Consider the following 144179-nt stretch of genomic DNA (forward strand, 5'->3'; position numbering starts at 1 on the left):
AGCTGCGATAGCGTTTTTAGCGCACGCAGCATTTTAGTGCACGCTAAACCTGCGCTACGCGGCTACAACTAACATTAGCTCAATGCTGGCATTAGCGTTTAGTGCACGCTAAAAACGCTATCGCAGCTTTGTAAAAGGAGCCCTATATCTGATATTTGGATTTTTTTTTTTTTTATACAAATTTTTATTGAATTTTTGAAACACATGCAATACAACATCACAGCTAGAGGCCAACAAGAATCCTGTTAAAACATATCTCAATAGTTCTTTAGGTTTTAACAAAATCAAGCTCAAATATACAATACTGTTCTCCAGTGGCGTACCTAGGGTATGTGGCACCCGGGGCCCATCATTTTTTGACACCCCCCCCCCCATCTATATGAAAAATATGATTTTTAGTACCAATCTACATATCGCACCACAAGAGTGTACCTAGGAAAAGGCTGCATCTTAAACACTGCAGTGAGCACTAGAACACCAACACATACATTGTAAAACTAAACAAGCCAGATCCCGCACAGTCAATTGGTCCTGTAGTCAATGCCAACTGAAAACTATGTCTTTTTCATACACACAGAACAGAGATACACCCTCGCCCAAAATGGAATAATCACAAACTAAAAATAGAAATATGTAGACAAAAGTTAAACTGATCCGCCAAGAAACCAGACCCTGGATACAATGCAACACCACAAAAAACAGTAACACATGTCCTCTAATACAGTGCAAAATATAAAGACAGTAGATGTAAATTTGAAAAAACTGATACATAACAATCACCACTTTATAAATTAACAAATAAAAATAAAACAAATAATGAGAAATAAAAAAATACCATTTTATTGGACTAATCCCCGTAAGCTCGGTCCCCATCCCCGCAAACCACCTGATTCCATCCACACAAGCCTTGAATTGTTTATATTAAAGTATAAAAAGAAACAATATTCTGTACAATTGTCAATTTATATATCAGCGTCTTCTCCCCACTTTCTTCCCCATTTCCCTTCAGCATCCTCAGCCCACTCTCTCTCCACTTTCCTTCAGCGCACGCACATAAAAACAAGCAAGTAATTTTATATCATTTTCATTCTATTCATTCATAGAAATTAAAGTCTAGATAATGCCAGTCACATAACAAAACATGATTTTACAAAAATAATTCCCTGCAGTCAAGCCTGCAAGGATTACTAGATGTCTTTCAGCAGTTCCCCTCCCTCCCCCTTACCTTTGTGGCCAAGTCAAAATGATCTACCAACAATAAAATTTTAAAAACACAAAGCACGCTGTACGCAGAGAAAATGTTAATTATCATTTATATTCCGCGGGTTTTCAAAGAGGTCAAGGCAGATGACTTTATGCAATGTCACCTCAGTAACAACTATACAAAAATAGACAAATATTCCCCCTCCCTTTTTACTAAACTGCGATTGCGGTTTTTAGCGTAGGGAGCTGCGCTGAATGCCCCACGCTGCTCTCGACGCTCATAGGCTCCCTGCGCTAAAAAACTCTATTGCGGTTTAGTAAAAGGGGGCCATAGTGCAAAATATAGACAGCAGATATAAATTTTCAAAACGGACACATTTTGATCACTAAGTTGAAAATAAAATCATTTTTCCTACTTTTTTGTCTGGTGATTTCATGAGTCTCTGGTCCTTCTTCTGGTCCTTCTTCTTTCTCTCTCCCCCTGGCTCCCCTCTTTATTTCTGCCTTTCTTTCTCTCTCCTCCTGGCCCCCCTCTTTCTTTCTGCCTTTCTTTCTCTCCCCCTTGACCCCCTCTTTATTTCTGCCTTTCTTTCTCTCCCCTTGGTCCCCCTCTTTCTTTCTGCCTTTCTTTCTCTCTCCCCCTGACCCCTCTTTCTTTCTGCCTTTCTTTCTCTCTCCCCCTGGCCCCCTCTTTATTTTTTCCTTTCTTTCTCTCTCCCCCTAGCCCGCACAAAGCCATCGTGCCGATTTCTCCACTTCCACGATTCTTTCACTACCCTCACCCCCAAGCCAGCAGCTGATTTCTCCCTGCTCCTTCCCCGATGTCCTGATGTCCTGAACTTCATCGGGCAGCAGCAGCATTCACAATTCACTGCTGTTGCCCGCTTCAGGCCTTCCTCTCTGTCGGGTCCTGTCTTCATGAAACTGGAAGTAGGCAGGACCCGGCAGAGAACAAGGCCTGAAGCCGGCAACAGCAGCGAATTGTAAACGCTGCTGCTGCCCGAAGAAGGTAATGGAGCACCGAGGCAGTCCGCTTCTCCCCCCTCCCAGCCGAACCCCCGCTGACCCTCCTATCTCTCCCCCCCGTGAACCTTTCCGACCTTCCCAGCAAGAGCAGCAAACCTCCTTCACGGCTTTCTCCTCCCTCTGCCGCGTTACTGATGACGTCATCAGTGATGCGGCAGAGGGAGGATAAAGCCGACGCTATTGGAGGGAGGTTTGCTGCTTTCGCTGGGAGGGTCGGAAAGGTTCACTTGGGGGGGGGGAGAGATAGGATGGTCAGCGGGGTTTCGGCTGGGAGGGGGGAGAAGCGGTCTGCCTTGGTGCTCCAAGGCCTGGCGCCATTACCTTTTTCAATAATGGCGCCGATGCTGCTTTCGCTGGGAGGGTAGGAGCGCGATAGGGACCGGGCCAGCTGTGCACCCCCCCCCCTAAGGCGGCACCCGGGATGGACTTCCCCCTCGCCCCCCTTGGTACGCTACTGCCCTGGGGAAACAGCCTGCAACAAGATCGCGCGATGCCAGAGATCTTTGCCTGCTTCGGCTGTTTCCTCCGCCGCGGTCCCGCCCCTCCTCTGACATCAGAGGAGGGGCAGGACCGTGGCGGAGGAAACAGTCGAAGCAGGCAAAGATCTCTGGCATCGCGATCTTGCTGCAGGCTGTTTCCAGACGCGACACCCGGCGCAGGGGGGGGAACTGGACCGGACCGGGAGCACCCCCTCAGGGCTTGGTACCCGGGGCGGACCTCCCCCCCCCCGCCCCCCCCTTGGTACGCCACTGCTGTTCTCTTAATTAGATACGTGCTTTTTTTTTTTTTTTAAATCTCCAACAAATGTCTCTGGAATATATTTAATGATGAACCATCTCAAGTCCTCAAAAGCATTTTAATAGAATTCTGTGAACTATGTTCCACCATATACATATAATTTAGATATGACAATATGCACCCAATCATACAACTAGTGTAAATGCTCACACCTAGATTGCTAAAAATATGCACACAAATGATAATATTCTATAATTTATGTATATAACTGTGCATTCCTCTCACTCTACTCCCATACTTCATCCATGTGTATGCCCATTTTCAAACTACTGTATGTGCCACCATTTTTATAGAATACCACATAAGCAGAATATTGCAGACTACCTACATACATACTTACTGGTATTCCAGTTATTTACACAAGTTCTTGGCATCCTCTTGATTGAATTACTCCCTATGAGGGTAATTTTAGAAAAGAGGTGCTAAGGTTAAGAGGGCAAGTAAGCACCTGCAAAGATACTATTTTATAAAGACACATAGCTGACCTCCCTCCTTAACTTTCTCTAAGAGCAGACCCCTGAACTAGGAGACCCTCCTTCTGAGACACTACCCACTTATAGATCTTCCAAGCCTATCTTTCTATCCTTGGTGGTCCAGAGAAATTGTTGGGGCAGGGGAAGCCCTACTTGCTCCTGCCCATGCTGGCTCTAGTCCCAAATGGCTGTCATATACCGGAAAGTACGTAAGTCTACCACTAGAGATAGAGGCAGCCATTTTGGGCCTGATTCTATAAATGGAGCCTAGGTTAGGCATCGGTAGGTGCCTAGATTGGTGGTGTCTCTGTTAGACGCCAAGTGGAAAATATGGTAACTCTATGCTGGGACCCACATAAGTGTATTATATGGGTAGCGGCTGGATATTGGCTGGGACATGTGTAAAATCCAGCAGCCGGAACATGTCTGGATAGCCCCGTATATTCAATGCTGGTGCTCGGATATGGCCCAACATCGAATATCCGGGCCTAATTTAGTTGGCAACGGGCTGAATATTGACAGATACATTTGTATTGAGGCAATGGAAGGTTAAGTAAGTTGCTGAAGATCACAAGGGGCAGCAAACATTGGTTTTCTCTCAGTTCACAGTTCAATGATAACAGCATTGGGCTACTCCTGCTTTCTGTACAACTGTTTAAAAGGTGCTGGGTAAAGAGGAGAGCTTGAAAACTGGTATTATTGAAGATATGTGCTGACCTTAAAAGAAGTCAGAAAATGCCTTTGCAGTAAGAAGCAGAGAGCTGTGCATTTTCCAGTGTGTTACTGAGATGAGAATATGGTAGAATGGATTTGAGGGAGGATCAGGAGGTCCTTTTGCTCAAGAGGAGGGGGAGTCATATAAAAGGAATGTGCTACTACTACTATTTATTATTTCTATAGTACATAAGTTATTGATTATTGTAACATCACCCGCCTGGCAATTTCCCAGAAGCAAATGCAGAGACTACAACTGATACAAAACGCAGCAGTCAGGCTGATTTTCGGGCTGAAGAAGTCCGATCATATAACCCCTTCCTACCGACTCCTGCACTGGCTACCAATGGAGGCACGCACGAAGTTCAAGCTGGGATGTCTATGCTTCAAAGTACTATCGGGTCTAGCCCCTAAATACATAACAGACCTCTTCTCATACCCAACCAACAGACATGAGAGAAGATTACACCCGAAATTCGTCTCCCCACCAGCCAGAGGATGCAAATATAAGAGATACCATCAACAACTTCTATCCTATCAAGCAGCCTTATGGGGCAAAGACTTAGATAAACTAATCACACACACAAACAACTATGGAGAATTCAGGAAACACCTGAAAACATACCTGTTCACAAAATACCTAGGCAACGAACAAGGACAATAACCCCCTTCGTAATCACTCCCCAAATCTGTTCTTGTAAACTGTTAACCCCAATCACTAACTTCCAACCCTGTGCAAACCAAAAGGTACTCCACGACCCTACAGTACATAACTGTTGTTATTATCATTAATGCTGTTACTATCAGATGTACATTGCAATATTCTTTGCTGTAAACCGCCTAGAAGTCGCAAGATTGTTGGCGGTATATAAGAATAAAGTTATTATTATTATTATTATAAGTCAAAAAAAGGGGCATGGAGATGGGCAGATCTGGGGTGTTCCTCTAAGTTACAAGCATATTTATAGAATAAGGGGGCAATAGCTGAAGAGATTTCTACCACATTTTTGTTGGTATAAACGGCCTCACCTAAAGTCAGGAGAAGTTCCCAAGGCTAAATGCTATTCTATAAACAGCGCCTAACCTTTAAGTGCAATTTATAGAAAAGCGCTCAGGGCCAAATTCTATAAGAGATGCTTAAAGTTAGGTGCTTACCTTAATTGCCCAAAGCACCTTAACAGATTCAATTATGAACCTCAGTAGGCGTGTTTGGGGGTGGAGACAGACCTAGGTGCCGCTAGGCGTGATTCTCTAGAGAACTTAGGCACCTGCAATGTAGGCCAGTAAAACGATGGCCTACATTACCAGTGCCTAAGTTTTTGATAGGCGCTGTTAGGGTGATTCTGTAAACGACACCTAAGCGTGATTGATTGACATGTAGCTGGTGCTTTTTTTTCTAGGCGCTTACTGATTTAGGCACTGTTTATAGAATCCGGCACTCAGTGTTTTATTTTTTTTTCAATACGAATTCTATATGGTGCCTAAAACATGACACCCAAAAATCCTCATTGGCGCTCAAAGTTATGCGCTGCTTACAGAATAGTGTTTAGCGCCGGGAACTGTGCCTACATTTAGGCATAGCCATTTACACCAATGGCAACGTGGTGCAAATCCCCAGCCTAATTCCCCCTTATTCTATAACTCTGCCCGTAACTTGGAGGAATACCTCTGACCTAGTGTTTTTAGCGCACGCACCAGATTAGCCAAAAAATTACCACCTGCTTAAAAGGAGGCAATAGCGGCTAGCGCGCACGGCATTTTAGCGCACGCTAATCTGGTGCGTGCGCTAAAAATGCTAGCGCACCTTTGTAAAAGGAGCCCTTAGGTACGGATCCTGGGCATAAATTTATGCACATACATATTAATTAAATCCAGTTAGCACCATTGCTTGTAAGATGCCAATTATCGACACTAATTGGCTCATTAATCAATTAAATTGGAAGCGCAAATTCAGAGCAGGCCCAAATTTGTGCACACAATTTATAACACTTTCTATAGAATTTGGGGTAAAAGACTTATCATGTGATAATTTTAACATGAAATCTTTTCAACTATAGTAATGATATGCTGAACTTTCAAAAATAACATTACTTATAAATGCAAATAGCTTTTTCAGATGTGATATTAATACAAAAAAGCTTAACTATACCTCATGGATATGTAGTTATGTTTTTGCAGTACTGCCCGTGTTTTCACATTACTGTCCCGTGCATATGAATACTTTTACCATCTGCAGAATGTATGCCTCATTTGCATGTCATTAACAATGACCATGACTCCATGTAAAAAATATAGCATTTATGCAGATTAGCAGTTAATCTTAGTACCTTGGCCCCATCCCCAGTGTCAAACAATGGTTTTCTCAATTGTAGTTATGAAGGTTTCAAGTTTCAAGTTTATTGACTTTTAATATACCGACCATCAACAAGTATCTGGCCGGTTTACAATAAAAATTTAAAAAGAGATAAATAATTAAAAAAAATAATGAAAGTGCACACCAAGGACGTTAACTGGACAGACTTGAAAGTGAGGGGAAAAGGGGGGGGAGAGTTACATGTTAGAAGAAGAAGGGAGAAAGAGGGAAGAGGGTAAAACATATGGGGCAGGATCGCTTTATAAAAGCAGTTGGCTGAAAAAGAAGGAAAAAAAAGAAGAAAGAGGAAAAAAAAAAAAAAAAATTTTGGTACTGTGATATTGCCATTAGCATAGAAGGCAGCAACATCTGGTTTCTTTGTCTTGATCCACAGCAAACGAACCTACTATAAGTTGACTAACCCACTAACCTCCTCTTCTACAAAGCCGCGCTAGCGGCTGCCACGCGGTAACGGCCCCAAAGCCCATAGAGATTCAAAGGGCTTTGGGGCTGTTGCCGCGTGGCAGCCGCTAGCGTGGCTTTGTAGAAGAGGGGGTAAGTTCCACTACGGCAAGAATTGCTTAAAATAGACCCCCTTTTATCAAGCTGTGTTGGGGCTTTTTATCGCCGGCCGCTGCAATAAAAGCTCCAACGCTCGTAGAATTCCTATGAGCATCAGCTGGCGATAAAAATCCTGAAGTGCTTGATAAAAGGGGGCCATAGTTCTGTGGAGATTTACAAAGACACAACATGGATAATCCTGGGCGGCTTACAATTTAAAATTCAGTAATACAAATAATAAAACAATATCACTTTCACATACACATAAAATGTAGGATAAATAGACCCACAACATTTTATAGAAAAGGAGGGAAAGGTAAACACAATCTGATAATCTTATGTTTTGCAAAACTCTACCGACGTAGCTAGGTCCACTCTTTTATTTATCTTTAATATCAATGTTATATTTTTAAATTTTATAAGCATCTTCAAACAAAAAAGCTTTAAGATCAGTATTCAATTATTACCACACATTTAACCCATTAAAAAACAATTAAGTTGGCAAGTTTTAGTTAGGTGTCGCTAGGCGTCTGTGATTAAAGTGCCTAGAGATACCTAAACTAGGTGCCGTTTATAGAATCGGGGCCAAGGAGATTCCCTTGCCGCAATCAGCTCAGCGGCTGCATCTGTTTGAAATGTTGGCCAGCATTTTGCTGGCCTATATTCCAGGCATCTATCGCAACCCTAGCAAGATACCTAGGGCCGCTTAAGCTCGCCTAAGGCCAATTCCAGGTGAAACCACGCCCACATCCAGCCTTGGGCGAGTTTAAGTGTCCCGACGTGTCTCTCTGCACCAGCGACAGACACCTATGGTGGAGGCAGCCTGCCTCAGGTTTTTTGTTTTGTTTTAAACGTGCGTCACGATTGGCTGGTTAGACAGCGGTAGATGTCTAACACTGCCTACAATCGGGATGCTGTTGAAAGAATTTGCCCCTTACTATGTTAATATGGCCCCTTTTTATCAAACTGCGGTAGAGCATTTTAAAGCTGACTGGTGAGGTAAATGCTCCAACGGAATTCAATGAGCGTCGGAACATTTACCATAGCTTTCTTTTTCTTTCTAAATTGTTTATTAGTTTTATATGAACATCTTACAGAAAGTACAATAAATTATCCATCAATAACATTCCTTAAAAGCACTTATGTACTATACATGAAATCCAAAATAAAGAATCCCCTTCCCTCCGTCCCTCTCTGGATTTGTATGTAGAATAGGAAATCTTTAATTTAACAGGTTCACAATACTATTAAAGTGTTTGACAAAGAATCTAATGGACTCCAGATTTCTATGAATTTTTGAATGGGAGCTGACGTGTTCAGCTTGATAAACGTATTTGTTTTCCATTATATATTTACCAAAAATTAATATTAATTAGCAAAGAATCATAAATTCAACAAATGTTTGTCCGGAAACTGAGATAATATAAAGGAAAAGGCTAGCAAAATTTAGAATTAAAGAGATAACGAAAGGAGCGTCTGGTCTACACATTAGAGAACTGGCCAATTGGAAGGCTGCTGAAGATGAACGGTAAAATGGGAGTGTCCCACTGAATGCAGGAGACTTGTCAGGCCTATGGATGGGTGGGTGTAGCTGCCTTTGACATAGTGTTTTTAACTGAAAGGAAGCATAATTTGAGGGGCTTTATAGGCATTGAGCTCCAAGGTGCTCAAGGCAGCTGTGTGGCCACAGGTAAGTGGAACTGTGAAAGGAGTTTGTTTACAATCTGTAAGAGAGCTGTTACAGGCAGTTGGGGGACCAGAAACTGACGAGTTGGGTGGTGCTGAGTGAGTGTGCCCTGAGAAGGGTTCCATTGGTATAAAAATAGCTAGAAATAGTTTGATTTGGCTGAGATTTGTCTGGGAAAGCTTGGTGAGTCAGAGGAGTTTTAGAGCACTTGTAATGTTTTTTTCAGAAACTGGCTAAGGTGAAGAGTGCTTGTGAGAGAGTCTGACAGAGTAACTGTACTTAGGAAAGGATAAATGATCTGATTGTACAGCAAAAGACTGGTTGGGTATAGTTTAAGAGATTTAGGGCCCCTTTTACAAAGTCGCGGTAATGATTCTCCCATAGGAACTGAACTGGCTTTGGTGCATTGGCTTTGTAAAAGGGGCCTTAAAACACATTTAAAACTTTAGGAGAGAAAAACTGATACCTTTTCTTTTTTTGGCAAGGTTCTAATTTGCAGTGAAGGGAACTGAGCCTTTGCTTTAGTTGGCTGAGAACAGTGTAAAGTTCTAAATGACATTTAATTGGAAATTTTAGCCAATTTTGGAAGGATCTTAGAAAAGATTATTCTGAGGAGTTCTTTGAGAGAGGTAGTGCTGCACAGCTCTCTGGAAAGCTGCCTGAGCTGGTTAAAGCTGCCTAAGTACAGCTCCCTAAGAGTTAAAACCACAGCAATTGTATATTGAGGCTGTGGTTTGGAATTGTAAGGTTGGGCTGGGAGAGGGATACTCTGGAAAGAACTGCTAGCTGGATTATCAGAGGTTCAGGATAGAATCAAATTCTGACCCTGATTTTAAAGTCCTTGACCTCAAAATTCAGGTTCCAGGTGAGAAGAGCCAGAGACAATCCTTTATTTTCCCAAGCAGCAAAGCTGAAGATAACTGGCAGCAAGTTGGCTGCAGGTGTTCTGCCAGTGTATAGCAGTTTGCTGCAGAAAAGTACAACTCTAAAAGGGGAAAGACTTCAAGCATATTTTTTTCTTTTCCTGTAGATAACCAGAAGTGTTTCTGATTCCTGGTTCCTTGTCTGGTTCAGTGAGGAGGCATGCCAATTCAAGAAAATGCTAGGAAGGAGAGATCAGGGTATTTTGTTTGATTGTTTTTTTGGTTTTTAAATTAATATATGCACACATTTTTAAAGGGAACATTTTTGGAGCCAAGTTCTGAATATTCAAACTAATTTAAACTAATACTTACCTTGTACATCCGGGTATAGTTTCCATAACTCTGCCTCCTGAAGTAATTAAAGCTGAGAATATAACAGGAAAAAAAAGGAAAAGAGATGTTACCTTGGCTTAAAGCAACACATTCCTAGGTTTGAAAATGGAAATTAAAGTTTGAAGAATAATTTTTTCTATAATACTTATGTATCTGATACCTTTTGCTGGGGAGAATTATAAGCCTTGTTAGCATATCGTGTTCCATAAGAAATATCCATGGAGTAAAATCCTGCAGCACATTAGTTGCTTTCATTCAGTGGTTTGTTTAAGAAAATTTTCACACATCTGTGGTTTTAAATATAATGTTTTAATTAGAGAATGACACAGTGACAAAATTCATCACCGTTCCCGTCTCCGCGGATAACCGTAGGAAACCACCTTCATGTCATTCTTTAAGGAAAGAGGGAAGAATCAGAGTATGAATGGCCACAACCACTGACCCGCAAGCTTTGCTTTGAATAATGCTGGTGTAGAAGGACAGAGGATTAAATAGACACTAGAAAATGACATGGGGTTATTTCCTGCGGTTATCCGCGGGGACGGGAACGGTGATGAATTTTGTCACCGTGTCATTCTCTAGTTTTAATGAACTTTCCATTGTAACTGCACTTTATTGTTTCAAAGACATTTTAAAAGCTCAGATAAAATATTTTTAAAATAAATTTCATGCAATAAATATGGGGCACTTTTACTAAGGCGTGCTAACCTTTTTAGCAAGTGCTAAACGCTGACGCGTCCATAGTATATTTGTTATTGGAAATAAATTTTGTACAGTCTTTTCCTATTTACGAGTGGCGCCTGTAGGGAGCAACACGCGCACTCTTAAGAATAGCACTGGAAATTTTAAGTGCTGCAGTGTATCACAGTTTAAAGGAAACCATCATTGAACCGAACCACTGTGATCAATAACAGCTTTGTTGTTGCAAACTAAACTGTGATATCACTGAAGCCACAAAAGGGCATTACAAATTTGTTTTGATGTTCAAGTTCCAGTTCAATTTATTTGATATACCACCAATATAAAGCCAAAGTTAAAATCTAAGCAGTTTACAATAAAATAAAAGGGAGAGGATTAAACTCCCCCCCCAAAAAAAACAAAAAAAACCTTGTAGGCGGACAATAACATTACGGACGTCACTGGAACATATGGGAAGGAACGATAAGGGATGATTACAATAAAATCAAAGGCAAGGGAACGAAGAGGGTGAGGTAAAAACATAAGGAAGATTAGGTTAAAATGTTCTTGTTCAGTGGTATCTCATTCACTGAAAGCAAAAAGAGAGCTATGTACTGTATGTCTATGAAAAATAATAGGATTTTAATTGAGCTTTGAATATTAGAAAAGAGCTTTCAGTTCAAAGGTATAGGGGAAGAGAGTTCCAGAGAGTGGGGGCCATATTTGAGAAAGAGGAATTTCTGTGAACATCTAGAAACAGCTGGCAGAAAGAGGAATCAAAAAGTACTGATATGAAGATCGAAGGATTTTCTGTTGGGAGTATAGAACTAAGAAACGAAATAGAAAGGATGGAAGACCACTGGATAAAATTTGGAAGGAACAAATATTGTATTTAAATGGGATCCAACAGGAAACATGAAGAATATGTTCTGCTTTTAAAAGAGGTGTAACATGGTCAAATTTGGACAGGATAGTGTTTTGGCTTTTAGAATGTGTGCTTGACCTTGCAAGCATGAGTACTCAGTCTCTTGAGCAACATTTTATTTCTCTGGAGAGATTGAAGCATCATAAGAAGACAGCCATGGAAGACTGGGTGCATGTTCTTCATGATAAAGAAGAGTTCCTATTAGGGTTACCAGATTTGTTCAAGGAAAAAAGAGTGCATGTGGCCCTGCCCATTTCGCTCCCCCCCCCCCATCCCTGTCCCATTCTGCCCCCCTCCCCAGCCCTCCCCTCACATAAACCTCATCTCTTCTCCTTTCCTGAATCCAGACCACGTCTGCAGGGCCTCCGAGCATATGCGGATACAACACAATGACATCACACACATGCGTGGATGCGTGTAACATCATTGTGTCACATCTGCGCATGCTTGGAGATCCTCCAGATGTGGCCCTGAGCTCGGGTTCCAAAACCCAGACAAATTGCTGGGTTTTGAAAATTTTTCCAGACACCCGGACAATCTTCTAAAAAGATGATATGTCTGGTATCTCCCAGACATCTGATAACCCTAACCAGGATGGAATGTGGAGAAAAGAGGTGGGTAGAAGAACTAAGGTGCATGCAGGAAGAGCAAAGGAAATATTAGCAGCTGTTAGAGAGATTCTTGGAAGGGCCTCAGACCAATGAAATATGAGCATCTCTCGTAACAAATAGTTTTGTGATTTTGCTGGGATGTCAATAAAACATGATTGAATAGTAGATAGAGAGATCCACGGTTGTGCTAAAAGTTCTCTGAACTCCACCTGAGAACCACCTGGAGATCATCAAGGACCATCCTGATGGTCAGGCCCAAGACACAGCTAGATTATTTCCCCACACACAAAAAACAGTGGAAGATTAACTCCCTTAATGATGCACTCTTGTGCGTTGCCTAACTCTGCTTCTGGAACCTAGAGTGAATTTAGATATTTCCAGGAAAATAAAGAATAAACATGTGTCACCTGCCTAAATCCCCTTTCCACTGACTGAACTTTTCAATGAGTCTCTAGAGTCGGAAGTGATACCGGATGACTGGAGAAGGGCAGATGAGATCCCTCTCCACAAAAGTGGAAGTAAGGAAAAAGTAAGTAATTACAGGCCGGTAAGTCTGACTTCTGTGGTAAGCAAAATAATGGAAACGCTTTTAAAACAGAGAATGGTGAAGTTTCTGGAATCCTGTGGATTACAGGACCAGAGGCAACATGAATTCATTAAAGGTAGGTCTTGTCGTACAAATCTGATCAATTTCTTTGACTGGGTGACCAGAGAATTGGATAGAAGGAGTGTGCTAAATGTGGTGTATTTAGATTTTAGCAAAGCCTTTGACAATGTTCCACATAGACGTCTGATAAATAAACTGAGTGCCCTCGGGATGGGTCCCAAAGTGACAGGCTGGGTCAAGAACTAGTTGAGTGGAAGGTGACAGAGGGTAGTGATCAATGCAGATCGCTCTAAGGAAAGGGATGTTACCAGTGGTGTGTCTCAAGGTTCTGTTCTTTGGCCTGTTATTTTTAACATTTTTTATAAACAATATTGCCGAAGGGCTGTCGGGTAAGATTTGCCTCTTTGCGGATTATACCAAAATCTGCAATAGAGTAGACACCCGGGATGATGTGAATAACATGAAAAAAGACCTGGCGAAACTTGAAGAATGGTCTGTAATTTGGCAGCTAAAATTTAATGCTAAAAAAATGCAAGGTCATGCATTTAGGCTGCAAAAAAACTGAGGGAACGGTACAGTTTAGAGTGTGAAGAACTTATATGCACGATAGAAGAGCTAGACTTGGGTATGATTGTATGTGATGATCTTAAGGTGACCAAACAGGTTGAAAAGGTGATGGTGAAAGCTAGAAGGATGCTGGGGTGCATAGGGAGAGGTAGAGCCAGTAGGAAAAAGGAGGTATTGATGCCTCTGTATACGACTTTGATGAGATCTCATTTAGAATATTGTGTACAATTCTGGAGGCTGCACCTTCAAACTGATATAAAAAGGATGGAGTCGGTCCAGAGGAAGGCTACTAAAATGGTGCGTGGTCTTCGTCATAAGGTGTATGGGGACAGACTTAAAGATCTCAATCTGTATACTTTGGAGGAAAGGTGGGAGAGGGGAGATATGATAGAGACGTTCAAATGCCTATGTGATCTAAATGCGCATAAGTCGATTCTCTTTCAGTTGAAAGGAAGCTCTGGAATGAGAGTTCATAGGCTCCAGATGTGATAGGATCCTGAGTAATCTAAGGAAACTTTTTTATAGAAACTAAACTAAACCTTAAGTTTATATACCGCATCCTCTCCATAATTATAGAGTGCGGCACGGTTTACAAGAGCTTAATAAAGGAAGGGATAACACATTGGGTTTGGAGGTTGAGTATAGGGGAGAGGAGAGCATTACATTTTTGTGAAAAGCCTAGTTTTCAGGTGCTTATGGAATAGTTGGAAGGAGATCTGATTCCGTAGTGGGGTAGTAAGGTTCTTCCAAAGCCCTGTGATTCTGAAGAAGAGAGATTTTTCCAATTTTCCTGCATAGAGGATACCTTTTAGTGAGGGGAAGGATAGTTTAAGTTTTTGGGTGTGCCTGGTAGAAAGGGTGGTAGATGTGTGGAACAGTCTCCCGGAAGAGGTGGTGGACACAGAAACTGTATCTGAATAAAAGAAAGCCTATGAAAGACACGTAGAATCTCTTAGAGAGGGGAAGAGATAATGGTTACTGCAGATGGGCAGACTGGATGGGCCATTTGGTCTTTATCTGCCATCATGTGTCTATATTTTAGAGTTGCATTTTCCTGCAGCAAACTGCAACACCTGGTCAGAACACCTTTAGGCAACCTCTGCTAGCACCAGTCCTTTTCAGCTCTGCTGCCTGGGAAAATAAAAGGTTTGGTTCTGGCCCCTATCACTTGGAACCTGAGATTTTAGGTCCAGAACTTTGAAATCAAGGTCAGAATTTTATTCTATTGTAAACCACTGACACTCTTGCCTAGCAGCACTTGCTAGAGCAGCTATCTCCCAGTGTAACCTTAAAATTCCAAACCTCACCCTCAAAGTACAATTGTGGTTTTATTCCTTTAAGGGAGCTGTGCTTAAGCTTTAACCAGTTCAGGGAGGCTTACAGAGAGCTGTGTAGTACTATCCCTCTCAATTAACTCCTCAGAATTCTTTCCCAGATCCTATCAAAATTGGTTGAAACTTTCCAATTAAATCTCACTGATACTTTTAGACCAGGGATCTCAAAGTCCCTCCTTGAGGGTCGCAATCCAGTCGGGTTTTCAGGATTTCCCCAATGAATATGCATTGAAAGCAGTGCATGCACATAGATCTCATGCATATTCATTGGGGAAATCCTGAAAACCCGACTGGATTGTGGCCCTCAAGGAGGGACTTTGAGACCCCTGCCAGACCATCCTCAGCCAATTAAAGCAAAGGATCAGGTCCCTTCACTCCAAATTAGAACTTGCCAAAAACCAAATGTTGATTTAAGGCTTTCTCCCTCAACTTTTAAATTTCTCAAATCATGTCCAACAAGGGTTTAGGAGTAAAATCAGGTCAAGTTCACCCTTTCTTAAGTATAGCTACTGTGTCAGACATAGGGTTACCAGACGTATGGGAAAACCCGGACATGTTCTCTTTTTAGAGGACTGTCTGAGCTCCTGGATTGGCTTTCCAAACCCGGCATTTGTCCAGGTTTTGGAAAGCCCTGATGAGCTCTGGACATGTTTGGAGGGCCTCTGAGCATATGTGGATGATGTCACACACATCCACGCATGCTCCAGGCCCTTCAGATGCGGATGGAGCTCGTCCAGAAGAAGAGAGGAGAATATGTGGGGGTGGGGCTGAGAATGGAAAAATATGGTAACCCTAGTCAGACACTCATAAATACTCTTCACCTAACCAGTTTCTGAAAAACATTAAAAATGTTCCCTTTGATTCACTTAGCTTTCTTAGACAAAACACAGCCAAATCAAGCTATTACTAGCAATTTTTAAGCTAAAGGAATCTCTCTCAGGGCATATTCAAGCAACAGCACTCTTCAAGTAGAACTTTCTGGTCTTCAACTATTGTACCTATAAAGGCTCTCTCACATACTATAAACAAACTCATCACAACTCCACCGTTGTGCAGTAACATTTATGGCAAGGGATTCAGTACTTGAGCTAAACCAGGGGTGAACACTCACAGCCCATGCCAAGTCAGGCTTTCCACAATGAATATGCATGAGATCTAATTGCATACAATGCAGGCAGTGCTTGCAAATAATCTCATGCATATTCATTGGAGAAATCCTGAAACCCCAACTAAATTGAGTCTCTAAAACAGTGTTCTTGAACCTTTTGACACCTATGGACCGGTGGAAATAAAATAATTATTTTAGGGACCAGCACAGGTCCGCGGACTGACAGTTGAAGAACACTGGGCTAAGTCGTGAGCCACACCCTGCCCATCTCTGCCCCCATAATAGTACTAATTGTAACACCATTTTTTTCCATTCATTTTTCATGTATATATATATATATATATATACACACACACACAATATAAACTTATTAACACCACATTATGGTTAACCACAAAATTAAACTACACAAAGCACACTGTATGCTTCTCAACATTCATTCCTACCAGAACATAGATAATCTTTATGCAAATACGGGACCAAAAACTAAAAGTACTAATATATACAAACAAACTCTAAGATGCAAGACTCTACATGCAGTACAACCCCAGAGAAAAAGAAACAAATGCATTTCTTCCTGAACAGTGCAAAATATAGACAGCAGATGTAAATTCTCAAAATTGACACAATTGAATGACTAAATTTAAAAGTAAAATCATCTTCCCTACCTATGTTGTCTCCCTCCCTCCATGATGTGCCTTACCTTCTGGCCTGCTCCCATCTGGCCGTTTTATGCCGCCCCTGGTGTTATCATCAGACCGGCTTCCTTTTCCTCATTGATGCAGTGCACAAAGCTGTGGGCAGCGTCCCGCGCCTCATCTGGAAGCCTTCCCTCTGACATTGTGACGTCAGAGAGAAGGCTTCCGGTTCAGGCGCAAGACGCACATAGGAGCCACTGCCCACAACTTTGTGTACCGCAGCACTGAGGAAGAAGGAGCCGGCCTGAAGATTACGCCGCATCGATCACACCGCGGACCTGTGATTGAAGAGCACTGTCTCAGGCCCAATGCACGTGCCAGCCCTGCGGACCGGCTGGAAATTTCTGCGGACACTGCTCTAAAGGACCGAGATCGGACAGTCCTGCTCTAAACATTAGTGCAATAAGTACCCTTATCAAGGTTAATGTGCTCACTGTGTTAAATGATGTCACAGTCTCTTTCAGAAAGTCACTTATAGCATTTGCTTGCTATTTCTCCTTTTGTTTTCTGTATTGCTACCACCTTTCCAAAATCTATCCTTCAGAGTTATAAACAGACTGGCATTTATGTGTTATAGAACTGCCGATTATCTCTGTAACTGGAGAGAAACATCGCCCAGCAAGCTAGTCCAGGTGTGGAGTGAATAGAGAGTCAGTCACCATATGGCTGAAATCAGGACAATAAACCAGTGCTGTGGCTCGCTCATTGCTCCTTTCTTGGCTCATGGCACAGAATCCCAGCACTGTTTCTGACCTTCATTCACACCTACTCTTTCTCCAAGTGCTATATTATGAGCCTCATTCTCTATAGAGGGTGACAAAATTCATATTTTGAAGACTTATTCTAAGCTGAAGAATGTACTTTTGTTTTAAATTATGGGACCTATAATAAATTTGTTCCTTTTGATGTAGAAGCAACTTCTTGAAGCCAGTTATACATTTTGTATTTTTTCTGTAGGCACTTCTGCACCAGGTCAGGCCCTAATATCTGGTCATAGAATTGTATTCCTTTATTTATTTTTAAACACTTTTATCCCGCATATCCAAACAATCTATGCGGGTGACAGAAGTACATGCACAACTCAATAAACAAACATAAAACAACACAATTTCTTTTAAGAAAAAGCAAAAATCGTACAAAAAAAGCAAAAGCTAATAATTCAACAGCTCAGTTGAACAGATTAGAGAATGACATGGTGGTTGTTACCCACGGGTAGCTGCGGGAAACCCGCCGAAACGGGGAAAGAAAAAATAGTGGTTGCTCTGGGGACGGGGACAAGGCCATTCACCGCCCAGTGGACTTTCCTCATGCAACCATCCAGCGCAAATGTGACATGGTATAGAGGTAAAACCTGAGGAGTCCATTACAAGCATTTTTGGAGGCAGACAGAGGCTTTTAACATAAAACTGGGAAATCCAAGATGGTCACTGTAGCAGCATTTTGGCACTAAAAAAAGGCCTGTGGAAGTAAAACTAAATGTTCAAAAATGATAAAAATAAGATTTTAGAGGTTGGGGATCCTTGGGATAACCCCATAAAACTTTAGTTTTGCCTATTTATGACCCACCCCAATTTTCCCATAGACAATAATGAGCTGCACTCACAGAACTACCATGCAACTCTGTACCTGCATAAGGTTCTCACTGCAACTAGAAATGGAGAAGGAATTTCTGCCTCACACAAGCAAGGGTGGTCCCAGCGGCTTGTCTATTCAGGCTGCCTTTTATTCAGGTTCCAGAACCTAAAACTCTTGACCCCCTCATGCTCCCACATGATTCTTCAGGGGAGGGGGATACAGCCAACTCCCACCAAGCATCCTGGCCAGTTGTGGGGTCTAATCAGCCTATGCCCAAGCGCCTGACTCTGCAGGAGTGAGCACCAATCCTAGGAAACCTATCCCTGAGCTCCAGGTCAGCCAGGCAGGTGCTCTCTTAAAAGTACGGTCCTCCTGGCTTCAGATCCTAACGTCTGACCCTTCTTCCAAGATTATTGAGAACCTCTTATCACAGGGAAGCCTCAAAAAATATCAGGTTAATACCTGAAAATAACAAATTTAGTGCAGAACAGAGGAAAAGACACCTTTTCAACTCGCTTGTAGTAGTTAAGACTGAAGAGAGAGGGCACTACCCAGGGAGCCAAGGAGGCGGAGCTGAGAAAAATGATTGATTTCTTCTACAATCTAACTCACAAGTTCAGGTACACAACCCATCCATAAGAAATCATATGCTGTTTGCACAGGAAAGGCATATTTTATCTACTGGTAAAGACAGGACTTAAACCAAAAAGAACAGTCTCTAGGCCAATGTTCTTCAGTACAAGGCCTGGGGGCCAATGGTGGCCCCAGAAGTTCTCTGTAGCAGCTCTCCTTCTCATTCTGGCTGTTTTTTCTGCTCATCTTTGACTTTCTACCAAGTTCATGGCACAAAAATGGGAGGAAAAGCCACATGCTTGAAGGAGAAGACATTTCTCAGTAGATGAAGAAAATGCATATGAAAATGTCTACATTCTTCTGTTTACACACAATAAAAAGTCTGAAGACAGGCTGGTGGGGTAGATGTCATTGGCACGCACTGGTCAGCAGTGTCACAGCCTCACATGGGAAGATGGTTAGTGGATCTCCTTCAGCTCAGTTGGATCCAAAGTGGCTCCACCTTAAAAATTAATAAAGATCACTGTGTGCCACAGGAAACTGCTGGTTATGGTTCCATCTGTCCTCCAGGTAAAGTGTAGCAGATGACAATGATATAGAAGTCTGCTTGGGATCCTTTTACTAAAGCTGCAGCAAAAGTGGCATTAGTCTGCCCCTTACGTGGGTCATTCCCATGCGCTGAAGACCACTTTTGCCGCTGCTAGAAACTGGCTGATTTTCTTTTTTTCTGAATTAATGGCCATGCGCTAATTTTGCCATTAGTGCGTGGCCATTAAATCCACTTACCGCATGAATCCCTACTGCCACCTTTTTTGTAGGTGGTAAGGACTCCTGCCCCACATGCTAATTGATTAGCACTGTCATACCTCCTCTCCACTCCCAAACATGCCCCCTTTAAAGAACATTTTTTTAAAAAATTTAGCATGCGGTGTGTACGCGCAGATTGGCAAATTTACTATGGGACACCAGTGTATGTCCCACAGTAAGCCATGTTAATATGCTCTGTTTTCTTGGCTGGCATATATGAAAATATATCTAGCTCATGTGGGAGATGCAGGTCCTGCTGTCTAAAATTAGGAGGTTCCTTATATGAATCAGTGAAAATTTACCTCCCTCCCCATTTTTTCCTTCTTTTTAAATTAACATTTAATCCATTTCTATTTCTAATGAACCATAGTGATTATTTTCTCATGGAATCCTGTCCACTTCAATTTATATTTGTAACTTGTATTCCTATCCAGTGATCTTTAAATTTGTCTAGTCATTCAGTTCCACTATTCCCCTAATCCTGTGTATCTCAAACTGTGTGCCTCCTGAGATTCCATGTATGCCGCGGCACACTGAGGAGGAAGAGAGGCGCCTGCCAGCTGACTTCCCTATGCGGTACAGTGCCAGCATTGCCTGATTCGCCAAAGGCCTGCATGTTTCCCCTTTCTCTCTAGCGTCCGCTGGCTTCCCCCCTGGCTTCTTGGTCTCACTTTTAAAGCTAATTACAACAGCCTGCAGAAGATCGCCGGTAGATAAAATGATTTTATTTTCAATATAGTGATTGAAATGTGTCAGTTTTAAGAATTTATATCTGCTGTGTATATTGTGAAAAATGAATGGAAAAAAATTGCATTACAATTAGTAAAGGGGATGGGATCTGGGGCAGAGCTTTGGTGGGCCTAGGGAGGTCTGTGGTTGGGGTACTCAGTTGATATTTGTTAGACTTGGGGGTACTTAGCTTCACCTACACATCCAGGGGTGGATGGGAGCGGGAGGGGGGAGTATATCTTTTGTTTTGGTATTATTCCTTATGGTAATGATGGATGGGGGAGGGAATTTTTTATCTTTTGTATAGATACTGATTGATTATAGGTGCTTGGTTGATTATTATTATTTGTATATAAATTGTATTGCACTTTTTGTTGGATTAAAAACTAAATAAAGTAAAAAAAAAAAAGAAAATTTTAATAAAACTATTGAACTAAAAAAAAAAATTGTGCAGCTGATGAAGTGAACTGCCAGAAAGTGTGGCAAGAACAGACAAGAAGTTGAGCATATCCTGCAGGCCACCTAAAGGAAAGAACTTTATATAATAAAAGATCAGATATGACCTACACTATAAAATGAGACTGTGAAAGCCATCTTGTGACAGAAGCAACTTTCTGTTTCAAATTCTCTAATGCTCCTTTATCATCCTTATTAAGCATAGCTGCTTAGTTCTAATCATTGTATTTCTTTATATTAGTTCCAGATCTGCTTCCGGATCAAAGCATCTCATGTGCTTTTTCCCCAAACAGAAAGAAAACTGCTGATGAGAGGCATAGCGGAGGCTGTTTCTGATTATCTTAAACCATCACTTGTCAACGTATATTCCTTCTCTTTACTCCTCAAGCAGGTTTTGGAACTGTATTTTAACCCCCCGATTGGCTTCCATATACCTGTGGGAGTTGTTCTTTGAATGCCATGCTACTAGCGGCCAGATGTGCTAAACATGTTCCTCAAACATAGAGGGCCAGATGTATTAAGCATTTTTCCCAGACAACACAAAATGGGAAAAACTTGTTCAGTGCCTTTAAAATAAGAACAGCCCTTCAGTACCTTCTGGCTGAAAGGGAAAGTCAATAAGCAAATTCCAGTGTATAATTTTCTATATAACACCTGCAAGCCTAAAGGCTATTGAAGCAGTGTGTGTTTAGGTACTGTAGGTAATTTTCTGTCCCTAGAGGGCTTACAATCTAAATTTATCCCTGAGGCAAAGGAGGAATAAGTGCCTTGTCCAAGGTCATGGAGTTGCAGTGGGATTTGAACCAGGACCTTCCGGTAGCCCATTCAGATCTCTTGTTTCAGTGCTGAAGAGTTGTTCTGTGGTTCTTCCTGTGTCACATCTGGACATGGAACTCTGGCACCTCCACTTTCTCCGAGTACTTTCATGTAGTGAGCCCATTATATAAAATCTATTTATCTATTTGTTTATTTATTTCATTTCATTTGATATTTCATATGTCAAAGTGGTTTATATAATGTTTCAATATTTTAAACATATAACACAGTAACACAGTAAATGACAGCAGAAGTCCACACTCACCACTGTATGAGGGCCCCAGTCACCAAAGTCTAAATGCTGGTTGTCAAGTTTCAATCATGCCAACCATATTGGCAAAAACAAAGAGAAATCCAATGGGTCTGCAGTAATCATGTAGAGTCATACAGGGGTATCGGTACCTCATTTTTCCTATTGTCCATTCCTCTCTCTATGCACCTTAGCATCCTTCTAGCTTTCACATTTCAGGCCTATAATGGTCTAAAGTAGGCTTGTACAAGAGAAGATCAACTAAAGCAGCTTTTAAGAGCTGTGGAAATGCTTCCTGTAACTGAGAATTGTTAAACATAGACTGTATTATCCCTGCTACTGCATCTCTTGCCAACCTGGTTGCACCTGAAGGGAATGGATTCCAATGGTAAGATAACTTCCCCCTTAAATCTTTATTGAAAAGTCTATCAAGGTTTGGTAAAATATATTCCAAAGGATGGCTCTCATGTGCATAGGGACCGGACCCAACACTCCTTCCTCAGAGGTCCAAGTTGTCTTATGCTGCACTATTTGGGAACCTTGTAGATTGCAGCGGTGTTGAATTAAATCCGTAACTGCTCCTAAGTAGCAAACACTCAGAGTGGGCACCGAATGTGAAAAACCATATAGGCAGCCAATCATGATGGGGATGATATATGGTTATAACCAAGACTCGAAGTATTGATGACAGTATTCAACTTACCAGTGAAGATGTCTTCCCCTCCCCTCTGTGCTACACAATTCATATAAGAAATCATGCAGGTTGATACAGAAGGAAGGGTGTGCAGTTGCACAATAAAAATTCACCAATAAACATACAAAGTAGAACACTTAGGGGTCCTGTTACGAAGGTGCGTTAGCGGTATTAGCACACGTACTGGATTAGCGCACACTATAGCGCGCGCTAGCCGAAAACCTACCGCCTGCTCAAAAGGAGGCGCTAGCGCGCGCAGCATTTTAACACGCGCTATTCCACGCGTTAGGGCCCTAACGCGCCTTCGTAAAAGGAGCCCTTAAGGAGGATAAAATTTTAAATAATGCATTTCCAGAAAAACAAATATCCCTCTCTATGTCCTAAAAGAAAAGGATATATTTTCTAAATCAAAAGCAAAACTCACCCTGACCCAGTAAGTTCAAAGCCTCAGGAAAGTGACACCACAGCACATATGTAGGAAGAAAAAAGAAAAATACATACTGGTTGCACATTATACATGATATAAACTTGCTCACCTATAGCTTATGAACTAGAGCTAAAGATGATGGTAGCAACAGGGTATGTGCAAAACTAGTTTCTATAGTGTTATACCCTTTTGGCTTGGCTGCTGATTGTATCTCTTGTGATTGGTTCCTACAATAAAAATATATTAAAAAAAAAAAAAAACTAACCTATTTGGAGACTTTGCTCTGAGAGAGTCATCACCTATTTGGAGACATTATCTCAAAACATAAAGTAAGCCTCAGACACCTTTATTATAATGAACAGTAATATTATTGTAAGACAAGCCAAGGGAGCTATGTGTACCAAAAGAAGTATCTACTTGCTTCTGCTATACAGTTAGATTTACATTGAAGGAGGGAATGCAAAAAACAACCAAGATAACCTTTCTATTGACTGACAATCTATCCTAACCTGCTAGCAATGATTACGAGAGGACATTGAAAAGTTCTCAGCCCAGCCAAGAAGAGAATGGTGTGGAACCATGAAACTTACAAGCTATTCCACACTTTTCTTGACACTTTTCATTTCAATGATATGAAATGAAATGAAAAGTGTGGAACAACTTGTAAGTTTTATGGCTCCACAACATTCTCTTCTTGGTAGGCTGAGAACTTTTCAGCAGCTCCTCATAGTGGCTCTTCTTTTCAACCTAGTCAAGTTTTATTTTTTATTCCATCTTTTTGGTTTGTCCCCTCCATTCTCTTTGTTTCTGCAAATGGTTTTCTTTTAGTTATTATTATTATAGAAATTGGGCATCAATTAGAACAGGGTTTTCCGAATTTATCTTGGTAGCCCAATAGCAAGTCAGGTTTTCAAGATATTCACAATCAGTTCTAGAAAATAGGTGTTAACATTTATGCACGTTACCTATTGAATTGGGAACATCATGACTTATATGATTTGAAATTGGAAGATATTAATGAAAAATTTCAAATATTGCAGCGGACATATTTTGAACAGGAGAAAAGGGCTGGAAGATTACTGGACCAAAAAATAAAACCCTTAGAAATCATATTTTTATGGTAAAAGATGTTGCATGGCTGGAATGTAGAAATCCTTCACATATAGTGAAGGTCTTCACTGATTTTTACTAAAAGCTCTATGCCCTAATGGCTGTGATTAGTCAAACACAAATTGATGAATATTTGCATACAGTGTACTTGCCCTATTTGACTCCAGAGGAGGTGGAGCAACTCTCAGCCCCTATAACTGATGATGAAATGATCTAGGCCAGTGGTTCTTAAACCTGCCCTGGGGGACCCCCTGCCAGTCAGGTTTTCAAGATATCCCTAATGAATATGCATGAGAGAGATTTGCATATAATGGAAGTGACAGGTATGCAAATCTCTCTCATGCATATTCATTAGGGATATCTTGAAAACCTGACTGGCAGGTGGTCCCCAAGGACAGGTTTGGGAACCACTGTCATACACGATATAAGATGTAGATGTAAGTTTGGGGGGGTCTCAGGGATTATCATAATTGAGAGTCTTAGTGGAGGAAGGTAAAGTGCCTTTTCTGAGCTCAAGGAGGATTGCAGTTTGGGTCCAGCAGATTTTTTTTTTCTACTACAGGCAAGTTTCAGACTTTATCCTGAAATGAGCTAATCATGAGTTAAGGATAGAGGAAACACCCTTGGAGTGGGCTTTGATTGGAAGCAGTACCGTATTTTCACGCAAATAACACGCACCCGTATAAAACGCGCACACGGATATAGCGCGCAGAAATCACGATGATTTGCACAAAAACTTTGATATACCGCGCTCACGGGTATACCGCGCATGCTGCCCGACGCTCCTTTCGCCCGCCCTGACTTTCCGTGCGCTGTCCCGACTCTCCGTTCACCCCCCCTGACTTCCGTGCACTGTCCCCCCTTGAAGGTCTGTCCCCAACCTGAAAGCCTGCTGCCCCCCCCCCCGACGTCCGATACATCCCTCCCCCCCCCCCCCCCGAAGGACCGCCGACTCCCCAACAATATCGGGCCAGGAGGGAGCCCAAATCCTCCTGGCCACGGCGACCCCCTAACCCCACCCCGCACTACATTACGGGCAGGAGGGATCCCAGGCCCTCCTGCCCTCGACGCAAACCCCCCTCCCCCCCAAGAACCTCCGACCGCCCCCCAGCCGACCCGCGATCCCCCTGGCGACCCCCACGACCCCCCCACCCCCCTTCCCCGTACCTTTGGTAGTTGGGCCAGAAGGGAGCCCAAACCCTCCTGGCCACGGCGACCCCCTACCCCCACCCCGCACTACATTACGGGCAGGAGGGATCCCAGGCCCTCCTGCCCTCGACGCAAACCCCCCTCCCCCCCAAGAACCTCCGACCGCCCCCCAGCCGACCCGCGATCCCCCTGGCGACCCCCACGACCCCCCCCACCCCCCTTCCCCGTACCTTTAGTAGTTGGCCGGACAGACGGGAGCCAAACCCGCCTGTCCGGCAGGCAGCCAACGAAGGAATGAGGCCGGATTGGCCCATCCATCCTAAAGCTCCGCCTACTGGTGGGGCCTAAGGTGCGTGGGCCAATCAGAATAGGCCCTGGAGCCTTAGGTCCCACCTGGGGGCGCGGCCTGAGGCACATGGTCGGGTTGGGCCCATGTGCCTCAGGCTGCGCCCCCAGGTGGGAGCTAAGGCTCCAGGGCCTATTCTGATTGGCCCACGCGCCTTAGGCCCCACCAGTAGGCGGAGCTTTAGGATGGATGGGCCAATCCGGCCTCATTCCTTCGTTGGCTGCCTGCCGGACAGGCGGGTTTGGCTCCCGTCTGTCCGGCCAACTACTAAAGGTACGGGGAAGGGGGGTGGGGGGGTCGTGGGGGTCGCCAGGGGGATCGCGGGTCGGCTGGGGGGCGGTCGGAGGTTCTTGGGGGGGAGGGGGGTTTGCGTCGAGGGCAGGAGGGCCTGGGATCCCTCCTGCCCGTAATGTAGTGCGGGGTGGGGTTAGGGGGTCGCCGTGGCCAGGAGGGTTTGGGCTCCCTTCTGGCCCAACTACCAAAGGTACGGGGAAGGGGGGTGGGGGGGTCGTGGGGGTCGCCAGGGGGATCGCGGGTCGGCTGGGAGGCGGTCGGAGGTTCTTGGGGGGGAGGGGGGTTTGCGTCGAGGGCAGGAGGGCCTGGGATCCCTCCTGCCCGTAATGTAGTGCGGTGTGGGGTTAGGGGGTCGCCGTGGCCAGGAGGGTTTGGGCTCCCTTCTGGCCCGATATTGTCGGGAAGTCGGCGGTCGTTCGGGGTGGGGGTGCGAGTGGTCCTGCCGGGGGGGGGGGATGTATCGGACGTCGGGGAGTCGGCCGGGCAAGAGGGCTTGGGCTCCCTCTTGCTCCGATCGTGGATGCGGGTGCGGATGGGAGCGCGTGCGAGCGGTCGTTCGGGGTGGGGGTGCGAGCGGTCCTGCTGGGGGGGTGAATCGGGCGTCGGGCGGGGTGGGAACTATGTTTTAAAACTTTGGTATACCGCGCTCACGCATATAACGCGCGAGGGGTATGCACGGTAGGTAAAAACGCGTATAACGCGCGCGTTATATGCGTGAAAATACGGTAGTACGGGATGCATCTCTAGATTCCTCCACTTCCTGCCCCCCCCACCCCCCCACCTAGGAAGAGACGTCAGAGGAAGAGCCAACATTGGTGCAACAGCAGGTTGCTGCTCATGCCAGGAATGTTACAGGGGTACGGGGGAAGGGAAGCGGCAGGAGGGGGTTGAGAAGGAGCTTGTGAAGGTGGGGGTGGAGAAGATGGTGGGGAGGGGCGCCACTACCCCACGCACCTCTCACCATCGCTATGCCCCTGTGCCCATTGGTCCAATCATACTGGTACTGTACATAGTATTCCCTTTGATCTCAGTCATTTTTCATAAAGCCATTGTTGAAATCCATGGGATGTGCATTGCTTCACGGAATTACCTCACAAATCTTCAAAACTGTTTTTTTTTTTCTATACTTACTGTGAGTCGCTTATTGTTAACAGCATGGAAGCAACCAACGCTACTAACTAATACACAATTATTGACTAAAGTTGACTACATCTTTAGCATTTCTAAACATACAGCTCCGTAAAAATCAAATGATGAACTTTATTAAGACATGGGACCTTATATAAAAGAAAAAGTCGGACAAATAAACACATTTAGGGGGATATTCTATAAACAGTGCCAAAACTTAGGTGTTGGTAAGCGCCCTATTGGCACCTAAGTGAACTGAGAAACACCTTTTAAAACTGTGGAAAAAACTGTAAAATTAAAGTGCTTCTGGTGCCTAAACAAAAGGTGCCAGAATTGCGCCTACATAAGTACTTTACAGCATTTAATGCCTCTACGGGCGTGGCTAACACCAGAAGTGAGTTAGACATCTTAAAGCGCCTATGTAGGAGTTATTTACAATGAAGATAGGCACTGGAAATGTAAGCACAGAAAAACCTGGCCTACATTTCCAGCACCTATCTTTCACAGAGGCGTGCTTCTCTATAGGGCGCCGTCACGTGATTGTCACGTGATCAGTGGCTGCTTTCTAGGCAGCCGCTGATATCGGCACTCTATAGAAATCCAATTTCTATGGACTTTAACAATACATGCTGAATGAGCAGGTGAGGAGGAGGATAGCAATTTGGGAGTTTTGCCTTAGGAGGTGGAAGTAGTATTGTACCAAAGAGAGATGGCATGATGTTCCTGATATATTGGTTTATAATACGAGGGTCATTTCATAAATAATGCACACTATTTTTTTTTTTTTATTTACATGATTTTTGTTTTTTTTTTCTAGTATTTCTTTACAATCATTCAATATAGTCTCCCTACTTTGCAATGAGCGAGTCCCAACGTCCAGGAAGCTTCATTATTCCATCCAAGACACCGTTTTGTTCAGTTGCCAAATGGTCGAAGTCTGGTGGACTCATGTCTGGACTGTAGGGAGCATGACTCCCTCCCAGCCGTATTTGTGTAGTTTTTCAATGAGTGGAGAGCTCCATCTTCCCCACGATCAAAAAAATTTTGATGAGCTCAATCAAAAGTCAAACAAATTATGATTTTTGCTTATAATCATGAAGACATCATCATCACAGACAAAGTTCCATGGGAAAGAAGTGTCACAGCAGTGTATTATCGTGATTTTTTGCAAAAATGCGCAGAAAAATGCACAAAACCCGACCTCAGTTGCTCTTGACTGGGTCACTCATTCTTCATGACAACGCTCGCCTCCACATTAGGAATGTCATTGAAAAACTATACAAAAATAGCTGGGAAATTGGGTCGCAAAGGGCTTGTAAACCGATCAGTACATGATCGGTTTGCTTAGTGAATCTAGCCCTTTGGAAGGGGACGTATAAAAGTAGAATTTGCTGAGTGTGTATAGTAGGTTCTCCCTGTGTAGAAGGCCAGATTAGTTCATTCCCCTAAATCGAAATAAGAAGCCATGTCAATTTAGCGGGAAGAACATGTGAGTGAAACATAGCAGGAAGCAAAGAAACTGGATGCCCTGTCCAGGGTTCCTGATAGCTATATTTCCAGTTGGGAACACAGTAAAAGTAGAAAGAATAACTAGTAAAGGGAGGCCAGCTCCTTAATGTTCCTAACACATAGGGCAAGGGTGGAGAGAAAGTGGAATAGTAAGGGGGGTGCAGGGGATGTGGTCCACCCTGGGCACAGTCTTCCCAAGGGCAGCACCCCTCCTCTCCGCCCCCCTCCCGCTCGCTCACTCGTTTGCTCCACGCTCCTCTCCTTGCCGCGCACGCCCTTGCCTTTCCCCCGTGCCTTTTTGGCGCTCTCTCTGACATCGCTTCTGGGACATGCGCCTAGGAAGTGGCATAAAAGGGCGCTGACACCGACGTGGGTCACGCCAGAGAAGGTTAAAAGGTACGGGGAAAGGGAAGGGAGTGCATGCGCAGCAGGAGGAGGGGCACCACTGCCCCGGGCGCCAGTCTCTCTTACTACGCCACCGTGGGGAAATAACGGTTGCCAGCTTGGCAAGGTGAGCCTGAAAAAGGAGCTTGAAATGATGTAGGAGCCACAGAAGGAATACCTGGAGTCCCCATTCTGTGAGACACCCATGTGTGAAGAGAATCAATGAGAAGGGCACAGGGGAGAAAACAGAGGGGGTAAGAAGATACCATTTGTAGTATCCATGTGGAGAACTGATATCTGGATCACAGAGGTGTTTTAGTTCTTAGAGTAACCAAATACAGTGGAACCTTGGTTTACGAGCAAAATTTGTTCCAGAAGCATGCTTGTAAACCAAATTGCTCGTATATCAAAGCGAGTTTCCCCATAGGAAGTAAGGGAAACTCGCTTGATTCGTTCACCCCCCCTCCCCCACCCAAGGCCACCGGCGCTGCTCCACTTTACCCCCCACTCCCGAGGCCACCTGCACTGCTCCACACCCCCCGCAATCCGACATCCCCCCCTCGATCCGGCATCCTCCCCCGCTCGCGTCACCCCTCCCCTCCAAGAGAACGAGAACTAGAAGGCCTTGAGCATGCGCAGATGCTCAAGGCCCAGCACAAGCAACAGGGAGGATCTTCGGGCACCAGCACCTGCATGTCCTGTGCGTTGGTGATGGTGCTGGTGCCAGAGCGGGGTAAACGATTGTGTTTGGGTGGGTGGGTGGGTGGTTGAGTGGTGGATGGCAGATTGTAGCGGAAAGGGGGGCTGACACAAGCGGGGGGATACCGGATCACGGGGGGGGAGGATGCCGGATTGCAGGGGGAGGCTCGCAAATCGAGGCAAGCTCGGTTTCCGAGGTGCGGATTTTGCAAATGTTTTGCTCGTTTTGCAAAACACTCGCAAACCGCAGCACTCATAAACCGAGGTTTGACTGTATATGAATAACGCTGCAGCTCCTTGTAATCTCAGGTGAATCACTTAACCCTTTGTAAACTCAGGTACAAACTCAGCGACTCTTTTACAAAGCTGTGGCAGCGATTCTCCCCTGGCAAATGCACCGAAGCCCATTTATTTCCTATGGGCTTCAGTGGATTTTCCAGGGGAGAATTGCTACCATGAATTTGTAAAAGGGATCTTCAGATTATAAGCCCTCCAGGGACAGAACATATAAATTCTTCTTGAATGTACATTGCTTCAACAGCTTTCAGGCTTGCAGGTGGTATATAAGAAAGAAAAGAAAGGGCCACTGAGTTTGTGAAAGCACAGAGGTACAAACTTTATCAGGACTGTGATTAACAATGCTACGTTTTCTTTTCCTAAGAATAATTATGAAGTGTGTTTTGGATCATTGTACGTAGGGACTTGAAGTTCTTTCTCTCCCCCCTCCCCCTTCCCCTGCTCAGAGAATCCATGCCAGGTTTTCCAGTGTGGGGTACAGATTAGAATCCAGCCTAGTGAACTCCCTGTAATCTAAAGGATAGCCCAGCAAGATATTACACCTTTAAATTCATCCAGAACCATTGTTTCTGCTAAAAACTAGGTGTGTCCTTTCATTTTGGAAAGCTAGCAAAAAACTGGTATACATTTTACGCATGCATTCAGTTATAAAGTCCCCCCCACCCCATGAATATAACATGAGAGAAATGTGTCTGTAATGGGCCTCAAATGTTTATTAATGAGATCCTGAAAAACAAAGGTCACCAGTACAGGTGTGGGTAGACCTTTATTAGTACATAGAAGAATTTCACAGCTGTTGGAGATTTTTATTTCCTCAGATCAGGACAGGGTTCCAGAGGACATATTTAATTAGATGTCCCAGTACCCAAACTCTACCTTCATTCAGTTAAGCGCAGCAAGCAATTGTGATTCATCCACAACCTTCAAGGTGATAAGGACATAGCATATTTTTCCTGGCAAGTTGCCTGGGCAGGATTGGAGAAATTGTTAGTGAGCCTTTAAAGGTAAGTTTGATTGAAAAGAACAATAATCTCCCTTTACATTTTTCTGGTTTCAAAAATGAATTCCCTGACCCTTAAGATTAGAGCTCATGGAGATACCATACTAAACCACTTAATCTGCCGCACCGCCTCCCCCTTTTGGAAATTTCTCTTGAGGCTTTACTCATGCAGCATATAAACTGGGAACCTCTACATTCAAGATGAACTGCTTACTGTGAATTGTGCTTGTGCAAAGCATGTGCTTGCATGTCATTTGCCAAACATCTTCCATTAAACTGATAGGCCTTATATAAAAATGAGATTCCAAAATATGATCTTGTCAAATGTATTTCACTTTGGAACATTTCATCATGTGTACATTGAAAAACGTGCATCAGCTTCATCAACCCCCACCTCCCTAAAAATGTTATGAAGGGATAAAAGAAACTGAAAAATGAGATCCCGATTATGCCAATATATTCAAAACACCAAGGCCCTCTATTACTAAGGTGCGTTAAGCGTTTTAGCGCTGGTTTAACGCATGCTAAATCAACACAGGCGCTAACCGCTAATGCATCCATAGGATGCATTTAGTGCATGTTTAATGCGCGATAATATTTATTGCGCGCTAAAAAGCATAGCGCACCTTAGTAAAAGAGGGGGTAAGGGCCTATTTTACTATGGTGCGCAAAGCATTTTAGCGCAAGTTTAGCTCACGATAAATCAACGTGTGTGCTAACTGCTAACGTGTCCATAGGATAACATGCACACGTTAGCATTCAGCGCATGTTTAGTGTGCAATAATATTTATTGCGCGCTAAAAAGCATAATGTACCTTAGTAAAAGAGGGTTAAGTGTGTGTGTGTGGGGGGGAGGTGTCATTATTTACCTGTATTTAGGGAATAATGAACAATATTTTTCTCTTAACGCATTAAGGCCTTCTTTTACTAAGGTGTGCTAAGGGGCTCATAATCAAAACAAAAAAAAAATCTAAAAAGTGGCCTAAATGGGTACTTGGACGATCAAAAAGCCTGATCGTCCAAGTACCCATAACCAAAGCTGGTTTTAGACATATCTAAAATCAGCTTAGGCCTTTCCCCTGCCTCTAAATGCATAGAGCGAAAAGAGACATTTTTAGAGAAGGGGAAAGGGCGGGAGGTGGGCAGGTATAAGTGCTGAAAAAGGGGCCGCTGAGCTAATCGCTGCAACTCAGCGACCCCAGCAACCTGCCTATTGCAACTATCGCTGCAGGAGAGATGGCTCATCTCTCCTGCCGCAATGGTGATCGCCCACCCCCCCCCCGAACCGCAGCACTTCGGGGTGAGCATCGCGGCAGGGCATTTCCCCTGCCTGTGATCCTCACCCTCAAGTGCCAGAGTTCGGGGGGGGGGGCGATCGCTATCACAGCAGGAGAGATGAGCCATCTCTTCTGCAGCGATCCACCCCTCCCTCGCAACTCGATCTGGGCAGGAGGGAGCCCAAGCCCTCCTGGCCTGGCGATACCCCCTACCCCACACCCCCACTAAGATACGGGCAGGAGGGATCCCAGGCCCTCCTGCCCTCGGCGCACCTCCCCCATGATTGCCCCCCCACAAACCTGCAATCGGCCCCCCACCTGCTGACAAAAAGGAGAGGCCTAAGGCTACTGGGCCGATTCCGGTTGGCCCAGGCGCCTCCGGCCCCATCTGAGGGCGGAGTTTTAGGCGCCTAGGCCAATCAGGCCCTAAGGCCCGCCATTCGACGGATGGCGAGTCTGCCAGATGGACAGGCTTGGGACCCATCCGTCCGGCCAACTGGTTTTGAGGTACGGGGTGGTTGGGGTGGGGGGGTCAAGGGGTCGGCACGGGGTCGTGGGGTCAGTGAGTGGGAGGCCAAATGAGGGTTCAAGGGGGTGATCGTGGGGGGTTGCCCGAGGGCAGAAGGGCCTGGGATCCCTCCTGCCCGTATCTTAGGGGATGGGGGTAGGAGATTACGCTGGGCCAGGAGCGTTTGGGCTCCCTCCTGGCCCGATCGCTGACGGGATGGGGGTGTCGGCCTTCGCTGGGCCAGGAGGGCTTGGGCTCCCACCTGGTCCGATCGTTGCTGGTGTGAGGGGATTCTGTATACGGTATTCTTTTTGACAGACACCGGTTACATAAAACCAGCTTTTAGGCGAAGAACTGGCCCCTCCTTCGCCTAAAAGCCCTTGTTTTGGGCGTTTAGGACTTAGGCTTTTTTTAGGTTGATTATATGGTATAAGTTTAGACGTAGTGGTGGTCTGGGCGTTTAAACAGCTGAACGTAGAGGCAGGCCATTATTTTTTTAAAAACTCCTTTTGGACGTTTTTTTGATAATGGACATTTTCCCTGCTTCTACTTTCAACATTTAGGGCCTTAGGCCAAAAGGGGACTTAAATGTTTTTTTTTTTATTATGCCCCTCTAAGCGTTTTAGCGCTCACTAAGTCAATGCGTGCGCTAACCTTTAACGCGTCCATAGGATAACATGCACGCGTTAGCATTTAGTGTGTGATTAGAATGCGCTAATATTTACTGCGCGCTAAAAAGCATAGCGTACCTTAGTAAAAGAGGGGTTAAATGACAAAACCTTGCATTATTGTACGGTAACTCATGATCTGGAGAAGGGTTACCTTCGAAAGCTAATCAATAAATGCAGTAAATTAGTCCAATAAAAAAGATATCACCTTATTTCCGTTATGTTTTGTTTTATTTCTATATATTAACTTAAATAAACATTCAGGGCCTTGTAGCTCTCACCTATAAGACCCTTATGGCAGTGCATAAATGCTAGTCAGCTCATTAGTGCCAGTATTCTATAATCTGAGTGCAAAAATGGTGCTTTCCAGTGGCGTAGTAAGGGGGAGCAAGGGGGGGCGGACCGACCCAGACGCCATGTTGGTGGGAGCACTGGCACCCTTCTTCCTCTCCACCCCCTCCGCCTCTTCCCACTCTTTCCCTTGCCACGCGTGGTGCACCCTTCCATGCCTCCCGTATATCTAATTGTTCACCTCCACGATCAACAACTTCAACGTTTTCCTCGTGACCGCGTCAGCTCTCCCGCTGACGTCACTTCCGGATGCTGCGAATAGGAAGTCACGCCAGAGGGAGAGCCGCCAGGGTGGCAAGGAGCCTGAAGTTGTTACTCGCGGCGGTAAACAACTAGAGGTACAGGTGACGGGATGGGGGCGCGTGTGGCAGGGCGGATCATGGAAGGCGCGGGGGAAGGGCAGGGGAGGGGCGCCTCTGCTCCGGGTGCCTCTCACCCTTGCTATGCCACTGGTGCTTGCATTTAGGCACTCATGTTATGGAATGAAGGGGTACGAGGGGCCGCTGAAAAGTTCTCAGCCCAACCAAGAAGAGAATGATGTGGAGCCATGAAATTTACAAGTTATTCCATACATTTCTTGACACTTTCGTTTTGTTTCATATAATTGAAACAAAAAGTGTCATGGGAATAACTTGTAAGTTTCATGGCTCCACATCATTCTCTTCTTGGTTGGGCTGAGAACTTTTCACACGCCGCTCGTATTGTGATGTCATAATGCCTCATTCCACCACTACCTAAGAGCCAACCTCATCAGTGATGTCACAATGGCTTGATTTCCCTATACTTGCGCCCTTTTGCTAGATGCACTCATTGAAACGAAAAGCGTCAAGAAAAGTGTGGAATAACTTGTAAGCTTCATGGCTCCACATCATTCTCTTCTTGGTTGTGCTGAGAACTTTTCAGCGGCCGCTCGTACATAGATAGTACTACTGAAAATTTGTAGATAGTGCCAAGATGTAGTGAAGGCACAGCAAGAGCATTCAGACAGATGGTGATGATATTCAGCCACCATCCACATAGCTAAGTGGTTTCATTTATGGTTGCCACAGTTGGCAGTCTCTACATGTAGTCAGCACTGCTTCCGATCTATATAATAGCACTGAATATATGTGTTGTTTTTTTTTCTAATGCTGTCTCGTATTTAAAAGAAAAAAAATTCACCACTATGGCAGATTGGCACTCATTGTCTTTATTTTTACTGTTTTAAAATGTTTTTCTAAGCATGCTGGATGAAGTAGGTGCATAATATTTTTAAAATATTTTCAATTTCTTGGAGATTTTTTCTTTTTGTTTCTGGTTTACTTCATTTTATGTTCATTTGAAACAAAATAAATCACAAAGCAAATGAAAAATAAAGAAAAAAAATATGGCATTAAGTCTGGTGTCCCATCCTACCCCTTCCATTTAGTCCAAACTCCAAATTGCAACAGAGTGAATTGCCAGTGCTGTATTTCAAAATGGCATTGGTCAGCTCTGAGACCGTTCTCTTTTGAAATGCAAACATATTGAAAATGATAACCAGTGGGTCAAAAGCAACTGGGGATAACTTCTGCCCCATGTGGATTTTCAACTAATATGCGGGATAAGAAACAGATGATGAGGGTCTGAGGGTTAGAAACCCAGAGGTTTCTTTTTTGTACACTTTAGCAGTGCAGGTTTTTTTCAGAAGGAAGGCAGAGCTGGATGGTGGCTACTGGCTGAAATAGAGAAGTAGCCTAATGGTTAGAGCAGTCAGTTAAGAACCAGGGAAGCCAGGTTGAAATCCTACTGTGGCTCTTGTGACAGAGAAAGATTCAGAAGCCTTCAGAATTCCCTGTCCCAGAGAAGCAGCAAAGGTAGGGTTACCATATGGCTCCAGAAAAAAAGAGGATAGACTGAGATATCCAGATTTTACTTCCATTGAAAGCAATGGAAGTAAGGAAGATGAGATGGATAGAGGCATCTGGGTTTTGCTTCCATTGAAAGCAATGGAAGTAAAACCTGGATGGCTCAATCCGTCCTCCTTTCTCTGGATCCATAGGGTAACCCTAGCAAAGGAAAGTGAAGCATGGAAAGGTAATACAGCCTATATTCCAAACAAATTCCTAGTCCTCAGTGGGAGGGGATGGGAACAGGTTGGCATCTAGCTCAAACACAAGACCAAGGACTAGGCAGCCTCGTTGCCACTGGGAGAGAAGGGGAAGAAAGTAGAGTTTCCCTTACACATAAAAAAATACTCCTTTAAGTCAAATGGAAGGGATGAAGGCAAACTGGGGGGTCAAGAAGCCACACTGGAGGAACCTATGGACTGTTGCTCTGAACCCCAAGCACTGGAGACCATAATGGACTAGGAAATGAACCAAGAAAAACCAGAACTAGAGAAAATGGACCAGAGTTAAGTCTAAAGTGCTATAGTGAAGGTGTGCTCAGCGCCTGCTTTGTATTTAGCACAGCCAGTGCATAGTTTCTCTGTTGCATGCAGTGGCAGTTAATACAGGCACCTGTGCTGTAAGGTATGATGAGGCTGAGAAGGAAAAATAAATACCAGTGCAGACCATCCCAATAGCATTCACATCACAACATGTTTAACAAATCAAGTGCCCTCTGACATCCATCTACAGGTACCCCACACACACACACACACACATACACACTCACACACACATTGCCTTATATACCCCTCCTCCCAACCATCACCTCCAACCCCACTCCAGGACTCATTCGGGGGTCGTTCAACAGTAGTCCAGTGATACCAAGAGGCAGCAGCCACCTTTGCTGCCACCCAGCTCAGTGCTGTCCTTCAAAATTGTACCTCTGCCCCCTAGTGGCTGTCCATTTAAAGATGGTCCAAGCAGTAGTCTTGTGAGAATATTGCTAGGAGAAAAAGGCATTTTTAAGGACAGTATCAATCTGGGCAGCAGCGGAGGGGAGCTGCTGCCACACAATGTTATTAGGCTACTGCTGAATGACCCCTGGATGAGTCCCAGAAGGGAAGTGAGTGGTAGGGGGGAGGGGAGGGATCGGGGGGTGGAGTTTGTCTTTTGCAGATGGGGTGAGGAAGTCAGGTGGAGCTTTTTGATGATGGTCAGGGGACAAACATGTGAGGGGGGAATCAGACATTGGAGGCTTTATTTGTTAAGCATGGGATATGTATGGGAGGCGCATCACTGCAGGAATAGCCTGCAATGATCAGTTATTTATTTCTCCTCCTCAGCTTCCTCCTTTCTTAGCATCAGTAGCGCTATAGCACTTGCTGTCTCTTCTTGAGATTTCAGTAACTGCAGCTCTACTATCAGAAGCTGAGAAAGCTGGCTTGTGGTAATGACCCATGAGCTAGTAATTAGCCCAGAGCCGGTCCCACCCATTGCCGCCTTAAGCCGCATCCAGTTAATCAACTTGTCAATATTTAGTTACCACCTCAAATATGTCCAATTTCTACCAACACCGTGTTCCTCAGAATGCCACACTGAATCTTGATTATAGTGTGGTAGCCGTCCTCATAGGAACCTCTATACAGTGCGATTGTAACTTGCAATTGATTGGCTGTCACTTTAGTACGTCATGGGATATTTCCCTTCTTTAGCTCCACCTAGAATGCCGCGGCCATGTTGCAGTCCCAGCGAGCACTTTAAGGATTTAGCTAAACACTAAAGTTTTTGAACTGTTCTGGTAAGCCAGTATTTTTAATTATTGCTTCACTTGCTTAGATTTATACAGAGAACTAATAAATCTTGTTAATTTACAGTATTCTCCTTCCCCGACCCTGAGGAAGAATGAAACGCGTCAGTGGGGATTGAGGCAGAACTGTTCTAAGCTAAGTGGCACTTTAATAAGTTTATTATGAAGTTAAGATTATTTATTTATATTTAAATATTGGCACTGGCACTTTATAAATGGATATAAACAGATATAATTAGATATATTTAGCATCAGAATGTCCAAATGAAACCATTAGTTTATCTAACAGAAAATCGCACCGTATAAAGGTTCCTATGAGGACGGCTACCACACTATAATCAAGATTCAGTGTGCCATTCTGAGGAACACGGTGTTGGTAGAAATTGGACATATTTGAGGTAGTAACTAAATATTGACAAGTTGATTAACTAGAAGCTTTGTGCATATTTGGATGCTGTGAATTTTCAAAGTATGGCACACTTACAAACCTCTATAAATCAGAAAGCCTTAAGCAGCATGGCATTTTTACTGTGTGGTCTGTGTTAATCCACGGTAAATGTTAATGAGGGTCAGTACTAGCATTTACTGTGCGGTAAAGCCCCACGCTAATCGGATAATGCAGCTTGGTGAAAGGACCCCTTAGTTTATAAGACCTTCAGGAACAGAAAAATGCACACTGTACTTGAATGTAACTGGCCTTCAGCTACAACTGTAAAAAGATATGAGCTGTATCTGTTCTGCTCTTGGAAATCCAAAGAAAAACAAACAAAATTTCATTTGCCATTCTCTCATTTCACCTTTGAGTGAAAGTATATTCCCTAATACTAGGTAATCGTGGGCCAATGCCTTTTCCATCCTCTCTGACCAAAGCATAGCTGTACAGTTTCAAGGGGACTAGAGTTTATTGACTTTGCAGACTGTGACAAAAAGACAATTCTGAGTGGGTCTTAGCTGTAGTATTATGGCACAAGGCAGTGCAAATAGGACCCAACTGCTAACACTAACAATAAAACAGGAATCTGAACAGTCTTTAAATAAAATACTGTATTTTTATGCACTATAAGACGCACCTGACCATAAGACGCACCCTAGATTTAGAGGAGGAAAGCAAGAAAAAAAACATTCTGAACCAAATTGTGTCAGCCAGATAGGATGCAGTGTAGTTGGATCGGAGTCATCCCAAGCAGTGACTTACTGCTGCTGGAAAAATAGAGAAGTCTGAAGGACAGGAGCAGAGTAGACCTAAGGGAGAATAAGGAGTACTGAACTCAAAGAAGTGGGATATCTGAGACAGAGGTGATGAACTCTTGGGGGAGGGAGCTGAGAGAAATGCTAGATAACAGGTGAGGAAACCAGGAAGGAGGAGATATCAGACTATGGGGAGCTTTTTAATATAAAGCAAAGCCCGACAGAGAAGAACGCCAGTGGAAAGCGAAGGCTTCCTAGGCAAAGTGATCACCTTCAAGGCTGGAGACAAGCAGGGCCACCCCCAACTCTCTTCACAGCCCAGAGTGTCCTCAACTGGTTGCTGTAGGAAGGCAGCAGTCACCGTTCTTGGGCCACATCAGGACCCAGTCTCGTGGCGCACTGACATCACTCCCCAGCCGCACGCTTCTCCCGGCACCACAACGGCACATCGGCCCACGAGGGAGGTCAGCGTGCTGCTACTGCACGCATGCCCTGCCCTGACATCACTCCCCAGCCACATGCTTCTCCCGGCACTACAACGGAGCCTTGGCCCACAAGGGAGGTCAGCATGCTGCTACTGTGCGCACGCCCCGTCAAAAAGGTAGACTCATTTTGGGGGGGAGTTTAATTATATTTGCTCCATAATACGCATAGACATTTCCACAGACTTTTTTTGGGGAAACAAATTGTGTCTTATGGAGCAAAAAATACGGTAACTCATGAGTTATTTTAAAAGAATACTCTTAAAATAGCAATAACAGAGTATTCTAATGACATTTCCAAAAAGAAAGAAAAAAATCTCACATATATTTAAATTGAGAGAAAACAAATATGAATGATTCCATGCTACCTGGACAGATTCCTTCTTTTTGCATATGGTTAGTTATGGATCATTGGTTTCTCCTGTTTCCTGATGTTTACTCAGCTAGGTAATAGGTTTGACCTTGCTTAGTCACATAACCATAGGGAGCATGACAAGAATGTTGATCCAAATGCTTCCTAGTCTAGTGCTCAAAAGCTGACTTTGGATAGGAATAACAAGAACATAGTTTGGTGTTGTATGCACATGCCTGATATCTTAAAAACAAGATTGAAGCAATGGAGTATACAGTGAATGCTGGAAATTTCTCAGACCAACCAACCTGAGTAGGACCTGAGAGAGGATCTGCAAAGGGGAAGAGAAACTCTATTGGAATATCTTATTTACATAAGTGCCTGATTAAAGGGTGACTCATCCAGGAGGTGTTGCTGACATCACTTCACTTTAGAAGCACAGCTAACAAATAAATACTGTAGCTAACCCAGATCCTAGCTGCTCTTGTCCTAAATAGGAGCTGAGAGAGGATCTGCTAAGTGGGGGGGGGGGGGGGGGGGGGGGGGTACTCCACTGGACTATCTTAGCATTCAAACTTGGGAAAAGGTAAAACTTGAGCTTCAGAAGATTATTTCATTGTCCTTCTCTTTTTCAGTTCAGTTCTCTCCTTTTTCAGCAAAGTCAGTTTAGGCAATAGTATAGCCTTTAGGGCAGTGGTTCTTAACCTTGTTGGAGGTACTGAACCCCACCAGTTTCATATGCGTGTTGTCACAACCCTAGCCCTAAAGCTCGGCTTGTGCCAGGGAAGGCTTTGCCTAAACCTAGGCTAGCCTTAAAGAGAGCCAATCAGTGTGACAGGCTAGACTCCAGGAAGAAGGAAAGTTCTGCATTTCCCTTTGAAACTTAGTTTACAGAACCCTGGGGAGGTGAGGATTCTGAGGGGAACAGCCTGGGACAGTCTCAGCCTGATTATACTAGCTCAGCTAGCACACAGCTGCAGGGTTTAATGAGAAACACTAGGAAACCTAGGCAGAAGCTTCAGGTTGCTCTGCCCCCTCAGAGAACAGGGTATGGTCGCCTCAGTGCTCTTGAGGCAGCACTGAGGAGGAAGCAGTCAGTCTGCCCTGGGTCAGCCCAGGAAGGAGGTTGTCAGGATAGCTCTCCTGAACCTCAGCATTGCCTGGATGTTGAAATGCTGGAAGCAGCCCCTGTCTCTGAGGCCAACCAGTTAGCTGAACCAGAGTCCATGGAATTTGGGGACTCTTGCATGGATACAGAACCTTGTGCCATGGAGGAAAGTTAAGTGCAATGCCTGTGTTTGTTGTGCTTAAGTTGTTGAACTTTTAGTTTGGTTTTTGGAACCTGTTAGCACCTGTGTGAAGCCAGTGAGCAGTGCTAGGCTCACTGCAAGGGGCCTGAAGTTGAAAACCTTTAACTCAGTTTATTTTACTGAATAATTTTGTTTTTGTGTTTGCCTTTGAACTTTAAGGGAAACCAGTAATTTGGACTTTGTGCAAAGGGGTGTTAGATTGTGGGGAGAATCCACATAAGATCCTTGGGAGGGATTGTGGGGCCTTTTTGGCATTCTGTTTAATACAGAGTTTAAATTAGTGGATTTGGCTACTCCCCTCCCCCACCAACTACTGCTGAGTTGGTTGGGGCCAGGCCTGCTTCAATCAAGGCCTGGGTACAAGGCTTTCATTTTGCAAAGAAAGTGTCTTTACCTTATTTCTGCTTGCTTATTAAGGCAGACACATTAGGATTGATTTATGGCAAATTAAGGAACTACTTACCTGTGATCCTGAACGGGAAGTGTGGGGTGTTTGTTTTTTGCAACCCAGTTTTTGTTCCTATTTGGGGTTTTTTTGGTTCATGGAATGAATGGACTAAAACCTGTTCAAGGTTTTGTGAAGTCAATAAATTAAGACTTTATTTTTGTTTGAACATCTTGGTTCCTGACTCTTTGATGTTTCCTGAATGATTGAGTAACCAGCAGGACTTCCAGCCTCTACTGGAAGCACGTAGGACGTCGGCTGTTCTGGGCGCTGACCGGGGCCATTGTGTAAAGCGGCACCGGCGGTGCCACAGTGCTCACTGAATCCTTCTTTATTCCCTTAGTTTTGCCGGAGCTAGACTAGAATTACTCAACTTGGCATTGCAAATCATGCAATTAGGACGCTGACTCCCATCACGTTCCGTTATACATGTGAATCTATATTGTACATATTCGTCCGACCACTTTCGTATTTTGCTCGACATAGTAAGGGATTAAAATATTAAGATAGGTATCACACGACGTACCATCACAACAGTTACAATTTGACTACTGTGCGCATCAAATCCCCTGCAGCACAGATAGGCCAAGCGATGTTGCGTGATCACCTGCAGCCAATTATGGACAAGCGGGACGTATCATCACGAATCATAAGCGCTTCGGTCACGTTCAATCATCTATCAGTTAAATCACAAATTTTGATCAGGAATTGATTGATGTATATAAGGCGTTAGTTACAGATTGATAGATCAAGAAACCGAGTACACGATCAGTCTTGATCAAAATCACTGAATAACTGATAGATAATTGAACATGACCGAAGCGCTATATGAGTCGGAGGTGTGTTTTGACCTCCGCCGAACCCGCGAGACTGACTCACCGAACCCCTGGGGTTCGGTCGAACCCAGGTTAAGAACCACTGCTTTAGGGTTTCTGTTAGATTTATACTGCATATAAAAAGTGTTTTAGTCTAGATTAGTATTTTAGGTTGCATTTTAAAGCATTAGATCAGATTAGGGCACAAATAGAAGAAATAGAAAATGGGGAAAAGCTGACAGTTGCTCAAAAGAGCATAACTTTAAAAGATATCATTATTAAAGGCAAGACAGAGCATCCTGATAGTGAGATTGCACTAAGGCCACAGTTGACCAGGTTTCCTTAAATTCAGAGCAAGCTGATTTTAAAAGTTGCAAATTACCTATACACAATATACTAAGGAGCTTTCAATATAAATCCTTGTGTTAAAAAAATAAATTCCAAAAATACTCCACAAATTAACAATAAATATATGCTTTAAAAGTACATATAAAGTGCATCAAGGGCAAATAAAAGTGTTCAGATCTCCAACCAAAAAGTGCTATAAAGTACATATAAATGTACTAGCGCTGGTTGTTTGCCGAGACCATCATGGCACTAATCAATCCCAAGCACTGCCTTAATATAGCGAAAACTCACTCTAAGGGCCTGTTTTACAAAGCCGCGCTAGTGGCTGCTGCGCGGTAACGGCCCCGAAGCACATAGAGATTTAAAGGGCTTTGGGGCTGTTGCCGCGCGGCAGCCGCTAGAGCGGCTTTGTAAAACAGGCCCTAAGTATAGCATGTTCTTAAATAAATTACTTATTTTAAATGAATGAAATTTCTTAGAGGAAAAGTGGTGTGTCCATGAGGTCCTGCGCTGATACAACTTCCAAATTAAACACCCCTTAACATAGAAACATAGAAAGATGACGGCAGAAAAGGGCCATAGCCCATCAAGTCTGCCCACTCCACTGACCCACCCCAATAGTCTAGATGCTAGTGACTCGACCTACGTAGGGATCCCACGTAAGTGTCCCATTTTCTCTTAATGTCGAGCACGCCGGTGGCCTCGACCACCTGCACCGGAAGCTCATTCCAGTGGTCCACCACCCTTTCCGTGAAAAAATACTTCCTGGTGTCACTACTAAATTTCCCCCCTCTAAGTTTAAGCGGATGCCCTCTTGTGGTCGAGGGTCCTTTGGGGAAGAGAATGTCATCTTCCACCTCGACACGTCCCGTGATGAACTTAAATGTCTCAATCATGTCCTCCCTCTCCCTGCGTTCCTCTAGAGTGTAGAGCCGCAGTCTACTCAGTCTCTCTTCGTACGAGAGACCCTTGAACCCCAAGACCATCCTAGTGGCCATCCGCTGAACCGACTCGACTCTAAGCACGTCTTTCCGGTAATGTGGCCTCCAGAATTGCACACAGTATTCCAGATGAGGTCTCACCATGGTTCTGTACAGCGGCATTATGACTTCTGGTTTCCGACTGACAAAACTTCTATTGATACATCCCATCATTTGCCTTGCCTTGGATGTGGCCTTCTCCACCTGTTTGGCAGCCTTCATGTCTGCACTGATGATTACTCCCAAATCTCGTTCTACTGAGGTCCTAGCTAATGTTACTCCATTTAAGGTGTAAGTTCTGCATGGATTTCTGCTACCGAGTTGCATGACCTTACATTTCATAGCATTGAAGCCTAGCTGCCATGTCGAGGACCAGTTTTCCAACATACGAAGGTCCTTTGTCATACTATCCTGTAAAAAGTTTCCACTTACTATGTTGCACAGTTTTGCGTCATCGGCGAATAATGTTGCTTTGCCCTGTAGTCCTCGTGTCAAGTCCCTTATAAATATGTTAAAAAGGAGAGGACCAAGGACCGAGCCCTGCGGCACTCCGCTGGTCACCTCCGATGCTTCAGATAGGGTACCGTTAACCACCACCCTCTGAAGTCTACCACTCAGCCAATCATTGACCGATGTAGTTATCGTCTCACCCAACCCCATTGATTTCATCTTGTTTAGTAGCCTGCGGTGTGGGACGCTGTCAAAAGCCTTGCTGAAATCCAAATATACTATGTCCAGAGACTCTCCTGAGTCCAACTTTCCTGTCACCCAATCAAAGAAGCTGATGAGGTTGGATTGACACGACCTACCCTTAGTGAATCCATGCTGACTAGGGTCCCTAAGATTCCCCTCATCCAAGATCATGTCCAACTTACGTTTAATTAGTGTTTCCATGAGTTTACATACTATCGATGTGAGACTCACTGGTCGGTAATTTGCAGCCTCCGCTCTGCAACCCTTCTTGTGCAGAGGAACAACATTCGCCGTTTTCCAGTCCAGGGGGACTCTCCCCTTTTTTAGGGAGAGATTGAAGAGCATGGCTAATGGTTCCGCCAGGACATCGCACAGCTCTCTGAGCACTCTTGGGTGCAGTTCATCTGGACCCATGGCTTTGCTTACCTGGAGTCTTGACAATTCGCTGTAGACATCAGCTGGTGTGAACTCAAAATTCTGAAATGGGTCTTCCACGCTTGACATTGCTTCCAGATGACCCGCTGTGATTAAAACCACCATGCCTCCCTTTGACTCAAGTTTCGCATTTAGCGTCATCAGGAAGGGGGCGTTGGCTGTAGAACAACGGAAACCCCCACCAGAGCACTTTATATGTAATTTTAAAGCATATATTTATTGTTAACTTGTGGTGTACAAATTATCTATGCTAACTACTGAGCAAATTTTAAATAGATATGACAAACACTGTTTAAAATGTCTGTATGCAAATGCCAGAAGCCTAATAAACAAAATAGGAGAGTTAGAATATATTCCACTAAATGAAAAGATAGATATAATAGGCATCACTGAAACCTGGTGGAAGGAAGATAACCAATGGGACACTGTCATACCAGGGTACAAGTTATATCGCTGTGATAGGGTAGATCGAATTGGTGGAGACGTAGCATTATATGTTAAGTAAGGCCTTGAATCTAACAGACTAAAAATTCTACAGGAGCAGAAACATACTTTGAAATCCCTATGGATAGAAATTCCATGTGTATGGACAGATGCTGAAATGCTATCAGAAATTAGGGAGACTAACAAACTGGGTAACATAGTAATAATGGGTGATTTCAACTACCCCGATACTGACTGGGTAAATGTATCATCAGGGCATGCTAGGGAGATAAAATTCCTTGATAAAATCAAGGACTGCTTTATGGTGCACCTGGAATTGACAAGAGGTGAAGCAATTCTAGACTTAGTTCTTAGTGGAGCACATGAATTGGTGCTGGAGATCAGATTTCATGTAATCCCTGGAATAAATTCACATAAGAAATTCAATACAATAACATTTAATTTTAAAAAAGAAAACTATGATAACATGAGGAGAATGGTAAAAAAGAAACAGAGGAGCAGCTGCAAAGGTCAAAAATTTATATCAGGCATTGATGTTCAAAAATACCATCCTGGAAGCCCAGACTAAGTAAAAACATAAAAATTGCCACTGCTGGGTCAGAGCAATGGTCCATCATGCCCAGCAGTCTGCTCCCGCTGCGGTTCCCAGGTCAAAGGAGGAAGGAAGACCAAATGGCAGCCGGTGCAGTTAACAAGTGAGGTAAAAGAAGCTATTTGAGCTAAAAGAGAATCTTTCAGAAAGTAGAAAAAGGATTCACCTGAAAATAATTGTAAACAGCACAAGGAATGGCAATTCAAATGTAAGGCGTTAATAAGGAAGGTAAAGAGAGACCTTGAAAAGAAGATTATACTGGAAGCAATAACGCACAGTAAAAACTTTCTTAGGCATATTAAAAGTGAGAAGCTGGGAAGAAAATCAATTGGACTGCTAAATGACTGAGGGATAAAAGGGGCTCCCAGGGAAGACAAGGCTACATTTTTTTTCCCCATAGAATGAAAAAGTCTCTGGTGAGTTTAAAAATGTTCTCCCCTAAAGTGACCATCTGATTTTCCCAACAAAATTCAAATTTGTGACCAACTGACTTTCCCACCAAAATTCAAATTGGTGATCAATGGACTACCATGTTCCCAATCAGGTCGGTGGACCCACTATTTACAAAGACAAACTGAAGACCTCACAGTATAACCTGAAGAAATCCAGAGCATGATGACTGAAATGTCGGTTTCAACCTGATAAGCCTCAGCGAGATCAGGAAACCTGCAACAAGCATGATGCCAGCTGTGGAAACCCTGAGATAACATTTTTTATATTGCTTCATGGTAGTCCTATTATTAGGTTTCAATCTGCTGATTTCGAGTTTCCCTCATGAATTCTATTTATGTATATATTTGGTCATTTTACTATTGTGCTGTTAACAAAATTGTACATTTTATGTTAAACTGTACCTGCTATACACTGTCTTCGGTGAATTTCTTCATAAATAAATTTTATCAGTTAGCTGACCAAAAGCTATTTAACCAGCCAGGAGCCATTTCCTGGCTTATTAAATAGCACTGAATATTGAGTTGTTAGTTGCCTAAATATTAGGTATGCTGTTAATGAATTGGACTAGCATGCTATAAAGCTTCTTCAACCTTTTTACACCTATGGACAGGCGGAAATAAAATAATTATTTTGAGGACTGGCAAACTACTAGGACTAAAATTTTAAAACCCAGTTTATGCCCCGTCTCTGCAAGCTCGGTCCCCGCAAACCATCTGATCCCATCCGCACAAGCCTCAGTTATGATTTTATATTGAATGTATTTTATTCAAGAATAAAGAGAAACAATATTCTGAACAATTGTCATTTTATAAATACAAATAATATAGAGCAAAGATCAACAAAACCCCTGTCTCCCCTCCCCTTCACATATATCCCCTCTACTATCAAGAAAACTGAATAAGCCAAATTATTACAGAATGCTACACAGAAATATCATGCTAAGACAATACCGCAGTCACACATGACAGGAATAGTGTTAGAGGAGTGCAACTAGGGCAACTGCCCCCTGGTCAGAGAGAACCCTAAGCCAGCTAGAAGCTAAAGAAGCACTGCTTGGGCTTTGCAGTCCCCAGTTATGTCTAACACCAGCTCTAGCAGGATATATATTTCAAATCTGAAATATTAAAATCACAAAATAGAAATAATTTTTTTTCTACCTTTTGTTGTCTCTGGTTTCTGCTTTCATCTTCTTTTCACTCTCTTCCTTCCAGCGTCTGCCCTCTCTGTCTCTTCAATCCAGCATCTGCCCCTTCCATCCACTGTCTGCCCTCTCCCCCTTCCATATGGTATCTGCCTTCTTTCTATGTCCATCTCCCCTTTCCATCCAGCCTGCGCCCCCTCTCTCCTTTTTACATGAGTCATTCCAGCTTCACTGCTCTCTTCATTTTTATCTCTTCTACACCAGATCTAGCATCTTTGTCCCTCTCTGCTTATTTCTCTGCTGACCCTTTCATGGTATTTCCCAGCATCAATCTCTCTACTTTCTCATTTCTGTCTCTCCCCTTTCCCTCATCTAATCTCTCCATTCCACCCTGACTCCTTCCCCTCCTCTAATCTCCCTGCCAGCTGTTTCCTTCCTTTCTTATTTCTCCCTTCCCTCCCCCCCTGTCCGGCAGTAACTCTCTTCCCTTCCCTTTCCTTCCTCCCCTCCCAGCAGCATCTCTCCTTCTCCTTCCCTCCATATCCAGTAGCAGCTGTCCCTTTATTTTCCCTTGTCCATCAGTTTCCCAGCCTCCAATAGTGGCTTTCTCCCCTCCTAGCAGCTCTCGGTACTTGCCAGCGCAACAATTCACTAAGGCAGCCTTGGTAGAGAGTTGCGCGGGGACAGAAATCCCACCCGTCCCCACCCGTCCCCGCCAAAATCCCACCCATCCCCACCCGTCCCCGTGAGGAATCCCTCCGTCCCCACCTGTCCCCGTGAGGAATCCCTCCGTCCCCACCCGTCCCCGCGAGGAATCCCCTCCGTCCCCACCCGTCCCCGCGAGGAATCCCCTCCGTCCCCACCCGTCCCCGCGAGGAATCCCCTCCGTCACCATCCTTCCCTATAAACTTCAGAAATAGTTATTTTATTTAATTATGCTACTGAATTAAAGGCTCTGGTAGAGACCCATTTACAAATAAGCAAAGAGACTATTAATTTGGAAATATTAATTGGGAAGAATACATACTTTGTAAATGGGTTTCTACCAGAACTTCTAATGTAAATATAAAATATAAATACTCAGCTGATGAGAACCCACAAACTGTCAGCTGAGGACTTCCTTTGCAGTTGGCCTGGGGTCCCTTTTGCCAAGCTTGGCAGGCAGCAGTAGCGTCCCTGAGTCACAGATGCTGGCACCTCAGTGGCTCATGGATGCTGCCAGCGACTGCTGCGCTTGGTGGAGGGGAGTTCTGACCATCTCTAGAGGAGGTCCTCTGCTGGCGGTGCTTGGGGATCCCCACCAGTCACAGCAAGGGCCAACAAGTACTTCAACACTGTAGAAATAAAACCAGAAATGCATTTCCTTTTCTTTTGAACACAAAACAAAGATATCTGCCATATACATTTCCCAAGGCAGATGACTCTATGCAATGTCACCTCGGTAACAAAATACAAAAATAGACAAATACACCCCCTCCCTTTTTACTAAACCACAATAGTAGGTTTTAGCACAGGGAGTTACGCTGAATGCCTCGCGCTGCTCTCAATGCTCATAGGCTCCCTGCGCTAAAAAACAATATTGCGGTTTAGTAAAAGGGAGCCATAGTGCAAAATATAGACAGCAAATATAAATTCTCAAAACAGACACATTTTGATCACTAAATTGAAAATAAAATCATTTTTCCTATCTTTGCTGTTTGGTGATTTCATGAGTCTCTGGTTGCACTTTCTTCTTCTGACTGTGCATCCAATCTTTCTTCCTTTCTTTCAGCCTCCTGTATGTTTCCTCTCCTCCAGACCTCATTCTCTCCCCCAACTTTTTCTTTCTGTCTCCCTATTCCCCCTTCTTTCTGTCTCTCTGTCTGCCCCCTTTCTTTCTTTCTCCGTGCCCTCCCCCAAGCCACTCGGTTTGCTGCCACCGCCATCGGGGAATAGTCCCCAAGCCACCGCTGTCCCAAGCTTTCCCTGCAGAAGCGTCGCGCTGACCAGCATTCCGCTCCCTGACGTCAATTCTGACGTAGGAGAGGAAGTTCCGGGCCAACAAGGCATTTCTCCTCATTCCATCCAGCCTGAGCCCCATCTCTCCTTGATCCAGCATTTCCCTTCTGTGTCTGTCAGAATTACCATTCCACCTATTTTCCAGCATCACCCTTCTTTGTGTCCATCTCACCTATATCCCTATCTCACCACTTTTTCAGAATCTTCATTTGTCTCTGTCCTTGTCTTTACCCCATATTCACCATTTGCCCTTTCAATGTCTTTATCTCCCCCCCCCCACACACACTTTTTCAGCATTACTTCTATGTCTCTATTTCACCTCCTCTTCATGTCCCCTCTGTATCTCTATCCTTATTCAGAAGGTCCTGCTTACCCTTTCTCTTCTTTGTGTCACTATCTCCATTTTCAGCTTTCCTCCCTTTTCCTTTGTTACTGCACCCTGTAGCCAGAATCTTTCCACCCTCTCTCCACTCCGGCCCAGCCCAGTATGAAATATTTCCTTTTGTTTCTCTCCCCTCTCTCTTCTCCTCCCTCACCCACGAGTCCTGCATCTGGCCCTCTCCCTTCTACCTGCACCTGGCAACACCCCCCTGCTCCGCGGCTCTCTTAAGCAACTCGTCAGCAGCGGTGATCAAGACAAGCTGCCGACATCGAGGCCTTCCCTCTACGAGTCCCACCTTTGTGGAAAAAGGAAGTTGAAACAAGCGGGACTCGCAGAGGGTAGGCCCCGACGCCAGAAGCTTGTGTCGATCGTTGCTGCTGAGTTGCCGAAGAGAGCCGCAGGTAGAAGGGAGAGGGAGATAGGAAGGCTGTAGAAGCTCCGGAGCATGACACCGAACCCGGCCAGGATGATTTCTTTTTCAGGCTGCTGCTGCCGCTGCCATCCCCCACCCGAAATGACAAAAAACAGCCTAATGCCCGCGTCGGGAAATAGCCATGCTGAGCAGTGAGCTCAGCACGTACACAGATGAAAGCCTTGCTTGCTGATTGGTCCGGCGGCACGGTGGGGCGGGGCCGCCGGACCAATCAGCAAGCAAGGCTTTCATCTGTGTACGTGCTGAGCTCACTGCTCAACATGGCTATTTCCCGACGCGACGCCAGACTTGTAAGCTGCATGCTTGCATCGCCAGAATTTAGGTAGGTTGTTTTCATCCCCGTGGGAGTCCCGTGGGCAAGGGGGCATCCCCGTGGGAGTCCTGTGGGTCAGGGGGGCATCCCCGTGGGAGTCCCGTGGGCCAGGGGGCGTCCCCGTGGGAGTCCCGTGGGCCAGGGGGGGAACCCGCGGGATCCCCGCGGGACCCGCGGGATCCCCGCAATCCCCATTCCCGTGCAGACCTCTAAGCCTTGGGTCCTTTGATGGGTTGTGCCACCTCTGAGGAAGTTGCATCATCAGAGGTGAGCCGAGACTCAGCAAAAGCCCCAAGGCTGCCGAAATGAATCGCTGCGCTGACAAGTACAGAGAGCTGCTAGGAGGGGAGAAAGCCACTGTCAGCCACTGACCTCGCCAGCCCTGCATGGACAAGCAGGAATTTTCTGCGGACCAGCGGTTGAAGAACACTGCTATTAAGGAACTTAAGCACTTAGGTTCTTATTATAGAATACGCAGTTAGCAATGGCCTTGTGAATGCAGGTGTTAATGCAGGTGCCAACTTAGGACTAGATTCACTAACCCCCGATTCCATGTCCAATTCATTCCCGATTGCATGCAGGCCGACAAATTCACAAAAGGTCTGCATGCAAATGGGAACAATCGTTGACACGCCCCCCACCGACGGCATGGATCTCTAGTGAGCGATCCTTGGGTATGCGCAGATCCTGACAGTTGTGACAGGAGAAGCAGCTTCCTGGCTGTCACTGCTGTCAGGGCTTCTGCTGGCTTTATTTTATTTTATTTTTTTAATATGCAGCAAAATAGGCCTATAAAAAAATGAAAAAAAGCCTCCCCCCTACCCAACAAAGTGCACCCTTGCTGAACACTCCCCCCATTCATGCCCTGCCCGGCACCCCCTGACCGGCACGGCCCACCCCCAGCCCTACCCAACACCCCACACCTAAAAGTTGAGAGCAGGAAGGGCGCTCAGTTCATCTTGCTTCGTAGGCCTCCCACCTCCGACTGGCCCGGTCCACCCCCGGCCCGGGCCCGATACCCCTGTACCTACAAGTTGGGAGCAGGAGGGGTACTCAGTCTCTCCTACTTCTCTGGAATCCAGCGACGCGTCTGCCTGAGCCTTAGGCCCTGCCCCATTTCATCATGTGATGCACAGGGAGGAGCCTAAGGCCTTGATTGGCTCAGGTGCCTTGGACTCCTCCCCCCTTGGGAGAGACCTGAGGCGCCTGAGCCAATCAGGGACTTCCTTAGAGGTGTGGATCGGTTTGGGAGGAAGGTTAGTGAATTGGGTTGGGGTCGCAAACCGGTCAAGACATGATTGGTAAGCTTAGTGAATCTAGGCCTTTGTTATGTACATATATCTTGCAGGGTAGAATTTTGTTTGAAACTGGTACACCACCCTGGTTCTCTTTTGTAATCCACTGAATGGGCACTTAACACCTTTTGTTCTGAAGACAGATGCCTAGAATCTTTCAGCCCAAGAAATATATTTTATAACTCCACCACCCCATCACTGCTCACCTTATCCAGCAGAAGCCCTTCTCCCTTTGTTTTGCGTCCCCCTGTCCATCATCACCTCCTTCCTGCTCCCCCTGTCCAGCAGTAGGCATGTCTTCATTTTTCTGCCCCCCTTCCTGTCCATCAACCCCTTTTCTGCCCCTCCATTTCCGTGTGTTGCAGCATTTCCCTCCCACCCCACTTCCCTGTGCAGTATTTTCCTCCCCCCATACCTTTCTCCTGAACTCCATGCCCTACTTATGTCGACATCCGCCTTGGGGGGGATGGAGGAAGAGAGAGAGCAAGCTTCGGGCGGCCAGCAGCCGCCACGGCCAACATCCGACTTGGGCCACCGCGGTCGACATCCGCCTCAGGGGGGGAGGAGGAAGAGAGAGAGAGAGTTTCGGCCGTCAGCAGCCACCGCGGCCGACATCCGCCTCGGGCCGCTGCGGCCGACATCTACCTCGGCGGGGGGGGGGGGGAGGAAGAAGACCGTAAGCCGCGCATGCACACTTCCTAGCTACAGCTCACGGAAAACGGACGCACGCATAGGAACTGCGCATGCGCGGCTTACCGTTTTATTATATTAGATATTTGTATCCAGAGTTCAAGCCATACATTTCTAATTCTTAGATCCAGCAAAATTAGTCATATCATCCTACATCACTAGGGCAAAGTGGCAGAAATTGTGCTTAGATGGAAGTGAAGGAGCAGACATAAAAATTCACTCATAAAGTATATACATACATGTATATTTATAAACAATGCATGTGAATTAGGACCCCATCCCAGCTCCATCCTGAACACACCTATTGATGGGTCACGTATAAGTATGGCCTTCTAGGCACCGCACACTCATAATCCCTGAGGTAAAAAGGCTTTTATGCACACAAAAAAAATTAAATGTATTCCTTAAAATCCCATTTTACATACCTTGTTTCCCCGAAAATAAGCCTTAGCATGATTTTCAGGGTTGGTCTTAATATAAGCCCTACCTCAAAAATAAGCCCTAGTTGAAGCACTTATTTTTGGGGTAGAGGAAAGCAAAATAAAAGTCCACTGCTGGTACCAGGATCTTCCTAAATGCCACAGCAGACTCTTCCATCTCTCCCTCCCCTTCCTTATCTCCCTCATCATGCCGACCGCGAGACTGACATATTATTACCTACTTCCAAAAGGCAGCGTCGCAGCAGCAATCTAAACGGGATGCTTCAGGCCTTCTCACATCAGGGCGTTCCTCTGCTGCATCACTGATGATGTCATCAACAACACGGCAGTGGAATGTCCCAATGTGAGAAGGCCCTAAGTAGCCCATTTAGATTGCTGTCGCAACGCTGGCTTTTGGAAGTAGGTAATGATATGTCAGTCTCGCGGTTGGCGTTGGGAGGGATAGATGGAAGGGTCAGTGGGGGTTCGGCTGCGTGGCAGGGGGGATAGAAAGATGCTGTGGGCTTGTGATTGGGCAGTTTCCCCGAAAATAAGACCTAGTGCATTTTGGGGGCCTCAAAATAATATAAGACAGTGTCTCATTTTTGGGAAAACATAGTTTTTGTAGGTTGGAAATTTAGGGTCCAAGTAAGGATGTTTACAATTTCCAGCCTATTTTACAAACACAACCTGCTACATATAGAGCCTTTTTTTTTTGACGTGCTTATTTAATTCTTTATTGATTTTCAAACTTTGATAGTGCAATACAAATAGTAAATCAGAAAAACTGCACAAAGCACACTATTAACTATACAATTATTACATTAAACAATCATTTTCTCCCATCCTCATCTTCATTCTTAATATAATAATATATTTGATGTGATTACAAATTATAATTACATAATTTACCTATCAAAAGACATTTCCCTCCCCTCACCCACCCACACTACCTGGATATGTAAGGAAATCTTAATCAAAAAGAAAGAAACATGACCCTTATTATAATACAATAAAATTAGTCAATGGACTCCATATATCATTAAAGGATTTACTATTCCCCAAACGTTCTGCCATCATCCTTTCATATTTATATGTGGTACACACATTTACCCACCAAAAAGTGAAATTGATCCTATCATGGTTTTTCCAATTATGAGTAATTAGTTGAACCCCTATTCCTGTCAAGATTAGGAAAAGACGACTTTTATACTTATCTAAAGTAGGCTTAATATGTAGTAATGTACCACAAATTACAGCTTCATAAGATAAGAGAATAGCTGCTTCAAGAATGAGATTATGTCCCCAAATTGACTTCCAGAAACCAAGAATCAATGGACAAAAATATAACAGATGATCTAAAGTCCCTATATTAATATGACAATGCCAGCATCTATTAGATATTGAATTATCTATTTTTTGTAATCCAACTGGGGTCCAAAAAATCCTATGCAATAAAAATAACCATGTTTGTCTCATAGATGCTGATGCTGTACATCTTATTCTCCAAGTCCAAAGTCGTGGCCAACGAGACACAGAAATATACTGTTTTATCTTGATGCTCCAAATACCTCTAAAACTATTTTTTGGCTTCTTATTTAAAAATTCAGAAATCAATTTGTACCACTGGGCAGCATGATGTCCTACTAGCTCTGTCTGGTATCAAAAGATCTGCAAATTATAATAAGTTTTTAAGCTTTTCCATTCAGGGAACCCACTCTGAATAGCCTGCTTCAACTGCAACCACCTATACTGTTGAGACTTTAAAATGCCAAATGATTGTTGCAGCTGTGAAAAATCAAGCAGGTTTTCTTTAGATATAACATCATCCAATGTCCGAATACCTGCCTGCATCCAATTCTTCCAGGCGATCCCAGCACTGCCTATTTGAATCTTGGAGTTTAACCATAAGGACTGCAAAGTAGATTACATTATAGGAACATCTGTAAGTTTGTCAATAAATTTAATTGTTTTCCATGTACTTAGTACATGAGATAGTCACATAGGGGACATAATTTTCCATTCAAGATATAGCCAGTCCGGAAGATGTTCCATGAACTCAGGGAGGATCCAATACATACCTTGACACATTATTTAGGCTTGACGATACCTATAAAAATTGGGAAAATTTACCCCACCCTCCACAATTGGTTTTTGTAAAGATACTAGAGCAATTCTTGCATTTTTCCCCAGCCAAATAAATTTTGTCAGAATACTATTTAGCTTTTTGTAAAAGGACCCTTGAAAATAAACTGGCAACATACCCGTTTGGTAGCAAACCACAGGCAAAATCATCATCTTGACCGTTTGAACTCTCCCCCACCAAGACAAAGGTAGAGGGTTCCATTGCTCACACATTGTAAAATATGGTCACAGTGGCTTAGTAAAGGGGGGCGGTCCACCCTGGGTGTGGTCTTCCTAAGGGCATGGCACCCCTCCTCCTTCTCTTCCCCCACCCCTCATTCCTCTCCTTGCCTGAATGCATGCTCTCATTCTTTACGTATCTTAATGTAACCATGGATAAAATTATATGTATACGGTTTTAAACTGTTTTATTTGTCCCCCCCCCCAAATTATTATTGTTATACGCATTGAAAATACTTGATATTGCGTTTAAATCAAAATCTCAATAAACTTGAAACTTGAAACTCCTTGCCTTCCTCCATACCTTTTTTACTTCCTTGTCACAAGGTTGCTGTCCACATCAGCATTGGCACTCTCTCTGACTTCACGTCCGTGCCCCGCACCTAGGAAGTGACGTCAAAGGGCAAGCTGACACTGACATGGGCATGCTACTCATGCTGGCAAATTGGAAAGAGAAGGGGGCGTGTGCGTGCACGCGGGACAAGGGGGCGGGGAAGAGAGAGGTGGAGGGGCGCTGCTTACCATTATATGCCACAGTATGTACATGACCATGGGAAATACACATTTGCCTTTTTATGCAACTGGAGTAACCGTTCTATCAAACTATAAAAACAGAGCAGGTGGCATCACCCATGCAAGTGTTGGGCTTTGCCTGCCAATTTTTGCCACATACATAAAACAGAGTCAATACTAAAAAGGATGCTAAAAGGTAGGTGCTTAAAATCAGGTCCTAAGCTAGAATTCTATAATGGCTAATTTGTGTGCTAAATGCATTATGGAAAACTAGGGTAAGCCAGCAATTATGTACCAACATTTAGGCACACCGACTTATGCCAGAGCTAACACTGTCTTCAGGCGAGAAACCAATGACAAGCAAAACGTCACACACCCCATTCACTTACCCCCCCCAATCAAAGAAGTAAAAAGGAAAAAACTATACAACGGACTACTGGCCACTCAGGCAGCGAAGATAGACAACCAAGTCTCCAACCTATTGACAACAACCCCAGACTACAAGATGTTCAGAAAGGAAATAAAAACTATACTCTTCAAGAAATCCCTTAATAAAGCTTAATACCATGATAAAGCTTAACCCCCCCTCTTACCATCCCCTCCCTAACCCCAGATCCTACTTTTCCCTCTCTTGGAAACCTTCTCTGATCTAACGTTGTAACCCTTCTTCCATAACTCTTTTTGTAATCCGCTTTGAACCGAAAGGTAATGGCGGAATAGAAATCTGTAATGTAATGTAATAGGGGCTCCTTTTATCAAGCCGCGCTAGCGGTTTAACACACGTTTCAAGTTTCAAGTTTATTAAATTGTTTGATTAAACGCTTTTCCAATTTCAAAGCGTTTTACAAAAATAAAAACAGAATTTAAAAAAAAAAACAACAAAACTAGCTTATACATAATGTTCTACTAAACGAACGAGGGTAACATTCTTAGGACAAGAAGAAACTAGAAACAGTGGGAAAATGGGGAAGAAATACAATTTTTGTTTAAAAAGTACATAAAAGGAAAACACATTAGGGAGATAAGGAAAATAATGCGTCATAGTGCGCATTAAACCACCGGCCGCGCTAGCCGCTACTGCCTCCTCTTGAGCAAGCGGTAGTTTTGAGGGATAGTGCGTGATAAAAAGTCACGCGCTTTAACCCCGCTAGCGCGGCTTGATAAAAGGAGCCCTAGGTGTTATCCTCGACTCTGATCTTACTATGGTAGAGCAGATTGCCTCACTGGTCATTTTTATTTTTATTTTTTTTCAGACTGAGGCAACTGAGGGCGATACAATCATTTTCGAGTTCATCCAGTTTTAGGACAGTAGCTCAGGCAGTCTTACTCCCATATCTGGATTATTGCAACTCTCTATAAGAACATAACATAAGACTAGCCTTACTGCGTCATACCAATGGTCCATCAAGCCCAGTAGCCCATTCTCACGGTGGCCAATCCAGGTCACTAGTACCTGGTCAAAACCCAAGGAGTTGCATCATTCCATGCTACCAATCCAGGGCAAAAAGTGGCTTCCCCCATGTCTTTCTCAATAACAGACTATGGACTTTTCCTCCAATGAAAGGTTTTAAGGGATTATAGTTACTCCAGAACACAGTAGCTAGACTCATCCTTCGTAAGACCTAGTTTGAGAGACCAGTCCACTACTGGCGGAGCTGCACTGACTGCCAGTTGAGAGCAGAGTACAATTTAAAGTTGCATGTATGGTCCACAAGGGGAAAATTTGACTGAACTAAGATCAGCCATTCAGGTTACACATTACTTATGCAACTCAAGAGCAACCCAGCTGTACAAACTGCCTCTGCCCTCTTCACGACAAATCCGTAGAAAATCACTCTTCGAGATCCAGGACTCCAAGATGTGGAATTGCCTTCCAGCTTGCTTGAGACAGTTCCTTTCCTACCTTCAGTTCAGAAAATCACTAAAAAAACACAGTTATTCTTACTGTAATCCAGGACTTGAACTCAAATTGTCTGATCGGTGATGTTACTGTAATGAATCCTTATTAATCTTATGTAAGCCACAATGATTCCTAGCAGACAATTGCAGAGTATAAAAAACAATATGGTATGGTAAATGTATGCACCTAAATGTGGCATGCTCCCTTGCACAAAAATGCTTAATCCACCCCCATTATTCAGCCAGCAGTGGTCAGCATTTTTTTAAACGCTGATCATTGCCGGCTAAATTATCCCTTGATATTTAGAGCTAGGGCGAAAGGATGAGATAGCCATTTTGAACAGGATCCACAACGACCCCCACTGGACCACCAGGGAGTCTACTTGAGCTATTAAAAGATATGGGTAGGGGTTGGGGTTGGGTGCGGAGTAGGGTGTTTCAGGCTGGGGAGGGTGAAGTGACTTGTGGCATTGGGCTGGGGGAGGGAGAGAGGAGGATACTGTTGGGAGCACATGGGGGTCAATTAAAAAAAAAAAGCTTATGAAGGTGCTGGCACCCACAAAAGCTTCAGCTCCTTCCCAGCATTGCCCCTGTTCCACCCCTGACCAGCCCTCTTTTATGGTGGCTTAGTGCTGCTGAATATTGGCAGTTGGGTGGCAAAAGGAGATTTAGGCAAGCCAGAGCCTCTCTAACCCACTTAAATTGCTCTGAATATTGATTGGCCCCTTAGATGCTATTCTCTAACTTGGAGCCTAAGAGGCTCATAATCGAAAGAGAAAAACCTCCAAAAACTGGCCTAAGTCGGCACTTGGTCGAACATTTCTCAAAAACGTCCAAGTTCCGATAATAAAAACGGGTTTTGGACGTATTTCTAAATGACCTAGGCCTTCATATTGCCGCTGAATGACCAAAGCTAAACGGGGCATTTCAGGAAGCAAGTCAAGGGCAGGAGTTGGGCGGGACGTGGGCCGTCTTAGACTTAGTCGTACAACATTTATAACCGAAAGTTTTACAACAGAGTCTAGACAGATCTTGGACGTTGTGACTTAGACCATGTAAAACAAAAACCCACCTAAAGTTACCAGATAAGCACTGCAAACACATAAAACAGACCCCCCCCCACTACCCCAGTGATCACCCCCCCCTACCTCCCATAAAAATTTTAATCATAACTTTAAAATTCAGCCTCCAGACCATCATCACCTGGCCGCCTGGCATAGGAAAGCCTAGTCGTCCATCTCAGAGGCAGCTTAAGTCATCTTGGGGGTGGGATAGGGACTCATGGAGAGGAAGACCCATGCCCATAAGCCCCTGTAATCACTGCATTGATTTTTAAACATGTGCACTCCCCTATACACCCCCAAAACCCTTTTGTACTGGCATATAAGTGGCTCCTGCAGCCATAAGGGCTATTGAGGTGGTAGATAAGTGGTTCTAGGGGATGCTGGAGGTGGTTTTGGGGGGCTCATCATGACCTATAAGGGAGCTGTAGGGAGGAGAAGACATGGCACCCTTTTTGTGAAGTTCACTGTAGTGCCCTGTAAGGTACCCCACTATTTAGGTGGCATATCTGGGTGTGCAGTCCATCACTTTGAAGACCTCTCCCATGTCCAACAGGGCTTGTTCTAGGTGTTTTGGACTTGGATGGAAAGTTGGACGGAAATGTGGTCTAAAGATAGACGATTTAGTGGCTTGGACGATCAGTTCGGCAGGACGTATAATTAGACGATTTTCGAAACGAAAAAAAAGTTGGACGTATCTTTCGAAAATGTGTCTTAAGCTGTTTTTTTACTTTGGACGACTTGCGAGATGGACGTAAACGGACTCAGACGTCCCTTTCAATTATGCCCCTCCACGTGTACTTAGACACATGTCTGCCATTTAGCCCTGGCGTATTGGTGCCTATATTTTGTTGCACTATATAGAATGAACGGTTTAAGCACCAATGAGTACAAATGTGAGTTGTATTCTAGAAAATCATACATATGAAAGCAGCCAATTATGGTACATTTTTACATCTTAAAGTAATGTACTGTAAACTACTAGGGGCTAGATTCACTAACCTGCCTGATTGTGACCGATCCGTGTCCGATCCGGACAGGTCCAATGGATTCTTCAACCAGTAATATTCTAATGGGGACGATCAGAGGAACGCCCCCATCTGCCGACATGGAAAGCTAGTGTGCGATCCTGATGCATGTGCAGACCATCTTCTTTCTCTGAAGATGGTCTGCGCATGCATTTGGTGTTCTTTTTAGCTGTTTTTTTGTTTTTTTCTTTGCAAGCCCATGGTTTTAGCCCGCTTTAAGCCTGCGGGTTAAAACCATGGGCTAGCACTGCGGGGAAGGGCAGGAGAGCAGGGACTGAGAGCAGGAGATCGGGGCAGAGAGCAGGGCGGCAGGCAGGAGAATCGGGGCAGAGAGCAGGGTTTTAGCACAAGCGACTGGTCCTCACCAGTCGCTTGTTTTATGATCGGCCAGCCAGTCGGAAAGTGTAGTGAATCGTGTCCTTCCTGCTTTGCATGCCAATTCCCCTCATTTGCATGCACGGATCGGAGGATGATCAGGACACAGGTTAGTGAATCGGGTCGGAGGGAAATCGTGTCGCAAAGGGCTCACAAACCGATTGGTATATGATTGGTTTGCTTAGAGAATCTAGCCCTAGGAGGCCCCTTTCAATCACTTTTTTTAATCGCTGGCTGAAATGTCATATATGCATGCCATGGAGGAAGTGCAAAAGTTCAACAGGATTTATATATATATATATCTATATATCTATATATAGATATAGATATAGATATAGATAGATATATATACATGTAGATACATGTATTCCTGTGCTGGATCAGGAATGCATGAGTAATTCTTTGGACTGCACAACCCATACCTAGAACATGTCTCACTTGAAGCTGTATCCCACAGCAATTCAACGTGCAAATAGTAGCATTCTATTTACATGCAGAATTGCTGTGCAAGATTTCTAAAATTACATCCATTGTCTTTTTTTATGTTCTAAGAGGATCACAATGTAGTATCTGTGATGATTTTATTTTGTTTTATGTATGTTGTTTACCATTTTTATTGCATTTTTTTAATTAAATTTTTTTACACTGTCATTTGTGGGATACATTCCCCAAAAAATAATCTAGAATGCCAAATAGCAAGCCTAAAACTTGAACACATTATTTTATACACTTCTAAAATGAACAGAGACAACTTATCAAGTTAGTATGTAATAGTGGGGATGAGTAGAACAAAAAAGATGTCCTGGTTTCTATAATGCTTACTGCATTGTATTAGTATTTGTATTCTTTGTGTTTGATGTATAACTATAATCGTTTTTGATGTGCCCATGAGATTAGATGGTAAAGAATATCTTCTTCTTTTTTTTTTTTATAGATGCATACATTGACACTTTTTGTAAAGTGTGTGCAGGAAACCTGTGATCAATTGCAAACCACCGAACAGTTGTTTCTCATCAGTTTAGTTACACTGTATGGCTTAAGTACTTTCTGCAAAAAGAATCATAATCCTTGCAGGAGGTTGCACATGACCCTACACATCCATTTCAGAATTCAGTCATGGATATCTTCTATCTTTCCACCATTACTTGCATTAGTAAGTACGAAATAATAAAGATGACAAAATTCAGATCAATAGGACTTTTTTTTTTCCTCCTGGTGTAACTTATGTCAAGGGAGAGTGCTCTGGAATTCTAAACATAATAGGTCTGTTTATTTCTCAACCTGCGGCATAATGTGACTGATTTACAAGAGTTTAACTCAAGAGTTAATCTGACAGTGACGAAGAGCTCCTCACTGGCAGAATCACTTACGCTATCATATGAGTTGCCTCATCTATTAAAGCTGTGTGGTCGATAATTGGAATGCTTTTATGTGTAGTGGTTCTGACAATGCTCCCTTTAGGTCACATATGGGCGGCCTAGCTTGCTGTACGGCTGAATAGTGGCAAAATAATTTAGCCTGAGAAAGTATTCTTCTCCTCACACTGTGGAACAAGGGCAGTTCAAGGAAAGCCAGGGTGTACGCTGGTTACCTGCTGGTCTGTAGTAAAATAAGATGGACATGATACCAGGTTGGGAGTACAATTAAATCTATTCTGCACCAATGTGTTGGTGGACAGATGAGTTTCCACATGGCAGAGCTTTATGATCTTTAAGGTAGACTGAACTGATAGATTGGTATAGAGCGGAGTGAAGTTACTTAGGATGAGAAAGCAAGCAGCAGTACATTTGAGCTACAGGCTTCTCATATGCTGCACGTCATGCTGAGTTTTTATGGCTCCTGGCTTTCAAAAAGCCTGTTTCAAAGAGGTTTGCGCTAGACTGGGCATGCAGTTTTGCTCTGCAGATATTGTCGTTACCGATTTAGTGGAATGCAATTAGGAAGCCTAAATTAAGTGGTAATGGAGAACCAGCTCTTGAAACTGGGGTTGCCACAGCAACCGCTGCTTACAATACAGCCTTCCGTTAGTTTTCCCACTTTATCTGCAAAATGCACAATTGAGCTTTAAAACGGCTTTGTGCTAAAAACCACACTGTAAACAACTGGTTGCGATGAGAGTTTTACTATCTTTAAATACAACAAACCTTCAAATAGAATTTAGTTGCCCCTCAATAAAAAAAAAAAAAAATTGCAGCACAACATAATTAAAAAAGAAAGAAAGAAATTAATCACTGAATTTCATACTTCATTTCTTGCCTGTATTGTATCTTATATAGGAGACTCCTTCATTATTTTGTTATTGTTTTGGAACGGTGACACTTTTTTGCTCTATCAACGCAGTTGTTCTTAAAAATTATCTTTGTTTCGGTGTAACAGCTGAATTTTATTACACTAAAAGGGAATATGTCTACATTACAAGAGATAATACACATTCTCTATTTTGCCAAAGAACAAAACTCCAGTCTTCAAGGATCCTCAGACCACCATTGAGTATCTTAACTTTAAGTGGCTTAATTCCTCATCGATCCTGCAGGAGTACATACTATTTTTTTTGTAATTTTTTTTTTTAAATCTATTTTCAACCTTAAATCTCTTAGCTATTCATATCGTTAAATATACAGGTACTTTGCTTTTAGTATCTGTTCATCCCCATTGACGACGCGTTTCGCTACTCTTTTTCAAGGCGGGGAGATACAGCAATAAAAAATTAAAATTAGATACTACCGTCCAAGACCTACAACCCACAAACCATACTCTATACGACATTATACTTCCAATAAAACATTACAAACAATCATGAGGGGTGACATCATGGGGATTCCCTATTTAACTGCTGAGAAAAATGCCGCGGCCATTTTGGCTCAGTAATGAATAAGCAAGTGTTAACTGCACAACGATAAGAACATGATTGTTTGTAATGTTTTATTGGAAGTATAATGTCGTATAGAGTAAGGTTTGTGGGTAGTAGGTCAAGCCGATAGTAAGAATTTTGATGTTTTTGTGAGAATTGAATTGTTTATAGAATATACTCCCATTATTTTAAGTGAGTATGGTGAACCCTCCAAAACTTACGGGACCCAACTGTACACTGCACCAATTCCCTTATGCTTGCCAGTGTCATCTAAATGCCAATATAGTAGGTTTTAAGAAGATTTTGAAGGGCTTACAGGCTCTTAGGCCCCAATTCCTGATAGTGCACCCTATTGCCTAACTTAATTGGTTTTAATTGGATTAATCAGCACAGTACTTGGTTGCGCTGATTAATAATAATTAAACCATGATTTTTTTAAAAAAATGGAGGTGCCTAAGGATGCCTTCAAACAGGCTGCTGATATCCTGTCCATAGAAATGCTTTACGATACCTAATGCCATTTGTAGGCATGGTTAAGTAGCACTCGGTGTCATAAAGCGCCTCTATGTGCATGATTCACATAGAAGATAGGCACAGGAAATGTAGGCCTTTAAAACCCTGGTCTGCATTTCCGGTGCCTATCTTTCACATAGCCATGATTCTGTAAACAAAGCCGTTGTGTGATTAATACGCGATCAGCAGCTGTTTTTCAGGCGGCCACCGATAACAGTGCCGTATATAGAATCCAGTCCTTAATGTACATGCACGTGAATAAGAGCTACTACTCTACAATATTAGCATTCATTTAGCACTGACATTATTACATAATATTATAACTGTATGTCTGTTACAAATCTTATTGTAAGCTGCATTGAATCCATGTAGAAAATTGCAGGATATAAGAAATTGAATGGTAAGGTATGGTACACTTAGGCACTAAAATTATAGAATGAAAAGGTATGCTGTTAAGAATTGGTTTAGTCAAATTCAGAGATGGAAATTTCTGCGTGAAAAATAAGAGTGTCTCCAAAAAATATTTGCATCCTACTGTAGGTTATAAAAGAATACTTTTTCTGAAAGCTGCCTACTTTTTTTTTTTTTATGAAATAGTGCCATAAATGGCAGGCGCTGGCATTTACACCAGTGCTAGGTTAGGTTTATTTGTCATGTATTTTATAATCTATGCCTGAATTATGCAGTTCACCTATGTACAATATAATCTGGACTTAGGGCTCCTTTTACGAAGGCGCGGTAGCGGTTTAACGCGCATGATACTGTGCGCTAAGCTGCCGGCCATGCTAGCCGCTACCGCCTCCTCTTGAGCAGGCAGCAGTTTTTTGGCTAGCGCAGGGGTTAGCATGTGATTAAAAGTCACACGCGCTAAAGCCGCTAACGCGGCTTCGTAAAAGGAGCCCTTAATGTCTTTTCACGTTAGACTTTCCTGTGCACTAGGCCCAAATTTAGGGCCTCTTTTACAAAACCAAAGTAGTAAATCCCGCATGACAAATGTGACAAAATCCATTCAATTCCTATGGGCTTTGTCACATTTTCCACATCAGGACATGCTACCATGGCTTTGTAATAGAGGCTCTTAATGTTTTTTATTTCTTTATTAAATTTTCATATAATTCACAACATATTTCTTGATAAGAAAAATAGATAAAAATAACATTACATTACATCTCCAAACCCAGGTAACTAATTAAACTTCCTTAGATCACAATTAAATCAAAATAGAGATCCAGAATATAGTGAAGAGAAACTAAAATCTGGAAAAATAAAAAGGAATAGGCTTAACAGGCAGTTCCCGATATACAAATAAATGTTTTTTTTAACATTAAACTCTCCCTGTAGACATTTTCTTCATATCAAGAAAAACCCGTAATTGCTCTGGTGCGAAAAATACATATTTAACTCCAAGGTATTTTACCAAACATTTACAAGGGTAAGCTAATAAGAAAGTTGCTGAAACAGAACTTATGCAGGTAAGGCTAGACTCAAATACGGCCGCTTGAGCGCAGAGGCGTACCTAGGGTATGTGACACCCGGGGACCATTGTTTTTTGACACCCCCTGCCAGCATTTTTGACACCCCCCATTGTAAAATAATATTTGTAGTAATGTTCCCTCCAGGAGTCATGGTCCGGGAACTTCTCTTCTCACGGCCCGGTGCCAAGGCTCTGGAAAGTCCCCGTGGCCCAGCATGTTCCCAGCCTTCTCTCCCTTTACCTTCCATGAAGCTGAAAAAACTGACGGCTTTGGCAGTGATTCAGCTACGTTGCCCGCGGCTCCCCTTCCTGCTTTCCGTGTCTGCTTCTGCAATCCACCCGGGTGGAAACAGGAAGTTGCGTCATTGGCAGACGCGGAAAGCAGGAAGGGGAGCCATGGGCGATGTAGCTGAATCACTGCCAAGGCCGGCAGTTTTTTCAGCTTCATGGAAGGTAAAGGGAGAGAAGACTGGGAACATGCTAGGCCATGGGGACTATCCAGAGCCTTGGCACCGGGCCGTGAGAAGGGAAGTTCCTTGACCATGACTTCCAGGCCAGGAACGCCCCCCTCATGGCTGGCACCCGGGGCGGACCGCCCCCCCCCCCCCCGTCCCTCCCTCTTGGTATGCCACTGCGTAAGCGGACTGCTGGGCGTGATGGACCACTGGTCTGACCCTGCAGCGGCAATACTTATGTTCATAGCCAGAAAAAGTTTTCGTCATTCTTGTTAGTGACATCCGAATAGATCCAGACTTTTTTCCCCAGAAATAGCTCAAAATCAATAAGGTAGCTCTCTCACTGGCATTTGAAACCATAGTTTCAAGTAATTCCATGAGATTCAAAGGGTCTCGTATACTCAAATTTCCAAGTCCTTCCTCAGGTGTGGCTCCCACTTCTTTCTTCACAGGAATATAATATACTGTATACGATTTCAGAAAATTAAGGGAAAAAAAGTGCATCCTATATGGTGGCACAATATTTATAGGCCTCATATACAATTCCATGTGGCTTACAATTAGTAAAATTAGGTGCTTGGAACTTCCCTGTTTGCCCAGAAGGATCACAATCTAGCTAAAGCACCTGAAAACATTTATTTACATACTATTAATTAATATCTAAGATAATAAAACCCTAAGCGCGCATGTGCACTCCCACCTGCGTGTTTCATTTTCCGTGAGCTGTAGGGCCCCGCGGGCAAGAGTGCGCATGCGCGCTTCTACTCCGTCCCTCCCTCACTATAACTTTTCCGCCGTCGTTCACCACCATCGTGACCCCCTCCCCCCATCCCGTGCACCCTTTCCCAGCGCACATGAGAATCTCTCTCTCTCTCTCTCTCTATCCCCCCCCGCCCCCGAGGCGGATGTCGGCTGCCGCGGCTGTCGGCAGCTGCAGGCCATGGTGGCTGTCGGTGGCTGCAGGCCGCAGTGGCCGAGCCCGGAGCCAGTGTAGATGGCTGAAGCCTGGCTGGAGGAGGACGAGGAGAGTTGCGAGAGCTCCGCAGAGGCAGGAGGTGATGGATTCGGGGGAGAGAGTGGGAGAAGGGAGAGATGTTGGACTCAAGTGAGGAAAGGAGAGACAGACGGATGAGAAGGACAGAGGGGCTACTAGGGGGACCAGGAGAGATGGTAGGGGATAGGGAGAGATAGACTTCAGGGAGTGTGGAGGGGGCAGGAGAGAGAGATGGTCTTGGGGAAGGACAGAGGGGGACAGGAAAGGGAAAGATGGCAAAAGGGGTGAAACAGGGTCAGAGAGAGATGGTAGAGGGTGTGAAAGGGGGAAAGGGAGAGATGGAAATGGTATGACCACTGCTGCTTTGGGGCACTGAGGGAGGAAAGGTTGGTACATCAGGACTGCTGCTGCCACCTCGGGTAAGTAAAGACCCTGTCAGGTGATAAATGCAATGGAGGATCTATGAGGGCCAAAAGGGTACAAAGGAAATGGTGAAAGGTGAGGTGGTGGGACTGGGATCAGTGGGAGGCAGAGTCCGGGCATGAGAGAGGCGGGGCATGGGTGGAGTCAGTCAGGGTCAGGGTATAGATGGGGCTATTCTAGCACCCGTTACTGTAATGAATGTAACGGGCTAAAACACTAGTTAATTGCATATTCATAAACTAGAAAAGGAATAAAATGAAAAAATAAAATAACAAAAATAAACCAAGGAAAAAGAAAAGAAGTCAAGATAACTAACATAAAGTAAAAATAAAATAAAAATCCAATCTGAAAAACCCCCAAACTTAATAGCAGTCCAAAATGGTAGAGAACCATGTCCGTGTCAGTTCAAAGCAGGCCATTGAGATTTCAATGATAATCAGCAAGCCTATCACAAGCATCTGCACGAAGTGTAGGCCATTAGATCTCTTGGACTTCAATGTAGGAACAGAATCATAGGCAGCCAGCAACTGTACCACAGATCGGGACCATCCACACACAGATCCCTCCGATCACCGCAGGGCCCTCCAGACAAGTTGGCTGCTCCTAGGTACACTGACTGCAATCTCCTCTGCTGTGCATGTCTGATGTCCTCAGGGACTGTCTCTTCCATTGATGTGCATCCCTCACACCCTTCATGATGCGTCACTCTCACACCAAAAAGCCACAAGAGTGAACACTGATCTCTCTGTTGAGCCCTACATCAAACTGCGCAGCATACCATCAGCCATGATCCTCCAGGGACACCACAACGGTTGAGGCAACCCTGTCCCAGCTTCAGAAGGCAGGTAGGATGCTAACTGCCATTGTTACCATTGGGCCGTTAGATATGGAGGAGTACAATAAAAATTAAAATCACAGTTTAGATCTATTACATAATATCAAATCATAAAGAGAAAGAAAAGTTAAAATCGTAGAAATTAACTAAAGATGTAGAAGAAAGCCAGAAATAAAATTCAAAATAAGAGAAAAAAGGAAGAGAGGCGCCAACACCTATAACCTATCCTGGAGCCATACTTTTATGTTTAAACAATTTTTATTGTTGACTGCTCACAAATATACAATAAACAGTACACAACACATCAATACCATCAAAAAATTTTTGTTTATTATAGTGCTCATAACAAATAACAAATACAATCCTTGCCCCTCACATCCATACAAACCCAACTAGACCAGTCATGAAAGGACCCCTGTACAACAAGAACAAACAATACCATAAAAACAGAAAACAGAGGGGGGGGGGGGGATGTGAGAGTAGAAAGGAAATAGAACGCCCTCCATTGATCTAAATCAGAACAGAAGCAACATCTCCTCCCCCCCTTCAGAGCAAAAGCTAACCAATCCCCATCAGCTTAAACCAGTCCCCTCAACCCGAATCTGCTATGCTATCCCTCCTTTTCTCCCAATCCCAACCTACAGCAACCCCCCCATATCCCTTCTCCCCCCCCCCCCCCATTACACTTTTGGGAACAAGGATCCTCCCCTACCCACTAACCATTTATTAGAGCTCATTAAGTAGAACACTCCTCCCTCTGCGATGCAACTATGTCAAATATGGTTCCAAATTTTCAAATAAAGTCTCTTCCCCTTTCATTTCCCATGGACATCTCTAGCTTCCCAGCTAGCCAATTGATGTAGTAAATTACGCCAGTACAAGAGCAAGAAAAATCCAACGTAGTCTGCACTGAAACAAGCAGCAATCAAAAACAACAAACAAACAGCAGATAATGTACAAGATGCAGGCGTTGTTTATTAATGGAGAAAATGCAGTAAAATATACAACCTTATAGCCAACCAAGGGACCCGACATGGTCTGTGTTTTGGATAACACGCCTTCCTCAGGGGTCCATGGTGGTTAAGGTGTAAGACAAACCGCATAAAAGATATCAAACAAACGCCTATATCGAATGAATGTACTCAAGCGAATCCTATCCACTATCATTGGACCCCTGAGGAAGGCGTGTTATCCGAAACACGGACCGTGTCGGGTCCCTTGGTTGGCTATAAGGTTGCATATTTTACTGCATTTTCTTCATTAATAAACAATGCCTGCATTTTGTACATTATCTGCAGTTTGTTTGTTGTTTTCGGTAAATTACGCCAGAGCCAATAAGTGGGCAAAGTAAGGAAGTTCTTCATCACCCAGAGAGTGGTAGAAAGCTGGAACGCTCTTCCAGAAGCTGTTATAAGGGAAAACACCCTCCAAGGATTCAAGACAAAGTTAGACAAGTTTCTGCTGAACAAAAACGTGCGCTGGTAGGGCTAGTCTCAATTAGGGTGCTGGTCTTAGATTAGATGGCCGCCGCGTGAGCGGACTGCTGGGCATCATGGACCACTGGTTTGACTCAGCAGTGGCAATTCTTATGTTGTTTTGATACCAAGCCCTCAATAGGATAATGTATAGTCCTACACACAAACCCCACAATACATTTCCAATAAGGTTGAATACAAGAACACAGCCAAAAGGCATGTTCTAAAGTATTATGAAACCACCCACACCACCCATAAATCAGTAGCTATTCTTCCACTATAATATAATTGACATTGGGTATAATAGCCCCACAAAAGCACTCAATAATAACATTCACACAAACAAGCACAATGTGTCAGGGCAGAGATATCCCACATATTAACATGGACATCCCACTGTGACAGATCAAGAGCTAAGTTATCCCCCCAACGTTGGCTATAATCGCTAAGATCTTTACGAGGCAACATTTCTTCCAAGAGTTGATATAGACCAGATACTGAACATATATCTTCCACCCTGGGGCAATGAGTTGACACAAGGCATCTCCTATATGAGTACTCAAAATTGATTTGTCTAAAGATGAGCAATAGTGCCTTAATTGGCAATAGGCAATTTGATTGCCCCATCTGTAACCCATCCATTCTTGAAGGACTTCAAAAGGCAAGGGTTCTCCATCTTCCTGAAGTACATGTTCCAACTGTACAATCCCCCACTGCATCCATTGTCCAAAAACTTTATTCTTCATACCCGGCCTGAAGGAGACATTCCCACACAATGGCAGCAAGTCAGTTAACTTTGGGTCTCCACCCAACAACCAAACCAACCAAGTCTAAACTCCTTGCAATGGCCTTAGAAGGACACTGTCATGCAAGTGCCTGGGTATATTCTTATGAGCCAGAGATTAAAAATGATAATGGGCAAAATGTGCCTTCTCTAAGGACATGGGCGAATACCAGGACAAGGACAGGATCCATTCCCCTATATTTTGCAAGAGGCAAGCGTTGTTATACAACTGAATATCGGGTAATCCCAGGCACCCCAACTTCCACCCCCCCCCCTTCAACATATTCAGCTTTACTTTTGGTTTCTTACCAGCCCAGCAAAATCCCATAAAACTTTGATCTAAGACCTTAATGTAAGAGGGATAGTCTGTAAAACATACAGCCATTTAGGTAACACCATCATACGAATCAAACTAATTTGCCCCATCAAAGAAATCGGCACCATTCTCCATCCCTCAAGTACCTTCTTGGTCCACTGATGTAAAGGAGGAATATTGAGCTCATATAATCTCTGTGTATCCATCGCCAGCTGCCCATTTAAGGGAAAACCCCATGTCCCAAAGTTGCCTCACCTCCTTAGAAGAGGGAAGTGCCTTTGATTTGTCTAAGTTAAGCTGGAAACCTGCATAAGCACCATATTCCATAAAGATGTCCTAGGATCCTAGTCTAAATGAACTAATAAATTGTTTGCAAATGCAGCCAACTTAAATACCTTAATAGTTTGCACATTGTAAATGTCCCGAATCAGGGGATCCAATAAAAGTGCAAAGAGCAAAGGGGACAGCAGGCATCCTTGTCTAGTCACTCTATATATAGGAAAGAGGTCCGATGCACTATTCTTTATAAAAATCTGCACCATAGGGAATGCATAAAATGCTCTGACCACCGATATTAAAAAAAAACCCAAACCCATAGGATCGCAAGGTGGCAAACAAAAAATCCCAGTGCATCCTGTCAAAAGTTTTGTTGGCATCAAAGCTTACCAAGAGCAAGGGAACCTGCAGTGCTTACACTGCTCCAGCGACAAGATTTTCCTCAAATTTTTTTGCAACGGTCCTACTGCGTACAAACTTAATTTGAGCTTCATGTGTTAATCTAGAGAGCACTCGCATCATCCGGTTGGTCAACACCTTTGCCAACAACTTAACTTCTACATTTAACACTGAGATGGAGGCGATAAAAGACCGACAACTGAGAATCTCTGCCAGGTTTAGGCAAAACCAATATCCATGCCACATTTAAATCTGGCGGCATTGCCTCAGCATGGGCTATAACACTATACCTGTTCGTCAGAGGTGCCACGATATCCGCACCCATAATTTTATAAAATTCTATGTGGAATCCATCTATCCCTGGAGCTTTCAAAGAGGGTCTATGTTGGATGGCCCACAAAACCCCCTCTGCACTAATGGGCTCATTAAGGTGTCCAATTTCCCCTGGTGTCAACTTAAGCTTAGAAATGCCAGCCAGATAGTCATCCACCAGAAGACCTTTCTTGGGCGGTTCCACATAGAGCTGCTGAAAAAAACCTATGAAAGGTGGTCCGAATATCCTAATCTGCGTGTATCCTGGCCCCAGTCTCATCCTGTAACTGTAAGATACATTTTGGCCTTTCTCTTTGATTTATTAAACAAGCCAACAATTTGCTCCCTTTATTACTATATCGGTATAGTTGATATTTATAGTACATTAAATATTTACATGCTCTTTGTTGAAGTTTTTCATTCAATGCCACCTGCAATTCCATGAGTGCGTCATAATGCTCTGAACTCCGGGTCACCCCATATTGGTGATGAGCCACCTATAAAATTGTGCTCCATCCTCAAAATTTTCCTATTATGGAACCGCATAGCATAACTGCTATAGCTGATGATTTCACCAAGCAGCACCGTATTCGCTGCTGCCCAATAAAGTTCTGGTTGGTCCACATGAGGTGCATTATTAGCCACATAATCCCGCCAGCTAGTACATAATTTATCTAGAAAATGTTGATCCTTAATGAATGACAGGGGGAAAGTCCATCCTCTCCCTCTCTCCGCCACTGACCCACCCAACTCCCATGTCAATGCGACCCAGGCGTGATCAGAGATTGTGTAGGCCCCAATATCCACTGACCCAATGCCATTGAAAAGATTTTCCGTGACAAACAAGTAATCTATACGTGATTGGATGGCATGTGCCCTAGAAAGATGGGTATAATCTTTGTTGGTTGGGTGAAGTACCCGTCAGATATCAATAAGCTCCAGCCCCGTGCAAAAGGTGCGTAACCCGTGGGACCCATCCACTTTAGCCCTGTACTGTCCAAGTCTGGATCCTGTACTGCATTAAAGTCCCCCCCCCCCCCAACCAGTAGGAAAGAGTCTTCATACGGCAATAAAAGATCTGTCACCTGCTTATAAAAGGAACAATCATAAGCATTGGGCGCATAGATACTACAAAAATAAGTTTCTTTCCCTGCAACCTGCACCTTACACAAAACATATCTCCCTTCCTTGTCCATTGCCAACAATTGCAGACCCTCTATGACCCCTTTACAAAACAAAATTACTACCCCATTTTTACTATGATCTGTCGCAGGTGCCTCAACCAAGTCCACCACCCACTGGCACTTCGACTTAACATGTTCCACCGCATCTAAATGGGTTTCTTGGATCATAGCTATATCTACCTGATGTCGCTGTAAATGTGATAAAATTTTTGCTCTTTTTATCAGAGAATGTATACCCCCTACATTCCAAGTAACTACATTAAGAGTATGTATAAATAGAAAAAGTTGCTCCCAGCAAATCATCAGTACCTATCCATGGAAAGAAGTGTCCCAGCCTCCACTTCCCTCCAGCACCCCCCATTCCCAGAATTCTCATTCCACTTTATAAATTATATTCCCCCCCAAACCTGGTCCCCCAAATATCCCCCAATTCCTTCCCCACCCTTCCTTCCCCCTCCTCCCAAACAACTCCCTGACTCCCCTGTAGGAGTCAGGGGTCCCATTCAGAGAAAGGCCCACCAGATGACCCAGACCTTCGGGGCAACACTGTATATTTCCCTACCCCCTCCCCACCTACACCTTCACCCCCTAAACTCCAGCTGCCCAATTCCCAATTCCCTCCCATTCATACACACCATATCAACCCAAACATCCACAATAAACATCCCCCATTAACTCACTCAAACAACCACACTAGGCCTCATTCCCAAACACAAAGATCAGGAGCATTATTTAACATAATCAGTCTCTATGATGACAAATCAAGGTGGTAGCAATTGTTCCTGCACCGGGCTGGGACGATGATCCTGCCGCTCTCTCCGTTATCTCTTCCAATGGGTTCCATCTTTTCCCACTGCTGCCACCGCCACATCCAGGCTAGCTTCCTCCGGGAAGTGATCCGCTTTCAGAGCTCGCAAGGTCGCCCAAGCTTCCGTTGGGTAGTCACTCGTTTAGTAATACCCCCTCCTGTCAGTGCCAATACAAACGGATCTTGCCACCGCTAACAGTGGCCATCCTGTTGCAAGTATTTAGTGACCACTTGCATATCCCTTTGTTTACGTAGAGTCACTGCCGCAAAATCCTGAAAGACATCCACATGTAATTTTTTCCAGGTTTACAACCACAACAAAAAATTTCTTCCTTCAGTGCAAAGTTGTGCAAACAGAGTACTATGTCTCTGGGCTTGTTATTGGGCGGCCACCTCAATGCTCGATGTGCCCTCTCCAGGCCCAACTCCGGAGACACAGGTACACTCCCTCATGCTAGTTGCAAAAGGTCCAGACAAATCTCTTTGGCCACCTGCTGCACATCCCGATAAGCCTCCTCCTCCAGGATCCCCGCAGTTGCAAATTACAGCGGCAGGACCTATTCTCTAAGTCTTCCAGCTTCTCCCATACTGCTGTATCTGCTTTACTTAAGTCTTCCAGCTTTTGTTGTGCATCAGTCATATCCTCTGCCACAGCATCAAGGCACTCTGCCATCTCTTCCTGTCCCACCTGTCATGTGGGCAGGTCCACATCTCTTGCTTTAAATCATGCACTGCCTGTGTGATTTCAATGTAAAACGACCGCAGCTCCATTTTTATCGCTAACACAGCTTAGTCAGATTCTCCGAAGCTGCTACAGCCGAATCAACTGCCCCTGCAATTTTTATAGGGCTATAACCATGCGGCACGTCTCCTCCAGCTCCAGCTGCCACCATTTTTCCTTCACGCGACGGGCTGGCAATACACTCCAGAGGCGATCCAGACTTGTTCCCCTGAAATTTGTAAGCCTCCATCTTATGCCATGTGGTCATTCTGCTGTTAGCCAGATGGGGTATGCAAATTCAGGAGGTAAGCGCAGCACGGAGAGAAGTTAATATCACAAATTATAGCAGCCCCATTGGAACTTCACTCCAGAGTGTCCTGCCACATTGGTGATGTCACTTCCTCCGGTGCCATACATTTAATTGCAAGCATCATAAGTAACTAAGTCCAAGTAGTATAACTTGGTGAAATAATTACTTTGGTAAAAGTATAAGTAATAAATGTTTCCTATACTTTATTACAAGTGACAAGAATTTTACCTAATTACAGTAATTACTTACTTTTACTTATTTATTATACAACTCTTAAATTTATACAATTAACAAATATGGTAAAAAGTTAAGCGTTAAGAATGGTTTAAAAAATAAAATTACGCCATTGGAAAAAATGAAAATATTTAGCCCTGAGGGAAGATTGTTGAAATTCACACTGATCTTCGATCTTGCTCTGCATGGAAGACCAGTGATATGAAGAGGAGCGGCAGCATTTGCAGGTAGTATAGTTTGACATAAATAGCAGGAAATGAGGCAGAGCTCTGCTTGGAAATCTGTTTCTAGGAATATACCTCTTTCCTAAGTGATTATTTTGCTTTCACAATACCTTTGTGCCTTTATGGGCCACATCAATGTTTCCAAAACTTCTCCCAGGGGACCCCAGCCAGTCAGCTTTTCAGGAATTCCACAATGAATATTCATGAGAAAGAGTTGCATGACCTGCCTTGTTAGCCTAAGCACCAGGCAACATATTAGCAAGATAAGATTCTGCTTCAGAAAAATAACTTTTACTTACCTTGAGTTTTTTCAAAAAGACTAAGTTCAAAGTTTAAAATATAAGAAAGCTGTTGTGAATTAATGAAACACTTTTGCACTTCTATTTACATTTTTTTTTACACAATATGAAACAACTTTATAAACAACTCCAAAAGGGAGCAATGATAGACATTTGAAACACTAATCAGGGTTTTACCCTGGTCGTGTTCATTACACCATCTCATGGTTCTGAGCTCCTTCAGGCAGTTTATAAAGTGGTTTTAAGTTTATATTGCTCCTATTTGTTGTTTTTGATGAATGTAGTAAGTAATGGCAGATAAAGAGCAGCATAATGTACTAGAGTAAATTTCCTCCACATATACACCAATATATTGTAGCCTATTCTAATTTTTTTTTTAACAATCGAAAAACAGAAGCAAAGACATAACACAGTATTGCATCCAAAATTTCATTAGCAAAAATACAAATTCATTATGTTCCTGTGTCAATCAGCAAATCGTCCAAGGTTCCAGCATATTGTCAATAGGGAATCTGCTCTTCTTGCCAAGTTTGCTCTAAGGGACATTTTGGCTTGATGAAAACTGAAAAAAAAGGCCTCATCTTCCAATCTACCCTAGATTTAGCAGATTAGAAACCTCATGCCTGAGCCTTAAGCTTATTAACATCTTATTTAATCAGAACAAATATCTATCCCTTGATCTGAGAATACGGTACATTTGAGGTGCATGAGATAAACCATTGGATAAAAACACACATTGGTCTTTCCATATAAGGTGCATTACCCTATTGTCTGACTGAAATAGAAATATGAGTGCACCATTAGGTTAGATCCTAATTTCTTCCCAGACCTTGCTGCAGAAGTCAACTGGCTTGGAGCAATATCAGCTGGAGTTGTTTCGCTTTTGATCATGTTGTTGAGTTTGCCTAATTATTACTAATCCTATAATCTTTAGCTATTTGGAACATTTGAGCAAAATCATAATCCAAGATCCTTCCCTTAACGTGCATTCATCTTTCCTTCTCAAGAACGAGGAAAATAATTTTCAATGGCCATAGGCAAGTCAATATTTTTGTCTTCATATCTATTAGAAAGCATTTCATTTTGACATTATAACAAATGTTTTTCAATAATCGGAGCTGAAACCACTGCTTTATTGGTCTCCTTTAATGATGACATCTTAGAAATATCTTGTTTAATTAAAGAATCAAATAGGAGTTTTAAAAGCAGATTTTAGAAAGAAAGTAGAAATCGTGATTGATATCCAAGTTGTGATGTCAATTTTAATTAGTATTTTAGAAACAGACCTGCAGATGTAGAGCCTTTTCTTAAATACATGCAGCAATAGACATTAAGGCCCTGATTCTCCAAAAGTGCGTCCCGATTTTAGGCAGCTTTAGGCGTCCTACAGCTGTCTAATCAGCCAATCGGGATGCACGTTTTTTTAAAAAAAATGCTCCCCAGGCAGGCCTGAAGGCACCTCTGGGAGCCTAGGGAGACCCACAAGATGCCTAAGCTCACCTAAGGGCCTTAGGCGGGCCTTAGGCAAACCTAGGCAGACCTACGCGTCTCCCTAGTAGAGGAGAAACGCTAAAATGTAGGCCAGCAAAATGCTGGTCTACATTGTAAGTAGACGTGGCCGCTATACTTATTGCGGCAAGGGATCTCTCTGCCGCTATAAGTATAGCGGGCCGCGGCCTGTCCGATCGCTGGCAGGAGAGTGCCCAAACCCTCCTGCCAGAAGATGCCCCCCCCCGACACTACCGACCGCCCCCCCCCCGACTCTACCAACCGCCCCCCCCCGACATTACCGATCTCCCTCCCACCCCGACACTACCGATCGCTGGCAGGAGGGTGCCCAATCCCTCCTGCCCGAAGACGCACACTCCCCCCCCGACGCTAACAACCCCCAAACCTCCACCCCACCAAACTAACCTTTTTAAGGCCAGACGGTTCTTGCCCGTCCAGCCGGCAGGCCTGCCTCGTCGAAATGAGGTGGGCCCGCCCCTTCCCGGCCCATCCCGCCGAAGCCTAAGGCCTGATTGGCCCAGTCTCTAGAAGCCTGGACCAATCAGGCCTTAGGCATAGCGGGTCCGCCCATCCCCACTAAGTCTAAAGTCTGATTGGCCAATCAGGCCTTAGATTAAGTGGGGATGGGCGGACCCGCTATGCCTAAGACCTGATTGGTCCAGACTTCTAGAGCCTGGGCCAATCAGGCCTTAGGCTTCGGCGGGATGGGCCGGGAAGGGGCGGCCCGCCTCATTTCGATGAGGCAGGCCTGTCGGCTGGACGGGCAAGAACCATCTGGCCTTAAAAAAGGTTAGTTTGGTGGGGTGGAGGTTTGGGGGTTGTTAGCACCGGGGGGGGAGGGTGCGTCTTAGGGCAGGAGGGATTGGGCACCCTCCTGCCAGCGATCGGTAGTGTCGGGGTGGGAGGGAGATCGGTAATGTCGGGGGGGGGGGCGGTTGGTAGTGTTGGGGGGGGGACATCTTCTGGCAGGAGGGTTTGGCCACCCTCCTGCCAGTGATCGGTCAGGGGGCCGCAGCCCGCTATACTTATAGCGACAGAGAGATCCCTTGCCGCGATAAGTGTAGAGGGCTGTGTCTAATCTAACCCGATTCTCTAACCAGCGTCTGTAACATGGATGCCGGTTACAGAATCGGGGTTTAGTGTAGGCCCTGATTCTGAATAGGACGCCTCTCCCGGGCGTCCTATACAGAATCAGGGCCTAGGTGTCTTGCGGGCCTCGCCTTCAATATAGGCGGCCTGCCTGGGGAGCATTTTTTTAAAGAAACGTGCATCCCGATTGGCTGATTAGACAGCTGTAGGATGCCTACAGCTGCCTAAAATCGGGACGCACTTTTGGAGAATCAGGGCCTAAATGTGCCAGCTACATGCAAGCAGAACCCATTTTGCAATTGCTAATATCTATGGGGTCAATATTCATTCAGTAGTATGTGATGATCTTAAGGTGGCCAAATTGATTGAAAAGGTGACTGCAAAAACTAGAAGGATGCTAGGATGCGTAGGAGAAGTATGGCCAGTAGGTATTCCTCTGTGTAAGACTCTGGTGAGACCTCCTTTATAATAACCTTTATCAAGCTGTGCTAGAGGTTTTTTGGTGTTTTTTTTTAAAGTTCAAAACTATTTATTGACTTTTGCATAGTACAAAAACACAAATAAAGCATAACAACCAGAATAATTACAAGTATAACAAAGGTAATGCTTATATGGCAATCAATCTGCACAGGCTGGTGAAGTAAGTGCTCCAACGCTCATAGGAATTCTTTGAGCATCAGAGCATTTACCATGCCAGCCTGCGCTAAAAGCCTCTAGTTTAGCTTGATAAAAAGGAGGGATTAGAATATTGTATACAATTCTGGAGACTACACCTTCAAAGGATAGACCTGGTCCAAAGACAGTCTGCTAAAATGGTTGGTGGTTTTCATCATAAGGCATATGGGGACAGACTCAAAGATCTCAATATGTATACTTTGGAGGAAAGGCAGGAGAGAGGAAAAATGATAAAGACGTTTAAATACCTACGTGATGTAAATGTACATGAGTAAAATCTATTTCATTTGAAAGGAAGCTATGGAATAAGAGGGCATAGGATGAAGTTAAGAGGTGAAAGGCTCAGGAATAATCTAAGGAAATACTTTTTAACAGAAAGGATGGTAGATGCATGGAATAGTCTCCCGGTAGATGTGGTGAGATAAAGACTGTGTCTGAATTCAAGAAAGCATGGGACAGGAACATGGGATCTCTTAGGGAAAGGAGGAGATAGTGGATGCTGTGGATGGGCAGATTGGATGGTCCATTTGGTCTTTACCTGCTATCATTTTCAGTGGTGAGCATTATGCTGACTACTGTCGGCATTATTCCCAGTTATTCAATGACAGGCTCTGTCCGGGTTTTGGCATTGAATATCCATTTTTAGCTGACTATCACATAACCAGTTAAGTCAATATTCAGAACTTAACTGGCCATGATATAGCACATAAACATATGACTGAGCCCTGAGTAGAACCCAAGAGAGGATCTGCTAAGGGGAAGAAAAACTCCATTGGAATATCTTACCTGCTAGCATTCAAACTCAGGAAAAGGTAAAACTTGGGCTTCAGAAGGTTATTTAATTGTTCTCTTTTTTAGTTCAGTACTCTGCTTTTTCTGCAAAGTCAGTTTAGACAATAGTTTAGACAAAAGAGATGGGACGACATCCCTATGAGGAAAGGCTAAAGTGGCTAGGGATCTTCAGCTTGGAGAAGAGAAGGCTCAGGGGTGTTATGATAGAGGTCTATAAAATAATGCACAGGTAGTGCAAAGGAGTCGATGTGAATTGTTTGTTCACTCTTTCAAAAAATACTAGGACTAGGGGACATGCGATGAAGCTACTAAGTAGTAGATTTAAAACAAACCAGAGAAAATATTTATTCACACAATGTATAATTAAACTCTGGAATTTATTGCTGGAGAATGTGGTGAATCGGGGGGGGGGGGGAGAGGAGGTTTAAAAAGGGGTATTAAAAAAGGTTTCAATAATTTCCTAAAAGAGAAGTCCATAGGCCATTACTGAAATGGCTTGGGGAAATCCACTGCTTATTCCTAGGATAAGCATCATAGAATCTGTTTTGCTACTTGGGATCTAGCTAGGTACTTGGAACATGAATTGGCCACTGTTGGAAACAGGATACTGGGCTTGATGGACCTTTGGTCTGTCCCAGTATGGCAATTCTTATGACTGATTTCTGTGATCGGTTAAGTTCTGAATATCGGAACTTAAGCAGTCAATTGCTGACTGCTCCATGAACACTCCCAACATAGCCAGTTTTCACTTAGGTGCTAACTGGTCAATGGCCTTTCTGGCTGGTTAAATCATTTTGAATATCGACCAGTAAAATATCAATGGGATCAAAATGGAAGCATACTTGTGTGTATGCTAGTAGAAGTCCTCAGCCAACAGTCGAGAAAGATAAGTGTCTTAAAAAAAACTTTTTAAACTATTAAGTTAAAAATAATATAATATAAATATGAAAAGAGAATAAATTAAAATAAATTTATGAAGGATCGATGACGATTTCAGCAGATTTTCCATACAAAATATGAAGGATTACTGCACTAAACTCCAAAGATTCAAGAAGTTGAGATATGAATATTTAAATGATTTATGAAGATCACACATAGCTGTGGTGCATACATATGTACATCTACTATTTTGGAAACATACACTGATATGTTTTCCCATGTTGCTAATATCATTTGCTAGTATTACTTTTGGGGTGAACAAAAACACTGGAGAAATAAGGGGATGACCTTTCCTAATCCCTCTAGAAGATCATTGCCCAACAAGAGCATCTTTATATAATCCCAATGTCCATCTTGGAGGACATATGCATTCCCCTTTCAGAAATGTGAAATGCTCTAGTTCTGCACAAAACTTACCCAGATCATGTCTCCTTGCAATACACCTGCATTCACAATTTGGATGTGAGCATCCCAGCTTTCTAAAATCTGGATTTAGACATGTATGAGATATGTATGTCTAATTTCAAGATTATGCAATCCAGATTGTGAATAAAGCTTCAAAATAACCATCTTAGCTTACTATTTGTAAGATCACAATGCTTGTTCATAGAGATATTGGATTTTTAAATTTACAATTGATGAAGAAAATTCAGTTTAAGGCAGTACTTGAAATAAATGCAGAACAGTTTAAACTGTCAAAGTAAACTCAAATAACAGTGAACCAAAGTATACTTGGGTACACCATATTAGAGATTTTGTAGAGTTTTGGCTTTAGTGGGGTTTCAAAATGGCAGCAGCAGCATTTTGAAGCCCCATCCATGATTGTATCAAAAGGGAGTCCCATTATATTTTGGGTGAATATTCAAATGAATGACAAACCTATAATTATACAAGGCAACAAAAAATTGGGGGAGGAATCATCTGACAATACAGCACATTTTTCTAAATCAGTTTTTCACGCTGATTTTAGATCTGTGATTAGTATTTTTTAGTCACATAAACTTTTAAAGTTATGACAAATGTTAGTTTATAGCGTTTTAGCATATAAGGTTTTAAGAACTGCAGCATCAACTTAAAGAAATGTTGCAGTATCTTCAGTCCAAAGACAAATAAGCACCTAACATAGCATAATTATACTGGACTGTGTCACTTAGCAACCAATATTTCTTCAAAAATGCTTAGAGTATGATTTATTTTTGTGAGCCGTGTTTGGATTGTCACGGCACAGCATCCAGCAGTAGTCAGCCATCATACTCTCATTCCAGAAACCTTGGTAGCAACACTCCAATAACTGAATGTCCTAGTGAAAACAATCTCCTTGCTCGTCATTCACCATACCAAGATTTTATGGAAAAATGTAAAGATGTGAATCCAAAAAGTGCTTTTTTAATGACATGCAACAGCCAAGTTTCTAATATGAGTCAAGGAGATTCTGAACTCCTTCCTTGTACGAAGGATACTTATGGTTTCCCAGAAAGTTTTCCACTAACCACTTGAATGCTTCAAGCTCAACTGCTGAGAGTGATTGCTTAAAATCTTCATCCTGAATAATGGACTTGATCTGTGGGCCTATAAATATCCCTTCTTTCAGTTTTGCAGTGCTGATTTTGGGAAATTTCTTAACAAGATATTGAAAACCTGGCGAGTTTGCTTTACCCATGGCCTTTGCTAGGTTCTTCATCAACCACAGCTTAATATGAAGAGGTGGAAAAAATATTTTATGAGGATCCACCAATGGCATAAATTTCATACTGATTGTCCCTGGGTATAGGTATCCCTCAGCTGCCAGACACACTTGTTCAGCTGTAGATCAGCTATCCCACAAGCACAGGAAACATCAATATTTAGTGAATCCTCCTTACATTCCCATTAGCATGCCAATGACCTTCAGATCACCTTCTGATTGCTTCTAGTAATTCTTCATATTCTCATAAGACTCCTTTAGATGAGAAGAATGGTCAATTGGTATACTTGGTTTGGAATTTTCATTGTGCAGTAACACTGCCTTTAAGCTTCTCTGTGGAAAAATCAATGAAGAGACACCATTCATCTGAACAATCTACGTATGACAAACTGTTGAAGAGCCCGTTGATGTCATGACAAAAGCATAATAATAATAATAACAGTTTATATACCGCAATACCGTTAAGTTCTATGCGGTTTACAGAAGATTAGTGGAGTACAAGTTGAGTTGACGTACAAGTTGAGTTAACTTAAGGGATGTGGGAACAATGGGGAGAAAGGGCATGAGAGGGGAAGGAGGGAAGTGGGTCAGCTGTCTAGGTATTTCAGGAATAGGTGAGTTTTGAGGCGTTTCCTGAATACCTCATAAGTGGTGGGCAATAGGAGTTGTTCTAGGTCTTTACCCCATAGAGCAGCCTGATGTGAGAGAAGATGCTAATGGTGTTTTTTTAGTTTGCATCCTCTAACAGGGGGAGAAACGAAGTGCGAGTGGGAGCTTCTCTTGTGTTTGTTGGCTGAGAAGGAGAATAGGTCAGTGATGTATTTAGGGGTTAGACCGTAGAAAGCTTTAAAACAGAGGCAGGCGAACTTAAACTTTACATGAGCTTCCATTGGCAGCCAGTGTAGCTGTTTGAAGTATGGCGTCACGTGATCGAACTTCTTTAGACCGAAGATTAGTCTGACCGCAGTGTTTTGCATTAGTTGTAATCGTCGCATATTCTTTTGGGGGATTGCTAAGTAGGCGATGTTACAGTAGTCGAGTTGACTTAATACGAGGGATTGTACCAAGATTCTGAAGGCAGAGTTATCAAAGTATGCTTTAATGGATTTAAGTTTCCAGAGGGTGAAAAAAAAACTCTTTTTGATTAGGGAGTCCACCTGATCTTTCATGGTGAGGCATTGGTCCAGAGTTACACCCAGTATTTTAATGGTGGGCTGTATGGGGTAGTTATGTTTGTTGATGTCTAGTGGGGTTTTGGTGTCAAGAGGGCGCGGTGAAGCGACAAAGAATTTTGTCTTCTCAGTATTGAGCTTGAGTTTGAAGTCTGTCATCCAATGTTCCATCAAGTTTATGGCTTCTGATGCTTTTGGAATTGTTTCCAAGATGGAGTTGGCAAATGGGATAATAATTGTGAAGTCATCAGCGTAACTGAATAATTTTATCCCCAGCTGGGTTAATTGAACGCTCAGTGAGGTCATGTAGATATTGAAAAGCAGAGGGGATAGTGGGGACCCTTGCGGAACGCCGGATGGGTTGCTCCAGGTGTTGGAGCCATTTACAGTGAAGAATGTTGTTAAGTTATGATTTTTTTTCTGTAATGGGTTATATTAGCATCTTTTGCAAGCAAGTGCTTTTCATTAAGCCTTGAAGCAAGAAGTTCTGCTTTTTCTTATGAAAGATTTAGATCATGAATAAGATCATTGAGCTCAGCTTGTATAAAGGTGTCTTTCTGAATCTTCATCATTCACATTAGGATCAGATAATTCTGGGTTGTGACCAGCTGCTGCATCATCATCATATTTCTCATCATGTTCCACAGAAACATATGCATCTTGTGATGGACTTTAGTCCAGTGTTTTTCAACCTTTTTACACCAATGGACCGGCAAAAATAAAAGAATTATTCTGTAGACCGGCATCGGTCCGTGGACCGGCGGTTGAAAAACACTGGGCTAAGTCATGGGTCAGACCCCGCCCATCTCTACCCAATCTCCACCCCAGACCCCGCCCCCATAATAGTACTAATTGAAACACTATTTTTTCCATTCATTTTTCACAAATACACAATATAATCTTATTAACAACACATAATGGTTAACCACAGCATTAAACTACACAAAGCACTCTGACAGCAATGTCAGAGAGAAGGCTTCCGGTTCAGGCACAGAATGCTCATAGGAGCCACTGCCCGTGGCTTTGTGCACTGAATCAGTGAGGAAGAGGGAGCTGGCTCGATGATAACGCCGCATCGATCTCACCGTGGACTGGCAGTTGAAGAACACTGTTTTGGGCCTGATGCACGTGCTGGCCCTGTGGACCGGCGGGAAATTTCTGTAGACTGGCACTGGTCCACGGACCGGTGATTGAAGAACACTGCTTTAGTCTATAGCCCAGAAATATCAAAGAAGAGACAAGTTAATTTAATCATGTATTTTTAATGAAAATAACTAATGGGCAGACTGGATGGACCATTCAGGTCGTTATCTGCCATCAATTACTATGTTACTAAAAATTCCACATAACTTAAATCCTAGTGATGATATATTAAAAGATATTAAAATCAATAAAAATAAAAATGTACATGCATAACATTACATATGGTGCACAAACATGAATAAATAAATGTAATTATATTATCCCTCCCCTTTACAAAACTGTAGTGTGGTTTTTAGCACCAGCCATAGCAGTAACAGCTCTGACGCTCATAGTGATCCATGTAGTTATATGTGGAATATTTTAAAATAAATAAATAATATAACAGAATACCCAGATACTGTTATAGAACAATCTCTTACCTTGCGGCATCAACACGCCTAAAAGGAAGCGTACACTTACAGAATAGCCTCCTCCCTGCCAGCCACTATCCAAACACACTAAATATCAATTTATTTTTTTTAAAAATGCAAAATATTGAGACTGAATATCAGAGTGAAAAGCAAGGGACTCGCCCGGGAGGTCTCCAGGCTTCTGGTTGTGCAATGCTCAAATCAGTAAATCACACCTCTCCCAAGAAATTCTGTATTTCCAGCCTCTGGAAACCAACTTTAAAAATAAATCCATACATGCATAAAGATGTTTAACATGATAAGATAAGGCTTCATTCTCAATGAATTAAAGCTACAAGAAACAGTGCGTCTTTTTGAATTCTTTTATTTTGCATAAATTCTCTTGATTCACACCACAGCCAACTGGAAGGCAGAAATAGAGGTAGTCTTCCTCCGTCTTTTACACAAAATCTGTTCTTTTGGAATGATCCCAGATATAAAGCCTCCCATCAAGCAAATTTGCAAAAGAAGTGCCGGATATCAATATGGAGGGGACTTTCATGGGGTATCACATTCAAAAACAGTATGTTTGTGTTTTATCTGAATATAAGAGGGAAAGTTAAAATATTCATGCTTCCATATCAGTGTGCATCTTAGCATGCGTGCATTCCTTCTTGTTTGACAAATCTGCAGGGTACAGAAACCGTTCAAGTGGTTCTATTTAGCATACTCCTAAACAGTTTTTTTTTTTTTCGAATGAATGTTTAAGTGATTTCCCCTTGCTCTCCCGCTCCCCTGTCCCTCCCTCCTTCCCACATCCCAAGGATCCTATTTGAATCAAAACCAGTTTTAACACTGGAGCCAACCTGAAATTGAAGGGCCATAGAGGGTCAGCAATACTTTCAGTGGTATTTCCTGTGCAGCAGAGTTCTGTACCTAGCTGTACAAATCACTCCGCATGGCATATAGATAGCGTGCCAGGGAATTTTATGATCCCTTGCCAAGTGTAGCTGTCAGGTTCCACTCCACTGCTGTGTGTGTGGCTGGAGCTAACTTCAGACTTGATAATTACCATAATCCAAACAGATCCTGCACTAGCTGATTTGCATTCAGCCAGTGCTGAATATTATCAGTACCAGTGGTGAATTGTTGCAGAGTTTTAATTATCTTGATAACTTTTTCTTTGATTATTTATTCTCTTTTTTCATCTTAGAGTGGAATCTGAAATTTTAGTTTGTGTCAGTGTACAACAGTAGCTATCATTTTTGATGAAAATGATATATTCTCACAGACCAGAATGAAGCATTGTGTATGCAATATAGATTTTTTTGTTTTTTAAATTATTAATATGCAATATATATATATTTTGAACTGAGTCTGGCTAAGCTTCTGTGCCCTAAAATTCTCTTGAATTTTCTTTATTTCAAAATAATTATGATAATGCTTATAAAATTAACAACACCATTTCTTATATTGCTCCAAGGGACTCCACGGTCCAGGTATCTCTTCCCTTTCTGTCCATCTTCCTACCTCCCGGTCTCCTTTCAAAATTCAAATCTTCTTTTTCACAGGAGCCTTGATGTGCCAGCCATTCTCACAGGTTTCCAGCGTTGCCCCAAAGTTTCCCCTATACCGTGATCTGCCCAGGTGGAAAAAGGAAGTTGTGTCAGAGGGAGATAGATGCAGCAGATGGAAAGTTTTGAGGCAGCGCTTTGAGAATGGCTGCCATGCTGGGGCCATTCTGATAAAGAAGATTTCAATTTTGAAATGAGACCAGGAAAGCAGTGGCGTACCTAGTATATTTGACATCCGGGGCCAATAATTTTTAACATCCCCTCCTATATATATTAAAAAAAGAGTAATAATTCATGAGTAACACAACAAGGGTGCACCTAGGAAAAGGGAGCATCTTAAACACTGTAATGAGCACTAGAATATTAATTCACCCATTGTAAAACTAAACAAGCCAGATTAATACACATGGGAGTGACCTTTGGTATCTGGACCAATCAGAGTCATAGGCCACTCCCAGGACATCCCAGGATGTACCAGGAAGGAGGCCTAAGACTGTGATTGGCCCTGGTACCTAAGGCCCTTCCTATAGGAGGGGCCTTAGGTATCTGGGCCAATCAGGTCCTTAGGCCCCTCCCAAGTGCATCCTAGGATGCACCTGGAAGGAGAAGGCCCGGCATTTTAGCAGAGGTGGGCTTGCCGGCAGGATGGAGTGGGCATCCCTCTTGCCGGCCTTGTTCTAAAGGTACGGGGGGGGGGATTGGGGTATCGGGTGAGGTGTCAGGGGGTATTAGGGTAGAATGTTGCAGATTTGGGGGCGTCAGGGTGCTATGTTGGGATGTTTAGGGGATTTGAGGGATTCAGAGAATCAAGGGGGCCCAGTGGCAGGAGGGATCTCAGGCACGGTATACAACTGGTTCCAAGGATTTCTTAAACTTACAGAGTAAAATCAAACGATCTTAAATCAGAACCATGGTCTAACCCCTGTGGAGTTCCATAAGGGTCTCCATTGTCACCTACACTCTTCAACCTCTTTATATCCTCCCTTGGGACCACTCTAGATAATCTAAATGTAACTTCTTTCAGCTATGCAGACGACATCACCATACTCCTCCCCTTTGATTCTCCAGATCCAACCTCTACAGAAAAACTGAAAAAACACTAGAAGCAGTGGAAAAATGGATGATAGACCACAAACTGAAACTAAACAAAATTTATCTTGCTCGAAAAGGCCAAAACCCCCTCCATTACAGAATTGGAAATTAATGCTACCAAATACCTTATACAGTCCGATCTTAAACTCCTAGGAGTGATGATAAATAGATGCTGCATAATGCAGGTCCAAATTAACAAAACCACCCAGAAAGCATTTTTAACCATGAGAAATCTACGAAAAATAAGAAAATTATTCGACATAGAGCAATATAGGCTCATAGTTCAATCCCTAGTCCTAGGTCTAGTGGACTATTGCAACATCCTCTATCTACCATGCCCTGCATACATGATAAAACAACTACAGACTGTACATAACACAGCTCTCAGATTGATCTACTTGCTAAGTAAATAAGACCACATCACCACTGCCTATCTAGACTCACACTGGTTACCAATACAAGCACGAATTCAATTCAAACTATACTGTCTATTATTCAAAGCTCTAAACTTCACTGCCCCCACTTACCTAAACAACTGCCTAAATCAGAACCTTACTACTAGACAAAGAAGAACCCAGACCCCATTTACTTACCCCCCTTTCAAAGGTACTCAGCACAAGAAGATGTTTGACAACTTACTAGCGACGCAGGCAGCGAAACTTGACCACTCCATCTCCAACTTGCTGACAACAACGAGCAACTTCAAATCATTTCGAAAAGGAATCAAAACCCTGCTATTCAAAAAATTTATCCAGATATCTTAACTCTTTCCCTTGTCATTTCCCCTCCCTTGTAAATCTCCCCTCAAAGTCACACCCTCTCTTGTAATCTCCTCTCTCCAAAGTATCAACCATGTATACATCTCCCTTAAATTGCAAATCTCATGGAAATGTCCAGTTATCTTCTTTGTAGTCCTAATACCTAAACTGTAATTTTCCTGGAAATGTCCAGTTAGCTTCTTTGTAATCCGCCTAGAACTGCAAGGTACGAGCGGAATAGAAGTCACAAATGTAATGTAATCCCTCTTTTTAATTGGATGTAGGGGTGTCAAAGGAGTTAGGCAGTAGGGATTGGGCATCCTGATCACTGATGTGGGTGTCAGGGGGTCCTCTGCTGCAGCCAACTCAGCTGATCGTGGCAGGGGTATTTTCCCTCAATCAGCTGAGCTTGCAGGACTCCCCAAAGCTGCAGATTTGGGGATTCCTGCCTGCTCAGCTAATCAGGGATTCTCATGTCACGATCAGTTGAGCCAGATTGAAATATAGGCCAGCATTTTGCAGGTCTACATTTGAAGCATCTGGTTCAGCTTTAGGGAGATATGTAGGGACGCTTAAACTCACCAAGTCTACTTCCAGATGAAACCATGCCCATACCCAGCCTTGGGTGAGCTTAAGTGTCCCTATGTGTCTCTGCAGACCCACAACAGACTCCTACAATGTAGGCGACATTCCTTGCCTGAGTTTTTTCTAAAAATGTGCAACCTGATTGGCTGTCACATGGCGGCAGAATGCCTACCGCCACCTACAATCAGGATGCTCATTTGTAGAATCAGCCCCAGAGTGTACACACACATTTTACACCTTCTTCAGAACAGATGTAAATTTGTGTAAGAGAAGTTGTTTGGGGGGGCTGGATCATTGACAGGACAGGATTAATTTTTTGAGGGCCCCTAGATACATAAGTACACTGGGCCCTGGGCCCCACCACACTCTGCCCTGCCCTTATTTTTTTACCTGTTTTATTTACTTCTTTATTTCCACTTGATTTATTTTTTTCTTTTGTTTTAAAATTCAAAACAAACAACAAAAATTACCATACCAGTGCCAGTGTACAATTTCTCTTCTGTGCAACCCCCAAACATCCCCCTTCATTCCTAGAGGAAGCCCATCAATTTATATTTCGCATTTGGGTAGGAGGCATGGGACATTTAGTGCCCGCCATTTTATTGCACCACTACATTAGCTCTGACCTGACCTGGTCTCTGAATTAGTAAAAAATATATTAAAATTAGTCTAAGAAAAAGGATCACCTTATTTCCATTTTCTATTTATAAACGTTTATTAACACAACTACAATAATACTTTATCCTAAAGCAAAAATAAATAAAAAAAACAAATAGAACATTTTTTTTTCTACCTTTGTTGTCTGGTTTCTGCTTTCCTCATCTTTTCATTATTCTTTTCCTTCCATCTACTGTCTGCCCTCTCTCTGCCTCTTCCATAAGGCATCTGCTCTCTTTCTATGCCTCTTCCAGAAACTGTCTGCCTCTCCCTTCTATTTCTCCCTCCCCCTCCCATTGGCCTAGTATCCATCTACTTCCCTCTGCTCCCTCCATGGTGTGACATCTGTCTTCTTCCCTTCCATCTCTCCCTCCCTCCCGGCAGATTTTAGCATCTCTCTCTCCTCCTTTCCTCCCCTCAGACCTGGTATCTGTCTCCTTCCTCCTTTCCTTCCCTCTGATCTGGTATTTGTCTCCTCCCCTTCCCCCCGCCCATGCTCTGTTATCTCTCTTTCCTTTCCCTTCCACCTTTTCTTCCCTGGTCTTCCTTATCAATTTATTTTTCTGCCTCTGTCTAAATTCTTTCTTACTATTGTCACAGGGCTGCCCCTGTTCCTAGCAAGGAAGCCTTGCCAGAGAAGGGAAAAGAGGTTAAAACCCTTGAAAGTATACCTAAGCCTACTAAGGAGAGTCCCAAAGCAGCCCCTAGGAATATTTACAAGCCAAGCCTTCCAGTAATGAAACCTCCTAAAGCTCTGCCTAAAGCAGACAGATCTGGTTTAGCTTTACCTAAGCCAGTTATAAGAAAACAAGTGGAAAGACTACATATCCCAGCAGGCATAGAGCCAGGGAAAGGAAAGAGCAGGGCTGGAATACAAGCTACTCCCAATCAGGCTCAACTTGGTTTAAGCCAGGTGAGAAGCTCTGAGAACAGGCTACCCTAACACACCTGCAGGGAGGACTAATCAGCTCCCTACAATGAAAGAAAAAGGAGTAATTTTTTCAAAGCAGGGGAGCCAGCTCCAGAAGCAATTGAAGAGCTAGCCTCAGAGTACACACCTGCTCCTGACCCAGCAAGCCAGAGCCAGTCAACAGGTTGCAAGCCCAGAACATCAGGAAGCCACAGTCTACCTCCTGGCTACCAACCCAGGCAGAGGTTTATTGTTTATTCAGATTTTTGATTAAACGCTTTATCGATACTACAAAGCGTTGTACAAGGTTTAAAATAACATTTAAACAAATTTAACAATTAAGACATATCTTTATATAAAAATTACTAGACTGACGGCAATTACATACAGGGTAATTACGGACCTGAAGGCCCCTAAACACAAATAGGAAGGAGGGGAGAAATACAATTAATATAGAAAATGTGAGAAACATTTATGGTAAACACAAAAGGGACTGGGAAATTGAATGTAAAAAACAAGAGTAGATTAATCTCTAAGTTTCAGATAATTAAAAGCATCTTTAAAAAGAAAGCACTTTAAATTACTTTTAAAATTTTTTAAAATTTTTTCCAATTTTAAATCTAAAGGAAGAGTATTCCAGATCATAGGGGCTGTCACAGAGAAAATGGAGGTGCGACGAGTACCGATTATTTTTAAAGATGGAATATTAAGATTGTATTGAGATATAGATCTTAAAGCTCTCGGCGGGTCATATGGGATCAAAAGTCTGTCTATGAATGCTGGTGTATTGGTCTGTAAAGTTTTGAATGTCAATAGGGCGATTTTATAAGTTACCCTGTGTGAGACAGGCAACCAGTGGGCTTTTTGAAGCAAAGGGGTGACATGATCAAATTTCTTTGCGCCAGAGATTATCTTAATGGCTGTGTTTTGGATGAGCTGCAAGGTTGGTGAAATAGAAGCCACAGAGGACAGTGAGTCTGTGTTTGGGCAAGACAATGAGATGGCTGATGAGGACCTTGCTTATGATATGGAGATAGAAGAAGCGCGAAGGAGTGGAAGCGTCCAAATAAAAGACTGGTGAACTCCGGATATTTCACAAACACCCTATCGACTGGACATGTGCATGTTTCGGCCAGATAGCCTGCATCAGGAGTCTACAGTCATAGACATATATATATAAATTAATCATAAATACATAATAACACAGATAATGTAAACATCCAAAATGAACTAATTAAAAAGAGAAAATGTCATAAATGCAAAAAGAGGAAAAAATTAAAAACAAGAAATTCATACCAAAAAAACATGATATCTAAAATATCATTGGGACACAGATAAAAAGGAGAAAATATACCATTACATATATCAACACATTCATGAGCTGTCTGCTTGCCTTCCATCTTACCAGTTGGCATCCCTCCTGCTTGGGGGACACGTTTTCTTCGGAAAGGGGCGCGTTTGTGTGTGTGGGTACATTTTTTTGACAGGCCTGCCTGTCTGTTATTAATTTTTTTTAATGGGGTAGATATTTTGCGTGTGTAACACATGCAAAATATCTGTGCCATGGAAAAAAATGAATAAAAAAGACAGGCAGGCCTATCAAAAAACCTGCAGACCTGTCGGTAACTCAGTTACCGACAGGTCTGCAGCAGTCGGGTTTGCCAATATTAAAACCCGATTTGAAATAGCCAAGCAATTGATAGTGACTCAATCGCTTGGCTATTTTGCATGGGGTTTTGCTAATTTGCATGGCAGGTTTGGGATCGGATCGCTACAGGCGTTAGTGAATGGGGTTGGAGGGAAATTTGGTCGCAAAGGGCTCGCAAACCGATCGGTACACAATCGGTTTGCTTAGTGAATATAGCCCTATGTCTGGCATCCAGATATTTATGGGGTCAGAATGAGGATGTCACTGATGATCATAACCTCTTCATTCTCCATAATTCTCTTAGAGATCCGTTTACTAATGTGTGCTAACAATTAGCTTGTGCTAAATACTAAGAAGCCCTTTAATATAAAAAGATCTTCTTAGCCTTTAAAAATCTGTTAGAACGCCTTAGTAAAAAGACCCCTTAGAGCAGGGGTAGGGAATTCCGGTTCTCGAGAGCCGTATTCCAGTCGGGTTTTCAGGATTTCCCCAATGAATATGCATTGAAAGCAGTGCATGCAAATAGATCTCATGCATATTCATTGGGGAAATCCTGAAAACCCGACTGGAATACGGCTCTCGAGGACCGGAGTTCCCTACCCCTGCCTTAGGGTAATTAACCCACTGCTTTTCTGATATAGTGATGTTGTATTGCTTACAGAGTTTCCAATAGATGAGACAGGCCACCTTACTGCGCCTTTCTATATAGAAAGTATCTGCCATTAGAGCCTCACAGACAGCTATGAGCTAAGTAACTATTTATTGCTCTTTCTTAAAAAAAATCTACAGATGTCAGTTGTACTGGATTTTTCCTTCAAATCCAAATAAGAACTATCTCATGTGCAATTTGCTGTTCTGGGCTGTAACTATTGTTGTTCACCCTTTGAAAATCTGCAGATGCACATCACCATACACAACAGAAAGTGTATATGGTGACAGCAGAATAAAAATAACACATGGGCTTTCCCTACTTTGTTATACACCACTCCTTTTTCCCTATGGGTTAAAGTGTAGTTTTCATCAGCCATTTTTACACAATGAAAGGACTATGTAAAAGATCTTTAAAATATGTCCATCCCATACATAAATGATTGTGAGAGGGCATTAGATATTCTTACTATATTAAACCATTCTTTCAGTGCATTATATTACATCTAATCATTAATAAACAATTAACTATATAGCTTACAGTGTTAGATATATTAACATGATCTCTTACAACTATCCAAAGCTGCAAATGCTGATTATGTTTCTTGTTTGGTTGTTATGGTCTCCTGGCTCTTTCCTGCTTTAAGTAGAATGAAAATTAAGTGTAAGAATCATCTGGGATTTCTCTTTAAACCCAGTAATCTATGTATTCAACGAAGAATCAATACTCAGTAAGCTGTCTGGGTTCTGCAATAAATTCCAGCTTTTATAGACTTTTCCTTGACCAGGTAGCTGCTAATGCCATAAAAATTGATTATTTGTGCTGTTCTTATCACTGCTTAAAATATCTAATTGCTTTTTCTCTACAGATTTGAATTTGGCATGCTTGATGCTGGGCGATTAATGAAGGAAGCCCTTAACTGGACAAATGTTGGTCCCCAGAGACTAAGGACTGTTGATAACAAGCCTGATCTGAATGCACTGAGCCAAATTTGATTTTAATACAGTTTGAAAGCATACTGAAAAACCTGCACATTTCCCTACTGCATTCACCTATTTCTATTACAGTTTGAAACTCATGGCCATTCACACCCCCGCACCCCCCTTTAAATAACATATAATGGACACCTCAACTAGTGGTACACATTGACCACAGATTTATTAAACTTCATCAAATATATTATCTAGCCAACAAAACCTCCAAATCCAACCAATTATTATCCAAAGAGGCTTTCCCTATCCCATCCAACTATGAATTGCCCCCATTCTCAATCATCTTTCACAGCTGCATCCAGGTGCTCAGTCAGTCAGTGTCAATTCAACTGTAGTGGTCTGAACCTGTGAAAATTTGTGTCATACCCCCAACTTCTGAGCTGTCTGCTTGCCTTCCATCTCACCAGCTGTGCCCATCTTTCCTACCCAAAGGAAATCCAGCTCTTCCCCAAGCAATACTCATAAGCAATGGGCAGAAAAGTTCTCACAGTCACCTTCACACTTCCTCTCTCCTTCCTGCCCCAGAATGCCCATCCTTGCCAAAACTCCTCCCTAAATTCTGTACAAAACCCTCTCCATTTTGCCCCCTTTCAATCATCTGTTTCCATATATCGTTTCCCCTAACCCCTTCTATTCGCCACCCATTCCCAGCTACCTCTCCTTGGAAGAGCAGCAAAAGTAAAAAAAAAAGAGGGGTACAGGAAGCTTGTTAGGTGTCCCCAGATTAGTCTGGGGATATCCTTTATATCTATCAAATATTTAAGTTCTCCTGAATTATGAACAATATTTTGGGGCTCTTTTTAGACCGAACGCAAAGACTTGGCAAATAGTGCTTTACTTTTATTGTGCAAAATTTAAGCTTAAACCAAATCTATGAAAAAATTATTATTGCCAATATAAGAGGCAACAATAAATACTACTACTAGTAGTAATCAATTTTATAGTACTATTAGGCATATGCAGCACTGCAAACATTATAGGCCTCATTCTTTATAGGATGCCAATCTCAGCAGATGCCTAAGCAGCAGCTGAGAATCACCATGGGGATAGCCTTAGGGATCTGGCCAATTGGGGTCTTAGGCCACTCTCAGTGCATCCCAAAATGCACTGGGAAGGAGGTCTAAGACTCTGGTTGACCCAGAAGCCTAAGGCCCCTCCCTGGAAGTGGAAGGCCCACCATTCTGAAGAGGCAGGCCTGCTGGCCAGAAGGAGTAGGCATTCCTCCGGCTGGCTTTACTTAAAAAGTTCAGTGGGGTCCAGGGTGGGGGAAATTCTGGCAAGAGGGAGTGGGCATCCCTTCTGCTAGGGATGTTGTGGGGATGGCAGCAGCAGGAGGGAGTGGGCATCCCCCCTGCCGGCCGGCTTGCGGTAGGATTTGGGGGTTCCCTGTTGCGGTTGCTCAGCTGATTGTGACATGGAGATTTCCTTGCCATGATCAGTTTAGCGGCTGTGTCTATTTGAAATGTAGACAGATATGAACTAATGTGCACATAGGTGATTGTAACACACACTTTCTAACACTTCTCAGTGCTCAGAGAACTGGTTTTAGCTTATGAGACCGCTGGGTAAGCAAACTTTTTTTAGCCCGCTACTGATACGGCTCAATTCTGGTAGTGCTCATTGTAGAACTCACCATTCTGGCGTGTGACATCAGGATAGGTCCTAGCAGAAGCATGTCATTTTTTGTCTTCCTCAGTTGTACACAGGTATTTGTTCCTACATGTTGCCTTTTTCTGTATGAATGTTACTCTCATTCTTTAAATTGTGTCTATAGGTTTTGTATAAATCTTACTACTAATCATTTCTATACCGCTACTAGACATACGCAGCGCTATATATCAAAACACAGAAGAGAGAGTCCCTGCTCAAAAGAGCTTACAATCTAGGCAGGACAGATAAACGGGGCAAGAAGGTGCATCAATACACTGTGCTCAAGTGGGGGAATTACAGAGAGAATGATAAAAAAGATTTTGTTAACATTCTCCATCCATTAATATTCAGAGTTATACAAGTAGACTTATTCCTCATTGTAAATAAATGTTGTGAAGTACCATACAGAGCATTCAAAGAAAAGAAAGACATTCAATAAATAGAAAAGTTATCTTTAAAAAAAAAAAGAAAATATTCAGACTTTTTCTTAAGCTTTTATACTCCCTATCATTCTAAGCTACTTTATATGTGTTTTATTTTGGTTGAATTTCTTATTCCTGATTTAGTAGTTCATGGTTCCCTTGCTACTCTGTGGAAAAATTTTTTTAAACCTCATCCTGTCTGGTTAGTGTCCTGTGGGTTCTGGTTGTAGTTTTAATCAGGAGAATGTTGATCTGTGTCTATACTGCTGGGCTTTATAGAATCTTTGATATTTGCCACTCTGTAACAGAGCAGAGATGAGGGATTCTGTAAAGACCTGGGAAAACAGTTTTCATTCTGGGTCTAATGAGGCAGCAGCTTAGAAGTTAAAAAAAAAAAACAGTTACCACATTATCAAATTTGAAGACTTTTTTTTACTTTTTATACGGGGCTTTCAGAGTTTTCTAATTGCTCTGAAGTGTGGTTATTTTAAAATTAGTATGGGGGAAGTGTTGAGGGGATTTAGGTGCTATGCTTTGTTTATTATCAAATATTTGGTTAGCTCTTTAAACACCTAGGCTCAGATTCCCTAATGCTCACCTACCTTGGCTGAGTCTCGGTGGGCGACCGATTCACTACAGCTTCCTCCCGCCCATTACCGGCCCCACGGATCGCAGACTATCTTCTTTGCCTGTAGATGGCCTGCGCATGCTCTCCACGCCATGGGGAATGTGACTCCTGTTTTCTTTTGCAGTAAGGGGAAGGGCGGCAGAGAGCAGGAGATTCGGGGCGGCAAGACCCACTCTACCAAGATGGAACTGCTTGGAAGTTCACACGTTCAGAAGCAAAAAAAAAATCACGGTGGAAAATGATATACGCATCTGAGAAGGAGTTCAACAGCTAAATATGAACCCCTGCCTATTTCCCCTTGTGGCATCAGGTCTCTGTTACTGTCACCACACCTGGTAACAGATGAAAAATAGCAAAGTGTTGCAAGCTTCTTTCATTTTCTCTCTGCCTTTTCCGAAGTCGTATATTCTGATTTTGGCTCTCCTTTTCCCCCTCTTCGAGTTCAGCAGCAGTTTCTGTATTATTTTGGCAGATTCCTGCAAGAGCAGGAGAGTCGGGGCGGCAAAAGTGGGAGAATGGGAACGGCAAGAGAAGGGCAGCTTTTACTGGTATTTCAAGAGCAGGACAATCGGCAGAGAGGCAGGGCAGCAGACAGCAGGAAAGGATGTGAGCGAAAAGGACGTGAGTGACTGGTCCCCAGTAGTCGCTTCTTTTTTGATTGGCCAGCCCAGTCGGTGGTCCTGAAAATATTTTGTGAATCGTGTCCTTCCTACTTTGCATGCCGTTCCCCTTCATTTGCATGCGCGGATTGGATTGGGAGTAAGGTTAGTGAATTGGGTCGGGTCACAAAATGGTCGCTAACTGCTTGGGGCACAATCAGTGTCCTTAGTGAATCTAGACCCTAGTTCAGAAACTTTGAATATTTCAGACTCTTTTCTCCCTTTAACTTGTTTAAAATCAAATTTAAGTAAAAGTTTAAGAATTTTTCAGAGGAAAAACATGGTGAAATGAAAGCATATTAATAAAGGAAATAAGGAAAATAAGGAGCCCAGTAATTAAAAAAAAGGCTAAGCTCCTAAACTAAGGGGTCCTTTTACTAAGCAGGGAAGAAATACTCCACAGAATAGCACTGAGTCGCTCTTCAATGAAGGCTCTTGACAAAGTATTGAAAGGCAAGGAAATAACACTCCAAAATGAAGATCAGACTTGTCCATGCACTCATTTTCTCAGCGAAAGCTGGACACTACGGAAACAAAACAGAAAGAAGATTGACACATTTGAACTTTGGTGCTGGAGGAGGATTTTATGTGTTCCGTGGGCCGCAAGAAGAACTGAAAAATCAATTCTGGAAGAGATCAAACCCGCTATGTCACTCAAAGCCCAAATGATGAAGTTTCAACGGTCTTATTTTGGTCATACTGTCAGAAGAGAAAGATCACTGGAGAAGGACATTGTGTTTGGGAAGATCGAAGGAACCAGACGAAGAGGGCGATCTGCAATCTGATGGCTGGACATGTTGAAAACAACTATAGGGATGGCAGTGGAGGATCTTACCAGACTAGCATAAAACAGATCTCTTTTAAGATATGTAAGTCATCAAGTTGTTAGGACTTGAACTATAAACTATTTTGTAGCAGGCTGTAACTTTCAAATTCTATAAAGTCCGCCTACATCAGCATGCCTAGCCAATATAGGCACCTAACCTAGGCCCCTTTTTACAAAGGCAATTATCACAGCAGGCCGTGGTAATCGCTCCAACGCCCATAGGGATTCAATGGGCATCAGGGCATTTGCCATTCGGCAGCTGCTATTGTGCCTTTGTAAAAGGGGAGCTTAATCAATGCCAATAATTGATAATTAAAATGAAAAAGTTTATATGGTACGCTCAGAGATATGAAACTCCAGAAGAGGGGAAGGTTGGAATTATTGTGCAAACTTCTACAAAGGACATTACCAAGAATCACGGACATTTAAATATTCGTTAGTGACTCATTATGGATTGAAAACCAGGCACATTTCTGATTGGGTCTCCTGAAGCAGATGTCGAAACGGGGCCACGTTGAGACCCCCTAGAACGTTTTTCAAAAGATAAGTGAAGTCTATCTAGCCTTCCAGTGATTTCTTCACATGCAAATTTCAACGTACAAGATTTTTCACATAAAGAAATTATATATTTAAAACTAAATTGAACTTACAGGTCTCAGAGAGTAATTTCAATATGAAGTTTGCAATGACTGGCTGGTAAACTCTTAAATATAAGAGGGGGTTACCTCCCCCTCTTCTGGAGTGTCATATCTCTGATTGTACCATATAAATATAGGATTACTCCCTTTTAGACCAGTTTTTTCACTATAGTCGGTTTGTTCTTGATCTATCCAACAAGCTTTACTGACTCTCATTTTTGGATATATATTCCATGTTTCTATTGGAAACAAAATAATTGATAATTGGCATATAACTCATAATTGATGTTAATTGAAGTTAATTGAATGTTAGGTGCATAACTTGGTAGGCACAATTCTATATAAGTTAGGCATCCTGTCCAAAGTGCCTATCTAAATGTGGAAATTTTTTTTTAGTTATGCATATGATTATAGGATACATTATGTAACAATTTTTTTGTTGTTGTTCCTGGGTAATAAGTATTCTTTCTTAATTGTCTATGCCACAAAAGTATAGAAAATGGCTATCATTTCCCTCAAACTTTGCTTTTATAACCAGGACATTAATATCTTGAAATTGACCTTTTTCCAGATTGATTCTAAGCTGAGTAAACTTAGGGATCTTTTAACTAAGGCACAAACATCTGGCAGATGCATTTGCAATGTATGCAGCCAATTTATCAAGACATGAGAGAACAAGTACTCCAAAGAACCATGGGGGGGGGGGGGTCAGAGGGCAGTCGGAACAGCCCTTATAAGGGTACTCCAAGCGAGGGCTATCATCATGGTCTGACTCCAGGAACTTCTTCCGTCAGCAGCATTCACTGCTCTGCCAGAATCAGGCCCTCCTCTCTGCTGGGTCCTGCCTTCATGGAAACAGGAAGTAGATGGGATCCAGCAGAGAAGGAGATCCAATGCCAGCAAGAGCAGCAAGTTCTGAACGCTGCGCTGCCAACTGGGGTGTGACAAAAAAAGAGAGAGAGGGTTAAGTACATAAGTACATAAGTAGTCGCCTCCGCCGGGGCAGACCAGAGGTCCATCCAGCCCAGCGGTCCGCTCACGCGGTGGCCCATCAGGCATATTGCCTGGTCAGCGGTCCCTGACTAATTTTATTGCCTACCTCTACAGTTATCTCTAAACCTTCCACTGCTCTTATCTGTACCCCTCAATCCCTTTGTCTTCCAGGAACCTATCCAGGTCATCCTTGAAACCCTGTACTGTGCTATTTCTTATCACGGCCTCCGGAAGGGTGTTCCATGTGTCCACCACCCTCTGTGTGAAAAAGTACTTCCTTGCGTTTGTTTTAAACCTGTCCCCCTTCAATTTCATCGAGTGACCCCTTGTTCTTGTGGTTTCTTTCAAATTGAAAAATCTGTCTTTGTCAACCTTTTCGATGCCCCTCAGGATCTTGAAGGTCTCTATCATATCTCCTCTGAGTCTCCGCTTTTCCAGGGAGAACAGCCCCAGCTTCTTCAGTCTGTCAGTGTATGTAAGGTTTTCCATACCCTTAATCAGTTTAGTTGCTCTTCTCTGGACTCCCTCAAGCATTGCCATGTCCTTTTTGAGGTACGGTGACCAGTACTGTACACAGTATTCCAGATGCGGGCGCACCATAGCCCGGTACAGTGGCAGGATGACTTCCTTCGTTCTGGTCGAGATACCCTTCTTAATGATACCTAACATTTGGTTTGCTTTCCTCGAGGCTGTGGCGCATTGTGCCGACGCCTTCAATGTCGTGTCTACCATCACTCCCAAGTCTCTTTCCAGATTACTGACCCCTAGCATTGATCCCCCCATTTTGTAAGTGAACATCGGGTTCCTTCTCCCTATATGCATGACCTTGCATTTCCCTACATTGAAGCTCATTTGCCACTTTTTCGCCCATTCTTCCAATGTCGTAAGATCCCTTTGGAGATTCTCCCAGTCAACCGTGGTTTCAACCTTGCTGAATAGTTTGGTGTCATCTGCAAATTTGATGACCTCGCATTTTGTTCCCGCCTCCAGGTCGTCAATGAATATGTTAAACAGGAGCGGTCCCAGCACCGATCCTTGAGGAACCCCGCTCGTGACCCCTTGCCAGTCCGAGTAATGGCCCTTTACACCAACCCTCTGCTTCCTGTCTGCCAGCCAGTTTTTGATCCATCGGTGGACCTCCCCGCGCACCCCATGGTTCCATAGCTTCCTGAGCAACCGCTCATGTGGTACCTTATCGAAGGCTTTCTGGAAGTCTAGGTAAATTATGTCTATGGGTTCTCCTTTGTCCACCTGGTTGTTTACCCCCTCAAAGAAGTACAACAAGTTTGTGAGGCACGACCTACCCTTGCAGAACCCATGCTGGCTCGACCTTAGCTGTCCATTTTTTTCGATATGGTCACAGATGCTGTCCTTAATCAGTGCCTCCATCATCTTTCCCGGGACCGATGTGAGGCTTACCGGCCTATAGTTTCCCGGGTCGCCCCTCAAACCCTTCTTGAAGATGGGCGTGACATTAGCTATTTTCCAGTCCTCCGGGATCTCTCCAGTTTTTAGAGATAGGTTGCATATTTGCTGAAGTGTCTCTACTATTTCATTCCTTAATTCCTTGAGCACCCTTGGGTGAATGCTATCCGGACCTGGCGACTTGTCGCTCTTTAGCTTGTCTATCTGCCTGAGGACATCCTCCTGGCTCACCTCTAATTTGACCAGCTTGTTATCTTGATCTCCATTTTCTATTTCCTCTGGTTCCGGGGTTGAGGAAAGAAATGTTGCACCTGATTGGGGATAGTGAGGGAGAGAGAACGAAGACCAGGGAAGGGAGAGGAGAGGAAAGAGAGATACCAGACCATGGTGAGGGAAGGGAAGGAGGCTGAGATGCCAGACAACTGGGAAGTAAGGGAGGCAGGGAAAGGAATGAAAGGAGATGCCAGAGAATGGAGATAGAGGGACAGATTGAAGGAGAAGAGAGAGATCTCAAGGTATGGGGGAAGGGAAACAGATGCCAGATCATAGGGTGAGTTGGGGTGGGAAGGAGGGAAGGAAAGGAAAAGAAAGAGATAGCAGAGCATGGGAGAAGGAATAGAGACAAAAAGAGAAAAATGGAAGGGACAGAGAAAGAGGGTGGACGCTGGATGGAATGGAGAGTGAAGAGTAGATGAGGAAATCAGAAAACATAGATGACAAAAGGTAGGAAAAATATTTTTTTTGTTATTTAGAATAAAATAGTATTGTAACTGTATTGATAAACTTTTATAAATAGAAAATGGAAATAAGGTAATCTTTTTATTGGACTAATTTTAATACATTTTTTACTAACTTCTGGAGACCAAAATCCCCTTCCTTAGGCAGTAGTTTACCAAGGGAGGTTACTAAAAATATTTTTTTACATGGGGGGAGTGATAAAAAATGATCAGCCCTGGTTGTTAGATACTCTAGTTATGGCAATGCATATGCTAAAATATGCAATGTCTACAAGGCATATTTTTCCATTTTTGTTGGGGATCAAGACAAACCTTGGACAAAAAACTCTGGAAGGTAAGACAATTTTGTTTCTCACTAGAATGGTGGAATTTCCTGCTATAAAATTTCTTAGAATGTTTAATATTTAAACTGTATATGAAATATGTTGTGAAATTCTTATATATATTTTGCTGGCCTACAAGGTGCCCATCGCAGTCCTAAGGAGATGCCTAGAGCTGCTTAAGCTCACCTAAGGCCACTTCCGGTTGAAACCATGCCCGCACCCAGTCTTGGGCAAGCTTAAGCATCCCTAGGTGCCTCCATGCACCTGCAACAGATGCCTACAGTGTAGGTGGCCTGCCTCGGGTTGTTTTTTTTTAAAGAAAATATGCATCCCGATTGGCTGGTTAGACATTGGTAGGACACCTACTGCCACCTACAATCGGGACACAGTTTATAGAATTTGGCCCTTAGAGCCTAAGCATGCACACATTTGGCACTTACAAGTATTATTGTATGTCTGAATGCATCCCATGGGATGTGTACCTAACACATCTTAGTAAAAGGATCCTAATGGGGTGCTTAGATGTCTTAGCTAGTCCAAATGACAAAATCAAGAATACGACGTTACACCTCAATGGTCAGGACTACCCGATAGCTACCTCCATAAAAATACTGGACGTTACGCTAGATCTTTACTTAACCCTTGAAGAGCATATTGATTTACTAGTCAAAAAATGCTTTTTCGTGTTGTGGAAGCTCCGTTCCATCAAAAAATATTTTGATTTAACATCTTTCAGACTGTTGGTAGTCTAACCACTACACCACACACTCTGACTAGAATTATCCTACCCATAAATGCTTTTATTCCTGGAGGCTTTCAGGGACCAACCTGATACTGGAGGGCACAGCCCATTTTGTTTAACATTAAAGAAAACATTTTTTGTTGCTTTTTGTTGTTGTTGTTTTGCTGTTGTTGTTGTTGGGGGAAGGTTTATGTGAGTGTGCTGTAACGATTGATACTTTCCTATCTACCGTAATTTGGAGTTCCTTTTCTATTTTGTTTCCCTTTTAAATTAGTTTTGATGTATAAACCACTCTGTTATGCTTGCAAGAAGGGCGTTATCTCAAATTAAATAAACCATAAACCATCTGTCTATATATGCACTGGCAAGATTTTACTGAACCAAATCCATAGTGCTTTTGTAGTCAATAGTTAGCAACAAGTCAATCATATAGGACTAAGTTCTACACAGTATAGAGTGCCTAAAAAAACCACTTAGGGCTCCTTTTACTAAGCTGTGAAAGCGTTTTTAGCATGTGCTAAACCTGCGCTACATGGCTAGAACTAACGCCAGCTCAATGCTGGCGTTTAGGTCTACAGCGTGCTAAAACTGCTATCGCAGCTTAGTAAAAAGAGTCCTTAGTGCTATTCTATAAACAGTGTTTTATGATTTGTAGAATAACACGTAGCTCAACTAAATTTAGGCATGACCATTTACACCAACTGAAACATGGTATAAATCCTCATGCCTAAATTAGAAATGGATCCCTCTTATCTTTAAGCGCACATATAAATTTGAGGAATGCCCCCCGATCCACCCATAATCCCCTAGCCACACCTCAGTTTTTGGAACAGCATGTAAAATTTGCAAGCCGATCCCACACTTAAATTTGCATATGTAAATTCTAATTAAAACCAATTAACGCTAATTGTTTGTTAAAATCCCAATTATCTATTGGCTTGTTATTCAATTATTTTGCTTGTGCAAATTGGGCACACAATCAAATTTCTACATGCAACGTAAAGATCCATATATAAAATCCAGGGGATAACATTATATGGATAACAAATCTATTTCAAATTTTACAGGGTTTTTTTCAGCATACAGTAAGCACACAGTTGCAATCACTGAAAATCCATAGATAGCTTTAAATAGATTTAATTTCCAGTTAAAGGTATAGAAGTATTCATGCTGAGTTGAATACATTAATTATCCATCCAGCTAAATTATTTCTCCCTGGATAACTTTTCGCACTGCCTTTAGCCCACCCTATACCCAGCCCTTTTTAAAAACATATAATTTTGGCTTCTTGGCATTAGGTGTTTAACATGAGTTTTAACATGTATTTGGGAGTCGGACGCTGTTTTTTAAGCTGCATTAGCTGTGTACATGGTAATTGACATTCAAAGGGGTGCTGAAAAGTTCTCAGTCCAACCAAGAAGAGCATGGCATAGATATGGTTCAAACAATGATCTGAAATAATGTCATAACAAAGAAATTTGTTTCTGCAAATTGGCATTTAAAATAAGAATAACACTTTTCAACTACAGCAGCAAAATAATGCTCACAATTTAGGAAGTTGGTTCGTATATTGCAATTGCCATATATACTCGGATATATGTGATTGCAGATGCATGCTTGCCATTTTGATGTTTAGAAGGGTCTACCATAAAGAAGTAGCAGTTATTTGAATGGTCAGTGAATTCCCACCATATTCTTCAGATATCAAACTTCATGGCTTTCTTTTCTCCACTGTAACATCCTTTAGAAGAACAAAATGAAATTGTGGTAATGAAAACAATACATTTTCAATGTTACTTGAAAATATTTCATATATTATTTTAAAGCAATAACATTGAAAATTTAATTTAATTTTTTTTTTTTTAAACATTCAGAGAAATTTTATAGCAGAAAATTTCACCATCCTAGTGAAAACCAAAATTGTCTTATCTTCCAGAGATTTTTGGGCAGTGCTCACATGTGAAGTGAGGTGCCCAAGGCATGCCAATAAAAGCCTTGCAGGCATCATACATCTTGGCAGATTCTTCTATGAAGTATTTTTTCCCTCTAGTCTTGATAAATTGGCCGCATACATTGCAAAATACATCTGCCATATGTTTGCGCCTTAGTAAAAAGGCCTCTAAATGTACTCAGCTTGGAATCAATCTGGAATGTTCTGCAAAAAAAGTAAATTTCAAAATATCAATGTCATGGTTTATATTCGGGCCAGCAACCACCCAATCCCCTCCAAGATTTATTGCAGGCCTCCACCGGGCCACCAGGCTCTGCATCCTGTCTCCCCTCCCTTCTCTGTCCAGCGTACCTCCTTTGCCGCTAGAATCCCTGGTGGTCAAAAGGTGTAGCGGGCAGGAGCAAGCTTTCTGCACTCCTGCCCTGCTTCTAACCCATTCAGTCACCACAAGTTCTGGCTTCAGCTTCTGAGCGGTACCGAGCAGGAGCGCGCTTTGGCGCTGCTGCTCAGTGCTGAGCAGTTTCCTGAATGGTTCCCATGAATTTTCATGATAATTCACAGGAGCCATTCAGAAAGCCGCTTAACACCGAACAGCAGCACCAAAGTACGCTCCTACTCGGTACCGCTCAGTGGTTAAAGCCTGAACTCGCGGCAGCAACCGACCAACCGGGTTAGCAGCAGAGATGATGCACAGAAAGTTTGCTAATGCCCGCTACACCTCTGGACCACCAGAGATTCCAGTAACAGAGGAGGTATAATGGACAGGGCAGGGAGGGGGGGGGCAGGGTGGCGAGCCTGGAAGGGAGGGAGGGAAGGGGGCTGAAAAACTGTTAAAGATGCTACTCATAACTTAAATGAGCATGAGGACATGCATCTGATATTCATTCATTCTTTTATTTTAAAATTAATAATTCACATACACCTATGAGGAGTACAATAATAATGACATACACAACACTATACAACAAATATCAAAATAGTCATTGCCCATTAGAGAATTTAAAAACTAACATTAAAATATTAAATTTCCTACCATTAAAGTATCAGCCATGTCAAAAATGCAAAAGTAGTGTATTAGATCCATAAAAAATTAAGAGAACAGATCTTAGAGAAAACAATTTGACTCCCAAGAGTCACTGCTGATGGTCCATTATATACTTAAATTCATATATTCATGTGTTACACATTTTATTTAAGGTATGCTATTGAGTATTACTGTCTTGCCAGAGCATTACACTCTGAGCAGCTCAGGTTGTTATCGGTTACACATTATTGTAAGGCGAATTATGCAGTTACAAGAGAGGCCAAATAACAAAAGTAAGAATCCAGAAAGAGAAAGAAAGTCCAAGAAATCCAAAAGATTTTTTTTCCAAATGGTCAACACATATGTATTATTTATGAATTTAATTTGTTTTCTTTCCCATTCTCCCCAATAAGCTAATAACGAGTTACCACAGTCAAATACTTGTATTCTTGATAAATGTCCAACAATATAGGAAAAAAAACGTGTTCAGTACAACCTCACATGAGCCATGTTTCGGCATTAAGAACTGCATCAGGGGTCTTAGGCACTATTGTATTTTCTGAACCAAGGCAAAATCACAACAGTGTTAATCTCAAGAAAAAAACCAACAACCTTGAGGTCTTCTAACAAGATGCCGACAGCTATCATCTGTGTTTCAATGTATTTGAGACTCAGAAAGAAGCTGAATTTTCTGCCATTAAACCTTTTCTGTGGAACCAGATGCCAGAACAGATGCGCCATTTGTCTGAATTTGTTCAATTAAAAGAACATCTTAAAATATACGTTTTTCTTCATGCTTTTTATGACTAACAGATTCCAGCTTTAGATTGAGGCAGTGGGTTGATTGGAAGGTACAGAAGATTTTTTTCCATTATGTTTTATGTCTTTTTATGTGTTTTATATTATGTACATGTATATATGATTGTACCTCACCTAGGTAATAAATGCACAGCAGGCAACTCTCTATTAGTTGAAAGAAAGCTCTGGAATGAAGAGGCATAGGATGAAGGTTAAAGGGGATAGACTTATGAATATTTTAATGAAATACATCTTTATAGAAAGGATGGTGTATATGTGAAAATGGCTCCCAGAGAAGGTGTTGGAGATGAAACTGTATCTGATTCAAAAAGCATGTGAAAAGCACATAAAATTTCTAAGGGGGAGGAAGCGATAGCAGATGGTATGGATGGACAGACTGCTATCATTTTCTCTGGTTCTAAAATTCTCCAGTTATAAGATTCTACAATGTCTCTAAGAAACATGTTCCATTTCTCAACCAACTTCACATCAAGTTTCAAGTTTATTAATTGGCTTGTTCAATCGCTTAATCGGATTTCTAAGCGATGTACAATAAAATATACATCCATGTGGAAACAAAGACATTACATACACTTAATTAATTATAATATAAACAAAAGGTAAGAGGGGATGAAATACATTTTTTTATAGTAAAGAAAGAACATACAGGGAAAATACAAAAGGAAATTGAGAAAACAAAAAAAAACAAAAAAAAAAAAGAGCATAATAATTCACTAAAAGAACACTTTATAAAAAAAAATTTAATTAATTTGCAAATGCATCTTTAAACAGAAAGGTTTTTAATTCGCTTTTAAATTTCCCAAACACCTTCTCCTCCCGTAAAAACATCACAATGAAGCAATTGTCATACTGCTTGGTTTGGGATGAAGTCTGTGGACTCCTTCACTTTGAAACCTGTCATAGTTAGAAGTGTACTTTGAGGAATAAAACAGGGGAAATAAAACCACAAACTTAGATATGCAAGAAACACAGTGGAATTGTCCTAATCAGAATGATGTGCGCAAATCAAGTGTTCTTCAACTCGTCTGATGATTCAAATGTTTTCATTCATCCAATAACTCAATAATTCATCCAGTGACTCAATGACTCGACATGTACATGTTTCGGCCAAACAGGCCTGCCTCAGGAGTCTTGAGAGTCTTCAACAATTGTATCGAATAGCGTTATGTGTGAATATGCGATCACTCACATGGTTGCTACCGAACTTTCGGTCTGTGCAGCACCTTTGACGCGCTTCTGCCCCAGCCGAGCTGCCAATTTGTACTTCAGCAAAGCCGAGCTCCACTGCAAGCTTCGCAAAGCTAGTCCTGGAGCTGCTGTGGAGCGCAGTGTCTGCTAACCCTCTATCTACACAGCGTTTGGACGGCTCATGTACATGTCGGGTCATTGGATGAATTATCGAGTTATTGGATGAATAAAGACATTTGAATTATCAGATGAGTTGAAGGGCACTTTATTTGTGCATATCGTTCTGATTAGGACAATTCCACTGTGTTTCTTGCATATAGAAGTGTACTTCCACAGAAAGGGGTCCTTTTACAAACCTGTGGAAAGCACTAGTGCCTGCTTACTGCAGTTAAAAATGGCTTATTTTGCAATGTGTGCGCACAAACTGGAGGCGGGGATAGGGCATTTCTGCGCTAATCAGTTACCACTTCTGCATTCCTATACTAAATGATTAGCATGTAAGCCCTTACCGCCTACAAAATAGAAGGTGGTAAGTATATGGGTTAATCTATTTTAATGGCCATGTGTTAAATGAAAAATTAGCATGTGGCCATTGCTTTGGAAAATCTACAATCGGCCATTTTCCAGCTCAGCCCATAGGCTATTCCACCCCTTATAGCTTAAATTGATTTCAGTGTGACAGTCCTTACATGCTTCAGAGAAAAGCTTTAAACTGTAAACCAAATGATCCTCTTCCATTAAATGTGTCCTGAAATATAATTCACATACACTGTGAGAAAGATATCCACGCAATGTACATTAGAGACAGCAATTCCTTTAAATTAAATAGACCCAACAGGGGAAGAAGTGGCACAGTGGACTGTAATACTCTAATGTGATCTTCTCTTAACAAGCAAAATGTGGGTCATGTCAAAACCCATTAGGATATATCTATACGGCAAGATAGCTCTAAACCAGCTTTCACTAAAAAAAAAAAGTAACATTTTCAACTGGGCGTAGTTAAGTGGTTATTACACAACATTGACAGTTAATGAAACTAATAAACAGGAGATCTGTGCCCACTGTTTATGCACAGAAACATACAGAGATCCCAAATCTATTAGGCACAATATGTTGCTGCAAACCGTCTGCGATATCGTGGTGAAGGGAGGATGATGTGCCACTGCTACCAGAGAAACACAATACAGTATGTCAGCTTGAATGAAAATCTGTTCTGTTTATCATTCCATAGCTGTCCATATTTGAGTGGGTGGTGATTTCATATGGCAGGACGATTGTGCTTTCTTTTCTGAAACTAGTTAAGGGAAAGTATTTGCTGTAAATGTTTGTATCACTCCATATAGGTGCGTGTGCAAATATTTGCACCCCTTTCCCCAGGTGACTCGTTCAGTCGTCGACTGGCTATTTGTAATGCAAACACGCACACACATATTAAAAAGGCAACATGTGTTACAACGTTTAAGTCACAGTAACATAGTAAGCGATGGCAAAAAAGGATGAAAATGGCCCACCCTGTCTGCCCAATGAAATATTTCGGGTTACAAATAGTACTTCATGCAAGTCTTATCTTTAAGATTGTTATTCTCTTTACCAATAAAAAAGATTTCCAGTAAGATTGTTACTGTCACTCCATTCTGTTTTGGACTGAACCACTGCTCCATGCATTTTATCTCAGTGCTGTATTATCTGTGTTCATCCCACTCTATTTTTAATTCTATTACTGGTTTTTTTTCTCTACCACCTCCTCTAGGAGAAAATTCCAGGTGTCCACCATTCTGTCCTCGAACAAATAATTTCTGATCTTTTAAAAAATATTTTCTAATGTTCTTTCTGAGTCTGTCTTGTTACTTTACATCAGTGTCTCTCAAACTGTGTGCACATGGCACTGTGTTTTCTGAAGAAATTCCAGGTGTGCTACAAGAGATTCCAGAATTTTACTTTAATTTTAAAAATTCCCTTCATAAGTACACACTAGAATACACTTCCCCCTCTGGATCCGCGGTTTTAGCATCTGCGGATTCGGTTATTCGTGATTTTTTTAGGGGGGGGGAAAGCTTCCCCGCCTCCCTTCTGCCTTTCCCCTGGCATCCCGGCCTTACCTGGTGGTCTAGTGGGATTTGGGGGCAGAAGCTTAAACCTGGGGCAAGCTTAAACCTGGATATCCTGAAGCAATAATCAAAGCTTTCCCAGGACATCCTAGGCAGAACTTACATACTGGGATTTAGACAAATGTAAAACAAGTTTACGTGCCCCAAAGGTGACCAAACTGACAAGATGATCACTGGAGAGTTTAAGGCATAACCTCCCCACTTACTCCTCCAGTGGTCACGACCTCCTCTCACCTCCCAAAGAGCAGGAAAAAAACCAGACTTCCAATAAGCTGATCACAGGGGAATCCTGATCAACTGAGCCGGTTTTGATGAGTACTGCTGGCTCAGCTGATGGGGTATTCTCCTGCCAGGATAATCTGAACTGGCAGGGAGATCTGATTCCTCTCTCCCTCCCTTCCTCCCTCACACTCACCAATCCTGCAGCCTGCTAAACAAAGAACCCCACCCTACACTCCTCCCCTCCAACATAACCCCGACAACCCCCATACCCCCCATACCCCCTGAAAAAGAACCCGATGTTCACATACAAAATGGGGGGAACACCACTAGGGGTTAGTAACCTGGAGAGAGACCTGGGAGTGATGGTAGACGCAACACTGAAGGCATCGGCGCAGTGCGCCACAGCCTCTAGGAAAGCAAACAGAATGCTGGGTATCATTAAGAAGGGTATTACGACCAGGACGAAGGAAGTCATCATGCCGCTGTATCGTGCAATGGTACGGCCGCATCTGGAGTACTGTGTCCAGTACTGGTCGCCGTACCTCAAGAAAGACATGGCGGTACTTGAGGGAGTACAAAGAAGAGCAACCAAACTGATAAAGGGAATGGAAAATCTCCCATATTCTGACAGATTGAAGCAGTTGGGACTTTTCTCCCTGGAAAAGCGAAGACTTAGAGGAGACATGATAGAAACCTTCAAGATCCTGAAGGGCATAGAAAAAGTAGACAGAGACAGATTTTTTAAATTAAGGGGCACCACAAGTACAAGGGGGCACTTGGAGAAATTGAAAGGGGACAGGTTTAGAACAAACGCTAGGAAGTTCTTTTTCACTCAGAGGGTAGTGGACACATGGAACGCGCTTCCAGAGGCTGTTGTAGACAAGAAAACATTAAATGGTTTCAAAGAAGGTTTGGATAGATTCCTAGAAGAAAAAGGGATTGGGGGGTATAGATAGGTATAGACCATTGCTCAGACAATGGGCCTAATGGGCCGCCGCGGGAGCGGACCGCTGAGCAGGATGGACCTATGGTCTGCCTCAGCGGAGGCAACTTCTTATGTTCTTATGTTCTTATGTACCTTTCCTCAGCACAGTCAGCAGGAGAGATGCCCATATCTTCCTGCCACCGGGCTCCATCGAACCATGCTATCCCACTCCAAAACATGGTACTCTCCAAATTCCTAGCACCCCAACCCGACATCAATCCCATACCTTCAATTACAATCAGGCAGGAGGGATGCCCACTCCCTCCTGCCGACAGACCCGCCTTCATAATGGCTTCCCCTTCTCAGTGCATCCTGGGATGCACCGGGGAGGGGCCTAAAGCTCTGATTGGCCCAGACAACTAAGACCCCTCCTATGCGAATGTGAGGGGTCTTAGGTGCCTGGGCCAATCATGGCCCCTTAGTTCTCTCCCCGGTGCATCCGAGGATGTATTGGGAAGGGGAAGACTGCCATTATGAAGGTCAGCCTGCCAGAGGGAGGGAGTGGGCATCCCTCCCACCCCCACCCAATTGTCATTGCAAATATGGGGTTGATGTCGAGGTGGGGTGCTGGGAGTTCGGGGAGTGTCATGTTGGGGTGCTGGCTGATCAGGGAGAGCCGTAGTTTGGAGTGGGGTGTCAGAGTTCGATGGGGCCTGGCAGCAAGAAGGAGTGGGCATCCCTCCTGCTGATTGTGCTGAAGAAAGGTGCAGAGGTGTGTGGGAGTTGTCAATGGATGTGTGGGGGGGGGGGAGTAGTGTAGGGCGGGGGTCTCTGTGTAGTGGACTGTGGGATCAGTGAGTGTGAGGGAGGGAGGAAGCACCCACAGCTGTTACCAAACCCTGCAGCATTGTGTTGGCCATTCAAATTTAAAAAAAATAAAAATACAGCTACTAACATATAGTGTCCAGGGTCCAGTTATTTTATTATTTCTTTTCATAAACATTTCACTGACCAGGATCATTAAAAAAGGACAAAAAGAAAAGCAAAATCATTTTCAAAGCTTTCCCCTGTAGCAAACAAAACTGTACAACTCTGTCCTTAGAGCCCCCACCCTATACAGTTCCATTGGACAGCCACACATTCTGCTTGTAACATTCTGCTTGCAGCCATTTTAAGGTTCAAAACATTCTGACCTGCTCCAGGTGATTAACTGGGTTCATAGACAATTGCGCGCAAGACAATAGCATGCGGACAAAGAGGCATGGACATCTTAGCGCAAGACAAGTGAGCGCTAGTCAAATGAGCGTGAAGGCAATGAGCGGGACAATTGAGCGCAAGACAACTGAGCGCGAGACAATTGAGCGTGAGACAATTGAGCACAATACAATTGAGTGCAAGACAAGTGAGCGCAAGACAATTGAGCGCCGGCAGGTGAGCGCGAGATCTTTACCTATAACAGACACAGTCAGGTAGCGAAAGGAAGGCGGGCTGTTCGGAGCACATATATAAAGAGGAAACGTAACCATAGTAACGAAAATGCATTCATGTGACTCATATTGAAAACGCAAAGAGTCAAGGGAACCATACTGACAACGTGGTGACGTGATCACGTGTTAACGTGCTGAATGTGCGCATGGCCTTCGTTTGTTAGGCGCCATCTAGAGGCGTGCTGAATTGTCATTGCGCTGAGTTATCGTTACACACAATTGTCTCACGCGCTATTGTCTTTGTGCGCTATTGTCTTTGCGCTGAGTTGTCTTTGCGTTTTTGTCTGCGCGCTATTGTCTTGCGCGCATTTGACCTGTCACCGATTAACTGAACTCCATGTTTTCCTCCACTTTCAACTCAAAACTGAAGGCATTCTCCCACTCCATTTCCTGGTCACATTAGCACTGCTTGTACCTGGCCCTTCCTGCCTCCCTTTCTCAAACAGATTCCTGGGAAAAAGGGCTCTACCAAGCTTTGTCCCTCCCCCCATAAATACCTCAGCTGGATCCTTAAAGGGAACTATTCTTTCTCCCCTGGACTCTGCTCTGGGGTTTCTTAAAGGTCCAGTATTAAAACTTCCTACTCTGGGCTGTTTCTTTCTTTCCTTCTGGACAGTTCAAGGTTTAAAGCTGGGTTCAGGTAGGGTTATCAGATGGCTGGATTTACCCGGACATGTCCTCTTTTTAGAGGACATGTCCAAGTGTCTAGACGACTTTTCAAAACCTGGCACTTTGTCTGGGTTTTAAAAAGTTTCCTCTTCAGATTGCATCAGGAGGGGACATCTGCGCATGTGCAGATACACGGATGCAATGCAGTGATGCACACGGATGCACACGACATCATCGCGTCGCAACCGTGCATTTGCAGATGAACGACCGACCGATGAGAACAGGCTGAGGGGGCGGAGCTGGGGCGTGGTGTGGGAGTAATGGGGTGCGACTGAGTGGAACTGGGCGGGCATGGGGGGCGGGTCTATGAGTCTGGATTTTATGCAAGTAAAATCTGGTAACCCTAGATTCAGGGGTAGGACTGGGCTTTGACACGCAGCTCCTGATTGATGAGGCCCGACTTTAGTACAGGAAGAAGCGGTCAGAGCATACCGCGAGGGTTTTCCTTCACTCGCCAGTGCTCCGGCTGCCCTCTCCTTCTTCCTCTTCAAGGTCAGAAAATACTGCGAATGACCGGGACTGCGAACTGCGGACCGCAAATTCACGGGAGAGTACTGTATAGAGAGACAGAGTCAGAGACAGAGAGAGAGAGAAGCTAATAAATTTATACACACAAACATACACATATATATATATAGTTATCTACATGGGCAATATTTCCTTTCTGTATTAAGGACTTGCCCAATCACCTGAACTGTGAGATCAAAAATGCCCACAAGGACCAAGGGCTGTTAAATAATTAATCAGATGCAGCAGCTTAGCAGTTTGAAATGTAAATATGATGGATGAAGGCGCAAGGCTGTCACCAGCAGAAAATGATGTGCTGACTGGCAAAATCGTCATCGGAGAGCCAGCCACACCACAAGCCCCTGATGATTGATTTTGACCAGTAATACACTTTCATGTCCCTGACCAATAAGGAATATAAAAAGAGATCTGATAGAGAGGAGGGGGACATGCAAAAGGATGCACTGAACAAAATGTTAGCTGACAGAGCTGCAGGCTACATATTTGAGAACTCCTTAATATATTATGAGAAAAGTTTTCCTGGATTGGGGGGAATAAAAATATTTTGTACATCAATCAATTAATTTTTCTATTCTTCCACATTGGTAAAATATTGCTGCTGGCTTTTTTTCTTCCTTTTGTTGCTAAGTTCTTTATAACTACCCCAAAAAATAGTTGTGCGATGCTTTACCCAATAACAGCTACATAGGAAGAAAAAAAGGCCAATACTACTATTTTGGAATATGTACAAGTGAGAGGGATGCATTTAATTTATCATGCCAAGATCATAAGAGTACTTACTGCTACCACTATTTATTATTTCTAAAGCGCTAGCAGAAGCATGCAGCGCTATACACTCAAGAGACAGTTCCTGCTCAAAAGATCTTACAATCTAATTAAGATGGATACCCAGGACAAAGGTAAATCTATGCATATTGCTCAGGTAGGGATTTACAAGAGGACTGAGGAGACAAATAGGGTAGGGGACTATAGAGGGAATGACACTGATATTGGTGGTTTACAGGTTGGCAGGGTTAGGACTTAAATGTAGCTTCAAAAAAGTAGGCCTACAACTTGGATTTGAATACCGCCAGAGAGGGAACCTGATGCACCGAGTCAGGTGGGTTGTTCCAGGCATACGGCACAGCAAGGTAGAAGGGACAGAGTTGTGAGTAGAAGGGTACTGACAAGAGAATCTTATATGATGAACAGAGTTATCGAGGCGAAATGTAGGGTGAGTTGAGAGAGGAGCTATACTGAGGAGCTGCAGAGTGAATACACATCTAGATCAGTAAAAGTAGTTTGAACCATATGCAGAAACAGATAGGGAGCCAGTGAAGTGACTTGAGGAGAGGGATAACATGATGAGGCATGCAGCGGTGTTTTGAACAGATTGAAGGAGAGAGAGATGGCTTAGCAGAAGACCTGAGAGAAGCATGTTGCACCCCTTACCTTTTTAACTTTAGCACAAGCAGCCACCAACTTTCTGCCCGCATCGACTTCAGCGCTCTCTCTTTGATGTCACTTCCGGGACCTGCGCCTAGGAAGTGACATCAGAAAGAGAGCACCAAAGCCGACACGGGCAGTAAGTTGGTGGTTGCTCGCTCCAAAGTTGAAAAGGTACGGGGAAGAGGGGGCCGCATGTATGGCGGAGGAGGGGCGCCACTGCCCCGGGTGCCGCTCACCCTCTCTACACCATTGTTGGTCACTGTCAGAAACATAGGATTCTGGACTTGATAAGCTGCTGGCGTGACCCAGCGTGGCTCTTCCTATGATTAGGTAACAAGATCATTTTCTTTAACTTGCTGATAAATGGGCTACATTTCATTGATTAAGTACTTCAGTGCTTATGCCCAAAGCTAAAGTGTACGCCTAATTTTTGCAATTTGATAAATGTATGATTAAATTATGTCATTGTAGTTTTTTTAGGTGGTAATCGGGAGGGGGATGACAGTTCTATTCTTTTGCTTAATATTGCAACTCTGTATGGACTGCAAATTATCATACCAAACCATCCAATGTATAATTTTATTCCAGAATGTGAATAATTTTCAGTTGAAATAGACTTAAGTTGAATGTCACTGCTATCAAATATTGCTCATCCAAGCATCCTCCTTGGATAAGGTGACCATGCATCCCGTTTTCAACGGGACAGTCCTGTTTTCGGACCGACCATCCTGTTGCCCCAACCCACTGCTTCAGGACACCGAAATGTCCCGTTTTCAGGGACAGCATCCCGAAGCTGTACGCGGGGACACCAGGACAGGCGATCGCTTTCCCTCCCTGCTGCACCGATTCAAAGCCCGGTCCACTGCTGCTGCTTCCTGCCTTCTTCCCGACATCAATTTTGACGTCGGAGAGGAAGTTCCAGGCCAGCCAATCGCTATCTGGCTGGCCCGGAACTTCCTCTCAGATGTCAGAATTGATTTCAGGAAGAAGGCAAGAAGCAGCGGTGGCGGACCGGGCTTTGAATCGGCGCAGCAGGGAGGGAAGGAGGGAGGCTGGAAGACAGCTGCACTACATAGGCGAGAGGGGGGGGTTTGAATCAGGCACTGGAGGGAGGGAGGGAAGGAGGTAGGCATGCAGGCTGGCTTCGGGGGAGGGGGTGGGACATAGGCTGGAAGGCAAGACATAGGAAGGAGGCACTGGGGGCACTAAGAACATGTGAGGAGGCACTGGGGGCACTAAGGACACAGGACAGAGGCACTGGGGACACTAAGGACATGGGAGGAGGCACTGGGGGCACTAAGGACACAGGATAGAGGCACTGGGGGCACTAAGGTCCCAGGACAGAGGCACTGGGGGCACTATGGACATAGGACAGAGGCATTGGGGGCACTAAGGATGTAGGAAGGAAGGAGGGAGGGAGGGAATAGAAAGGGACAATTTTTGGGCCTGAGTGCAGAAAGAAATGAAAGAAAGGATACACGGTCAGAAGGAAATGCAACCAGAGACTCATAAAATCACCAGACAGCAAAGGTAGGAAAAATGATTTTATTTTCAATTTAGTGATCAAAATGTGTCAGTTGTGAGAATTTATATCTGCTGTCTATATTTTGCACTATGTTTATCTATTTTTCTATAGTTACTGAGGTGACATTGCATATTTTAAAGTCATCTGCCTTGACATCTTTGAAACCCCCCCAAATATAAATGATAATTAACATTTTCACTGCGTATAATGTGCTTTGTAGTTTTTTAAAACTTTATGGTTACCATTATGAATTAATAAGATATTATGTGTACATGAGAAATGAATGGAAGAAATCGGGGGTGGGATTGGGGGTGGAGGTAGGGCGGGATTGGGGCAGGGCTAGGGTGGGATTGGGATGTGGCTAGGGTGGGATTGGGATGTGGCTAGGGTGAGATTGGGGGTGGGACTGACAATTAATAGAGGTCCCCTTTTGATAAAAAAAATAAATGGTTACGTTATACTTGGACTGTAGAGTCAATCAACGGATCACATTGATGATATTGCCTTTAATGAACATTGTAGTGAGTGGGTTTAAATAGGAGGTGCAGGAGTAACAGCCCCCACTCTCACTTCTTGCTTGGACTGATGACCTCAGGCATAAAAATCATATAAAGAGGCCACTGGAATGAATATTATGCTTGATTCTGATGTTCCAGTTTGTTGACTTAGCTCAAAAGACTCTTGAATCGCAATACTAAGAACTTAAGGGGGAAAACAACTTGGAAAGAGATTTGTTCATAACAATAGTTTAATATTTGCTTAATATTTTAGAACTGCAAGATGATTCTCTCCTCAACAGACAAAATATTCCTTGTTAAATATGAACTATAGTTTATGGTCTATTTCAGGCTTAATATACTGCTCTTAACAGCCAGTATTACAGAGAAGTATACACGATAAAAACAACAAAATTATAAAAATTAAGATAAAATAAAAAGGAACTCCAAATCAGTAAGACATATAGGACAAAATAATTAAATGGGCCTCCATGAATTTACCATGGCAGCATCACTACCATGGCTTTGTGAAAGAGGCCCTAGATTAAGTTTCAAAAGGAGCCTATACAGTAGATGAGAGGCAAAGACCTTAAAACTGTGTACTATTAGTGCGAGTATAAGCAAATCTTCAGGACCACAGAGAAAAGAGCCCTCTATCAGTGGAATTTGTGCAGTACACTTCTGAAAACAAGAGGGAAAGGGAAGGTTAGACCAAGAAGCTATATTTCATCTTATCCAGGGCCAGTATGGATAATACACTACTGAAGTAATTATACATTATAGTATTGGGCCAATCGCTGCCAGAACTACCCAACACAGATATGAATGATAAGTCCTTAAATGTGAGATCAAATTCAATTCAAAAGAAAGAAAGGGAATGGGAATGGGAGACTTATATACTACCGTTTTGTGGCTTTTGACATTCAAAGCTGACATTCAAAGTGATGGGAACTGGAGGATTACAGTTATGTGAAAAATTTAGGACACTCCATGAAATATTGAGTTCTTTCTTAAGAAATGTTCACATATCAATGTAAAATCTTTTTTTTTATTTATTTATCTCTGGAAAAGAAAGCGATGTAATTGAAGGTAAACAACAAAACTTTTCCTTGATTTACTCATGAAACAAAAGATATCCACAAAAATGTGTATTCTAACTGGTCTCTGACATCGGTCTGAGGAAAGTTTGATCCACTCCTCAATGCAGAATTCTTTCAGCTGTGAGATGTTTGAGGGGTTTCTTGCACGTACAGCCCGTTTCAAATCACCCCACAGCATCTCAAAGGGATTAAGATCAGGGCTTTGACTCGGCCACTCCAGGGCTCTCTATTTCTTAGTTTTCAGTCAGACCTTGGTGGATTTACTGGTATGTTTTGGGTCATTGTCGTGTTGCAAAGTCCAGTTCTGCTTCAGCTTTAATTTTCTTACAGATGGTCTCACATGTTCTTCAAGCACCCTCTGATACACGGTAGAATTCATTGTAGATTCTATGATGGTGAGCTGGTCAGGTCCTGCTACAGCAAAGCATCCCCAAACCATGATACTTCCACCTCTATGCTTCACAGTTGGTATGAGGTTCTTTTCCTGGAATGCTTTATTTGGTATACGCCAAACTTGTCCTCTTTTCTGGCGTCCAAATAATTCAATTTTAGACTCATCTGTTCTTAGAAAACTATTCCAGAAGTCCTGGTGTTTGTCTACGTTCTCTCTGGCAAACTTCAGTCTGGCCTTGATGTTTCTCTTAAAAAGCAAAGGTTTCCTCCTTGCATACCTCCCATGCAAGTTAAATTTGTGCAGTCTCTTTCTGATTGTAGAAGCATTCACTTTCACATCAATGGTAGCAAGAGCCTGTTGTAGGTCCCCTGATGACATAGGGGTTTTGGAGATCTTTTGGTCTGCTCTGGGGGTCATCTTGCTTGAACGGCCAGACCTGGGCATGTTGGCAGTTTTTTGGAAAGTCCTCCACTTGTACACTATTTTCCAGACTGTGGAATGGCTAATGTCAAATTCTTTCAAGATCTTTTAGATCCCTTACCAGACTTATAAGCTACTACAATCTTCTTTCTGAAGGCCTCAGACAGCTCTTTTCATCTCACCATGGTGTTCACTATCACCACAGCAGTCATGAGCACACCAAACTAAATGTCTGAGGTTTAAGTAGGGCAAACCTCCTTCAAAATGCTTAGTAACGATGTTCTAATCATGTACACATGATGTGACACACCTGTGTGTGATTTGAGCCACTTTAAGTCTGGTCAGAACCCAAACCTATCAAATATGGAGTCCCCAAGGGTGCCCTCTTCTATTTAACCTTTATATCAAACCAGTCATTGTTATTGCCCAAAACTATAACATCAAAGTCCACTCCTATGCCGATGGCATCCAGCTACTAATCCCCCTGGGTGAAAACCAATCTGCCCAACTCACTAACCTTCAAAACTGCCTCTCTGACATGAAAAATTGGATGACAGACAACAAACTACACCTGAATGCCTCCAAGACAGAGCTCCTATGGATCAGAAAAAATATCACCAGCTTCACGTAACACTATCATGGGAATCCACCTTGCTGAAGCCTTGGGGTAATACTAGATGGCCATCTATCCCTCTCTGCCCACATTTCGCAGGTAATCTCCACCTTCTTCTACTCTCTGCGCCAACTGAGAATGATCAAAACCTACATTTACAAACCTGACCTAGCTCAGCTTCTCTACACCCATGTATTCTCCATAATGGACTACTGTAACTCCATATTTAATGGAGTAACCACCAAAGAACCCAAATGCCTCCAGCAAGTTCAAAATTCAGCAATCCGCCTCCTGTACAACCTTAATTATCATGACCACACCTCCCCAGCCCTCCAGGCTACCAATAAACAATTCTGCACATTCAATGCCCTGGCAATAGCTCACAAACGATTCTACCTTGTCAAACCAGCCATTACCTCCAAACTATAGCAGTGCACCCCCGCCCGCCCCCTCTGCTCTGAGGCAAAGAGGTGGCTATGCATCTCCCCACGGAGATCGTTCCAGATGGAAACTGCCTGTAAATGGTCCTATAGCCATTTTGTCCCACAGCTATAGAATCAACTGCCTGCATAGATCAGATCACTGAACTCACTGATGAGCTGCTGAAGAGCAATGAAAACTTTCCTTTTCAACTGAATTACCTCCAGCAAACAGTTCCCCTATATTATCTTCTTCCAATGAACGCTTTTATATAATCAGTCATGTCCTTAATTAACAGGGAGCAAATATTAGCACTTCAAAAAATCTAAAAATTTTGCATTCACAAATGTTTGTGATAAGAAAATGTTGACTAATTTAATATCCTAAAAACATTTTTTAATATATATTTTTTATATATACATGGAGAGTGGAAAGACCTCAGTATTCATATCCCTAACTCATTATAGAGTCAATCCATTCCACTGGGTTTATAATAATCATTGGTCAACAACCTCCACCTTAAATAGATATAATATTCAAAAAATTCAATAAATATATTCAAAATTATCAAAACAAAGAACTTAGTTTGTGAATGATAGGTGGAAAGAAAACTCCTTGTCACTGATTTCTACAGAGCCCATTTCACCCTTGGCTTCTTCAGGAAATCAGCAAAAGTTACATCGCAATGCAACCTCCCATTTTACAAACACTTGCATTCATATGCCTACAACTAGAGAATGACACGGTGAAAAAATTGGTCCCCGTCACCGCCCCGTCCCCGTCTCACCATCCCCGTCACCGCCCCGTCCCCGTCTCACCATCCCAGTCACCGCCCCGTCCCCGTCTCACCATCCTCTTCACCGCCCCGTCACCGCCACTGCCACCCCATTCACCGCCCCGTCAACGCCACTGCAATCCCATTCACTTTTCTTTATTTACGTATAAAGGAAACATTCTTTAAAACTTTAAAACTTAGTTAAATATTAGTTAATAACTATACAAAAACAAAACACGCAGAGAAAAAATTAATTAATATAAATTCCCTGACTTCCCTGCACTGTCCCCCCTTGAAGGTCTGTCCCCATCCTGAAAGCCTGATGCCCCCCCCCCCCCCCGACGTCCGATACATCCCCCCCCCCGAAGGACCGCCGGCTCCCCACCAATATCGGGCCAGGAGGGAGCCCAAATCCTCCTGGCCACGGCGACCCCCTAACCCCACCCCGCACTACATTACGGGCAGGAGGGATCCCAGGCCCTCCTGCCCTCGACGCAAACCCCCCTCCCCCCAACGACCGCCCCCCCCAAGAACCTCCGACCGCCCCCCCAGCCGACCCGCGATCCCCCTGGCGACCCCCACGACCCCCCCACCCCCCTTCCCCGTACCTTTGGTAGTTGGCCGGACAGACGGGAGCCAAACCCGCCTGTCCGGCAGGCAGCCAACGAAGGAATGAGGCCGGATTGGCCCATCCATCCTAAAGCTCCGCCTACTGGTGGGGCCTAAGGCGCGTGGGCCAATCAGAATAGGCCCTGGAGCCTTAGGTCCCACCTGGGGGCGCGGCCTGAGGCACATGGTCGGGTTGGGCCCATGTGCCTCAGGCCGCGCCCCCAGGTGGGACCTAAGGCTCCAGGGCCTATTCTGATTGGCCCACGCGCCTTAGGCCCCACCAGTAGGCGGAGCTTTAGGATGGATGGGCCAATCCGGCCTCATTCCTTCGTTGGCTGCCTGCCGGACAGGCGGGTTTGGCTCCCGTCTGTCCGGCCAACTACCAAAGGTACGGGGAAGGGGGGTGGGGGGGTCGTGGGGGTCGCCAGGGGGATCGCGGGTCGGCTGGGGGGGCGGCCGGAGGTTCTTGGGGGGGGGGCGGTCGTTGGGGGGGAGGGGGGTTTGCGTCGAGGGCAGGAGGGCCTGGGATCCCTCCTGCCCGTAATGTAGTGCGGGGGGGGGTTAGGGGGTCGCCGTGGCCAGGAGGGTTTGGGCTCCCTTCTGGCCCGATATTGTCGGGAAGTCGGCGGTCCTTCGGGGTGGGGGTGCGAGTGGTCCTGCCGGGGGGGGGGATGTATCGGACGTCGGGGAGTCGGCCGGGCAAGAGGGCTTGGGCTCCCTCTTGCTCCGATCGCGGGTGCGGGTGGGAGCGCGTGCGAGCGGTCGTTCGGGGTGGGGGTGCGAGCGGTCCTGCTGGGGGGGTGAATCGGGCTTCGGGCGGGGTGGGAACTATGTTTTAAAACTTTTGTATACCATGCGTGAAAATACGGTAAATAGCGGTTCCTAGAAGGGGGTACATTGGCCCGCGGGGACAAACCTGTTCACCGTTTCCGCGGTCGGTGAATGGCCTTGTCCCCGTCACCGCAGCGACTGCTAGTTTTCTTCCCCGTTTTCGGCGGTGACCCGCGGCTTAAATGCGGTGGCCGCGGGTAAACCGTCACCGTGTCATTCTCTACCTACAACACAAGACATAATCAGCCAACATATACAGAAACATGTAAAAGTTAAACACTCAAATACACTACCTAAACTAGCCCACAAGGAGGAAAACTGGAACAGCAAAACTGCCTTTATAATCAAACTCCTGACATTATCTAGAGGCAGTTCTCACTTGATAACTCCTATGCAATATTGCTCTAAAAGAGCCAAATAATTTAAACTGCTCACAAGAACAGACCATTTTCTCAACCACACACATTTTGATCATTGTCTTGGTTGGCCTTTTTGTGGAGTATTTTGTCTATATTTTTGTTGTTCTTAATTAACAGGAAACATCTCCTGTGATTGCTATGAACATCTCTCTGCAACCTGTCATGTCCTTAAGCTACCATGGTTGTCCTATGTAAAGTACTGTGAATGTCTAATATGATTGACTGTGTGTATTTACTGTAATCTACTGTGAATATACTTTTGTAACCCATTCTGAGCTCACGGGAGAAGGGGATAGAAATCTAAATAAATAAATAAATTTAAGTGGGAGGATATGTGGGGGTGTACTAATTTATTCCTCAATATGAATACACATTTTTGTGGATATCTTTTGTTTCATGAGTAAATTAAGGAAACCTTTTGTTGTTTACCTGCAATTACATCACTTTCTTTTCCAGAGATAAATAAGAAAAAAAAAGATTTGACATTGATATGTGAACATTTCTTAAGAAAGAACTGAATATTTCATGGGGGTGTCCTAATTTTTTCATGTCAAAGTTTGTTTTTTGTTTGTGTCTACATCCTGCTTAGCAATTCACAGGGATAAGTTGTATCTCTGCTCTTCCCTTAAATGCACTTAGCTTTTGCATTTATTGCAGTCTTTCTATCCAGATGTCCTAACATCCCTGTTTTGAGAGTATCCTTCAAAGATACCTTACTCTGGATAACATACTCCTAAACAAATTGGCTTTTCCCCAGGATCTAGTTTAAATGCATCTCATCTCCTCCTTTATAAATGACAGTGCCAGCAGCCTGGTTCCACCCAGTTAAAGTGAAATCCATCTTCTCAGAATAGGCTCACCTTCTCTAGAAAATATAAATTCATCTTTTCCGCACTATAGTCCCATCCATTAATTGAGAATCTAGAGCTCTGCCTGCTCCTTGGGTTCTGTGTGTGGAATGTGGAGTATTTCTGAGAATGATGTTCTAGAAGTTCTGGGTTTCAATTTTCTACCTAAAAGCCTAAATCTGCATCCAGAATCTCCCTCTCACACATTCTTATATTTCTGATACCTACATGTACTAATACTACCCACACAGCTGGCTCCTTTACCAGCGCTGTCTAAAATCTTATCTGGGTGTGCATGAAATATGACACTTTGCACCAGGCAGGCAAGTGACCCAAGTGATCCTCACACCCTCCAGTCACCCAGCTATCTACATGCTAATGATCAAATTGCAAATAAAAACCCTCCTGGGCAGAAGCCAGTGGAAAACATTCTTGAATCAAGAGGATATTGCATCCCCTGAAGGACAGGTCCTGTGTATCGGATCAGTTCCTGCCTCCCCAAGGTGATGTTTTCCTCTGTCCTCCATGGCAAGCACAGAGTTTGCCAGACAGTGGCGTAGCGAGAGTAAGCGGCACCCGGGGCAATGGCGCCCCTCACCTGCCCCTTTCCCCACCCCACCCTGACATGCACGTATGCGCACACCTTCTTGATCCCCATATCTTTCAACTTCTCCAACATAAGCACCATGCCCATGGTGTCAGCTCGCCCTTTGACATCACTTCCTAGGCATGGGACCCGGAAGTGACATCAGAGAGAGCGCCAATGCTGATGCAACAGCAATGTTGCTCGCACCGGAGAAGTAAAAAAGGTACAGGGGAAGGCAAGGGGTGTGTACCCACAGCAGGGGGAGGAGTTAGGGGTCATAGAGGAGGAGGGATGCCCCTAGCAAGATAGTGCCCAGGGCAGATCCCCCCCTGCCCCCTTACCACACCACTGTTGCCAGACTGGATGTGGGGCTTCTCTACTATGTCCCTGTTGGTCTCCTCTTTATACCTCTGTCTGCTTCAGCTCCTATGACTGCTATTCTAGCCTCTGGTCAGATTCACTCTCTGAGATCCAGGAGATTTTTGCACTGAGGCCCAGGTTCTATAAAAGACACCTAAAGTTAGACACCTAGATTGGCGTGTCTAGATGATTTAGGCACCTAACTTATTTATTTAAAAAGTTTATTCGGTGCTGATAACAAGTAATTAGAATCTCATAATTGACTTAAATTAAAATTAATTGGATGGTAGTCACCTTACTCAGTAGGCGCCTCCAGCCTACTGGCCCGCCTTCTTACAAATGGCGGGCCTGCCCCTTCCCAGTGCATCGTGCGATGCACCAGGAGGGGCCTTAGGCACCTGGGCCAGCTGGAATCTTAGATGCACTGGGCATAGCCTAAGAATCCGATTGGCTAGATCCCTTAGGCCACCCCCTTGCAATTGTAAAGCACTTAACTTGCTGCTAGCCTGCCATTTATATCTTAGTATAGTATAGTATAGGTGAGTTGTTTAGCTCTTTAAATTTGCAAAGAGTATAGGGATATCTAAACTAATATAAGGGGAGTTAAGACTATTTATTAAATTTTATCCTTTTATTTTGTGTTTGCTTCTAACTGAACTGCAAATAATTTGTTGTTCGTGGTGATTCATTTGCTGATATCTGGATTATTTTCAACTGTGATATCTAGTGTTTAAAAAACTGCTGTCCCAATAATTTATATGTTTTGCAGCTAAATATTGTCACACCAACATATAAATTACTGACTGCTTTAGTGCTTTTGAATATCAGCCTTTTAATACTCAATCACTTCTTATAATATACAGTATATGTATGAAAGAGAAATAAAGACCTTAGATAAGAAAACACAGTTGGGCTCAAACTATTCAAGAGCAGAAAAGCCACCATATTATCCTGCATTCATTTCTCTTTTATCAGTCACAAAACCTCCTAGTTCCTTTTTATATATCTCAAATTATCAATGCTCAGTCGAAAAAAAGTTCCCAAAAAATTATGTAGAAAAAAATATATGTGCAGCAAACAAAGTGAGCAGAGCAGCTTGCTTCATTTCATACTTAATATTCATTCTGTAACAAAGGTACAACTCCAACAAACCTCTGATTCTTGTAACAAAAAGAAAAACATTTTATCATTGAACTATATTGGACTGTGTTTTCAAAGGTTTCTTGGTAACAGAACGAATGTTGACTTTTTGAAACAGTTTTTTTGTATAAGCACTGCTGAGCTGAGTTATATATAAAAAGGTTTTTGTGGTTGACAAAAAGACAATGGGCCCAATATTTAAGCATTGTGGTCCTGGTTAACTAAATAAAAAGCACATAGCTGGCTATCCACCGATATTCAGATGGATATCTCATGCTGAATATCCCAGTTTCCTGATAAGTTCGAGACTGATTATATTGCATGACAGCTACTGTCAATATTCAATAGCTTGCCGTCTAAGTTTGGCGGCCTAAAAGGGTGGTATATCTTTGGCCGTTCAGACTTAACTGACTAGCTGGTAATATTAGCATAGCCGGTTAATTCTCAACTGGCCACAGATAGACCAGAAGTTCAGTGTTGGTGGTTAGATTCAGAATCGTCATTGAATTTCCGGTATTGTCGCTGACTGCAAAAGATCACTGGCGGTCTCCCACAGTCTGAATATGAGCCTGAGTGAATGCAGCTGTTTGCTAATCTTGAACAGTTTGAGCATAGCTGAGTTTTTGTGTCTGAGGCCTTCACCCCACACCAGCCCCTTATAGGCTATGAATCATTAAAATTTTTATTTATGATGAAATACTCAATACTAGGCTGTTAAATTATTACTTGACCAATATTACCCCATGGACTGTCCATTTATGAAGCAGTTAAATCTAACCACCTAGGGGGCAATTCTATAAAAAGGCAACGGGACTTATGCAGAATCAGATTCCGATAAAGCCGAACTACTAAACGAATACTTCTGCTCAGTCTTTACCTGCGAGGCGCCAGGGTCCGGTCCACAGTTGCAAGCAAGGCATAGCTCAGATGACCCGTTCTGGAATTTCGAGTTTACACCCAGCAGCGTCTACTGCGAACTATCAAAACTCAAAGTGAACAAAGCCATGGGACCGGACAATCTACACCCCAGGGTGCTTAGAGAGCTGTGTGATGTCCTGGCAGAGCCATTGTCTGTGATCTTCAATCTTTCCTTGAAGGCGGGAAAAGTCCCCTTGGACTGGAAAACAGCCAATGTAATCCCACTCCACAAAAAGGGCTGCAGGACAGAGGCTGAGAATTACAGACCGGTGAGTCTCACATCCATAGTGAGTAAACTCATGGAAACACTAATTAAGCATAAATTAGATACAATCCTAGACGAGAAGAATCTACGGGATCCCCGCCAACATGGATTTACCAGAGGCAGGTCCTGCCAATCCAATCTGATTAGTTTCTTTGACTGGATAACAAGGAAACTGGATGTGGGTGAGTCCCTGGACGTCGTTTACTTGGACTTTAGTAAAGCTTTTGATAGCGTTCCGCACCGCAGACTATTGAACAAGATGAAATCAATGGGACTGGGAGAGACGTTAACTACATGGGTCGGTGATTGGCTAAACAGTAGACTTCAGAGAGTGGTGGTAAATGGTGCCCCTTCAAAAACGTCGGAGGTGATCAGTGGAGTGCCTCAGGGCTCGGTCTTGGGCCCGATCCTCTTCAACATATTTGTGGGAGATCTGACTCAGGGGCTTCAGGGTAAAATCACATTATTCGCCGATGACGCCAAACTATGCAACATAGTAAGTGAGAACACTTTACCAGACAGTATGACGCAGGACCTACTTCTATTGGAACATTGGTCCTCGACTTGGCAGCTAAACTTCAATGCTAGAAAATGTAAGGTCATGCACCTCGGCAGCAGGAATCCATGCAAAACTTACACACTAAATGGTGAAACCTTAGTTAGGACCAAGGCGGAACGTGATTTGGGGGTGATCATTAGCGAAGACATGAAGACTGCCAATCAAGTGGAGAAGGCTTCATCAAAGGCAAGACAAATGATGGGATGCATCCGAAGAAGTTTTATTAGCCGGAAGCCCGAAGTTATAATGCCATTGTACAGATCCATGGTGAGGCCTCATCTGGAGTATTGTGTACAATTCTGGAGGCCACATTACCAAAAGGATGTGCTGAGAGTTGAGTCGGTTCAAAGAATGGCCACCAAAATGGTCTCGGGACTCAAAGACCTCCCGTATGAAGAAAGGCTGAATAAATTGCAGCTATATTCACTTGAAGAACGTAGAGAGAGAGGAGACATGATAGAGACGTTTAAATATATCACCGGCCGTATTGAGGTGGAGGATGATATCTTCTTTTTTAAAGGCCCCTCTGCCACAAGAGGCCATCCGCTGAAAATCAGGGGTGGGAAATTTCATGGCGACACCAGGAAGTTCTTCTTCACCGAAAGGGTGGTCGATCGTTGGAATGAACTTCCACCTCAGGTGATTCAGGCCAGCAGCGTGAAGGATTTTAAAAGGAAATGGGATACACATGTGGGATCTCTAGGGGGGTAAATTCAAGGGGGTAGGGTTGTTGGAGTGGGCAGACTTGATGGGCTGTGGCCCTTTTCTGCCGTCATCTTCTATGTTTCTATGTAACTGTTAGGAGCCTATTCTATAAAAGAATATAGGTATGTACAAGGGGTGTTCAATAATTTATCTACCTGAGTATGAACAAAAGTAGCAAGCATGTTGAAACAAGTCTGTGCATGTTGTGACATGTCTCAAGGTTATTCATGCACAGTTGTGGCTCAGTGTGAGTCTAACATTCCAAGAGATAGGATGTCAGGAGAGTCCTTGTGCAAATCAAGTAATAATCTGCTAGATTTTTAGCACCATTGAGTGATAAAATTTCCCACAAAAGAATAGAAAACGTCAAAGGAGATCTATGAACGCATGGCTGCAGTTTATGGTGAGTCTGCCCCATCATCTTACTAAGTTTGGAACAAGCAGTTTAAGTGGGGTAGAAAGTATATTGTAGATGACCCTAACACTGGACTGCCTGTGTAAGCAACTTCCACGGAAATGTACAAGAAATTTGAGGATTCAATTTTGTCAGACAGATGAATTAAGGTTTCCTGAATAACTGAAAAAAAATGGTCATCTTGGTAGGTACAATTTGGAAAATAATTCATGAAAAGTTGGACATGACCAAGGTTAGTGCAAGATAGGTTCTAAGAATGCTGATACCATGTCAGAAGGCCACAAGGCTCCAGTGTTATCAGGAAAATTGGAGATGCTCCGTGAAGACCAAGTGAATTTTTTTCATCGTTTGATGACTGGAGATGAGATGTGGGTCTATCACAGAGATCCTGAGTTAAAATAAAGTCAGTGTAGTAAAAGCACAAATCATTCCACATCCCAAAAAAGTTCAAGACAGAAAAATCTGCAGACAAAGTCAAGGCAACTGTCTTCTGGGATGATGAACCATAACCGGGGAGAGTTACGCCAACACAGTGATCACTTTGTGAGAGTCAATCAAGGAAAAATGATGAGGAAAACTCACAGCAGGCATGCCGCTTCTTCAAGACAATGTGCCAGTGCACATGTCACTGCAATCACAGGCTGCCTGCCCTCAATGATGTAACTTCCTGTTTCCACAGGAGTAGAGCATGGCAAAGAGAGACCTCTGGGTAAGGCATAGGTAGCAATAGATGAGCTGCTAAGACTGCTTGCCACCAGTACAGAAGAGAAATTCTTATTTAAAGGTAGATGGAGGGTGGAGGGAGCTACCAGACTATGGGAGCTGGTGGGAGGCTTGAGAGAGGGGGTGCCGCCGGATCAGGGGAAGAAAGTGATAGAGAGGAGATGTCCGCCCAGCGTGGGTAGTTGAGGGGAGTGGAGAATGCAAACAAGCAGGGGAGCAGAGGAACCAGGTCTTTGGTGCTTTTAAGTCTTGGTGCCCTGAACCAGTGCTTACCTGATCCATGCATAGATCCAGTCTTGCCCCTTATTCTCTGTCTGCTACTCTAACCACTACACATGTATGCATGCCATTTTGCAAACATAGACATATACATAGACATACATAGACATATACATAGACATACATGCTGCTAATTAACAGCAATCCTTATTTATTTTCAAATTGGAGGTGGAAATAAGCACTGTGGAATAATGAGGAAAACTGTCTTAATCCCTCCTGTTAACTTCTGGCCCAAATCATAATTTTTTTTACAATCCCAGGTGTGCAAGGAAGCAGCTGTAAATCTCAATGATCAAAAATGGAATAAACTTGCAGCATGTAGTTCTGTTCAAGCCATACCCAAAGCCCGTTCCCTTGCAATCTATACGTTCCTCTGGATTCTATATATGTGCTTAGAATTGTATATGCATATTTGAGCACGTGCCCAATTTGCGCATGCAACTTAATTGAAAAATGAGCCAAGTAGCATTGATAATTGGATTTAATTAAAAGTTACAGATATAAATTTAGGTGCACGATCCACACTGGGGTTGGCACAGATTTTTTTTTTAGGTGCCATAAATACTGTAAATTCAGCCCATAGTGCAGATAGACACCTGTAAATGCTGGAATTCTATAATTGGATTTTACATGTGTATGCGATATACATATGCAAATGAAGATGTTCACCCAAGTAAAGTGCCAATAGGGCTTCTCAAATAAGGGCCTTTCTGTGAAGCCCCATTTTTCATAGTGGCTCTAAGTGAGAAATAAAGCAGTCAGGTCAGGACATTACATTACATTCCGACTTATATTCTGCCAAAGCCCTTACAAGTTCATGGCAGAAGACAATACATTTCTATTACTGGGAACAAACCCAGTTAAACATAATAAAATGATAAATATTCAAAAAGAACATTAATTAACAGCAGAAGATGATACATGTCAAGATTTAAAAAAAAATTAAACAACACTGTTTTTAAAAGTTTTCTAAAAACAGTGCATTAATCTACTGATCTTATTAAAATAGGGATATCATTCCAAATTAGAGGAGCCTGATAAAAGGATACCTTCCATTGAACAAATGATCTGTGAGAGAAATTGAAGATAGAATTGCTTCCGTACAATATGACCTGGTCTTCCTGATATTTTACAAAAGGCTCTGCCAAACTCAGAGCCTTTTGTAAAATATACAGTATACAGTATAATACAATAGAAAATCATCACACATGCATACTCATTATACATACCTTTTTATAGAAAAACCATATCTTCAATCTGTGACCTTAAGTACACATTTTACACAGGAGACTCTAACAATACAAAATACAACGGAGGGAAAACCCCTATCACAGATATACAATTAAAAAGAAAAACCTTTAGGGAGAAAGTCATTCAAAACCGTCCCCAATGGTCACTCTCAGCAAAAGAAAGCAACAGCACAACAGTGTTCACACACTGAAACAACCAGAGAGATAAATCAGTCTTCGCTGTTAAACAGCTCACAGGTTCATTGACTCTATTGTACATAATTCAACAAGGGTGTGGATACACTGGCCTGCAGTCCAGAAATTTATCCATAAAATTCAGTAACTTTATGCATATTCTGAGATGCAGTTTCAGCTGAGTGCAGGTGGAGTTGCAATTCATGCATCTGTATTATAAAATACACACCTACAGGCATAGTTGTCATAAACATAGGCACTCATGTTTCTTTATAAAATAGACTACAAATAGGCACATTCTTGACCTCTCAGCCCAACCAACCAACTTCCTAAATTCTTTTGCCACTGTAGATGAAGAGTCTTATCTTATTTCATTAAGCGCCAATTTGCAGAAATGAAATTCTATGTTTTTCACATTGTTTCAGATCAATGATTGAACCATATCTATGTCATTCTCTTCTTGGTTGAGCTGAGAACTTTTTAACACCCCCTCATATGGTGAAATTTTATTTGCATTTCACACCTTTTCACATATTCTGCAAGTTAAGCAATACAAAAAAAAAACCTAGGAAAAACAACCCCACATAGAGTCAAACAGAGAATGAAAACAAGTGGGGAGCGGGATTGAACACATCAACCTTGGAACCAACAGATTTTATTCATATACACTCAAAACACAATTAAATACATGTATAAAAATACATGGATATAGAGTTCTTTGCCTTTGGTGACATTCTGCAAGTTAAACAGGGAGAGTGTGGTGCAGTGGTTAAAGCTATAGCCTCAGCACCCTGAGGTTGTGGGCTCAAACCCATGCTGCTCCTTGTGACCCTGAACAAGTCACTTAATTACCCCTGGTACATATGTTGTTCTATTGTCCCTTGATACTTAATTTTTGGAGGTCAATTTGGGGACAAATTAATATCATTTTGGAGTTGTCAATTCCATTGACATATGAGGTTGTGTTATGTGGGACGTTATTGTGTCTTAAACCCCCATTAGACCGGCATAAAGGCCGACTTTTCCTGATTATGACCGGGATTGCCATGCAAATGGTTACTCGTATTTGGAAAAATTATGATCACCTCAATTTTCCTTTTTGGTGGGCAAACTTATGCCTACGTTACAGATACGAGAAAATGAACGCAGATATGTTGGGGCATAGTAATTCATTTAAATTGGTTTGGGGCTCATTGACGTCTTTTATTACTTCATTATAGTTGCCTTTTATCTCCTTTTGTTTATTTTCACACATATCTGGGGGAGAGTGGGGTGGTGGGATGGGGAGATGGTTATATCTTTGCTTTGTTTTATTTCTTGATAACAATGTATTGGAAGGAACAGGGGGGTTTATTCTTTATGCATTGTTATTGATTATGAATATAATGATTATTGTATAAATACGGTTCTGCACTTTTGCTGGTCTTAAAAATCAATAAAGATTTATTTAAAAAAATAAAAAAAAAATTTACCTCCGGGTACATTAGATAGATTGTGAGTTCACCAGGACAGACAGGGAAAAATACTTGAGTACCTAAATAAAAAAATTCATGTAAAACATTCTGAGCTCCCCTGGGAGAGCAGTATAGAAAATTGAATAAATAAATAAATAAATGTGCTGAAATAGCTTATGCAATATTATGCTTCTATTATGCATTAATCAATGCACAGTGCAGGTTATCTGAACTGAAGAAGACATGGGGCAAGTACAGACAATCTCACTTGGTCTTCATCTTCTTTTCTGTTTCTATGTTTGGGAACATTTCTGCATCTTAGTGTATTGACCTTTTGGAATGTAAGTTAAGCAATATGCAATTCTGATTTAGGAAAAGTATGTCAATGCAATTTCACATTTGACTTTGAACCTATCTGTGAATCCGATATTTTTACTTGTAAAAAAGTTCCTAAAAGAAACATCTGTTTAAGAAATATGTTGTTTTTAAGTGAAAATTGATTATCTAGGTGAAAATAGCCTTTGTATGGTGTTGCATCTAGTCTGTGATGAAATTTAGCCACTCAGCCCGAGCAAGAAAGGAGAAAATGCTGAGGTCAGTTATGGCCTGAATATATGCTTTTCTGAACTTCAAAAGCTAAAATAGCTGCCTCTATGATTCAAGGGTTTATCTCTGCGTTGCAAGCACAAGGCAGTACTTTGAAGGGGAACAAAGACCAGATGTATCCTTTGAATTACAGGTTGGCTGTCTAGGAGTGTATGTGTTTATACATGTTGGGAAGAGGAGCAGTTGTCTTTTCTCTCTGTCCGTAGACACATGTCCATTCCTTGTGCAGAATGCACAAGCATTGAAAATCTATTAGATAGGAGATCCAAACTTTGATTTGACCTAATAAAATGCAGTTACTGCAAACTGAACAGTGGGATCAGCTCTTATAAATAGGCAGCTTTAAAAAATATTTTTTGTATAAATATAATATGCTAGTTGCTGAATGATGTCTTTCATGTATTAGTGTGCACATGGAAGATCATGTCTCCTTGACTCCTAATTGCCACACTGATTCATATCTTCAGTGGCTGCTTGAGCTGAAGAATCAGTGGCAAGCCACAGGTGGCCCTGGGGCTGGATGGAAGGCAGGATCCCACCCACTTAGGGGTCAAAGACATCCAGCAGTGGCACACCTCTTTGGGGTTGGTGACGGAGAACCTCAAGCCCAGCCAGCTAAAGACATCTCTGCTGAGTTCTCTGGGCCAGCTTAATAGTGAGAAAGTCAGTACTGTACTGCCAGTCGTCGATGCTGGCACTCCCCACACATGCTGTTAGGGAAGTAGGGAGAGAGGCAGGGGGCACTGAGAAAATACATGGGCCTACCAGGTCTACCTCGGACCCCTACAGAAGTACATTTCTGGTACACTACTGGTTTCAACAATATGGCTAGGAGGTAGAACTATTGCAGTTGGACCAACTGGGGAATGTTTTCACTGGATGAAAGATAATATACTATAATCATCTTACTGTGACTGAATGTAATTTGCCCTGTGCTATCAATGAAGAGACATAAGCTAAATCAAAACAAACAAATAAATGTATATGATGTTTCTGCCGTGCTTGATCCTTCCAAAATGATCATGACTGAACAGTTAGGGACCATTTACAAAGCATCTCTTCAGCACTGCTTAGTTGCTGTTTGGGGTCTACCACGGTCATGACTCCCACCTCCCTTCTCTCAGTAGGTCTCATTAGGTCTCATCGTGCTGTGGTATGTCCAGGTTCATCTGACCTTGTGTGAGAGAGGATCCAAATCAGGATGTCCTAAACTATATTACAGAGGACTTTGTCATTGGATTATTTAAAATATCTTATTTGATTTTGTACATATGTCAATCATGTGACATTGAAACAGAAAAACATGGCAGATAAAGGCCAAATAGTCCATCCAGTCTGCCATCCGCAATAACCATTATCTCTTCCTCTTTCTAAGAGATCCCACGCGCCTATCCCAAGCGTCCTTGAATTCAGACACAGACTTTGTCTCCACCACCTCATCTGGGATACTGTTCCACGCATCTACCACCCTTTCTGTACAAAAGTACCGTATTTTCATGCATATAACGCGCATACGTGTATAACACGCATACGCGTATAGCGCGGGTCCAAACCACTTGTGTAAAAAAAAATTTATATAGCACGCACATGCATATACCGCGCATGCTGCTATAACCTCCTCCCGCCACTCCCGCTTACTCCCTCTTCTGGCCTGCGAACCGGCATCCTCCCCTCCCCCCGCTTGCGTCACCCCCCTTCCCCCACAATCCTACATCCCCCCAGCACCGCAAAGACATCGGTCACTTACCTGATTGGGCACCGGCACCAGCACCAATGCACAGGGCGTGCCAGTGCTAGTGCCCGAAGATCCTCCCTCGTTGGGCTGAGCTGGGCTGGGTTGGGCTGGGCGGTGCGAGGGAGATCCTCCCTCTTCCCTGTACCAGGCTGGACTGGGCTTTGAGCATTTGTACATGCTCAAAGCCTTCTGGTCTCGCTCTCTCCGAGATTCTCAGATTCAGAATCTCAGAGAGAGCGAGACCAGAAGGCTTTGAGCATGCGCAAATGCTCAAAGCCCAGTCCAGCCCGGCACAGGGAAGAGGGAGGATCTCCCTTGCACCACCCAGCCCAGCCCAGCCCAGCCCAATGAGGGAGGATCTTCGGGCACTGGCACTGGCACGTCCTGTGCATTGGTGCTGGTGCCGGTGCCCAATCGGGTAAGCGACCGATGTCTTTGTGGTGCTGGGGGGGATGTAGGATCGCGGGGGAGAGGGGGTGACGCGAGTGGGGGGAAGGAAGCCGGTTTGCAGGGGGGATGTCAGATCGCACTGAAAAAAAAAATTTGTATAACGCGCTCACACATATAACGCGCATGGTTATACTCGGTTTGTAAAATCGTGTATAACGCGCGCGTTATATGCGTGAAAATACGGTATTTCCTTACATTACTCCTGAGCCTATCACCTCTTAACTTCATCCTATGCCCTCTCATTTCAGAGCTTCCTTTCAAGTGAAAGAGATTTGACTCATGCGCATTTGCGCCACATAGGTATTTAAACATCTCTCACTAGAAAAATAATAATAATAACAAAATATAAATCAACCTCTAATCAAGAAAATGTTATTAGCCAAGTGGTGGAAATACCCACTGAAAAACCATTTCATTACAGTGGAGAAAAAGCCTCAACTTTCTTTCATATGCAGAGGGCAACCCGATGAGTTTTTCAGCCGTTCTTATTCTGTATCATGGGCAAACAACTCCACTATCTTTCAAAAATGTAATCTTTCAAAACGGGAACATATCCCACCACTGTGCACAGGGAACAGGTAAAAGAACCTAGGGAAAAGTTTCACTTAAAAATTCACAGGTGCTATCTAGCCCCCAATTGATTTTCATTTGATTAGCATTATTCTATTAATACATTTTAAATGATGCATGATAACTACCCATTTGCATCTTAGTACACTGTCTTCCTTCATATATATGGAAGCAGTGCAAAGAACTTTATGCAATGTGAGTGTAGAGCTCCTGAAAGGGTAGGTCAACGTTGAAGGCCCTAAACGGGTCATGTTTTCAGAATATCCCTTATTTATATGCATATAATTACATAAAGAAGCTATTTTTCAAAAAGATAACAATTTTACTATCACATTTTAAGCCCCCCTCGGATGAGATGACAACATAGTAACATAGTAGATGACGGCAGATAAAGACCCGAATGGTCCATCCAGTCTGCCCAACCTGATTCAATTTAAAATTTTTTTTTTTTTTTTTTTTTCTTCTTAGCTATTTCTGGGCGAGAATCCAAAGCTTTACCCGGTACTGTGCTTGGGTTCCAACTGCCGAAATCTCTGTTAAGACTTACTCCAGCCCATCTACACCCTCCCAGCCATTGAAGCCCTCCCCTGCCCATCCTCCTCCAAACGGCCATACACAGACACAGACCGTACAAGTCAGTAACTGGCCTAGTTCAATCTTTAATATTATTTTCTGATTCTAAATCTTCTGTGTTCATCCCACGCTTCTTTGAACTCAGTCACAGTTTTACTCTCCACCACCTCTCTCGGGAGCGCATTCCAGGCATCCACCACCCTCTCCGTAAAGTAGAATTTCCTAACATTGCCCCTGAATCTACCACCCCTCAACCTCAAATTATGTCCTCTGGTTTTACCATTTTCCTTTCTCTGGAAAAGATTTTGTTCTACGTTAATACCCTTTAAGTATTTGAACGTCTGAATCATATCTCCCCTGTCTCTCCTTTCCTCTAGGGTATACATATTCAGGGCTTCCAGTCTCTCCTCATATGTCTTCTGGTGCAAGCCTCCTATCATTTTCGTCGCCCTCCTCTGGACCGCCTCAAGTCTTCTTACGTCTTTCGCCAGATACGGTCTCCAAAACTGAACACAATACTCCAAGTGGGGCCTCACCAATGACCTGTACAGGGGCATCAACACCTTCTTTCTTCTACTGACTACGCCTCTCTTTATACAGCCCAGAATCCTTCTGGCAGCAGCCACTGCCTTGTCACACTGTTTTTTCGCCTTTAGATCTTCGGACACTATCACCCCAAGGTCCCTCTCCCCATCCGTGCATATCAAGATGCGTACTTCACAGACACAGCTCCTGAAGACGCGTAATAGCAAAATACAGTTGGTGTTGGGCTTAACTGCATATCACGTTCAAAGGAAACTTCACGATCTTGTGGAACATTTAAGGATCATTTAAGGATCCACATGTTATTCTGTATTTATGAAAATATTGACTGTTTCTTCAGTTTTGACCAGAGGAATTAATGGTATATGAAGAATATGAACAACTGCAGAATGTGATGGATGGTGTCTAGTGAGTGAATGTGTAGGCTTCTATGTGTAAATTTTTGTATGTGATTATTTAAAAGTTCTTATTGTTGGTTGTAATTGTATTACTTGAAAATTTATTATAGTGACAATAAAAATTTGATAGTACAATTGTTAGATTTTTGAAAACAGTTTCTTCATGTAATTAAAGGCTAATTATTGGAGCTACAAATTGGTATAGGAATCCCGTTTACTTATAAGGGATTAATTTATATGCATGAGAGAGATTTGCTTATCCACTGCCCTCCATTGCATGCAAACCTCCCTCATGCATATTCATTTGGAATATCCAGAAAATCTGACCTATTGATGGCCTTTAAGAACTTATATGGCCAAATGTGATTTAGATGATCAATTTACCTCTTTCACTCCATTGGAACTCCTTTTAAATTAAAAGCTCCTTCCTTATATTTTTGCTGTCACTGCCTTTCTTCCTTCCCAATGCAAAGTTCATTAAGTCTTGTAATTTTCATGGCTTGTGTCAAAGTTCACCTGGATGTAGGTTCTAGCTGTTTAAATACCAGGGCCTAGTTCGCCTGCAGACATTCCAAGAAACCCAAATGAGTGAGGTCCCAAATGTCTCAGAATAATTCTTATTAACCGTAGCAGAGTGAGAGAGCTGTAGGCTCCACTGAGGCTGAACTCAGCCACAGAACAACTTCAGTTGTAAATTCAACAGTAGCTCTTGTTTTGTTTTGGGGTTTTTTTTTTTGTTTTTTTCCAACTCCATTGGGATTTCTGCAGAGCAGGATTCTGGGAGTAAATGTCAACTTGCCTGAGTCCTGAAATTCAATGTACAACCCTCAAAATAAAGCAATGAACTGGAACTTGAAGCCCTCAGAAGCAGACAAGCAATTACTCTTGCTGAAAAACTGCATTTTTGTCTTTTATTGCAGGCTCTGCTGAAGCAAAAGGGTTTTGCATTCTCCCTTCAGAATTTTTTTTACAGCTCTACTTAATGAGCAGAAAATGATCAGAAAAACTTAATTCATTTTACAGTACATTACCAATAGCGACAGCTTAGAAGTGATATTGATATTTTTTTGGAGGGGGGAGCCAAGAAGAAATGAATTTGTTAGCACATTAGCTGATCGTGTTGTTCTGTTCCAATAGTCTAAAAAGTCTTTCACCTCAGCTATGATGTGATTGAGGGAAAAAAGCAAAGAGCTTATTTGCATAGTGTCTCTCACTGCTTGATGTTTTGTTGTGTTCTTAGCCTCTGAGCTTGCAGGTAGATGAATATGTATTACTAGCGGATAAAACCTATAACTAACAGAAGCGGCAAGGTTCCTGGTTTGACTGAAACCGCATCATTTCCATATGAGGCAAACTATTAGAAAGCAAGACTCTGCACTTCCTGTGCTTGGGTTATCATGGAATCACTGTCCAAAATAGAAATAGGTCAATACTAAACCTCAGCAGACAATTTATGTGTAGTTGTACGACTTGCTATGATGTTTAAAAAATACAAATATTCAATCAACAGCACTGAATAGGTGAGTGATACACAGACTGACAGTCTCTATCTGGCCAATAGTCAAAGACACATAACTGTTTACAGATGCTACTATCAGTGTAAGTGCTGGCCAGCAAAATAGCCAGCGGAACTAACCAAAGAGGCCACTGGATATTCCCTGTGATATTCACTACCAGCCAGTATTTACAATTACAATCACAGTTGATTAGATTTGATATGCCGCTTTGCTTAAAAAAGAGAACAAAGCAATGAACAATACAAAATTAAGAACATTAGAAAAGAACTCCAAAATAAAAACGGAAAGCACATACACAGCTAAAAATTAATAAAACTGGAAAGAATATAAGTAATAGTACCCCTGCAATGCTAATCCTTAGTAATAGATGTTTAAAATGCCATACCAAAAATGCACTTTTAAGTAATTTCTTAAACTGCCAGAGTGATATTTTCACCCTCACCTCCTCAGATGAGTGATCTTCGTCCTAAGGCATATGGGGACAGATATAAATATCTCAATATGTATACTTTTGAGGAAAGGTTGTGGAGTTTTTTTGCCAATGATTGGAAATTAAGCAGATTTGAACTTATATCATTTTGATAGTTGACTGCTGATGTTTATGAAATTTTGAGGTTTCTTCTCCCTGTTTTGTATGAAATGTTTATCGGGGGTGTTTAGCCCATCCCTGGTGAGTAATATATATTTTTTGTATTTTTGAGTTAGTTTATTCTTCTTGTTTTTTGCTTGAGAGACATTTAAATGCCTACATGATGTAAATGTGCATGAGTCTAGCCTCTTTCATTTGAAAGGAAGCTCTGGAACGAGAGGGCATAGGATGCAGATGATAGGCTCAGGAGTAATCTAAGGAAATACTTTTTTACAAAAAGGCTGGTAGATGCGTAGAACAGTCTACCGGAAGAAGTGGTGGAGACAGAGACTGTGTCTGAATTCAAGATGGCATGGGATAGGAACGTGGGATCTCTTAGAGAGAGGAAGAGATAATGGTTATTGTGGATGGGCAGACTAGATGGGCCATTTGGCTTTTATCTGCCATCATGTTTCTAAGAAAGGAGTCAGATAGAAAAAGGTGCCTGACCTTGTGGATGTCCAATGAGCCCTAGATGGAAGAGGTACCACTAGTCCACACTCAGACCCAGACCTTAATATTTGCCCAAGAACACAGGGGGCTATCGAGGTAGAGAGGGAAAGGGAAAACTTTTCATACAAAGCCTATGGGTCAAGATCTTGAATAAACCCTAAGATGTACCAGCAACCAATATTAGTATAGGTACAGAGGCATTATGTGGTCAAATCTGTGCACTCGCCCAGTCATATGGCAGTGTTTTGTAAAGTTTGCAGGGTTTTTTTTACTCTAGCTTTCATTACTCAAATTAAATTGCACGCAAAACCACTTTTCCTTAATCTGTGACATAAACAAAGCATAAACAAGGAAATAAAAAGCAGATTCATCAAACATTCCCTGACAGCCTGTAATTTACAGAGGGTTAAACAACCCCTACTCACTTTCATGGTACCTGATCAGTAAATTTAAGCTGGAAATTAATAAGGACCCCAAGGTACTTTAATGTATCCACTGCTGGAACAAACGTATCTAAGGGCAACACATTTGCAGATGGATGAGTAGCCTTCTCAGTTATCTAGAATGCAAAGGTTTTGCTTATATTCAGCAGTAATCAACGCGTGATCAGCCATTTGAGTTATAGCAGACACGCAAATTTGGAGCAGACTAAAATCATAGTTAAGTGGAGATACCCAGGCTACCAAAAGTTTCAAGTTTCAAGTTTAATAATTAATTTGATTAATCGCTTAATCGTATTTCTAAGCGATGAACAAATTAAAATTACAATTTCTGGGAAATAATACAAAACAGAACAATACATATTAACTTATAATATTAAAAAAATTACGATTACAAACTTAAAAACACAAGGAAGGGAGGGAGATGAAATACAAATCATTATAGGAAAGTAGAACAAAAAAGGAAAAATACAAAATGAATAACAAAAAAACAGTGTAATATAGTACAATAAAATATTCTGAGCTGCAGTAAGTTTCGTTAATTATCAAAAGCGTCTTTAAAGAGAAATGTTTTTAAGTTACTTTTGAATTTCTCAAGATTCTGCTCTTCCCTTAAATAAATTGGAAGGGAGTTCCATAACTGAGGTGCCGTAACAGAAAAAATAAATTGTCGTCTTGTATTGATGACCTTAAGGGATGGAATAGTTAATAAATTCTGTTCATTAGATCTCAGGGTTCTGATTGGAGAATATGGTATCAATAATTTGTAAATAAACGCTGGGGTTTTATTAAGAAGGGTTAAGAAGATCATCAACATGAGAAGATGCACCACAGGCAAAATCCTGTATCTCTGTTGTCAAGGGATTCAGAAAAACATGAAAAAAAGGCGGGCTAATGCTGAGCCATGCTGAAAAGTGACAGACACACACAGAAGGCTAGCTTCAATAAATGGCACCCAAGGTTTGGTACCTGGGTGATCTGCACTAAGCCACTAATCTGTGAAAGGTGCTCTGCCTAGAGCATCTTTTGTAATATACTAGCTTAGTGCCCATTTTCTCCCGATTTTAGAAATGGCACCTAAAAATTAGACACTGAGGAACTCTTCATTTAGGTGCTGTTTATAAAATCTCTCCTAGCAGCGCCTAAAATGGACTTAAGTGTTCCCTATTTATGCCAGGGTTTTCTTGGCCTAAATACTGGCACCTAAGTTCATTTTAGGTGCCTACACAGAAAACATCCAAGATCCACCCAAAATCCACCTTTAACCACATCCACCTCCTGATTGGTGCCTTGGGCTAAGCACCTTCCCAAAATCGGTAGGCGCCTATCAAGTTAGGCACATATCACCCAATTAATTTTAATTTAAGCTAATTCTCTAGCCAATTAAGCTTGTTATTGACACCAATTAAGCCTATTAAATAATTGTCAGGTATCTAGATTGACTAGGCGCCTTGATCTAGGTGCCTAACTGCAGGCACCATTTATAGAATCTGGGCCTTTTGCCTAAGTTTAGGCATGAGGACTTACACCTGCTAATAGCTGGTATAAATGCCCCTGACCCACTTATAGCCCTCCCATGGCCACACCTCCTTTAGAGTTGCAAGCTATGAAATTTAGGTACGCATGTTATAGAATAGGGTATAGGGCAGATCTGCACATAACTCCTAATTACTGCCAATTAAGTGCTTGTTAACTCCAATAACTGATTATTTAGCACCTAATTGACTAATTAGTTTACTTGTAGATATGGGATCTATGCCCAAATTCGGGCAACCTGTACAGAATCTGGGAGATTAAGGGCAAATCAGTAACAAGGCACTGAAAGTTGTGTGTCAGTTGTGTGTGTAAATATACCAGAAAACTGGCACCTAAGATGCACAAGTGGCAGCATAGCTACTAAGTGCTCTATTTTCCAAATTTATGGCCATGTGATAATGTTACTTATACACACTTCTACTGTTGAAAGGGAATAAAACCACAGAGTGAGTGTATAGCAGTCAATACTACAAATAGAACAGGGTGGAGAAAAAGGCATCAGAATAGCGTGGCAGTTATGAACACAATCAGTGCAATGCTGCCATAAAGTCAGCCACTGAGTCAAAACAATACTAGGGAATCCAAAAATTTTTGGTCTAATATCACTGAGAGTGATTAAAGAAAGGAATCTGGAAACTACAAAAAAGTCACTCTCCTTTGAGCCATCCAAACTAGAGAATGACACGGTGACAAAATTCATCACGTCCCCGTCCCCGCGGATAACCGTGTGAAATAATCCCATGTCATTTTTTTGTGTCTATTTCAACCTCAGGTTGTTCTACTCCAGCATTCTTCAAAGCAAAGCTTGAGGTTCATTGGTTGTGGCCATTCATACTCTGATTCTTCCCTCTCTCCTTAAAGAATAACATGAAGATGGTTTCCCGCGGTTATCTGCGGGGACGGGGACGGTGATGAATTTTGTCACCATGTCATTCTCTAATCCAAACTCCTTGAAATACTAGGAATGTCTTCAAATACAGTCAAAAATATGCTAAGAGACATGAAGGCAAAAACAAGGGGCGAACCCCAAGAATGCCGCCTCACCACCCGATCATTGCATTAGATTGAACAAACATCAAAAGGTTCTTTCTTCGCTGCTTATGCAGTCTAAATAGCCGCGGTGTCTTTTATGCCGTTTGAGTGCGGTGGAAGTAGCCTGCATCTTTGAAGGAGCTCATTAACTGTTTTGGTGGGTACCCTCAATTTAGCCATTTGAATTTGAATTTTTAAGTGTATAATTGACTCGTTTTTGTATGCATACTGTTCTTACTTATGTTTCAGAGACAGACGCCACCTCTAAAATCTTTTTGTTCGAATCTTGCATATTGATTCCCTGACACAGGAACGAAACGGGCCACATCGGAACCCTCAATAAAGATAAGTTCTTTTGTGACAACAAACTAATTAAGTATATTGCTATTCAGACTGCATAAGCAGTGAAGAAAGAACCTTTTGATGTTTGTTCAATCATATGCAATGATCGGGTAGTAAGGCGATATTCTTGGGGTTCGCCCCTTGTTTTTGCCTTCATGTCTCTGAGCATATTTATGACTGTATATGAAGACATTCCTAGTATTTCAAGGAGTTTGGAAAATGTAAATTTGACCATGTGACCCCTTTGCTTCAGAGTCTTCATTGGCTCCCGGTTTATTTTAGAATTCAATTTAAATGCGCTTGTATTTCTTTTAAAATTCTACATGGTATCTTTAATCAAGTTTCAAGTTTATTAATTTTTAATATACCGACCATCTACGAGAATCTAGCGGGTTTACAATAAAATATTAAAAGAAGAATAAAAATAATACTAATAGGGAATAAACTTTAAAGAGGGGAAGGGAAGTGTACATTGAAGACGTTGACAAGATGAACTGGAAAGTGATGATAAAGATAAGAAAGTGAGGGGGGTAAGTTACATTATTAAAGGTTTAAAAACTTCAAGAAAAAAAAAAAACTTCAAGAAAATCCTCTTATTCCTTTATTTTGGAATGTTTACCGATTCTCCTTTGCAAGAGGTATCCAACAATTTAAACTCTCCCTTCTTTCTAAAAAAGGGATTAAAGGAGTCAAGATCTTCAGTTAATCATTGGTCTTTAAATTCTCTCAACTCTGGAATGATCTCACCCTTTTTTTAAGGAGTTCCAGTTCGTTTCAATTTTTCCCTAAATCTTTAAAAACTACTCTATTTGCCAAACGTTTTGAAAATTAATTCTTTTGAAAATTTGCTATTATCTTCTATTTATCATTCCCTGTTTATTTAATTGCTGTAAACCAAGTTGAGCCTTCTCAGAATGATGACTCGGTATACAAAGTTAACTTGTAAGTTTCATGGCTTCACATAATTTTCTTCTTGGTTGGGCTGAAAACTTTTCAGTGGCCCCCTTGTACTTCCTTCAATATTCTCAGAACTTGGAATCTCTGGATCATCTTATACTTGGTTCTGTTGTTATTTAGCAAACAGATCTTTTTGAGTTCACTTGTCCCAATCCATGTGTTGCTCCTCTGGGCTTGATACTTTGCCCATTCTTTTCAATATTTAGTTAGCACTTTTGGCATACAACCCCTAGGCTTCATGCTCTTTATCTATGCAGATGACATTTCTTTTTTTTTCTCTCAGAACTTTCTCATAAAATTTTTTTTTAAATGGCAATTTGACTTCCTATTAATGGATTAAAATGAATTCCATGAAAACTATTGCTGGAAGATTTTATAGAAAGGATCCCACTCCTACTCCTAATCCTCTATTACTTAATGATGTTACTATACCTCTCCATAACACAGTAAAGATCCTTGGGGTTATTTTCAGTAGCACTTTATCTTTTAACTCCCACATTTCCATCATAGTTGAAAGAAATAGTTTTCATAATTGCAGCAACTAAAAGCTATCCGTTCTCTCTTAGATTGATCATCACTGCTTCTTCTATTACACTCTTTAGTGCTGTCACATTTTAACTATTGTAGCTCACTATTGCAAGGCCTTAAAGTCTTTCATATTTCTAGGCTACAACCAATTCAAAACACCAAAGTGAAACACCTTTATGGCCATTCCTGGCTGGCCAGATAGCACTGAATATCAGCTGGACAATTTATAGTGGGAAGCTCTTTCT

General features: G+C 42.8%; 1 long non-coding RNA gene across 1 annotated transcript; it reads left to right on the forward strand.

Moving 5' to 3' along the window:
- Window positions 1-30696: 30696 nt before the first annotated feature.
- LOC117362049 lies at window positions 30697-93995 on the forward strand. The gene is made up of 3 exons (XR_004539788.1): window positions 30697-30846; window positions 60686-60904; window positions 92832-93995. It is a non-coding gene; the product is annotated as an uncharacterized LOC117362049 (long non-coding RNA).
- The last annotated feature ends 50184 nt before the right edge of the window (window positions 93996-144179 follow it).

Source organism: Geotrypetes seraphini, chromosome 6 (assembly GCF_902459505.1).
Source record: "Geotrypetes seraphini chromosome 6, aGeoSer1.1, whole genome shotgun sequence".
NCBI lineage: Eukaryota > Metazoa > Chordata > Amphibia > Gymnophiona > Dermophiidae > Geotrypetes > Geotrypetes seraphini.